Source organism: Pteronotus mesoamericanus, unplaced genomic scaffold (assembly GCF_021234165.1).
Source record: "Pteronotus mesoamericanus isolate MK-2021 breed Mesoamerican mustached bat unplaced genomic scaffold, CSHL_Meso_final contig_121, whole genome shotgun sequence".
NCBI classification, from domain to species: Eukaryota; Metazoa; Chordata; class Mammalia; order Chiroptera; family Mormoopidae; genus Pteronotus; species Pteronotus mesoamericanus.
Genome location: NW_026555046.1, coordinates 4,114,204 through 4,258,382, shown reverse-complemented (window position 1 = coordinate 4,258,382; position 144,179 = coordinate 4,114,204). Strand labels below are relative to the sequence as shown.

The 144,179-nt window shown below is 39.3% G+C and overlaps 6 protein-coding genes and 1 long non-coding RNA gene across 10 annotated transcripts; 4 read left to right on the top strand and 3 right to left on the bottom strand.

Annotated features, from left to right (window-relative positions):
• Positions 1–2,479: 2,479 nt before the first annotated feature.
• LYG1 (lysozyme g1) lies at positions 2,480–7,744 on the top strand. The gene is made up of 5 exons (XM_054585540.1): positions 2,480–2,537; positions 4,516–4,620; positions 5,628–5,821; positions 7,306–7,438; positions 7,626–7,744. The coding sequence occupies exons 1-5, from the start codon at positions 2,495–2,497 to the stop codon at positions 7,742–7,744; spliced, it is 594 nt and encodes a 197-aa protein (XP_054441515.1). The 5' UTR covers positions 2,480–2,494.
• A 29,192-nt stretch (positions 7,745–36,936) lies between these two features.
• Positions 36,937–43,422, bottom strand: LYG2 (lysozyme g2). Its single transcript, XM_054585697.1, is given in 7 exon segments — positions 36,937–36,992; positions 36,995–37,103; positions 37,905–38,101; positions 38,618–38,634; positions 38,929–39,002; positions 39,005–39,057; positions 43,371–43,422. Coding segments are annotated over 7 exon segments (558 nt in total).
• Positions 43,423–80,629: 37,207 nt separating this feature from the next.
• On the bottom strand, positions 80,630–91,957 carry MRPL30 (mitochondrial ribosomal protein L30). Of its 2 annotated transcripts, XM_054586290.1 has the most exons (6): positions 91,811–91,954; positions 87,546–87,623; positions 85,540–85,620; positions 81,230–81,376; positions 80,924–80,997; positions 80,635–80,844 (listed from the first exon to the last, which is right to left on the bottom strand). In XM_054586290.1, the coding sequence occupies exons 2-6, from the start codon at positions 87,594–87,596 to the stop codon at positions 80,712–80,714; spliced, it is 486 nt and encodes a 161-aa protein (XP_054442265.1). In that variant the 5' UTR covers positions 87,597–87,623; positions 91,811–91,954; the 3' UTR covers positions 80,635–80,711. The 2 variants fall into 2 exon arrangements, with proteins under 2 accessions (XP_054442266.1, XP_054442265.1); XM_054586291.1 differs by lacking the exon at positions 85,540–85,620 and having other exon boundaries at positions 80,630–80,844; positions 91,811–91,957.
• On the top strand, positions 81,710–83,448 carry LOC129080297 (60S ribosomal protein L30-like; the record flags this gene model as incomplete). Its single annotated transcript, XM_054585593.1, has 2 exons — positions 81,710–82,086; positions 83,430–83,448. Coding segments are annotated over 2 exons (396 nt in total), but the record flags the coding sequence as incomplete, so codon positions are not given.
• A 6-nt stretch (positions 91,958–91,963) lies between the features above and the next one.
• On the top strand, positions 91,964–108,894 carry MITD1 (microtubule interacting and trafficking domain containing 1). 2 transcript variants are annotated; one of them, XM_054586289.1, is made up of 7 exons: positions 91,964–92,177; positions 97,420–97,521; positions 99,193–99,329; positions 99,410–99,496; positions 100,226–100,341; positions 101,259–101,319; positions 108,604–108,894. In XM_054586289.1, the coding sequence occupies exons 1-7, from the start codon at positions 92,027–92,029 to the stop codon at positions 108,694–108,696; spliced, it is 747 nt and encodes a 248-aa protein (XP_054442264.1). In that variant the 5' UTR covers positions 91,964–92,026; the 3' UTR covers positions 108,697–108,894. The 2 variants fall into 2 exon arrangements, with proteins under 2 accessions (XP_054442264.1, XP_054442263.1); XM_054586288.1 differs by lacking the exon at positions 108,604–108,894 and adding an exon at positions 101,418–101,577.
• A 3,927-nt stretch (positions 108,895–112,821) lies between these two features.
• LOC129080783 (uncharacterized) lies at positions 112,822–118,788 on the top strand. Its single transcript, XR_008530194.1, has 3 exons — positions 112,822–113,004; positions 116,359–116,736; positions 118,496–118,788. It is a non-coding gene; the product is annotated as an uncharacterized LOC129080783 (long non-coding RNA).
• A 327-nt stretch (positions 118,789–119,115) lies between these two features.
• Positions 119,116–131,304, bottom strand: CUNH2orf15 (chromosome unknown C2orf15 homolog). 2 transcript variants are annotated; one of them, XM_054586273.1, is made up of 3 exons: positions 131,137–131,304; positions 130,445–130,543; positions 119,116–119,517 (listed from the first exon to the last, which is right to left on the bottom strand). In XM_054586273.1, exon 3 carries the CDS (start codon positions 119,465–119,467, stop codon positions 119,192–119,194), a length of 276 nt encoding a protein of 91 aa, XP_054442248.1. In that variant the 5' UTR covers positions 119,468–119,517; positions 130,445–130,543; positions 131,137–131,304; the 3' UTR covers positions 119,116–119,191. The 2 variants fall into 2 exon arrangements, with proteins under 2 accessions (XP_054442248.1, XP_054442256.1); XM_054586281.1 differs by lacking the exons at positions 130,445–130,543; positions 131,137–131,304 and adding an exon at positions 127,665–127,752.
• Positions 131,305–144,179: the final 12,875 nt, after the last annotated feature.

Here is a 144,179-nt window from a genome sequence, read left to right as displayed (position 1 = left end):
TGAACTTGAATTGTGTCTGTAGGAGACCCAAGTTGCCAGGGTGCCCAGCAGGCCTGCTTCCAGCTTGTTGACACTGGCATGCTGTTTATCACTCTCTTGCTCTCCAGGAAGGGAGAGGGTAAGTGCCACCATAGACATTGTGCCGGGTGGACATCATGAGCCCTGCACTGTCTTGGCCAGACATAGTAATAAGTGCTGGGAACCACTGGGGGTGTTAATGGATTAGTTGTAGATAACTGATGGACTCTCCCTGAACACACTCCAGCAATGCTCTGGCAACCTCTTCTACCACAGAATACTCCTGAGCACCTGTAGAGTTGTGTCATGGAGCTTGGCTTGTATCAGCATGTGGTGATTATGCCCATTGTTGCTTCTTTCTCTTTCCTGGTGTAATCAGAAAACATGAAAGAAAGGAACTCTGTGTTTCAAAGTAATTGTGTATTTAACGAAACTCTTTTCATTCAAGTGCTTGCTCCACAGGTACTTACTTATGCTTAGAGAATGAGGTAGCTTTCATGTCCCATTCTTCCACTTGGGTTTCCAAGAGGAAGTTTTTTGTTCCCACGGAAAAGCAGTCCTGGGTGTAGCATGTGGATACAAGTAGTCCTTTTTTCTGCACAGTCCTCTCCATAAAGCTAGGCAGAAGCCTCTTAAAGATGAGATTTCCCTGAGCTTTTCCTTGCTTAAGTGGTTCCTTCTCCATTCGCTTTCCTGGGACTGAGTGTCTTTCCACCTTCAGTGCTCAGACATCAGTGGGTGCTAAATAAATGATTCCAGCTGGATGATTGAATCTGCGAGTTCCTGCAGAACCAGCTAAAATTTCAAGTTCCTGTATGTTTTTAGTGTTGAGACTCGGCATGACATTTTCTGCTCAACTGAGGGAAATCAGTTTGGCTATCTCATTGTGCTAGGGAAAAAAAACAAAATTGCCATGTCTGAGAGGTGCACGCCTGCTTGGTGTAAGAACACTTCACTCAAATGTCTTCCTTAGTACCTCTTCTTCATCTTTTTTGTTTTTGTTTTTAATTTAAATTTTTTTCAATTATAGTTAACATTCAATAGCATATTATAGCAGTTAGACTTCTGAAGTGATCTCCCAATAAGTCTAGTACTCACCTTAAAAACTTTTCTTTGTCTTGAGATGTAACCTATTTCTGGGTGTTTGGAAGGAACCACCCATAAGAACAATCTTGAAACAAAAGAGATGAGAAGAGCATTATGAAAGTGATGAATGTCATATTTAAATGCACACTCCTGCCTATAATGATAGTAATAATTCAAAATGATAGGTAGCCAGGCTCAGCCAACTAGGGGAGTGATGGAAACACCCTGCAGTTGATGGAGCTGCTGGGAGGTAGAGGACTGGGGGCATATGGTCTGTCCCTCCAGCATTCCCTGGGGTCAACTGCAAACTAAGCTGGGTGGCATCTGTATATTTGTTTGCTAGCTAGTGGGGGAGCCAGGGCTCTTTGGACTTCTGGAAGGTGATTAGAGGAATGGTTGTGAAGAAAGAGAGTGCATGAGAGCAAGTGTGAGAGCAAGTGCTTGATGATGACCAGTGTCAGTTTTCCCCTAGAGTAAGCACCTTATGAGTTCAGTCCTGGACCCCTGCCCATGACCTGCTTTCATGGGGATTTGACTTTGCTTGTGGAAGTAGCCTGCCTCTCCATTCCCCCACCATGGGCTCTGGTCCAGATTTTTTCCTGCCTTGGAGTTTGACAGAGGGGAAATGGAGAATATGGCTCAAGGTGGCCAAGGGGATCTGAGCTCTCAGGTTAGGGGCTTAGAGCAGTAGTCAGTGTCTTCCAGCTCCTTCCAACAACCAAGGCAAAGAATATATTCCAAGACACTTAGGAAAACATAACCTTTCCTGTAACGTGAAGGAAGAACCCAATTGAGAGAAATACAAACACAGTTTTCTCCTTGTCGTATTATCTTTTGACAATAAAGAAGCTATTGGGATAGAAACTTGCTTTTCAGGATCTGGAGTCATGTTTCTCAGTGTTGAGAGCCAAAGTATCTTGGCTTCTTTTTTTAAAAAAATTTTATTTATTGATGAGAGAGAGAGAAGAACATCGATTTGTTGTTTCACTTATTTATGCTTTCATTGGTTGACCCCTGTAAGTACCCTGACTGGGAATCAAACCTATAAACTTGGCATATTGGGACAACAGAACTCTAAACAACCAAGCTACTGGGCTAGGGCCATCTTGGCTTCTTGAAACAATTATAGTCTATGTAGGCCAAGCAGGAGTCTTGTCCTTTTAAGCTAATCAAAAAGATAGATGGAGCACACATCTGGCTTTTGCTTTTTTTCATTATGATTCAAATCATTTATTTTCTTAGTTCAGACATGGGGAAAGTTGTTCTCTTTTTTTTCATACCTTTCCATAGAGCCATTACATATTGTTATGATGATGATTGATATTTTCACAACTTTGAGCTAATTTGTATTTTAAAATCACCTTAGGACCCGGAGAGTCAGATCATCAGTATGTCTGTCCTGTGGCTGCTTCTGGGCCTCCTTGCCCTTACTGGTGAGTGTGTTTCATCTTTCCCAAATGACTTTGGAGTTGGGAAAGATAAGCATAAAATCATAACAATGCTTCTGATACGTGAAAATGCAGTGAAAAATGTTATTTTTTTCCCTAAGCTGTTTGTCAAATCCTAGAGTTAGTAACAGCGCTGATAAGTAGCCTCTTTCTGAGTGTCCCACAGAAGGAGGGTCTTCTTCCAAATGCCGGGTGAGGTTAAACAGCATTGCTTGATAACTGCTCATTGTGTCTCTATAAAAACTCTTTCACTGAAAGTATTTGTTGAATTTATTAATAGAGCATATATTTCCATAGAAGGATGGAAGAGGCTTACCGTAATAAGACTGATATAGTTCAGTATAAAACTAACGTTGAGGGGATCAAGGATCTGTGACTAAGCTAACCACTGAGGCTGACATCGTTGCAGATTTGGTCTTGTTTCCTTGTAGCTGGGGCAAAAAAAGAAAATAGCATGTCTTTAGATAAATAAAGGGAGGCATCGCAGTTCCTCAAGAGAAGCAAAAAAAATTTATCCTGGCTCTAAATTCTAAAAACTTCTCAGGTAAGTGTTAGTCTTACATTCATTCATTTATTTGTTGACCCACTCACTCAACAAATATTTTTAAATTCCTATAAGGAATTTTCAGAATATAAGGAATTTTGAGGAATATGTAATGTGGTTTAGGAGTGGCTAAAAGGCACGGAGCAATGAATGGCACCACCAGTTACTATTAAGGGTATTTGTCACCAATTATAAAAATAGAGTGTCCCAGTTAAAAAATAAAAAAGGACATGTTGGCTCATTTAGTTTTTAGTATACTCATAAAAGACAAAGTCATTTCATTTTCTTATTTCTCTTTGATTACTCATCAAAAATTTTTAAAGTAGAAATCTGTACTCCAAAATACTTGTATTTTCAGATGTCAACTCCGTGATGTTCTTCATAAGAGAACTTTAAAATACATTTAGTAAACATATGAGGATAAGCAATAGACACATTTCCAAAGACCTGCAGATCATTAAGATTTAATGATATAATATACTTCTGTCAAAGAATAAAACAGGTCAAAAAGAGTAATCTAATGAGAAGTCCTGACAAGCTTATAATAGTGAGATGATGCTCTCAAGGGGCAATTTCCTGCCACCTGTAGCTATCTTGTTACTGATGTGTATGCCCTCTTTCTGGTGTGAATGATAAACACAGAGGACTGTCCTTCTCTTTAGTGGTCTTTGTGGAATCCCAACAGTGTATAAAACCTCTCCTCCCCCTCAGCACTGGAAATGACAGTGGTAGTTAGAGAGAGAGAAAATGAAGAGCAAAGGGAAAGAAATTGAAGAGCAAAGAGAGAAAGGGAAGAAGTGGAAAGAGGGACCCCCACTGGGAAACCTGGCCCTGTACCTCACCATATGCCCTCCCCATCTCTGCCATCCTAAACACCCAAGCAGACGTGCACCGAGAGCAGGGGAAGCCAGCTCCAAGTCACAGTTTACCAGCAGTCCCTGTTCTTTGGGTCTGGGCTGAGATCCCAGGGAGACCCAGGCTTTATATGTGTTTCCCCAGAACAAATGTAAGTATCTCACCAGACCAATGAGTTATGGGTATTGGAGGGAGAAGTGCTGAGAGTTCACATAAAATGGAAACGAGAACTAGCTTACAGGAAACACACAATCTCTGGTTTGACTCTGGCACGCCCACTCAACAGCATTGGACAGCCCCAGTACTTTGCAAGGAGTAAAACTGCTCCAACAGTTCCTCAAGTCTGCGAGATATGAGGTGAGAATTTAGTATTGAGGAAGTTCTATGATAATTTCTTAGTTGCTATACTGTAAATTTCAAAAGGGTTTCCATTGCAGAGTAAAACTCTTGTTGTCATTGATTTCAGTGTAGTTATGTTTATTCATGTCATCTCATTCATGGACAGAAGGATGATCAGAACTACTCTAGTTTAATGTCTTATGTTGAACTTTTCTCAATTTGTAGATTCATCTGAAAGTGGCAACTGGGGATGCTATGGAAACATCCGAACCTTCGATACTCCCGGGGCATCTTGCGGGATTGGAAGACGTCGAGGCCTGAACTACTGTGGTAGCTAGAATATCATTGTCCACCTTGCCCTCCTCCTCCTCTTCCTTTATCTCAGAAGGTGACTCTGTTAGGAAGGGTGGCTTCAACAGGATTTTGTCCCTGTCCTTGATACCCCTCACCTATGTCTCCCAGTCATTTCCCACAGGTTTTGATCCTCAACATACCCTTTTGGTTCCCTCTGTTTCCCTCAGTCCCACACTATGAAGTGGTGGAAAGAGGCACTGGACATGGAGTCCAAACACCTTGAGTGCTGGCTCTGCTTCTTCGAGTCTTAGCTTCCTTGAACTCTGCTGAGATGGGGATAATAGTACTTACTTTACAGTGTTGTTGCAAACTCTGGTCAGTAATGTGCATGAGAGTGCTTTTTTTTTTATTGTTCAAATACATTTGTCTTCATTTCCCCACCACCACTTTCCCCTGCCCCATGACAGTGCTTTTGAAACCATAAAAGTGCTTAGAAGGTAAAGTGGGTAAGCCAGGTATGTTAGGATTGGTTTTCACTTTGGCCAGCATTCTTGGTGTTTTATAAAGGTTTAAGCACACCTGATTTGTAGGTGTCACTGTAGGGTGGAAAGTGGGCAAGAGTGAGCACACCTGTCAATAAGCCCTCCAAGGACTTCCGGAAGGGTTTGGGAGAATTTCTCCTTCATATCAGGTGCTTGTTGTAGCTGCTGAATGTGAATTTTACTGGGTAACTGTTTTCGTGATTAGGATGGGGCCAGTGGGGCCTGTGCCCATGCAATTTTCCTGTGAGGGCATGAGCTCCTTGGATCAGGGGCACTAGTAGCCATGAAGGACATGTTTCAGGGGATGCCAACCCGAGTTCCAAGGAGAAGAATCACAATCTCAGTTCTAGGAATGGCTACAAGAGGTTTCAGACACAAGCATTGGCTTCTTAGTCTTCAACCGCTGGCCAGGGCCTTGGAGTGTATTTTCCCTCTCCTTTTGAGCTCCCATTTCAGTGTAGGTCACACCAAGCCGTATCCTTCCATCTCTGTTTGCTTTAGGAGTTCGTGCTTCTGAAAGGCTGGCTGAAATAGATATGCCATACCTACTGAGATTCCAACCCATCATGCGTACTGTTGGCCAAAAGTACTGTGTGGATCCTGCAGTGATCGCTGGTGTCGTGTCCAGGGAGTCTCCTGCTGGCAACATTCTTGTCAATGCGGGCAATGTAGGCGATGGAATCAGGGTGGTACAGGTAACCCTCCATGTGGCCACTGGGTTGTGGGTGTCGCACAACTCCAAAAGGACACTGTCACATTTGTTGTGTGGATGGTGCCCCTGGGACACAGCCCCTTAGGAGAGTGAGTGGGCTCCCTGGAGCTGTGAGAGCACAGTTCTGCCTGCAAGAGATCGGCAGCACCGTTTCTGCTTCATTTTGAGGCATAATTCCTTTTCAAAGTAAATTATGCTGTGTTTCCAGGGTATCATCATTGCTACCCTACTGTGGATTTCCAAAAAGGCCATGAAGGAGAAATAGCACACATTGAATCCTTGCTCTGTTATTTTGTAACCACATGACCTTGAAAAAATCATTTAATCTCCCTGGGCCTCAGTTTTCTCACCTATAAAACGCCATCCTTAGAATTGTTATGAAGATTCAATAAAATAACGTGAGAATGTACTTGCTATCTGGTAGATTCACAACAAATATCATATTTCCTTTTCCTGTCTTCTTTCTACATAGTTCTTAGTTCTGAAGGTCATGTTTTATTTCTCAGGAATTCTGCCTAGTTTCACCTGAGACTTCCAGGGAACTGGTCATTAATTAACCCACAGTTAAAGTAACTCTGTGCTGGGAGAATGAGTGGCGGCAGGGGAGAACATGAGGCCATGGTTTCCTATTACATTTCACATTGTAGTTGTTGAGAAACCTGTAAGTATTGCAGTCCTTTTTTAAGCCTTTAGGAAAATGTATTCCTCAATGATTTTTAGATTGGCTTCCCTTAGCACTTTACAATTTAAAAGTACTTTTAAATATTTTATTTTGATTTGGGGACCCATAATAATGTAATGAACTGAGATAGATGAGAGAGTGAATTTATGAGGAGATTGTCATTACTGCAAAGTCACATGGCAGCTAGAAAATGCAGAATGGGACCAAGGACAACTTTGGTGATTTGGTGCCAGCATCATTTCCGTCTCCCTGTTCTGCCTCTTTTGTAAAATCTTGTTCTTGGGAAAAGGATGGGCCCGTCTCCTTTGAAGATGAAGAAAGAATTCCCCAGCGTCAGATATTCCTTTTAAATACAGTGAAACGTATATGGAATGGTAACCAAAGGTGTGGAAGAAAAGTTAGTGGTACCCTTAGACATTCTGATTATCTAGAAGGATAATTACAAGAACAGTTAGGAAAAAAATGCCATTCGGACTTGTTATGGAAGGTTTTGGTTGCAGCATTGAAGGAGGGCATCAGAATGGGACCTACACTACCTCTCAACCTTGGCTTCCAACTCTGCCTCTCACCCTTGCATTGTAGCAGCAGTGAAATGTCTGCTCCTTCCTCCCTTTGACCAAACCTTTTAGCTTTACTATTTGTCCTCAGAGAGACTAAAGCTGGCATTCGTTTCACCAAAGGAGGAGGAGAGAAAGAGAAGGGAAATGAGAAAACGCTGATAGTGTGAAGTCACATCACCCTCTCACCTGGCTTACTTGGCTTGTCCCCTGCCTCCCTCCTTCTAGGACATGGGCCATTATGCTCCCACACCCTGGATCAGTGAGCCCCAGCTATCCCAGATGACTGAGGTCCTGACTGTTAGAATCAAAGAAATCCAGAGGAGGTTCCCAACCTGGACCCCCGACCAGTACCTGAGAGGTAGGTGTAACTGCCTGGTGGTTTTACTGCATGGAATAATAGAGAAATGTAATACATTGTGCCAGAGTCCCCAAAACCTCAGTTGCTTATGGTAAGCACAAGGAAAAAGAATCTAAGTTAATTGCTGAGCATCCTGAAGCAATGGAGGGGCTATAGGGTCAGCATTAACCTGTCTCACAAATTCCAGGTGGACTCTGTGCCTACATCGGAGGTCCTGGCTATGTCAGAAGCAGCCAGGACCTGAGCTGTGACTTCTGCAATGATGTCCTTGCACGAGCCAAATACTTCAAGAGACACGGCTTCTAACATTTCAGATCAACTCCAACTAACACTTCAGATCAACTCCAACGTCATTCTCATACATGAGGCCTCTTCTGTTCCATAGATAAAACTAGCCAATGGGATTTGTAACTGAGAATCTGAGTTGGACCTGAAGGTTGTCAAAATAACATGGAACTCATTAAAGGAAGAATTATTCTCTGCATTTTGTGGTCTGATGTGTTTATGTATAAGTTAAGAGTTGTGGCTCTTTAAAGGTATTTCCATGGAGATAGGCTGTAATGTGGATTTCTGTGAAATGTATCCTATATCTCATTGACTAGCATTGCCAGATTTAGCAAATAAAGACACAGAAAGCAGTTGCATTTGAATTCCAGAAAAATAATAAAAAATTTTTTAGTGTAAGTGCTATTCAATATTTGGAACACATTTGGGCATATACTTTACTTGGCAATAATATCATTGATTTCTCTAATAAAAATAATAGTTTCAAATTTAATTGAAAAATTTGATGAGAAAAAGGGCATGATGGTGGCTAGCCCCATATGCGAGGTAGAATAGTCTCAGGAGAAGCTCTTGTTAACTTTGCAGAATTATTTTAACCCTAAGTCAGTTTCTCTGTAATCTGAGAAACTGTTTACCTCCTTTCCTTTTCTGGACCACAGAACCTGCTACACCCAACCTCTCCTAACTCAGCTAAACTGTTCCCTCATTTGGGGCACTCACTGACAGAGCCAGGCCACAGTGCTTCATCAGCTGAAGTTGCCCTCAGAGAAACTGACCATGTCTTATACTGGTAAATTATTTAATTCTAGAAGGTGTATTCTTTAAAAGTAATCAATTTCTCATTCTATCAACTGTATGATATCACTAAAGAGTGTTGTTCTGGAACAGTTATTCTTTTACGCAGAATATTTTGAAGCACTTTGTATGAGCTCAGTACCGTATCAGAGTCCCTGCCCTCAGGAACTGTTAAATCGTAAAATTTAATTAGGAATAGCAACCAACTACATGTGTGTACAAGGTAGACTTAGGTCTGTACCAGCAGACAATGTGAAGATGTTATCTTCTGTGTCAGGAGCCTGTGGAACCTGCTTGTGACTACTGAGGCCCTCGACCTTCTCCAGGGCCACTTCCTTCTTGGTCTCCCCATTTTCTGCCTTCCAAGACCCTCTCAAGGCTGAATCTGGTTGAGGAGTTCCCACCAAGGAGAAAATGAGAGAGAAGACTTCATGAACACAATTCTTTGGCACAAGGAAAATAGACTGTGAGGCACTGGTTAGGAGCCCACAGTGGAAACACTTGGGTGAATAAAGTCCTTTTGAAATCACACCCCCGGGTAGGCTCATGCAGGTCCCATTATGAACATGTACACACAGAAAGAGAGGCATTACTTGTGTCTGTGCTGCTGGTGACTATTGTCCTAAGGAAACATTGAGTCAAGGAAGCCTGACAAGGAGCACTGTGATGTGACGATGTGAGCTCTGACAAAGGCACAACTGAGTTAGAGGCTGGTAAAATATAAGGGTATTAAATAAACAGCTATTAACCAATCCTTATCAAACGCCTCCTACCTGCTAGCCACTGTATTAGGAACTGCAAGGGCATGTCCTTGCTCACCAAGGCTCCTTTTCTAGTTGGGATCTGGATAAAGTAACACTTAGGGCACAATAAGCTAATTTCTGTAAAGAAAGGATAAACGAAAGTTGGTGCAGGAACTCTGGTGAAGAACTGAGACCTGAGTTCACAGAAAAGGTAAGGGCATTTATTCAGTGCTGAATTCTCACACCAGCCCAGATGTACGATTCCACTGAACGGACAATAAACCCTACCAAGCAAACTGTTAAGACACTTAGTCACAGAGCTGGTAAGGGACTGAACCAGTCCCAATGCATTGCCCCATGTATAGAATTAGATGATTGTGTGTGTGTGTGTGTGTGTGTGTGTGTGTGTGTGTGTGGTGGGAGGTTAGGTTGACCAACTATCCTGGTTTGCTTGGAGTTGATGGTTTTCTGGGACATGGAACTCTCAAGCCTAAAACCAGGAAAGTTAAATGGGAACTTTCTGAGCAAGTCCAGATGAGTTGGTCATCTGAACTAGGCATCATCCCTTCTAGGAGATACTTTAAAACCCATGAGGACAGTTTTCTTCTCTCCCTCCCTCTCTTCCTTTTGTTACTGCTACAACGCTTGAGGTGACCGTGAAAAGTGGAGTTGGACATTACTGGTATGTTGTGGTGGGGCAAAGAATGCTAAACATTTTGCAATTTGTAGTGGGTAGGATGGCCCCATCTAGTGAAGAAAATATATATGTGAAAGGATATTCATGTGTATATATACATTTTAGCGTATTAATTAATATAATATACATCTTAAAAACCTCCTCCTGAGTTGACCTTTTGCCAGCTTTACAATCCAGAGATATATTTTTTCAAATATCAGAAAGTCACCCCTTTGAAATATAAACCTCTAGGGAGAATGTGCTCCATGTCCCTGTCACTGTGGAAGGTTAGCCTCTAGACATCTGCTTCTCATAGATACAATAAAATTTTTATTTTTCCTCTGATAAAGGTGAACTTAGGATAAACAATGAAAGAATATATGGCAGATGGTGCTGTTAGGTCTTCTCAAAGGAGGACAGGTTACTGTTCATTTTGAGAACATATGTATATAATCACTAAAAATAGAGCAGTATAAAAGAATTGTCCCTTCTTGGCCATATAAATAGGGTAGACTTTCTTTCTGTCTTTATAACCTCTTTGCAGGTGATCAGCTATGTCCCTGGTACTCTGTCTTATGCTTATTCAATAAAAAACTGCTCTTTTTCTTTTTTAAACAAATATTTTATTTATTTATTTTTATAGAGAGAAGGGAGGAAGATAGGGAGAGAAACATCAATGCGACAGAAAAACATCTGTCTGTCCCCACTGAGCCTGTAACCCAGGCATGTACAATAATCAGGAATTGAATTGGTGAACTTTTGTGGGACAATGCCCAACCAACTGAGCTACACCAGTCAGGGCAAAACTGCTTTCTTTTGAATGTTTTGTGGAGGTTTTTAATTCCTTATAATATGAAAAATTAAAAATATTTGGTTAAAGGTCGCTAACTTTTGGCTGACAGCTGCTATGTAGGGAATTGGTGACCAATCTTAATCACATCAAAGGCATACTTTTTCTTTTTAAAGTACCACTTTTTTTTTTATCAAGATGCCAGAGATTTCTTTGTAGAGACTGTGAAATACGTCACACAAAATGTCCCACAGTGGGGTTTTAGAGGGAGCAAAATTATACGCATGTGTTCAATCCACCATCTTTACTTGGAATCCTGGCTCTTGACTACCATGCAATGACATCTTAGGTAAAATCTGAAGAATGAACAGGAGTTTGCCAGGAAACAATAAAGACAAGAATATTAGACAGGGAAAATGTAAGTAAAGGCATGGTAGCTTGAAACGGTGAGCGCTTGCCGAAGGAAGCAGGTAAAAGTGTGTTTCTGGAGCCTGAATTGCAAAAAACAGAGGAAAATTTGGCAGATGAGAGTGGACAGGATTCAGATTATGAACCAGCCCTTCAGGATATGTCGAGTCATTGGAGTCATTGGGTAAAATGGAGTCATTGGAGGATTTAGTGGCAGGATATGATCAGATTAGCTGATTGGAAAAGTCACTCCTATAACTGTGGACAGGGCAGATGGCACAGATGCAAGCCTGGAGGCATGAAGAGGGGTGAGGAGGCTGTTGTTTACAGGGCTTAAAGCAGAAAATGGCAGAGGAAATAGAAAGGACAATGTGAGTGTGAAAGAGACTTAGGAGATAGCACTGACATATTGGCAACTGGTTATGCGACAACTCTTACCTACAAAAATAATTGGTCTTAGCAAAAAAGTTTTACCTTCAGTCAAGGAACTTTTCTTTCTATCTATTGATGTGAACTTTGAAAAAACTTAAACATTCTATTGAGAATCTAGGATTTTCTCTGTGAAAAAAAGAAATTTCAACCAGAATTCCTGGCTTCTGCTGTTAATATGATACCTAGAACATGGTTGGTATTTCCAGGTGTAGATCACTGTGGCAGACAGATGCCAAGATACTCTCCTCCTGGTACTCATGCTCTTATGTAATTCTGTCCCCTTGAGTGTGGGTGGGGACTATGACTTGCTTTGAACTAATAGAAAAGATGATGGGATGTCAGTTCAGTGGTGCATTATGTAAGATTATAACTTACATCTTGCTAGCCAACCCTCTCCCATGCTGGCTTTGATGAAGCTGGGTGCTGTGTTAAGGAAGGCCATCTGGCAAAGAACCAAGGGAGGCCTCTGGCCAACAGTCAGCTAGGAACTGAGGCCCTCAGCCCAACAATCCAGCGGGACTTAATTCTACCACGAAGCACATAAGTGAGCTTGGAAGCAGGTCTTTCCATCATCACACTTTCAGATGAGACTTCAGCCCTGGTTGACACCTTAGTTGTAGTCTTTTTTTTTTTTTTAAGATTTTATTTATTTATTTTAGACAGAGGGAAAGGGAAAGAGAGAGAGAGGGAGAGAAACATCAATGTGTGGTTGCCTCTTGTGTGCCCCCTACTGGGGACCTGGCCCGGCATGTGCCCTGACTGGGAATCAAATTGGTGACCCTTTGATTCACAGGCCTGCGCTGAATCTACTGAGCCACACCAGCCAGGCTGTAGTCTTATGAGAAGCATTGAAGCAGAGAATGCAACTGGGCTGTGCCTGGATCTTGACTCACCACAGAAACGGTAAGATAACTGTGTTTGTTGTAAGCCACTGAGTTTGTGGTTTAAATTAATAACTAATAGTACCACCGTCAAAATGATGGCCAGTCTACCGTGCCTCCAAACAAAACCTGATTACATTTTGCACGGGTAATCAGTTTGCAGAATCAAGTACATTATCTACTTAGATACAGATTAGGGAAATATAATTGATCCCAAGTGAAAAATCACTTATCTTTCATTTTGAAAATTTCCTGTAATCACCACTTTTTATTTTTATTATCTTAATTTTAATTGAAGTAATATAAACACATAGAAAGAAAATAATAAAAAGCAGAAGCATCCCCCACTCCATCCCTCCTCACACATCCTTGAGGCAACACAATATTTTTTTATTGCTGCACTGAACTTTATTCCATTATGTAGATGTACCATTATTTAATTTCCTAATGGAAGTTTGGATCATTGGCATTCTTCCCCTACATTGTATTATGGAAATCCTCAAACATCAGGAGAGGTTAAGCTTTTACAGTGAACGCCCATATACCCACCATCTAGAGTCTACCTCTATCACTTTACTATACTACTTGCTTTATCACATATCTACTCAACCATTCATTTACTATCCACCCATTTTCTTGGGTACATTGCAGACTGCTTTTCAGACATCATTACATTTCCTCAGAAAGACTTGAAATTGGACATGACTAATAGGAGTTCAGAATTTGGTTCTTTTTAGTTTTTTTTTTTTTAGGTAGGATTTATACACGATCAACTGTACAAATCTGAAGTGCACCATTTGACGAGTTTCAGAAAGTGCATACTCCTATACACCACAGATCCTGGTCCAGGTGCAGAACTTGCCATCACTTCAAACATTGTCTTGTGCTCTTTCCCAGTCAATCCCCTCCTAACAAAGAAGATTCCTGACTGTTCAGACTCTCCACGCCATAATTTTTCCTGTTCTAGAATTTCATTTAAATAGAATAAATAGCATACATCTTTGTTATTCAGTAGTGTTTCCATCTCTAATAATATGTTATCTTAAGAACTATTATATCTGATACAATATAGTCATACCAGTTTTATTTTACTTAATATTTGCCATAAATATTGTTTCTATCTCTTTTACCTTCAGTCTTTGCATGTCTTTAGAATTTAGGTTTTTTATCCTTAGATTTTAGGTATATCTCTTGTAAACAGGATATATTTGGATGTTTAAAAAAAGTGTAATTTGTCAATAAACTCAATGTTTATTTTATTCACATTTATTGTAATTTAGTCATGAAATGGATCTACTTTTATCATCTTATTATTTTGGTTTGCCTACTCATTTTATGTTCCTTCAAATTCTTTCTCATATTTTAAAAATAATTTATATTTATATTTCTCCCTAAATACAATAAGAAATTAACATACTGTTACATTCATTGGTCTCTCCCTGTTGCAACCCTATCAAGTTGATATTTTCTAGATTTTCAGTTCTGGGTGTCACGGATTTATTTTTACTTGCCTTAAAAAAACAACCAACTTTACTGAAGTATTTTATCTTTTCTTTTTTATTTTTTGTAGTTTTTCCTGGATATACTGCTTTTTTTAAGTACTTCATCCAAAACTTTCTAGTGTGCATCTTCTTGAGGCATATTTTCTCAGGCCATACCTGCATGATAATTTTTTATTCTCTTATATTTGTCTGGGTATAAAATTGTATGTCCTAAGTTATTTACTATTAATATTCTTTATATTAATATTAATATCCTGGAATTACACTATCGTGCATTTGGGTATGGATTTGTCCTTATCCTCCGTCTTTGTACTCTTTGGGCTCCTTTCATTCTGAGGCTTGTCACCTTTTTTAATTCTACAAAATTAATATTTAATATTTCTTCAAATAAGTCCTTGTCTTCATTTTTATTTTCTCTCCCTTTCTGGGAAACCTTCTATATAGATTAATATGTGGATAATACTTCTGTTTCTATCCATATCTCTTCACTTTTTCTTAAATTTAGAATTAAGGTAATTTAAAATTACTTAACCTCTGCTAATATTTTTGCTTTTGATGGAATCTATACTTTGTTTTCCATTTGAAGTGCTTCTGCTTTTTAAACATGTAGCAGCTGTAATCTGTGAATCCGTTTGCTGCTGTGGTATTGTCTTGCAGGCAGCGGTGGAAGCACAGACCTGTCAGTGTCAGCCCAGTGGGTGCTAAGGCCAGGGCAGGAAGGGGTGTATTTGGGAGACAGAGCCCTGGGCATCGGAAAATCATTTGTTGTAGGAGGGAGGGAATAGGGGACATTAGTTAGTCCCTACCTGCTTCTCCTTCTCCAAAGCACAAGGTTTCTGTGCAGTCTTGATTGGATACCTGGGGACACCTGGACTAGGCTGCAGGTGTAGCAGGCACTGTTTATTCCAAGGTAATGAATGATGGTGAAGCAAGATCAAAACTCCAGTAGTTCCCTCCTATTTTATCCCCTTAAATAGGTTCTACTACCAATTCCAATGTTCGGGGGTTCCTACACACCGACAAGCAATTCTTCAAATACCAGCTGGGTGTCCTACAATTCAACTCAGTGTTGACGCCATCTACCTGGAGATAGTATCAGGTCCCACAGGCTAAGGGCTTAGTCCTGTAAAACTGCCCACCCCTCTTTGGAAGTCAGTCACAAGCCCAGGTTGTTACCTGTTTTGTCTGGTTGCAGATGAGAGGTTCCCAAGACCCCCTCCTCAGGTTGGGTTAATTTGCAAGAATGGCTCACAGAACTCAGAGAAACATTTATATATTAGATCACTTGTTTGCTATAAAAGCATGTAACTCAGAAACAGCCAGATGCATGGAAGAGATGCATAGGGCAAGGTCTGGGGAAGGGGTGTAAAGCTTGTATGCCTTCTCCGAGCTCCACAAATCCACTCCCTAAAATCTCCACATATTCATCAACCCAGAAGGAAGCTCTATTTATTTATTTTTAAGGCCCCGTTCCCTTTATTTTTTAATTTTTAAATCATGTTTATTCTATTACAGTTGTCTCAATTTTTTCCCCTTTACCCCCCTCCACCCATCCCACCCCCACCCCCTGCTCCAACAGTCAATTCCCACTCTGTTGTCCATGTCCATGGGTCACTCATACATGTTCTTTGTCTAGTCCCTTTCCCTTATTTCCACCATTGTCCTCTTCCCACATCCCCTCTGGTCACTTTCAGTCTGCTCCATGTTTCCATGCCTGTGGTTTATTTTGTTCATTAGTTTATTTTGTTGACTAGAATCCACTTATAGGTGAGATCCTATGGTATTTGTCTTTCACCGACTGGCTTGTTTCACATAGCATAGTATTCTCCACTTCCATCCATGTTGTTGCAAAAGGTAGGAGTTCCAACTCTCTTTTTTTCTTCTTTCTTTCTTTTCCTCTCTTTCTTTTTTAAATGCAGATTGATTTTTTAATTTTTTTAAATGTCAAAGTTAATTATAAAATATTAAAAAATTTAAAACCATTATAAAGTCTCAGCAATTAAAACATGACACCAGCACAGAAATAATCAAGAAGATCAATGAAAAATAATGAGCATTCTAGAAACAAGTGTATATATCTATTTAACAATGGAATATATGATTCAATTGATATTTCAAATCAATGGGGTAATAAGGCTTATTCAACACATAAGGTGCATGGACCAGTATTACTTGAAATAAAACAAATATAGAGCCCTATTTCACACATTATACAACAAATGTTCAGGTGAGTTAAACATCAATATGCAGAATCTAAGGAGTTTTAGGAGAAAATACAAACTAATATTTTTCTTACCCTGAAGGAAAATATTCAAACCCAGAAGCTATAAAGTAAAATATTGACAATATCACTATATTAAACATTTAAGACTATGTAATAATATACATATAAAAAAGTTAAAGGACAAGTAATAGAATGGGAAAGTATTTGCAACACATCTAAAAAAGGGGTAATAATTGTTTGTTTTTTTTAGGGAAAAAACATTCTACGAACCTTTAATTAATAAGTAGATAAAGAATACCAAAAAATCATGTAAAGCTTTTTAAAAAGAATAGAAATAGGCAAGAAATATACAAAACCAGATTTAGTTTCAACAAATAATAGAGGAACAGTTAAAATAACACATCATTGTCACTATCAGATTCATAACTATTAAAAAATATTGGTAATATCAAACATTGGTGACGGTGAAAGGAACCAGTATTCATAGACTCTTTTTCTTCATCTTCTTAAAGCAGTTCCTTTACCATATTTTGCAGTGCTGGTTTGATGGAGGTGTATTCTTTTAGCCTTCTCTTGTCTGGGAAACCCCTTATTTCACCGTCCATTTTAACTGAGAGCCTCACTGGGTAGAGCAGTCTTGGTTTCAGGCCTTTGTTTTTCATTTTTTTTGAATATTTCTCGCCATTCACTTCTGGCTTGTAGTGTTTCTGTTGAGAAGTCAGCTGCTAGTCTTCTTGGGGCTCCCTTATATATTACTACCTCTTTCTTCCTTGCTGACTTTAGGATTCTCTGTCTTTGATATTTGCTATTTTAATGATGATGTGTCTTGGAGTGGGCCTCACTGGATTCCTCTTGAATGGGACACTCTGTGCTTCCTGGACTTGTGTGACTTTTTCTCTCCTCCAGTTAGGGAAGTTTTCCATCATGACTTTTTCACACAGGTTCTCTATCCCTTGCTCCTCTTCTTCTCCTTCTGGTACCACTATTTTATGGATATTATTACATTTAGGTAGTCCTGCATTTTCCTAAATGTCTCTTAGGACATTTGAGTCATTCAAAAGAATGAAGAATGTCTCTTCATTCTTTTTGAGTCATTTTTCATTTTCTTGCTCTTTCTGTGAGCTTTTTTTCTACTTTGTCCTCCAGCTCGCTGATTCAATCCTCTGTTTCATCTAGTCTGCTTTGTTTTATTTCTACTGTGTTCTTCATTTCAGAAGTTGTATTCTTCATTTCCTCTTGTCTCTTATTGATAGTTTCTATGTCCTTTTTCATGCTGATATAGTTTGCAGTAAGTTCCTCATAGTTTCCCTGTAGTTATTTGTAATTCTCTCTGAGCTCACTGAGCTCATTGAGCTTCTTTATAACCATTGTTTGGAACTCAATATCTGATAGTTTACTTGCCTCTTTTTCATTTAGTTCTCTTCCTGGGGATTCCTCCTTTCCCTTCAGTTGGGAGGGGGGGTGTGTTTCTTTGTCCTCCCATTATTTGTGAGACTCTTCTTTTTTGCTTCTCCTTCTTAAATTGATTTGTCTTGATTTCCTGACTTTGTGGTGTAAACTTCTATGGTGGAGGCCCTTGTTTTTACTTTCTGGATCTGCCTCTTATGATGTCAGATATTGTCCCTGTCTGACCTTAGGCAGTCTGAGACTTCCAGGAATCTACTGTCTGTGGCTGTCTCCATCAGCTGTTAATCTAGTCACTCTGCACTCAGCACGCCGTCTTAGACAGCTCTGGGGGTGGGGCTATTGGGTCCTTTGATGCTGGTGCCACTCAGAGAGAGTAGTCTCCGTCTGAGCAAGATGGCCCCTGCCGCATGGGGGATGAGTCAGCACTGAGATCCTGCCAGCTACTCTCTCCGTTCTCTCCCCAAAGCCTCCTTCCCCAATCTCTCCTCTGGTGTCTCTAGCCCACTCTGCCCCCGCCTTTGCTGGAGACCAGGGTAAGTGGCTGCAAATAAAAATTTACTTGTTGGCCCTTAATTGGTTCTTTTTGTCTCTAGCTACCTGTCTCTGTTAGAGAGCAACGCTGCTATTTTTTGCAGCTGGCTGTTTTCTGTGTACTTTTTGGGCTCTGGTGCTGTAGGCTAGAGTTTTTCACTTTTGGTTTAGACCCCACTCTTCTCAGGGGAATCCAACTGGCTATTTCAATATCCTTCTGGTGCTGCCACCCTTGGGCACCCCATCTGCCTTCTTGAGTCTCTACTACACTCCTTACCAGTTAGATTACACTAAAAACGATTCTTCTGTCTCTGAGGTTACAAGGCTCCTCTCTCACTATTGTTCAGTTGTTTGTTCCAGGTGATTTCTCCACAGTGTAGTTGTAATTCCAGGTTGGTCCTGGAGGAGGTCAGTGTAACTTCCACTCACTTCTCCACCATCTTGATTCTGCAGAAGGAAGCTCTTCAAAGCCTCTTCTCTTTGGTTTTATGGGGGCTTTCTTACATAGTCATGTTTGATTAAGTCATTGGTGAGGGTGAGTGAGTCACCTCCAGCCCCTCTCTTCTCCCTGGAAGTCAGAGGGTGAAAGAAAGTTCCAACCATCCAATCACATGGTTGGCTCCCTTGGCAACCAGACCCCATTCTTGGGTACTTCCAAAAGTCACCTCATTAGTTTAAAAGCAGACAGCTTTATTGATTTCAACATTTAGGAAATTCCAAATATTTAGTTCTGTGCTAGAAAAAAGACGACTATATATGTCTCATTATAAATCACAATATCACACCTTTGCAATCTGCCTGGCTCCCCTCTGCACAGGCCTCAACCTGTTCAGGAGGGTGGTTCACAGTTTCCCTACCTTTATTTCCCTCCATAGATTTCAGAGCTGGCATGAGAAGCCATCAATCCTGCTGCACTAGCATCTCTCTCTTACTTTTTGTAGCCCTTCTTTTTTATTGTTTAATCAAAGTAAAGTAAGTATGTGGTAAAAAAAAAAAAAAAAAAAAAAGGTGTTGACAAAAGAAAGTCAAAACCCAAAGAAAAACTTTATGAGTTTATTTGGGCCAATAACCAAGGACATGCTTGGATACAAGATCTCAACGGACTGAGAAAACATCCTGGAGAATAAGAGTTTAGCCATTCTTTTTATACATTTAAAATCAAGGGAGAAAATGGAAGAAAGGTTACATGAAACCTATTACTGGTAGATTAAGGAGGTGGAGGAAAGCAAATTGGGAAAACTCTAGAATTGGATAAAAAATGAAGTAGAGAGAAAACCACAGGCCCAAAATGGCATCACTTATGCTAAAAGTCCGTGATACCAAACTTAGACTTAATACCTCATCTAGCTGCAGTTTCAACCTCTCCTAGAGACATAATCTTAATCAACCGGTCTGAAATTTTCTGGTCAACATCAATGAAGTAACCTGTCACATCGATCTTCTCCATCCCTCATAGAAAGAGGAGACAATCTTCCCTTCCATTTCCCCCCACAAAAATGTAAGCCCCGTCATCCTTTCTTTTCTTTTGTCCATTAGCTCCCTTGCTCCACCTTTCTTCCTTTAAAAACTTCTATTTTGTGCAATTCCTTGGAACACCCTACTAGTTGCTAGATTTGTGAATCACTTAATAAAGCCAATTAGATCTTCAAATTTACTCAATTGAATTTGGTTCTGAATAAGAGATACATCCTTCTTTTACACTAGTGGGTACAGGATAATTAACATTTACACTAAGTAGAAATGGTAATGTGGGCAACAAATTAATAATGAGGAGTTTTGTGGTTGTGCTCTGGTGCCTACAAGGGACCTGAAAAGAAAATTACTCTGATATTTCAAAGACATATTATCCTAGCTGCATAAAAACAATGGATAGTCTGGATTAAGATAAAAATTAACCTTATAGTAAGGAAGTGATGGACCTGGGACATGACTACCCACCATGGCCTGCCCTATTAGGGATTTATGATCAGATAATCTGTGTGTTTACTTTTGGTCACCAAGCTTGTCAAATCTGCCATGTAATTCCAAGACAGGACAGGGCTTGTCAGATCTGTTGTGTAGCCTTTTTTTTTTTCCACAAAAGGAAAAAAAACAAAGAAAAAATAATTTATAATGAAAAGCAGGGACCTCTGACTTCATCCCACACCATTTCTAGTCACAATTCCTTGGAGCCAATGCTTTTATCCTTTCTTTTTATAGATTCCATTGTATAATCCCCTTAAACTTTAAAAATGATGTCCATCTTATTATTCTTCTCTTTCTCATTGTTATTAGAAAGTTAACATAATCACATAGTTTAAAATTGAAATAAAAGTTTAAAAATATGTAGAAAAGTCATCCTTATCCCTGTCCCCCAATTTACACACACACACACACTCTTCTCTCTCTCTCTCTCTCATTGTATATGATATAAGATAATTTATTTATGTGGTTCTCTATTGATAGATGTTTAGGTTTCATCTTCTGCTATTACAAATTATGCTTTCATGAATAACCTTGTACATATGTCACTTTACATGTGTGCAAATAGGATAAATTTTCAGTACGGAATTTTTGAATCAAAAAGCTCTTTTTTGAGAGGAGAAAACATAATGAACAGCATCTGTGGGACAAAGGTGAATATCTAAGGAAGAAGATATTTTTAACTTCCACTTAAAAGTGAGAACACTGAAGCTTCTGGTCAAGATGGCAGCATAGGCAAAAATCATTTGCAAGCCTAATGGCTTGCCTCCTCGGACAACCACATCAAAATTACAACTAAAATATAGAACAACCTAACTTAGGAATGTCAGAATTGAGTTGAATGGAAGTCTGACAACTTTGGAACTGAATAAACCACATCCATCCAGACTGGTAGGAGGGGCATGGATGTGGAATGGGCTGGACCCACACCCATGTGGATAAAAATTCGGGAGGGATATCTTGGAAGCAAGGAGTCCCAGACCCACACCAGGGCCCCCAGCCCAGGACTCCAGTGCCAGGAAGATAAGTCTCTACAACTTCTGGCTATGAAAACCATCGGGGATTGAGTTGGTGGAGGAGGCTAATGGAGCCCTAAGCAGTTCCTCTTAGGGAACCAACACATGGCTTCACCTACTCAGACTCACTCTCTCTGAGCTCCAGCACCAGGGTAGCAGCTTGAAGGGCACCAGTGATAAACAGGGAGAGGCTGAAGTGTCTCACATCATGACAAGCAGAGGCCATTGTCCCTTTGCTGAGCCGTCCCCTCACAGAACCATAGGCTATTACTATATCTGAGACTCCATCAACCTGACTAACACTGTGCGACCTACCTGGGAGATCCACAGAGGCTCCATCCCACCCAACTTACAGGATCACCCAAGCTGCTTTTCCTCAACAATGGCTGATCTTGGCTCCTAAATTCTATCAAACAAGCAACTACTGGCTTCAGTGAGCCCTAGCAGCAGCCAAATTAGAGTCACAGCTTTGCTTCACCTGGGAATCTCCAAGTCCAGCACAAGTAACAGCCATTTCAGATTGCTTTATATCAGGCAAGATTCCCTGGGCAAAATACAGGTGGGGGTTGAACTTGGACTACACCACCTGGGAAACCCCAGGGTCAGTGCACCCAGTGGACAGTTACAGACCAAAGTGGAGCACCACCACCCTGCCTCTGCAAAGCTGATCTTCCATGGTGGGTGGAGGTTTGTGACCAGTGGTCACAGACAGTCCTCGCAGCTGACTGGCCTGGGTAAATCCCTCCCATTAATCTGCCAACAGCAATCAAGGCTCAACTACAAGAAAAGGATGTACTCAGCTCACACAAAGGGCATACCACAAGTACACAGGTTGGGTGATGGGGGGGCTGTGCCACTGGACCCTACAGGACACCTACTGTATTAGGCCATACCACCAAGACGTGAAGTCAAAGTAGCAATACCTAATACAGAGAAACAAACACAGGGAGGCAGCCAAAGTGTGGAGACAAAGAAACATGGTCCAAATGAAAGAGCAGATAAAAACTCCAGAAAAAGAGCTAAACAAAATGGAGATATGCAATCTATCAGATGCAGAGTTCAAAACACTGATTATAAGGATGCTCAAGGAACTTAGTGAGGAGCTCAACAGCATAAAAAAGATCCAGTCAGAAACAAAGGACACACTAATTGAAATAAAGAACAATTTACAGGGAAACAACAGTAGAATGGATGAAGGCAAGAATAAAATCAATAATTTGGAACATAAGAAAATAAACCACCACCATGCAGAACAAGAAGAAGAAAAAGGAATGCAAAAAAATGGGAATAGTATACTGGGACAACTTTAGGAGACCCAACATTCACCTCATAGGGGTTCCAGAAGGAGAAAAGAAAGAGCAAAAAATTGGAAATCTATCTGAAAAAATGGTGAAAGAAAAAATTCCCTAATTTGGTGAACAAAATAGACATTCAAGTCCAAGAAGCACAGGCAGTCTCAAACAAGAAGGATGCAAAGAGACCCACTCCAAGACATCATTATTAAAAGGCCAAAGGTTAAAGATAAATAGAGAATCTTAAAAGCAAGAGAAAAGAAGTTAGTTACCAGAAGGTTGCCAGATATGAGGGGGAAGAGGGAGAATGGGTGAAGAGGTGAGGGGATTAAGAAGTACAAATAGGTACTTACAGAATAGCCATGGTAATGTACAGTATAGGAAATGGAGTTGCCGAAGAACTTATGACCTGTGGACATGAACATGGCAGGGGGAATGCCTGAGGGAGTAGGAGGTGCTGGGTGGAGGAGGGCAAAGAGGGAAAAATCAGGACAACTGTAATAGCATAATCAATAAAATATAATTTTTTAAAAAGCTCATTTAAAAACAAGATTTTTTAGAGAGAAGGGAAGTGAGGAAGAAAGAGAGAGACAGAAACATCGATTGGCTGCCTCTTGCATGCCCCCAACACAGCCCCAGCTGGGCACATGGACTGCAACCCAGGCATGTAGCCTGACCGGGAATTGAACCGGGAACCTTTCGGTTTGAGGAACAACGCCCAACCTACTGAGGTAGACTAGTCACAAGGACCTTTTTAAAACAGCTTTATCGAGATATAATTGAAATGTTATTTAATTCTTCCCTTAAAAGTGTACAAGTCAATGGTTTTTAGTTGGAAATATACAAAGATCAATCAAATGGGAATAAGCAAAGGCTATCCAGAGCTGGTAATAACAAATTAGTCAGGCACCATCACTTGCATTTTAGCAGAGACTCAAAGACAGACAGAAGGAGAGGGAAAGATTTGTAGTGAGAAAAAGGGAAGGTTCAGGTGTGCCTTGATTGATGGCTGTTAGCATAGGGGTTTTGCAGTGGGCTCGCTAGAATCCAGATATCCTATGTGACTGGTTAGCATGCACATTTGCCTTTCTGCTGTTGGTACTAAGCTGCGAGCAGGGACAAAAATTAGAGAAGTTGTCAATTACTAAACAAATTCTGGCTGTTTTGGCCCAATTGTTACAGAGGGTATTGTTTGGCTTCCTAGACCAATTGTTGGAGGTAATGCTCTGACTTCTTGCAAGTCTAACTTAAAGATAGCAGGCAAGCTTTTGGGCTGGTTATTGCAGATACTAGGTTGGTTTCCTGGGCTCAGTGCTGCAATTGTGGGGTAGAGCTGTTCTGTTTTTATGTATGGTATAGTCATTGTCTGTTTTCATATTCAGTCTCTCATTAGTATGTTCATAAAGTTGTGAAACTTACGGGCATATCTCAGAGATATTGTGGGTTTGGGTCCAGACCACCGTAATAAAGTCAGTCTTGCAATAAAGTGAGTCATAATCATTTTGCTGATGTAGGGTCTTGCCTTCCATTTGTAAACCACCCCATACCTGTGAAGTGTAATAAAACTAGTTGTGTCTGTATCTAAATCCAGAGCATTTACATTACCCCAGAAGAAACTGCTTGTTAGCAGTTAGTTACTCCTCACTTTCCTCCAATCCCTTAACGGTAGGCAACCATTAGTCCTCTTTATGTCTTTATAGATCTGCCAGTCATGGACATTTCATATCAATAGAATCATACATTAATAGACTTTGGTGACTGGCTTTTTTTTTAATCCTAGCATGTTTTAAAGTTTCATCTATGTTATAGCATGTATCAGTACTTTATTCCTTTTTATTGCTGAATACTCTCTATTGAATAGCTCTTGTTTTTATAGCTTTGCATGTTACTGAGAAATTGTTCTTTTTTAAAATTTTTATGCATTGAGAGAGAGAGAGATTTGTTCTAGTTATTTATGCATTCATTGGTTGATTCCTGTATGTGCCTTGACTGGGGATCGAGCCTGTAACCTTGGCATATTGGGATAATGCTGAGCTATCCAGCTAGGGTGACAAGTTGTTATTTATAATGATTGTAAATAACAATCATTACATTTCATCCTTACCAACAGTATATGAATTTCATCTTTACCAACAGTATATGAGAATATTCTCTCCCCACAGACTGTTTCCTATTTTTTTAACAATCTGATTTTAGTGGAAAATGGTATCACAGTTTAGCTGTAATTTCATTTCTTGTTATGAATAAAGTTTAGCATCTTTTCATATGTTTAAAAGACTTTTGCATTTCTTTTCTGGAAACCATTCATATTCTTTGTCCATGTTCCTGATTTACTTAACAACTTGTGGGGAAGATTTTTATAATTCTGTAGCTTAGCCCTCTGTAATATGTTTTAAATATTTTTCCTGATTTTTCTTTTTTAAATGTTAAAGTTTTTTCACCATGTAGGAAATTTTTTTTTGTTTTACTTCTTACAGTTAAAATTTTGATCTTAGAATTTATCCTAGTTACAGTGTGAGATATTATTACAACTTAATTTATTTCAGATGGCTATCTGATTGTCCCAACACCATTTATAAAATAGTCCATATTTTCCCCATTGATTGGAAATGTCACATAATCACAATCTAAATTCTGGACCAATATTGTACACTATAACTAGGATAACCTCTAAGTACCACCTTGTTTTAACTATTGAGTCTTTATAGCACACTTTATTTTCTCATAGTTTGGTTCTTTTTTCACTGCTCTTATTTTTCAAAGGTTCCTGTCATCGGCCATTGCAAGGGATTTGATCTGTTCTTAATGACTGAAAAAATAAAGCCCGTAGTTTCAAATCACTTAGAGTAATTACTGAAAAGCGCTGGCAGTCTTCCGTGTGAAGAGCACAGAACTCAGGTCTTTTAGGGCTGGGAGTGAGTCCAGGTGGGTGTGTAGGAGGTGGAGATTCTGTAGAAGACAGGGACATGCTGAAGGAGCCTTGGAGACTCCTCCAGCTACCACTGCCCCTTCTTTACATTAAGAATATCCTCTCTCCCCTTAGACTAGTGTTCTCTACTCCAGCCAGTTGCACAACGGACTGCCTGGAAAGCTTTCAAACCGCTGGCATCCTAACCTGAGATTCTGATGTAATTAGTCTGGGATGTTGCCTGGCTTTGGGGATTTTTTTTAAATCCCAGGTTTTATTTCCAGGTGATTCTAATGTGTAGCTGTAGGGAAAATGGAGTCAGTCAGGCTCCCTCACCTGGATGCCTGGGCAATTAAGATAAGCAGCATTCCCCGAACCTCGAGAATGGGCCCACATGCGTTGAGTCACACTTTGTTATATATCTTGGCACCCTACTGGCTTTGTGTGCATTTAGTGTATAAGGGAATTGGGACTTCCCGCGACACCACATATGGCTGGTGGCATGCATGCATCACGCCACCCCTGAATAAAGGCATGTCAGGCATTCTCATGGCTCCATGAATTTTCTTCCATCTGCCTGAATCCTGAGTGAACCTACCTGGCCTTGAAGGCTGCAAGACAGTAGCCGAGGCTGAGAATTCTTGCCCTACTAATTCCCCAGCAGAATCACTTGAAGTAAACTGAATGTTCATGGGCGGTTTTGTGTGGTTCTCTGAAGAACTCTAAAGTCTCTTCTTGCTTTTCATGATTATTCAAACGCCAGATTCCTCAATGATGTGTGCAATGTGCAGTGCTTCTGGCTTAGCTGGGCAGATGGGAATCAAGTACCTTTCTGAGTCAGTCTGTCCAGCCACTGAATACATCCCACCTCCTCCTCTGTGAGCCCCTCTGCAACCTTCTCCAATCCAATCCCTTCTCCACGCAGCCTTAGAGCAGGCCCACACGTTTCTTAACAAAATACTGAGGTACTGCCAGGCCAAAACGACTCAATTTCCCTTATGTTCAGCTTCCCTATATGACCTGAATCTATTTTTTTTAGCATAGACACAGTAGATATTTTATGTCCAGTAATTTGTATTTCTTGGGGTGGGGAAATTAAAAGCGAAATTCTTAAGACTCTGAGTTAATGCTGGTTGAAAAGCCAGTAAGAACCAGGCCCCTCAACTATCCTTCTCCAGAGTATGAGGCTGTAAACAAGCAACGCTCCAAGTGTCACCGTGCCTTCAGGGCTTGTAGAGTGGAACGAGCCTTGTCCTGGAAACAGTGGGTGCCAACAACCCAGCTCATCACATGGGCACTGCAAAAGGATCACGCTTGCTCCTCCATTAATTCTGTAATTAATAAAAGAAATTTAGTTAATGGCTTCACCTCACGCATTTGGAGACACAGTCATGCACCAGCCTTTGCTGTTTCTCTCCAATAATTCAAAAGAAGGGTTTGTTTTTGCCACTGAAAAATAAAAGCAACAAACCCAGATAGGCACACAAAGGAAATACTTTTATGTTGGAAACAAATTTCTGAGAATAAAATGAAATGGTTGTGACTTTCTCAGATCTTGAAATCAGAATATAGCATTTCATTCTCCCCCTCAAAAGCAAAGTAATTTGGACATGGGATGAGTTGACCATGTGCTAAGGGTTACACCAAGCAGGTGATGCCAACGAAGTGCCAAGAGTACTGGGACTCCTCCTATGTCCCTGCATCTCTTTGTCCTTTGATGTTGCTGCCTTCCCCTCCCTGCCTATGTTACAGGTTTTTTGCTCAGCACATCTATGTGACAAAGCATTGGTGGTGATCAGATGCTTTTTGTTTTATTTTATTAGGTGGGGATCTCAATATAAGTTTTTGTTTACATGTATAGAGAGGGAAATGCAATAAAAGTTTAAGATGAGGATATCTTCCTTCAAAATGAGAACAATGAATGCACAGACTTGTTATCTGTTCTGTGCCTAGGTCTTAATTTATGAAGGTGGCTGAGTGACCACAGGGAGAAAGATCAATGCCATTGTAAGAAAAGTTCAATGGTATTCAGTTCCTCTGGAAACAAGAGGCATGCCATGCCACGCAGGGCCTTAGGAGGAACGCGGGCTTTGGGTTAGGAGGCAGAAGACAGGAGTGAGGGAGCAGCCTTAGTTACAGGCTTCTTGATTCCCCTGGGAAAGGCGGCAAGGCAGAGCAGTGTAAATAGTTTAGGGCTGACTTGTTTGAATAATTTGTGCGAGCTTTTGGCTACAGGGGTGGTATCTAGTTGGCTGGTACCTGGACATGGGATGATTTAGGGCTAGGGAAACATCAGTTTGGTGTGTGGGAGTTAAAAGAGGTGGTTGAGGAAGAGAATCTCAGGATTGGTTGGTTTGTGTGTGAAAGGTATGCACCATGCCCAGCCCTTGGTTAGGCCTGGGAGAGCAGTCTTCCCCAGGCCAGCAAAATTTTGAAGATGTCAAAACAGCATAAAATATAGAGAATAAAAGACATGATTAATACACAGTCCACTGCAGACCAGTTGCATCAGCTTCACCTACTGGGGAGCTTGTTAGAAATATAGCCCTCCTGGGTCACAGCTGCACGTTAACACAATGCCCAGGTGATTCGTATGAATGCTAATGTTTTCTCTACACTCTTAGATGTTTGAAAAAGAGGTGAGAAAAGAGATTATTTATGCCCAGAGAAGATAATAATTTGTTCAAAGTCACAGAGCTAGTAACTAGCAGACCTGAAATTCAAACGGTGGTCTATTTGACTTGAAATCTTTTTTGAAGTGACTGCATTAAAATTTCTCCTCATTATGTATGTATGTGTATATGAGAATGTTCATATGTGTATGTGTCTATTTTTGCCATATATTATATAGTAAGTATGGAAATGCTACCATATTAATATCAAGATAAAATGGCAGGAAGTTTTCAGGATGTTTAAAAGTTATGTTGTGGTGAGAATTGATTTCACATCTCCTAAGAGTCTTGCCTGAATTTTATAGACTAGGAATGTGTTATATTTCTTCAAATTTTGTTCCATTTACTTGTTGAGCCAGACACTAATGTCGATGCTGGAAATTCAAAGATTATTAAGCCATAATCCTTGCCATTAACTTGAAGTTTAGTAAGGGAGATGTAGTAGGTATCTATAGCTGTATGACAAATTCACCGAATTGTTATATCTCACAGTTTCTGTAGGTCAGACATTCTGACAGTGCACAGTAGGGATTCCCTCTCTCTGTTTCATAGTGTGGATCCTCTGTTGTATGTTCTCAAGGCTGGACACACATCTGAAGTCTTTTCCACCCACATGTCTGGTGGGTGATGCTATCTGTTGGCTCTAGGCTAAGGGCTAAGCTAGGTCTGTCCAGGGAAATACCACTATGTGGCCTCTCTGTGTGGCCTGAGCTTCCTCACCACATGGTGGTTGGGTTCCAAGAAAAAGCATCCCAAGCGATGAGCCAGGAGGAGGCTATCCATGACATAGCCTTGGAAACCACTGTGTTACTTCTGCTGCATTCTATTGGTTGAGGCAGTTATAGAGGTCTACCCAGGTTTGAAAGGAGAAAATTGGATCTGACCTCTTGACGCAAGAGGGTCAATGTCACAAAATAAGAAGAGCTCTTTGGATGGGTCAGACAATGGTGTGGACATCTTTGGAAAATACAGTCTGCTATAGGAGATGGATTGGAAAAGTAATTACCACACACAATAATGGTGTTATTGTAGAGATTTCACTGCTGCTACTACCAAAAATAGTAACAGGGGATATTACGCTTTAACTTGTACCAGGTAATTTATGTTATTTCTTTTCTGGTTTTTAATAGCCTCGTTGAGATGTATTTTCAATATAAAATTCACCCATATAAAGGATATGATTTCATGGTTTTTTAGTATACTCACAGAGGAGTTGAAATTAGATGCCACCATCTAATTTCAGGACATTTCCAGTATCTCAAAAAAAGAAACTTGGTAAACATTAGCAGTTACTCCCCATTACTTCACTCCCCCAGGCCCCAGCATCCATCAATCTATTACTTTATATCTCTGTTCGCTATTCTAGACATTCCACATAAGTAGAATCATACAATGTGCGGTCTTTGGTGACTGGCTTCTTTCACTTACCAACAGTGTTTTCAAGGTTCATCCATGTGGTACATTATTTCTTAATCCTCAGAATGATATGAGTTGATGACTGCTTCTCATTTCTATGAAAAAAGAGAAGCAATCAGAAGAGAATTTTCAAAGGCTCTTACCTGCAACTATACCCATGTTTATTTGACATTTTAGGATGGATGAACAGTAACCAGATGGATGGATAAACATGCAAGGAGTATCTGAGAATTGAGTAAGCCTTAGCAGTGGTTCTCAAAGTGTAGTCCTTCCACATATGGCATCACAATCCCCCGACTCTCTTAAATGCGATTCTGGGTCCTCAACCCTAACCAACTAAACCAGAACTTCCAGGGATGTTCTCCAAGGAATTGAATTACAAAATTTGATTGATTGATTGATTGATGAGGAAATATATTTATGAGCTCCCCAATTCCAAAGATGTAAGAGAGCATAGCATGAAATTTTTTTTCCCATTTCTGTCCTCTATCTACTCAGCTCCTCTCTCCAGATGCAATGAATTTTACCAATTCTTTTGTATTTTTAGGAGATGTGGTCTATATATGAATAAATATACACATAATATTCTTGTGCTTTATCAATTCCCCCACAACCAGAGGCATAGTATATACACCCTTATGTATATTGTTTATATTTAAATATTTATATATAATATTTATATACAGTTTAAAGAGTAATAAAATGGACACCCATCTCTCAGGTTAAAAGCTAGAACATCACTCATACAAGAGAAATTTTGAAGGTGCTTATCCTCCATTACTGCCAGGAAGAACTTGGACTGAGTTTTTGTATTAACCATTCTTTTGTTTTGCTTTTTAGTTTTACCAACTATGTATCCATCCCCAGGTGATATATCACTTAATTGGCCTGCTTTTGAACTTTATATCAATGAAATCATTTTGTATACATCATTTAATAAGTTGTTCTTTTCACTCAGTAATGCTTTTGAAAAACACACAGGCTGATGCCTATAGTTGTAATGTATTTATTGCTGTCTAGTGTGACTTCTCACGTACCAAAACCTACCTTGCTCCATGCAAATGCACCTCTCCTATTGCTTGTCTTCTGTGTCTGGTTTTCTGCTTTCTAACTAATTTGAGAGGGAGAGAGGAGGCAGGCGGGGGGGGGGGGGGGGGTGCGCGGAGAGAGAGAGAGAGAGAAGGAGGGAGAGGAAGAGTAAGATTTAAACTCACCAGTGGGTTAATGCGAGTTGCAGCTTCCTCATTTATAAAGTAAAAATACTTAGAAGCAGTCCAACAGAATTAAAACATTTAGGCTTACCACCCACACCTGTTGGAATGGCTATCATTAATAGGTCTATGAATAATAAGTGTCGGTGAGGATGTGGAGAAAAGGAACCCTAGTTCACCGTTGGTGGGAATGCAGACTGGTGCAGCCACTGTGGAAAACAGTGTGGAGGTTCTTCAAAAAATTAGAAATGGAGTTGCCTTATGACCCAGTGATTTCACTTCTGGGAATATACGCAAAGAAACCTGAGACATTAATTAACAGAATATATGCACCCCTATGTTCACTGCAACAATATTTACAATAGCCAATATGTAGAAGCAGCCTAAGTGCCCCATCAGTAGATGAGTGGATAAAAAAGCTATGGAATGTCTACGTAATGGAATATTACTTGGCTGTAAAAAAGAAGGAACTCTTATCCTTTGCAACAGAATGGGTGGACCTGGAGAGTATTATGCTAAGTGAAATAAGACAGTCAGAGAAAGAAAAATGACATATGATTTCACTTATATGTCAATCTAGTGAATAAAATAAACAAACAAAATAGAAACAGACTCATAGATACAGATAACAGACTAAAATTTGTCAGAAGGGAGGGGTTTTATGGGGCTGAGTGAAAAACTTGAAGGGATTAAAAAGTACAAACTGGTAGTTACAGAGTAGCCACAGAGATGTAAATTACAGCATAGCAAATATAGTCAATAATATTGTGATAAATATTTATGGGGCCAGGTGAGCACTTGAAGCAGTGTCAAGAACACCTTGTAAAGTACATGATTTTCTAATTCCTTTACTGTACAGCTAAAACTTATACAGAAAAATATTGAACATAAACTGTAATTGAAAAATAAAAAATTAAAAACTGGTAAATAGAAGGAAATAACCATTTTGAGAATGTTTTTCTTAAAAGAAGTCTTAAAAGTAATATATTGAAAAAATACATTTAGGCTTGCAGTTGAGGAAAATGCTCAGGTTACCTTAGGTGATGGTGATGTGTTGTGAAGATTCATAAGGAAAGTAAGTGAGAAAACACAGGAAGCTGTGTCCGCAGAGGGTAAGAGGAGACTTGAAAAACCAGAGTGTTCTTCAGGAGGCCACAGCCCTCTAATGGCCCAGGAGCAACTATTGATGTTATGTTCTTGAGACTCAGAAACCCTCCATGTCTATATCCACAACTACCACTTCTAATAGCCAAATGATTTTTCTGGATAATTTCTGGGCTCCTGTCTGCTTGCTCATGGCTTCTGCTGCGTTGTGGCTCCTGCTTACTGCCTTCTTTCTGTGGTCTTTCTGCTTCTGGATACTCTGCTATATGCTCTGCTCTCCATGTCTTTAAAATGTCCTTCAGCATTTCATTGATTGCTCTACAGTACAACCACCCTGGAATTTTCCAAACTTGTCTTTTCTCCTGACTCATTGAAACAGGTCTTAGAGGTTTATTGAGAGTAGAATGACACCCTTACATGTCTATCAGGCTTGGTTTTCCCCGTGTGCTTTCTAACTTCATTTCTGGTCCATGAATATTTATAAAGCACCTGTGGTATGCCTAGTCCTGTGCCAAGTACTAGGAATATGAAGATGAACTTGAGAGACCATGAATCAACAGACTATGAGAGAGACCACTCAGAAAAGAGACAAATTAAATTCAATGCAATATTAATTTCCTAGAACTGCTGAACAAATTACCATTCATTGGGTAACTTAAAGCAATAGAAATTAATCTCTCACAGTTCTGGAGGCTGAAGATCCAAAATTAAGGTGTCAGTAGGGTAATGCTCCCTCTACTGGTTGCCTGCAATCCTTCACATTCCTTGGCTTGTAGACACATCACTCCAATCTCTGCCTCCGTCATCATATAAGGTACCCTCTATTTGTCACGCTATGTCTTTAGGACACCAGTCATTGGATTTAGGATCCAGCAGGATCTCATAATAAGTTGGCTACGTCTGCCTATATTACAGTCCTGGCCCAGTCTAGCTGTAGAGAGAGTGGCTGATAACTTTCCAAGTAGATAATTATTTTATAGATAATTTGGTATTGAACATATTAGTGTATTTGTGCTTATGTATATACAGAGAAGCAAAGGGAAGCAAAGATGAAAAAAACTGTACCTCCCATTTTCTTCTAAATAGTTTTCTTTTTTTCTATCACAGTTACAACTTCCTAAGGGAACTCTGAATGAGAGTTTTGGAACCTGGAAAAATTAAGTAAATCAGGCTGAGATACTTGCAATAGAACAGAAGTTGCTGTAGCATGCTGTTTTGGGCTGAGCTACTCACTCTAAGTTTGTCCTTTCCAGAGGAAAAGGTAGCAGAATGCTACTCTTAGTTGTTAACAGTGTGGCATAACCTGCTGGGGCTATTTCCCCATTTTTCATAAATAGTCCATTCTCCAGCCCCAGGGCTGTCAGAAGTTCCCACAAAGAAGCCAGGAAGCCAGGGAACACCTGTGACATTCTCATCACTGTGCTAGCCTCAGGAAAACCCTTTGAGGCACCAACGTGCAGGGTTACTGCTGGCAGCTATGGCTCCTGGGGCACCTTCTCTCCTCAACCCTCAACTTACAATTGTCCACCCTTCTTCCCCCCGAATAATGAAGAACGGTGGCCCATTGTAAATGGCCCCTGACTATACCACTTTCCTAGTGACCTTTTGAGGCTAGGCCCAAGGGGCTGAAACTGAAAAATGCTGTTGTAACTTCCACAAAACCCTGAGGGCCTAGTGCTTTCTAAAGGCAAGCCCTACACAGTGCTCACCTGTATGGTCAGATGTGGCTCCATCTTAGAGCACTGGTCCCCAACATTTTTGGCTCCAGGGATCAGTTTCATGGAAGACAATTTTCCCATGTACCAGGGTCGTGGGGGTGAAAAGGCAGGGTGCGGATACCAGGAGCTAATGCAAGTGGCATCTGAGGACAAGGCAGAGGGAGGTTCAGTTGTTGATAGTTGTGAGTTTGTTGTCATTTTACTGTTCATAGTTTTAATCTTTTTCTTAGATAAGTTCCTTTAACATTTCATATAATAAAGGCTTGGTGATGATGAGCTCCTCTAACTTGATCTTATCTGGGCAGCACTTTATCTGCCCTTCCATTCTAACTGATAGCTTTGCTGGATAGAGTAATCTTGGATGTAGGTCCTCGCCTTTCATGTCTTTTATTACTTCTTGCCTACAAGGTACCTTTTGAGAAATCAGCTGATAGTCTTATGGGAACTCCTTTGTAGGTAACTTTCTCCTTTTCTCTTGCTGCTTTTAAGATTCTCTCCTTATCTTTCATCTTGTGTAATGTAATTATGTTGTGCCTTGGTGTGTGCTTCCTTGGGTCCAACTTCTTTGGCAATTTCTGAGCTTCCTGGATCTCCTGGAAGTCTATTTCCTTGGCCAAAGCAGGGAAGTTCTCCTTCATTATTTTTTCAAATAAGTTTTCAATTTCTTGCTCTTCCTTTTCTCCTTCTGGCACCCCTATAATTCAAATGTTGGATCGTTTAAAGTTGTCCCAGAGGTTCTTAAGTCCCTCCTCATTTTTTGAATTCTTGTTTCTTCATTCTGTTCTGGTTGAATGTTTATCTCCTCCTTCTGCTCCCAATCATTGATTTGAGCCCTGGTTTCCTTCCTTTCACTGTTGGTTCCCTGTTTATTTTCCTTTATTTCATTTTGCATAGTCTTGCCTTTTTCCTCCATTTTGAGACTATATTCAACTGACTCAGAGCTTCCAGATGACCAGTGTTTTGAACTGTGCATGTGATATATTGGCTATCTCTTCATTGCTTAGTTCTATTTTTGGAGCTTTGATCTGTTCATTCAGTTGGGTCATATCTCTTTGTCTCAGTGCACCTGTTACAATGGAAGGGTCGGAGCCTTGGGTATTCACCAGGGAGGGGCAACCCAGGTCACCACATTGTGACACTGTATGTGGGGGAGGGGTCCGAAAGGGAACAATGCAGCTTGCTTGGCTCTTGGCTGGCTTTCAGTCACTGCCCCTGCTACCCACAAGCACATTGGGCCCTTCTGGTGCTGATTCCTGGGTGGGTGTGCTTGTGTATGTTCTAGGGCACTGTGGTTTCTCCAACAAACTCTTCTGTGAGGCTGGGAGTTTCTCCCACTGACGCTACCCCTACATATTTTTACAGCCAGAGGTTTTTAGGCTTTCTTTTCTCATACTGGAAACTTGGATTGCTTGGTCTGTCTCACTCTCCAGCTGTTCCTCCCAGTTTACCCACCCACAAATGTGGGACCGCCCAGTATGCCAGCTGCCTCCTTTCCTGCCTGGTCCTCCAGCTGCCGCTTTGCTGCACATCCTTTCCACCCTAGCTGCCCATCTCTGCCCCTTCCTACCAATCTGGATGAATGCTTCTTCTTTAACTCCTTGGTTGTCAGACTTCCATACAGTTCAATTTTCTGGCAGTTCCGGTTGTTTTTTGTTTTTAAATTTGTTGTTGTCCTTCTTTTGGTTGTGGAAGGAGGCAAAGTGTATCTATCTATGCCTCCATCTTGACTGGAAGTCCAGTTTCCTCATCTTTAAAATAAGGGATAATACGTACCTCATAGGCTTGTTGGAAGCTTAAATATAATGTCCATAGAAATGTGCTGTATTCTCAGAATTTGAGCAAAGCTTAATAATATACATCAGTTTGAAAACAATTATTTAAATTGCAGAGGGTCTGGACATTAAAACCTTTATACCAAAAGAACTTTCAGATAACCTCACTGTCTGAAAACAGCAGAGGAATAAAGTATGCTTCACATTTGACAAAACTTTCAGTGTGTTATTACTTTTATTCTCTAGTGGCATCTAGGGAAGTTTGCAGCCTCTACTAGTATATTTTGCCTAACTTTTAATTCTTTCTCAACTCTTTCTTGTCCCTTTCTTGAACTTTGTCATTGTCTTTAGCCTGGAAACTCCACATAAGTGGCCCAGTTCACCTTGTGCTGGGGTGGCCATGAGTACAGCATCAGTGTGGTGTTGCCAGGGCCACTGGTGCTAGTCCATGTGTTCCTGAGGGCTACCTTGGAACAGCTGGGCTTGTGCTAAACCCCTTATTAAAGAGTGGTCCTGACCGCAGCATTGGCAGTGGTGGTAGTAGAGGCCCCTGAAAGGGCAATCTAGTCTACAAGCAGGAAAGCAGCAGGGCAGAAGTAAATGCAATGAGATAGTTCAGAGAGAAGCCACATGAGGGCATGTTCTCCTGGATGGTGTGGTTTATTCATTGCCAGGGAGCCTGAAAATTTGTTTGGTTTAGGGTCTTTGTCTTCTCCATCTCCTGCTCGGTCTCTGTTATACCTCTCTTTACTTGGTGGGTGTGTGAAAGGTGTGAAAGGTGTGATTGTGTGTAGTCTCAGAAACTTCTCATCCTTGTGGAAGGACCCATGTCACTCACACTCTTTCCTCCCCTATAGGAAATGTGCTTTGCCAATTTCAAGAAATATCCCTTCCATTTTCTATGCCTGGGCTGCACCATCTGCTTCACCTCTTCCTTTGAACGTAGCATAGATAAAGACACTCCATCCTTGAAGACAGGGAATAGGTGGGCATTAAAATCATGGGCTAAAATGAGGTCTCACTAAAATATGTAGCTATCATTTACCACAATATTCACTTTTATTACCAAATAATTATGCATATGTATACATGCATTTCATAAGAACCATATTGTAAACTGGGTAGGTTTTCTTTTTTAATGTTTAATGTTAAAAATTGGGAAATGAATTTTCTATCATAATTGTAATCATTCCTTTGCCAGTGTTAGGTACAACACATCACACCAAGCCCTCAATAAGGGGCCAGCTGAACAGCTGCTAACCTGGCGCACCTACAGAACCTTGCCTAGAAGAAGAGTCTAGTGAATTAATTCTGCCTGGGAGATGGTGAACTTAAGGAGGCCTGTGCTGAGCTAGGGAGAGATCTCCACTTGGGCGTATCATGGTACCTGATGCCCTGATGTCACTGAGAATGCACAAAGAGTAAATATTTGTTTAAACAATTCAGAAACTGATTAACAGCTTCTTGCATCAGGAAAGAAACCTACCAGAGGAATGAAGAAATATTCTTTTTAAACTCTTGCATTAACTTTCAAGCCATTACTCAATTGCTCAATAACCAACAAGAGATACAATAAGAATACCAACTTTTGGGAGAAGAGAAATGAAAGCTGGAAAGGAAGACCACTCAAAGTACCTCAGGTGTTTAGAGAGCACTTTCAGCAGCTCCTCCCAGGCTTAATGCTGACCCAATGGACATACTACCAGGGAGGCCCAGCTACATCTGGCCTTCAGGGGTCTCCCACACAACTCCTTTAAACAAAATACTGCAAATATGACCTACCTTTGAGGTGTTGAGACACATTCCACCTGGGAATTTATTCTGGATTGCCTTAATTTTGCCTGTTAGAATCCCAACAGCCTGCAGAAGGTGTTCTTTGCTGTCCCAGGTACCAATGGGATGACAAATATTTTTATCAAGCTAGAAAATTCAAACAATAATGTTAGCATCTGAATGAAGCAACACATTTTTCTGCTTTTCCTGACTTCTCTTTTTTGTGTTCAAGTTCATAGACACTGGCCTTGGCCCCTTCCTTCATCCCCACAGAATCAATTCTAAGGTCCTTTTTTTTCCCCACAGAAAAGAGAGAGAAACAAAGTCAGATTTGGGAGAAGTGGATGTGGCATAGTTTTAGTTAAGCACTCTAAGAGACACACACAACACACATAAATAAATAAAAAACGTGTTTCAAAAACAGTTAGCTCCCAAAGTCTACATATTTGCAGTCAAAATACAAATTTGTTTGTAACTGGGAAGGCTAAAAGTCTAGGTTTCTACAGAAAATGTAAAATTGAGGCTGGAAATGAATATCCAGATAATTTAGGACTCCTTCTTCCAATTTGTCTTAAGAACAAATTGGTTTAAGTAGGGTTTAATAATAATGTTTTTATCCACATGGATGAAATTGACTATTTCATGAACCCCAAAAGGATACCTGTAGTAACAATGTTCTTTATAAAATTTTCTCATTTTAAGTATGTTGCATACTATTTATTGCAAATTGAAGTTATGAAACTCATAGAATATACTTTCTTAAAGACATCCAGTAACTGATAAATCTAAAAAAAATACCAAAGATGTATTACAGAAATCACAGGACAAATATTGCAAAAGTGTGAGGGTGTTTTGAAGTCTATAAGAACAGCAAGTGGCTTCCAGTTTGAGCTGAGCTTCTGCAAGGAAAAATGAAGCAGGACTAATTGCAAGTTCCTAGTTAAGTACCTGTATTAGGCCAAATTTAATTCCCCTGTCGTCCCAACCATCTTGTAGGTTGGCTCCACCATGGTTTTCTCTGGAGATAGCTGCAATAAGAGCTGGGTCCACACAATGCCTCAGCCCAACTTCTTTTTAATCAGAGTCTGGTAAGGCTTTTAAGGCCCTCAAATCCATTTCAGCAAACATTTCAGAACCACAAATCCCTAAGCTGATAGAAAATAAAATGTATCCTCTCCTCCAGAAGAGAACCCTTTATCAGCATTTTATGTTAGCCACAGCCCATGTCTGTGGATCAGAGCTTGGGACAATCATTCTAGGACATGTTCCAATGTCTGATTGTATAAACCCAGAAAGGTCCACAACCCCAGACAGATATCAGTTCTCCCCTTTTCCCCATTCTCCTATTTTCTGCCACATTGCTGCATTAACAAGATTCTTGGACTAGATGTGAGCCAACCTAAGTTTCAGTCTGGTTTTGCTACCACTTAGCTCAAGCCCCTTAGAAAATCTCTCCTCTTTTCTGAGCCTCAGTTTTCTGATCTGTAAATTGGGGAGGTAGGGTTTGTTGACCTGTTGGTTACAGTTCTGACACTCTAATACTGGGATAACAGGAAAAAAACTTTAGAACAGGATTAAAAACATGAGAACATACAAATGACAAGAGGTTTGCTTAAAATATTCATGCTCTAACATGAAGTAAACACAAGGGCAAACAAAACCACAATTCAATATTTCACTTAAGAAATCATCTCCATATGTAGAAATAAACACATTTGGACAAGTTTGGAAAGAATAGGGGAAAAATAAGAAGTAGTATGTTAGGTTAGTCAAGATTCTATTTTCTCCTCGTTTTTAATTTTGACATTATTGCTATAACGATGATTATACCTGTTCAAAATGAAGCTATTTTTCTAAGAAATAATATGAAAATGGTTAAAGTAGGGAAGCCAGATGTTTGCTTTTCACTTACCACAGTTAATCAACAGTTAAATCACAGTAAAATCAACAGTTAAATTAACAGTTAATCAACAGTTAAATCACAGGCAGCCCCGAAGTCTCCATGGTCGTGATGTCACCATGGCAGCCGTGGTATGGTAGAAGTGGTGATGCAGGTGATGATTCATTGAGTGAAGATAAGGGTGAGAGCTCATGGAAGTGCCTGGGGTGGGGAGATGATAATTCATAGTAAGCCTGTGGGAAAATATTGCTTGTGTTGCTCTAATGAACATTATTAAGCCAAAGGAAAGGCCATAGACTTAGTCCTCCCAAGTCCCTCCTCAAGACCCCCCAGAATGGCTCATCACATGAAAAAGAAGAATCCCCCTTCCCACTCCAATCTTAAAAAAATGTAATGTAACACTTAATTCTAAAAACTGTGCAAAGTATTTTGAAAATCTATTCTTACAGATCTCAAAAACATTTGTTTCAGTCTAGATCAGACTTAAAATTGCTATTACAGTTTTTTAAAAAAAGACTTTATTTATTTACTTTTGAAGAGGGGGAAGGGAGAGAGAAAGAGAGGGACAGAAACATCAATGTACAAGGCAACCATCTATCAGTTGCCTCTTGGGCACCCACTACTGGGAATTTGGCCCACAATCCAGGCATGTGCCCTGATGGGTAATTGAACCTGTGCCCTTCAGTTTGCAGTATAACGCCCAATCCACTGAGTCAGTCCAGTTAGGGCTAAAATTATTAGTATATTTTTAAGCTGGAACTTAGAGAAACTTTAAGATATTTCTGACACAAATACTTCTAGGGATGCAAACATCTGGATTAAAAATTGCCTTTGTTTAGGAAGAGAAGAAATAAGGGTATCATTAACTTAAAATATTTATTTTATATCATGTTGTTGTCAAGTTGAGTTTCTTTCTGGATCTACTTAATAAAATTGGATATAAAATTTAACTTAACATAAAAATTTAGGTTAAATTTATTCTTATTTATATTTTGTCATTATGAAGTGAATTTCTGCCCAAGTCACCTTATTTATTTTTAAGATTTATTTATTTTTAAAAATATTTATATTTTTAAATTACAGTTGATATACACTATTATATTGCTTTCAGGTATACAATATAGTGACAACAACTTTTATATAAGTTACCAAATGATCACCCCAATAAATCTAGTACCCTTCTGACACCATACATAGTTATTGCAATATTTTTTACTATATTCCCTATGCTGTACTTTACAATCTGTGACTGCCCAAGTCTATTTACTAAAGGAGATAAAGGACTTTTCTGTAAATTGAAAAGTTTGTTCTAATAGTCACTAGGATTATTGAGTTGTACGGAAGGCTACAAATAATTGTTGTAGGAAATTATGTTTCTTAAAAAAAACATTGTTTCACTTAGTGTTGTAATTTTTTGTTTTAAATATAGAGGTGGATTTTATCTACTCACCATAAGCCTCGTTCTGAAAAACTTGACAGTATAAAGAGACACTTAGAATTAGGCACACAAACAATGAAACTCATCTTTATTGATATTTATCTTAAAAGGAAAACAAAGTAATTCTAAAGAGTAACTTTTTTAAACTATTTAATTTTTTAAAAAGAAAAACTCATCAAAACAAAAATATGAGCACAATCTGCTCTTTCACATCTACAAACGGGTGCAAAAAAGAAGAAGAAGAGGAAGGAGAAGGAGAAGGAGGAGAAGAAGAAGAAGAAGAAGAAAGAAGAAGAAGAAGAAGAAGAAGAAGAAGAAGAAGAAGAAGAAGAAGAAGAAGAAGAAGAAGAAGAAGAAGAAGAAGAAGAAGAAGAAGAAGAAGAAGAAGAAGAAGAAGAAGAAGAAGAAGAAGAAGGAATTGTAAATTGACCAAAAGTCAGACAGTGAAATTATCAAGTAAACTCAGAATAGTAAGAAAACCTGTCTAGATAATAAAAGCAGCAGAACCAGCAAAGCCAATAAGCTTCTCTAAGCACCGTGGATTCTCCTGTGAGGCAAAGAGCAGGAACCATCACCTCGGCACTCCTCATGGCCCTCAGTGTAGAACCCTGTGCCTAAAATGTGTTTGGAAAATATATGTAAGTGGAAAATGGATAAATTCTTATGACACAGATGCGATGTAAAATTGAGATGTTGGGGTTAGGAGTGCAGACTGAAAACATAAACCCAGAATCGGACTCCTTGTTACTGCCATGGTCCAAAACACCATTATTGCTCATATGGATTACTGTAAAGCATCCTAACTGACCTCTCTGCTCCACTCTTAACAGTCTATTCTCCACCCAGCAGCCAGAGTGATCCTGTGCACATAGCATGGGTTCATATCAGTCTTCTCTCTTCACCTTCTGGTGGCTTTTCCATTATTCAGAGCAATGGCAATGTCTGTTTGTAGCCTCTGTGACCTACCTGATCTGGCCCTCTGCTCACTTCCCAATGTCTCCTTCCCTTTTTTCACTCTTTTCCAGTCACATTCTCCTTACTCATCCTCAACAAATGAAGTAGTTTCCTGCCCCAGGGAGATTGTATTTGGCATTCCTTTTCCCTAGAGTTCTATTCCTCTAGATAGCCACACAATTTGCTGCCTCACTGCCTTCAGGTCTCTATGCAAATACCACCTTGCCAGCAATAAATAAAAAGTGAATAGGCAGTTCATAGACAAAGGGGAAAAAAGATCCTACACATATATAAAGGTGCTCAACCACATTCAAAAGATGAGAATGCTATGTTAAAAAATCACTGGGACACTATTTTTCACCTATTTAATTGGCAAGAATCCAAAGGTTTGACCATGTCTCAAAGTCTGTGACCAAAATCTGTGGGTGAGGCTGTGAAGAATAAGGCAATCTCATTGCTGTGGAAGGGGTTTTGCAATAGGTTGTTCTTTCAGCACTGTTTGTAATAGCAAAGGATTGAAAACAATGTAAATGTCATTACTATAGGGACTGACTGAATAAGGTAAGCTACTGCCACTCAATGTTAACACACACACACAAAAAAAAAAAGAAAGAAAGAAAGAAAGAAAAGAAAAGAAAAAGGGGAGAGTGCACTACTTACAAGGAATAACTTTTTATAATTGTAAGTTCTGTGTTTGTGACCAAGGTCTGTATCTCATTCACCTGAGTATTTGGTGTGGAGCCAAGCATGTAGAGCATGTTGTAGGACAAGCTAAATCGGCAAAGCCAAGACTCTTGGCTCTGAGTTCAGGATGGCAGAGTAGGAGGATCCTGAGCTTGCCTTCTCTCACTGATACCAAAAATGCATACATATAGAACATCCATCTTTGAGAACCACCTGAAGACTAGCAGAACAGATTTTCTACAACTACAGATATAAAATAAAAGTCACACTGAAATGGGTAGGAAAGGTAGAGGCTCAGTCTAGTCGGGACTTACCCTACTCCCTACTCTTCATACAAGTGGGAGGGGTATCACAACCACAGAGGTCATCCCCAAAGAATGAAAGGTCCAAGCCCTAGCCTGGGGAACCTGAACCAGGAAGAGGAGCCACTGGAACATCTGGCTTTGAAAACCAGCCGGGCATACATGTGGGAGAGCCAAAGGGCTGTAGGAAACCCAGATTGCATTGTTTATGAGTCCTGCCACAGAGGCATCTGTTTGAAAAGCTCCTAGGACATATGTGAAGGTGACATATTGACTAGTTTTAGGGTATGTGCTAGAGGAACAGAGAAATCTGTTGGAATTTCCTCTTCAGTCAGAGGTGATGGTGGGTGCCATTTTCACCCTTTCTTTAACCTAGCTTGTCTTACACTGGCAGGTGCCATATCTGGCACACTCCATTAACCTTCCTAATGCTGTTTACCCCACCCATGGTAGCCCCTCCAAAGTACCTCCTGCCCTGCCTCACTTGGCACCAGCACGCAGCAGTGCATCTGCAACAATGAAGCTGGGCCTCGTAGCCATCCACACTGAAGGCTTGCCCTGCACACCAGTGAGCCTGTAACAGTTGTGACCAGTCCACACAGCCAGCAGGCTAGAGACCACCCTTGCCTGCCAGTGTATCCTTAGAAGTTGTGGCCCAGCCGCAACAGGAGGCCACACCAGTCAAATGTCTGGAGTGCGTGACTCTGGTGACAAGGGGTACACCTTCTAAATAAAGGCCCACATGACACATTCTAAATAATACTACTTTTTCAAGACCAGGAGATTTAGCTGACCTACCTAATACACAGAAACAAGCAGGTAAAATGAGTAGAAAAAAAGAATATGTTAAAACAATAGACAAAACTCCAGAAAAAGAACTAAATGAAACTGAGTTAATTTGTCTACTAGGTGAAGAGTTCAAAGTTATAGTCATACAGATGCTCATCAAACTCTCCAGACAAATGGATAAACTCAGTGAGAACTTCAACAAAGAGATTAAAATTATTTTAAAAAGACCTGTCAGAACTGAAGAATGTAACAATCGAAATAAAAATTACACTGGAGGGAATCAACAGCAGATCAGATGACACAGAAGAATGGATCAGCAATCAGGAGGACAGGATAGTGGAAATCACCCAAATAGATGATTAAAAAGAAAAAAAGAATTAGAAAGAATGAGGATAGCATAAGGGACCTTTGGGACAACATCAAGCATACTAAAATTTGAATCATAGGGTTCTCAGAAGGAGAAGGGAGAAAGAAAAGGATAAAAAACCCAATTGAATAAATAATCAGTGAAAATTCTCCTAACCTGGTGAAGGAAACAGACATCCAAGTCAGGAAGAACAGAGAGTCCCAAACAAGATGAACCAAAAGAGACCCACACCACCAATATGGGAGAAGAGTAAGTTGAAGCTACACTAAAACCTCCTCTCAGGACCAAACTGGAATTACAACTGAATTATAGAAAAATCATCCTGAATAATTAACTAAACACTAGCTGGAGAGAAGCCTTATAACTGCAAACAGTGAGAAGAAGCCATGTCACCACAATGAGTCCGGTAGGGAGTGCATAGGAGGTGTGAGAGAGCTGGCTGGGCACCCACGGCTGGCAGCTGAGGGTTGGAAGGATATTTCAGGGGCTAGGGGTTTCCTCCTGAGAAGTGAGGAGTCTAAACCCCAAGCTGGGCTCCCCAGACTATAGCACCAGAACTGGAAAGGAAAACAGATAACATATGGCTGTGAAGAGCAGCAGTGTTTCTGTCCACCAGGGAGAGATGGCTGGAGGTACAGAGAGCCTCAAAAAGGGCAAATGCACAAAATTCCACTTGCAGCCACTTACCCTAGGCTCTGGCAGAGAAAGGGCAGAGGGGACTAGAGATGCTTGAGGAGAACCTAGGGCTGGTGGCTCTGGGGAGAGAACTGAAGGAATGGCCTCCATCATCCCTATGCTGACTCATTCCCCATACTGCAGGGGCCATCTTCCTCAGTCACAGCACTCCCCTCCAGGTGGCATCAGCCTCAGGGGAAGAAATAGGCCTGCCCACAGGAATTATCTGCCCAATCTTGTGGTACTTAAGCCCTGCTGTTGAGGAGTACAGCTGGAAGACATTTGCTGATTAACCCTACAGAGCCTGCAGGCAGAGGCAGGTCCTCTGTACCTGGTGCTGATAAAAGCTGGGATTGTGCAGCCTGGACACAAACAGACCCAGCAGAGGGAACCACAAGCTGTGAATCACTGATAGCTCCAGATAGGTTGCTCAGGGCCTATTGCAGGCAGGGTTTGTCTTAGGCCAGCACCAGAGCCCAGCAGATCTACCTATTACACAGAAACAAACACAAAGAGGCAGCCAAAATGGGAAAACAAAGAAATAGACTCCAAATGTAAGAACAAGAGAATTCTCCAGAAGAAGAACTAGATGAAATGGAGGCAAGCAATTTACCAGAGAGTTTAGAGTAACGATTATAAGGACACTCAACAGCATGAAAAAGGACACAGAAACCATAAAAAAGGACCAGTCAGAAATAAAGAATGAAATACTTGAAATGAATAATACACTGGAAGAAATAGACAGTAGGTTAGATGAAGCAGGGGATCGAATCAGTGATTTGGAAGACAAGGTAGAACAAAACACCCAGAGAGGCAAAAAGAAAAAAAATGTTCTTTTTCTTTTTTTGCCTGGTGAATATTAGTTTTATTTTTTAAAATCATGTTTATTCTGTTACAGTTGTCTCAATTTTTCCCCCTTTGCCCTCCTCCACCCATCCCATCCCCAATTCGTTATTGGCATATAAAAATGCATTTGATTTCTGAATATTAATTTTGTATCCTGCTACATTGCTGAATTAAGTTTTCAGTTCTAACGGTTTCTTGGTGGAATCTTTGGGATTCTTTAGGTACAGTATCATGTCATCTGCAAATAAAAACTGTTCTACTTCTTCCTTTCCAATTGGATGCCTTTTATTTCTTATTCTTGTCTGATTGCTGTGGCTAGGACTTGCAATACTATGTTGAATAAGAGAGATGAAAGCAGACATCCCTGTTTTATTCCCGATAATAAGGGGAAAGCTTGTAGTTTTGCCTATTGAATACGATGCTGGCAGTGGGTTTGTCATATATGGCCCTTACTATGTTGAGTTATGTTCCCTCTGTTTCCACTCTGCTGAGATATTTTATCATAAATGGGTGCTGGATTTTATCAAAAGCTTTTTCTGCATCTATTGATATGATCATGTGATTTTTATCCTTCATTTTGTTTATGGAGTGAATCACGTTTATTTATTTGTGGATGTTGTACCACCTTGCATTCCCAGAATAAATCCCACTTGATTGTGGTGTATGGTCTTTTCAATGCATTGCTTCTTTGGTTTGCTGAAAATTTGTTGAGAATTTTAGCATCTATGTTCATCAGGGATATTGGCCTATAATTTTCTTGCTTTCTTTCCTTTTTTTTGTAGTGTCTTTACCTGGTTTTGGAATTAGGATAATGCTGGCCTTGAAAAATAAGCTTGGGAACCTTCCCTCCTCTTGAATTTTTGATATAGTTTGAGAAGGGAAGGTGTTTGTTCTTCTTGGAATGTTTGGTAAAATTCATTTGTGAAGGCATCCAGTCCAGGGATTTTTTTTTCCCTTGGGAGTTCTTTGTTATTACTGCTTCAATTTCTTAGGTGTAATCTGTCTAATCAGATTCTTTGTTTCTTCCTGATTTAGTTTTGGAAGATTGTATGTTTCTAGGACTTTATATATTTCATCCAGTTTGCTAGGTTTGTTGGCATATAATTGTTCATAATGTTTTCTTACAATCCTTTGTATTTCTTTGGTGTCAGTTTTGATTTCTGTTCTTTCATTTCTGATTATATTTTTTTGGTCCTCTTGTTTTTTGATGAGTCTGGTTAAAGGTTTTCTCAATTTTGTTTATCTGTTCAAAGAAATAACTCTTGAATTCATTGATCTTTTGCATCTTTTTTTAGACTCTATTTTATTGATTTCTGCTCTCATCTTTATTATTTCCTTCCATCTACTCACGTTAAGCTTTGTTTGTTGTTATTTTTCAAGTTCCATTAAGTGTAGTTAGATTGCTTATTTAAGCTTTTTCTTGTTTTTTGAGATAGGCTTGTATGCAATGACTTTTCCCTCTTAGGATTCCTTTCCCTGTGTCCCACATATTCTGTGTCTGTCCCGGATATATATGTATTCTCATTTGCATTTGTTTCAAGGTACCTTTTGATTTCTTCTTGAGCTCTTTGTTGACCTATTCATTGTTTAATAACAGGTTATTTACCTTCAAATCTCTTTGTATTTTTCAGTGTTCTTCTCGTGATTGACTTCTAGTTTCATGACATTGTGGTCAGAGAAGATACTTGATATGATTTCAATCTTCTTAAATTTGTTGAGACTTATTTTGTGTCCTAACATATGGTCTATCCTAGAAAACGTTCTATGTGCATTTGAAACATATATATATTCTGCTTCTTTGGGGTGAAGTGCTCTGAAGATATCAATCAAATCCATTTAATCCAGCGTGTCATTTAAGGCCATGTCTTCTTTTTGATTTTCTGTCTAGAGGATCTATCCATTGAAGTCAATGGGGTGTTAAAGTGCTCTACTATGACTGTATTTCTGTTGATCTCTCCCTTTATGTCCATCAATATTTGCTTCACATATTTAGCGCTCTTCTTTTGGGTGTGCAAATGTTTACTAGGGTTATATCCTCTTGTTGGATTGTTCCCTTTATCATTATGTAGTTCCCTTTTTGTCTCTTACTATAGTCTTGATTTTAAAGTCTATTTTGTCAGATATATGTATTGCTACCCCAGCACTTTTTTCCTTTCCATATGCATGAAATATCTTTTTTCATCCTTTTACTTTTAGTCTGTGCTTATCTTTGATTTGAGGTGGGTCTCTTGGAGGCAGCATATATATGGGTCTTGTTTTCTTATTCATTCAGCTACCCTATATATTTGGTTGGAGCATTTAAGCTATGTACATTTAAGGTGATTATTGATAGATATGTACTTAGTGCCATTTTATTGTTAGGCTAATTTATTCTGTCTTTTTTCCTTTCTCTTTCTCTTCTTCTTCTTCTTAAAGCAAGCCCTTTAACATATCTCTGGTACTGGTTTGGTGTTGACAAAAACTCCTTCAGCTTGTCTAGGAAGCTTCTTATTTCTCCTTCAATTTTATACAATAGCCTTACTGGGTAAAGAAGTTTTGGTTGTAGGTCCTTGCTCTTCATCCCCTTGAATATGTCACACCAATCCATTTTGGCCTGAAATGTTTCTGATGAGAAATCAGATGTCAGTCTAATTGGTGCTCCCTTTTAGGTAACTACCTGCTTTTCTCCCACAGCTCTCAGGATTCTCTCTCTGTTTTTCAGGCTTCTCATTTTAATTATGATGTATCTTGGGGAAGGCCTCTTTGGATCCAACTTGTTTGGGACTTCCTGAACTTCATGGACTTGGTTGTCTTTTTCCTTCATCAGATTGGGGAAGTTTTCAATCATTATTTCTTCAGATAGGTTTTTGATACCTTGCACACTCCCCTTATGGTATTCCCATGATTCAGATGTTGTTACTCTTCATGTTGTCCAAAATGTTTCTTAAGTTCTCCTCATTTAAAAAGAAATTTTTTTCTAGAAAATCAAGGTGGCGGAGGGGTGAATGGAAGTCACACTGACCTCCTCCCATGACCAGTCTGAAATTATAACTAAATTGTGGAGAAATCACCTGGACAAAAAACCTAACAATAATGAGAGAGGAGCCTTATAACCTTGGAGAGACAGAAGAATCAGTTTTAACACAACCTAACTGGTAAGGAGTGTGGTAGAGACTCAAGAAGTGGGCAGGGCACCCACAGGTGGCAGCACCAGAAGGATATTGAAACAGCCAGTTGGATCTTCATGAGAAGAGCAGGGCCTAAACCATAAGCAGGGATCTCCAATCTGCAGCACCACAGCCCAAAAAGCACACAGATAACAGCCAGCTGTGAAAAGTGGTAGGGTAGCTCTCTGCCAGAGACAGGTGGCTAGAGATGCAAAGATCAGTTTAAACAGAAAACGGATAATTTTTTATTTGCAGCCACTTGCCCTGGTCTCCAGCAAAGGCAGGGGTAGAGTGGGCGAGAGACGCCAGAGGAGAGAATGAGGAAGGAGGCTTTGGGGAGAGAACTGAGAGAGTAACCAGCAGAATCCCAATGTTGACTCCTCTCCGAGACAGTGGCTACCATCTTGCTCAGGCAAACCACTCCCCTGAGTGGCAATAGTGTGAAAGGACACAATAGCCTTGCCCCCAGGAGGGACTTGGCCCTGACCTAGTGATGCTAAACCCTGACTGCTGAGTACAGAGTGGCAGCCACAGATAGTAGATACCTAGATAAATGGGACACAGAGTGATCTAGGGACACTTGAGGAAAGTCAGGAAACAGATGCGTTTGGGTGAGAACTGAGGGAATTGCCAGGGGGACCCTGGTGCTGATGCCTCCCCATATGGCAGCAGGCATATTGTTCAGGAAGACTACTCCCCTAAGTAGCAGCATGAAAGGACACAACAGTCCCGCCTACAGGAGGGATTCTGCCCCGCCCTGATTGCTGAGGGAAGAGTGACTAGATTAACAACTGGAGTAGACAGACACAGACAGTAGATTCCTGGAAGTCTCTTAATGACTGACTAAGGTCATACGGGGTCAACAGCTGACATCATAAGAGGCAGATCCATAAAGAAAGAGAAAAAAAGTGGTATCCTACCAGAGAAGTTCAAACCAAAAAGTTAGGAAGTTGAGACAGATCAATTTAAGAAGCAGAAGCAAAAAAGAAGAGTCTAACAAATAATGGGAAGGCAAAAGTATCCCCCCAGTCAAAGGGAAAGGAGGAACCCTCAGAAAGAGAACTAAATGAAATAGAAGCAAGTAAACTACCAGATATTGAGTTCAAAACAACAGTTCTAAGGAAGCTCAGTAAGCGCAAAGTGAATTACCAAAAACTAGTGAAACTATGAGGAACTTATTGAAAACTATATCAGCATGAAAAAAGACATAAAAACTATCAATAAGAGACAAAAGGAGATGAAGAATACAATTTCTGAATTGAAGAACGCAGAAGAAGGAATCAAAACCAGGCTAGATGAAGCAGAGGATCAAATCAGTGAGGACGAGGTAGGAAAAAATCTCCCAGAAAGAGCAGGAAAACAAAGAAGGACTCAAAAAAAAAAAAAAAAAAAAGAATGAAAGGGAGTTCAGGGAAATGCAGGACAACCTGAAATGTAACGACATCCATATAATAGGGATACCAGAAGGAGAGGATGAGGAAGAGATAGAGAACCTGTTTGAAAAAATAATAAAGGAAACCTTCCCTAACTGGAGGAGAAAAAAAGTCACACAAGCCGAGGAAGCACAGAGGGTCCCATTCAAGAGGAACCCAATGAGGCCCACTCCAAGACACATCATCATTAAAATGGCAAGTATCAAAGACAAACAGAGAATCCTAAAGGCAGCAAGGAAGAAACAGGTAGTAACATAAAAGGGAGCCCTGACGCAGCTAGCAGCTGACTTCTCAACAAAAACACTACAAGCCAGAATGGAATGGCAAGAAATATTCCAAGTAATGAAAAGCAAGGGCCTGCAGCCAGAACTACTCTACCCAGCAAGGATCTTAATTAAAATGGAAGGCAATGTGAGGAATTTCCCAGACAAAAGAAAGCAAAACAATGCACATCCATCAAGCCAGCACTACAAGATATGCTAAAGAGATTACTTTAAGAAGATGAAGAAAAATCAAAATAGATTTCAAAACAAAGGCCATATAAAGAGACCCAGAAGGACACTTTATAACACTCAAATGACTCCAACAAAGAAGACATAAACATTATAAACCTATATGAACCCAACATAGGAGCACCCCAACATATAAGGAAAATCTTGGAGGACTTCAAGATAGATATAGACAGTAAAAAAACTGATAGTAGGGGATTTTAACACCCCACTGTCAAAAATGGATAGGTCTTCCAAACAAAACATCAACAAGGATATCGTTGAACTGAATGACGCATTAGATCAAATGGACTTAAGTGACATTTATAGACTCTTTCATCCCAAAGAAGCAGAATACACATGCTTTTCAAATGCACAGAGAAGATTTTCAAATATGGACCACATGATAGGACACAAAACAAGCCTCAATAAGTTCAAGAAAATTGAAATCATAAGCATTTTCTCAGACCACAAGGGCCTGAAACTAGAACTGACCTGGAGGGAAAAACTCAAACATTCAAACTCATCAAGACTGAATAGCATACTATTAAATAATGAATGAGTCAACAACTCATTCATTAATGAGTCAATAATGAATGAAATCAAAGATGAAATCAAAAAGTTTCTGGAAACAAAGGAAAACAAACACAGTACAACTTAAAACCTATGGGACACAGTGAAGGCAGTCCTGAGAGGGAAGTTCATAGTGATACAGGCCTACCTGAAAAAAATAGAAGCATTTTAAATAAACAACCTGACCCTACATCTTCAAGAACTGGAGAAACAACAAAAAACAAAGCGCGGTATGAGTAGAAGGAAGGAAATAATCAAGATCAGAGCAGAACTGAATGACAGAGAGACTAAAAGAACAATTCAAAGGATCAACCAATCCAGGACCTGTTTCTTTGAAAAGAAAAACAAAATCGACAAGAATTTAGGCAGACTCTTTGAGAAAAAGAGGGAGAAGACTCAAATAAATAATATCAGAAATGGAGGAGAAATACAGCTGTATTTCTGATACCACAGAAATACAAAGGATTGTAAGAAATTACTATGAAAAACTATATGCCAAGAAATTTGAAAACCTTGATGAAATGGACAAATTTCTAGAAAAATATAACCTTCCAGCATCGAAGGAAGAGGAAACAGAAAGCCTGAACAGACCAAAAACAGCTGGTGAAATTGAAGCAATCAAAAAACTCCCAGCACAAAAAAGACCTGGACTGGATGGTTTCACAGGAGAATTTTACAAAACATTTAAGGAAGAGCTGACCCCTTCTCCTTCTCAAACTATTCCAAAAAATCCAAGAAGAAGGGAGACTCCCAGACTCTTTTTATGAGGCCAGCATCATCCTAATCCCAGAACCAGATAAAGACACATCAAAGAAAGAAAACTACAGGCCAATATCGCTGATGAACATAGACACTAAAATCCTCAACAAAATATTGGCAGACTGCATCCAGCAATTAAAAAGATCATCCACCATGATCAAGTGGGATTCATCCCAGGGATGCAAGTAAGGTTCCACATTTGCAAATCAATAAACATAATACATCACATAAACAAAGGGAAAGACAAAAAACTGCATAATCATATCAATAGATGTGGAAAAAGCATTTGATAAAATATAGCAACCATTTATGATAGAAACACTCAGCAAAGTGGGAAGGGGGCATACCTCAACATAATAAAGACCATATGTGAAAAACCTACAGCCAACTTCATACTCAATGGGGAAAAATTAAAAGCTTTCCCACTAAGATCAGGAACAAGACAAGGATGCCCTCTTTCACTACTTCTATTCAACATAGTATTGGAAGTCCTAGCCACAGCAATCAGACAAGAAAAAGAAATTAAAAGTATCAAAATTGGAAAGGAGGAAGTAAAGCTGTCATTGCTTGCAGAAGACATGATAGTGTATATGGAAAACCCCATAGACTCCTCCAAAAAATTACTCAATCTAATAAGTGAATTTGGCAACGCAGAGGGATACAGTCAATATTCAGAAATCGAAGGCATTTTTGTACACCAAAGTAGAATATCAGAATCAGAAATCAGGGAAAAAATCTTCTTTGCTATAGCAAGAAGAAAAATAAAGTACGTAGGAATAAACTTAAACAAGGAAGTAAAAGAGTTGTATGCAGAAAATTATACAACACGGAAGAAAGAAATTAAGGAAGACACAAATAATGGAAGCATATACTGTATTCATGGATTGGGAGAATTAAGATCAAAATGTCTGTACTACCCAAAGCAATTTATAGATTCAATGTAATCCCTATTAAAATACCAATGACACATTTCACAGACATAGAACAAATGTATATGAAACTATAAACAACGCCGAATAGCCACAGCTATTTTGAGAAAGAAGAACAAAGTAGGAGGGATCACAATACCTGACATCAAACTATACTATAAGGCCATTGTAATCAAGACATTCTGGTATTGGCCTAAAAACAGACACATCGATAAATCAAACAGAATTGAGAGCCCAGAAATAAACCCATGTCTCTATGGTCAATTAATATTTGACAAAGGGGGCAGAAGCATAAAATGGTGTAAAAATAGCCTCTTCAACAAATGGTGTTGGGAAAGCTGGACAGATACATGCAAAAAAAAAAAATGAAATTCAACCACCAACTTACACCATATACAAAAATAAACTCAAGATGGATTAAAGACTTAAATATAAGTCATCACATTATAAAAGTCCTAGAGAAGAACATAGGCGGGAAACTCTCAGATATCCCATGCAGCAATATTTTCACCAATATGTCCTCTAGAGCAAAGGACATAAAGGAAAAATATAAACAAATGGGACTTCATCAAACTAAGAAGCTTCTGCGTGGCTAAAAGAAAACATTGGCAAAATGGAAAGAGAACCAACGATATGGGAAAATATATTTGCCAATGATACCTCAGACAAGGGTTTGTTCTCCAAAATATATAAAGAACTCACAGGACTCCACTCCAGAAAAACAAACAATCCAATTAAAAAATGGTCAAATGACCTGAACAGACACTTGTCCAAGGAGCACATACACAGGGCCCAGAGACATATGAAAGGATGCTCGGCATCACTAGCCATCAGATAAATGCAAATTAAAACCACAGTGAGATACAACTTCACACCGGTCAGAATGGACATGATAAATAAATCAACAAACAATGGGCGCTGACAAGGTTGTAGAGAAAAGGGAACCCTAGTACACTGTTGGTAGGAATGCAGAATGGTGCAGCCACTGTGGAAAACAATTTGGAATTTCTTCAAAAAGCTAAAAACGGAACTCCCTTTTGACCCAGTGATTCCACTGCTGGGACCATACCCTAAGAATCCCAAAACGCCAATTCAAAAGAACCTATACACCCCAATGTTCATAGCAGCACAATTTACAATAGCCAAGTGCCGGAAGCAACTTAAATGCCCATCAGTAAATGAGAGGATCAAAAAAGTATGGTACCTTTACACAATGGAATACTATGCAACAGAAAGAAAGAAAGAGATACTACCCTTTGCGACAGCATGGATGGAACTGGAGAGCATTATGCTAAGTGAAATAAGCCAGGCTGTGAAAGACAAATACCATATGATCTCACCTATAAGTGGAACCTAATCAGCAAAGCAAGCAGGCAAGGAAAATATGACCAACAACAGTGAAAGAAAGAAGAAACTGATGAGGATGAGAGAGAAGGAAAGACGGGTAGCGGGGAGGGGAAGAGGACGGGTCAGATCAAGGAACAGGTGTGAAGGACACATGGACAAAACCAAGGTGGGGAAGGATTGGGGGGGGAGGTGGGGATGTGTTGGGCAGGGAAACATGGTGACGGGTAAATGGAGGCAAATGTATGTGAAGAATTAAAAAAATAAATAAATAAAATTTTTAAAAAACCTTTTATAAAAAGAAAAATATAAGACACAAAAGAATGAAATTGCAGTAGATACAAATAAGTGGAAGCACATACTGTATTTATGGATAGGAAGAATTAACATCATTAAAGTGTTCATACTACCCAAAGGAATATGCATTCAATGTAATTTCTATCAGGATTCAGACAACATATTTCACAGAAATAGCACAAATATTTCAAAAATTTATATGAAATGGCAAACAGCCCTCATTAATAACAGAGATCCTTAGAAGAGAAAAGTTGGAGGAATCATGCTACCTAATATGAAACTATACTATAAGGCCAGAGTAATTATAACAGTCTGGTAAGAAAAAAAAAACAAAACAGACACATAGATCAATGGAACAGAACAGAGAGCCCAGAAATAAACCCATAGTTTTATAGTCAATTAATATTTGACAGAGCGTGCTAGCACATACAATGAGCTAAAGATAGTTTATTCAATAACTATTTTTTGTTTTTGGGAAAACTGGACAGATATATGCAGAAAAATGAAACTAGACCACCTTCATACAGCACGCACAAGAATAAATTCAAAATGGATTAAAGACTTAAACATTAGACCTGAAACCAGAAAAATCCTAGAAGAAAACATAGGCAGCAAAGTCTTGGACATAGCTCGTAGCAATATTTTATCAGGTATATCTCCCCAGGCAAAGGAAACAAAAGAAAAAAATAAACAAATGGGACTACATCAAACTAAAAAGTTTTTGCACAGCAAAGGAAATGACAAAATAAAAAGACAACCCACATATGGGAGAACAAGGGGTTAATATCCAAAATTTATAAAGAACTTCCAAACCTCAACACTAAAACAAACAAAGAACCCAATTAAAAAATTGGCAAAGGACCTGAATAGACACTTCTCCAAAGAGAACATACAAATGGTCATTATACATATGAAAAGATATGCCATGTCACTAATCATCACAGAAATGCAAATTAAAACAACATTGAGGTGTCATCTCACACCTGTTAGAATGACTTACAAATTAACAAACAAGAAGTGCTGGCGAGGATGTGGAGAAAGGGGAATCCTTTTGCCCTATTGGTGGGAATGCAGATTGGTGCAGCCACTGTGGAAAGCTGTATGGAGATACCTCAAAAAATTAAAAATTGATCTGCCTTTTGTTCCAGCGATCCCACTTCTGGGAATATATCCAGAGGAACCCAAAACTCTAATTCAAAAGAACATAAGCCTGCCTATATTCATTGCAGCATTATTTACAGTTGCCAACATCTGAAAGCAGCCCAAGTGTTCATCATTAGATGAGTGGATAAAATAACTATGGGATATTTACACAATGGAATACTATTCAGCTATAAAAAAGAATAAGATTTTACTCTTTAAACAGTATGGATGGACATGGAGAACATTATCCTTAGTGAAATAAGCCAGTCAGAGAAAGACAAATACCATATGATGTCAGTCATATGTGGAATTTTATGAACAAACTGAATTAACAAGTAAAATAGAAGCAAGCTCATAGAGAGCAGGATGACAGCTAAGGAGAGGGGAGTGTATGGGGTAAAGGTACTGAGCAAAAAGGAAAAAGGACTCATGGACATGGAAAACAGTGTGGTGATCGTAGGGTGGGGGACAGCAGAAGGCAGCATAAGGAGGCTAAATGATAATGGAAAAAATACAAATAAAATTAATTAAGTAATTAAAAATTATAATAATAAAGAAACAAAGAGACCCACACCAAGACACATTATAATTACATTGTTAAATCTTAAAGAGAGAATCTTAAAAGCAGCAAGAAAAATCAACTAGTATATATAAGGGTATGCCCATAAGACTATGAGCTGACTTTTGAACAGAAACTTTGCAGGCCAGAAGTGAATGGCACATTCAACAGGGTGAAAGGCAAAAACCTAAAACCAAAAATACTCTACCAAGCAAAGTTATCATTCAGGATTGAAGGAGAGATCAAGATTTTCTCAGCAAGCAAAAGCCAAAGTACGTCATCACCACAAAATTGGCAATAGAAAAAATTTTAAAGGGAATTTTTAAGTAGAAAAGTGAAGGCCAAAACTAGAAATAAGAAAACATCTGAAAGAAAAATATCTTACTGGTAAAGGCAAACTATAGTGAAAATAACAGACCAACCACTTATAAATCTAGTACTAAAACAATTAAAATGGCAGTAAGTACATATGTATCAATAATTACTTTAAGTCAAAATTGAGTAAGTGCTCCATTGAAAAAACATGAAGTGACTGAATATATTAAAAAACAAGACTCCTACATAAACTTCCTACATGAGACTCCAGATTAAAAAACACATGAAGACAAAAGGATGGAAAAGATATTTCATAAAAGTGGAAATTAAAAAAAAAAACAATACCTAGATCAGACAAAATAGACTTTAAAACAAAGGCTATAACAAGTGTCAAAGAAAGACCCAGAAATTTCACTTTTGGGACTTATCTGAAAAAATGAAACATTGTTTCATAAAGATATATGTACCTCTATGTTCACTGCAGTCTTATTTACAATGGTGAAGATATTGAAGCAACCTAGGTGTTCCTCAATAGATAAATACCTAGACATACACACAGACAAAAACACACACTGGAATATTACTCAGACATGAAAAAGAATGATATTTTGCTTTTTGTGACAGCATGATAGACCTGGAGGGTATTATGCTAAGCGAAATAAGTCAGAGAAAGACAAAGACAAACACTGTATCATCTCACTTATTTGTGGAGCCTAAAAAACTAAAGAAATAAACAAAACAAAAAAACTCTGATATAGAAAATCTGAATATTGTCAGAGAGTTGGAACAGTGGAGATAGGGTCTAAACAGTGAAGGGGATTAAGAGATACAAACATATTTATTATATAAATAAGTCACAGGGATGTAAAGTACGGCATAGGGAATATAAATAACATCACAATAACTTAATATGACTACAGATGGATAGTGGACTTTTTGTGGTGATCATTTTGTAAGGTGTATGAATATGAAATCTCACTCTTATATACCCAAAGCTAATATAATATTGTATGTCAACTGTACTTTAATTCAAGAGCTTTATATTCTGGAATACAAATTAGACACGAGGCCAAAAAAAGGGGAAGAACTCTATATACTCCTATAAAATAATCTCCAGGTACTGAACAATATTTATAGAATTGTATTCTTTGTTGAGAATGGGGAGGAAATATGATTGTGTGTGTGTAATTTGTTTATATTTTCAAAAGAAACAGTACAATGATTAACTCAAAACTAAAACAGATTGTGAGTTATTATGGAGGGTAAGAAGGGGGTTAGGGGTACAAGGATAGAGGCCAGCACTCTCTAAATTCACCTTTTTTATTGTTTTTATTTTGGAGCCACGTAAGTGTTCTCATATTTTAAAAAGTTAAATCAAATAAAAAAAGACATCCTAAAAATAAAAAACAAACCTAACAGGATATCATATTAAAAACTTAACATAAAGAGGAGAATTATTTCAAGTGACTTTAAAGCATGTCAACGTAAGTATATACTACTAATGAAACATCTTGTGAACATAAAGAATCAGAAGAAAATCTTAAATTATATTCACAGTTTCATTGTTGGCTGGTAATACTGTCATAGTTGCTTTAAAAATATTATATATAAAGATAATATTTTAATGCCATCAGGAACTAGGATTTTTAGTATAAGACCATGGAGGTACAAATATAAAACCAATGTAAACACCTTGTGTTCTTAAATACAAAAGCAAAATACCCATATGAATGCGTAATTATTTTCCCTTTAAAACTATGTATTTTCTAGTCCTTTTCATTAGAAAGACCTGAAATGACAACTTGCAACATCCAAACTGTGCCCTCTCCCTGGCTGGTGTGGCTCAGTTGGTTGGGTTTCATCTACTATTTTACTTTCTGTCTCTATGATTTTGACTACTACTTTTTTAATTAATTTATTTATTTTTTCAAATACATTTGTCTCTGCCTACCCCCTACCACTTGCCCTTGCCCCCTACCTTCCTCCATCCCTCCACTCTTCCCCTTTGATTTTGTCCATGAGTCCTTGCTATATGTTCCTTGTCTTTCTCCTTTCCTTCCGTTTCCCCTGCCCCCCCTTCCTTCTTGTCTCTGTTGGTTTCTTTTCCTTTCAGTGTTGCTGGTCTTATTTTCCTTGCATCTTTGTATTGTTGGTTAGGTTCCACTTATAGGTGAGATCATATGATATTTGTCTTTCGCCCCCTGGCTTATTTCGCTTAGCATAATGCTCTCAAGTTCCATCCATGCTGTTGCGAAGTTTAGTAGTTCTTTTTTTCTTTCTGCTGCATAGTATTCCATTGTGTATATGTACGATAACCTTTTGATCCAATCATCTACTGATGGGCATTTAGGCTGCTTCCAACACTTGGCTATTGTAAATTGTGCTGCTATGAACATTCGGGTGCATAGGTTCTTTTGTATTGGCGTTTCGGTGTTCTTAAATATAGTCCCAGCAGGGGAATCACTGGATCAAAAGGCAGTTCCATTTTCAGGTTTTTGAGGAAATTCCACACTGCTTTCCACAGTGGCTGCACCAGTCTGCATTCCTACCAACAGTGGACTAGGGTTCCCTTTTCTCCACAGCCTCGCCGGCACCTGTTGTTTGTGGATCTGTTTATGATGGCCATTCTGACCAGTGTGAGGTGGTACCTCATGGTGGTTTTGATCTGCATTTCTCTGATGGCTAGTGATGCCGAGCATCCTTTCAAATGCCTCTGTGCCCTCTGTATCTCCTCCTTGGAAAAGCGTCTGCCCAGGTCCTTTGCCCATTTTTTGATTGGATCGTTTGTCTTCTTGGAGTGGAGTCAAGTGAGTTCTTTATATATCTTGGAGATCAAACCTCTATCTGATGTATCATTAGTGAATAAATATGTTTTCCCATATGGTTGGCTCCCTTTTCATTTTGCTGATGTTTTCTTTAGCTGTGCCGAAGCTTCTTATTTTGATGAGGTCCCACTTGTTTATTCTTTCCTTTATGTCCCTTGCTTTAGGGGACATATCGGTGCAAAAATTGCTGCGTGGGATATCTGAGAGTTTCCTGCCAATGTTCTCCTCTAGGACTTTTATTGTGTTGCGACTTATATTTAAGTCTTTTATCTATCTTGAGTTTATTTTTGTGTATGGTGTCAGCTGATGATCCAATTTCAATTTTTTGCATGTAGCCATCCAAACCTCCCAACACCATTTGTTGAAGAGGCTATTATTGCTCCATTTTATGCTTCTGCCCCCTTTGTCAAATATTAGATGCCCATATAGACCTGGGGTTATTTCTGGGCTTTCTATTCTGTTCCACTGGGCTACAGGTCTGTTCTTGTGCCAGTACCAAATTGTTTTGAGTTTAGTGGCTTTGTAGTAGAGTTTGATGTCCAGTATTGTCATCCCTCCTACTTTGTGTTTCTTTCTCAAAATTGCTGAGGCTATTCGGGGTCATTTGTGGTTCCATATAAATTTTTGAAATGTCTGTTCTATTTCTGTGAAATATGTCATTAGTATCTTAATAGGGATTGCATTGAATCTATAAATTGCTTTGGGTAGTATGGACATTTTGATGATATTAATTCTTCCAATCCATGAGCATGGTATATGCTTCCATTTATTTGTGTCTTCCTTAATTTCTTTTTTCAATGTTGCATAGTTTTCTGCGTACAGATCTTTTACCTCTTTGGTTAAATTTATGCCTAGGTACTTTATTTTTCTTCTTGCTATATCGAACGGTACTTTTTTTATTTCTTCTTCTTCTATTGCATTGCTGGTGTACAAAAATGCCTTTGATTTCTGAATATTGACTTTGTATCCTGCTGTTTTGCCAAATTCACTTACTAGGTTGAGGAGTTTTTTGGTAGAGTCTACAGGGTTCTCTATGTACACTATCATGTCATCTGCAAACAATGATAGCTTTACTTCCTCCTTTCCTATTTGGATGCCTTTTATCTCTTTTTCTTGACTGACCTCTGTGGCTAGGAATTCCAATATGATGTTGAAAAGAAGTGGTGAAAGCAGACATCCTTGTCTTGTTCCTGATCTTAGTGGGAAAGCTTTCAGTTTTTGCCCATTGAGAATGATGTTGGCTGTAGGTTTTTCATATATGGCCTTTATTACGTTGAGGAATGCCCCATTTATTCCCATTTTGCTGAGTGTTTTGATCATAAATGGGTGCTGGACCTTATCAAATGCTTTTTCTGCATCTATCGAGATGATCATGTGATTTTTGTCTTGTCTTTTATTTATGTGATGTATTATGTTTATTGACTTGCGTATATTGAACCATCCCTGTATCCCTGGGGTGAATCCCACTTGATCGTGGTGGATAATCTTTTTAATGTATTGCTGGATGCAGTTCATAAAAAGAGCCTGGGAGTCTTCCCTCCTCTTGGATTTTTTGGAATAGTTTGAGAAGGACAGGGGTTAGCCCTTCCTTAAATGTTTTGTAAAATTCTCCTGTGAAACCGTCCGGCCCTGGCTTTTGTGTGCCGGGAGTTTCTTGATTACTGTTTCAATTTCCCCAGCTGTTATCGGTCTGTTCAAGCTTTCTGTTTATTCCTCCTTCAGTGTTGGATGATTATACTTTTCTAAAAATTTGTCAATTGCATCAAGGTTTTCAAATTTCTTGGCATATAATTGTTCATAGTAGTTTCTGAAAATCCTTTGTATTTCTGTGGTATCAGTTGTTATTTCTCTTCTTTCATTTCTTATGTTATTAATTTGGGTCCTCTCCTATTTTTTCTTGATGAGTCTGCTTAAAGGCTTGTCAATTTTGCTTTTCTTTTCAAGGAACCAGGTCCTGGATTGGTTGATCCTTTAAATTGTTCTTTTCATCACTATGTCATTTAGTTCTGCTCTAATCTTGACTATTTCCTTCCTTCTACCTACTCTGGGATTTATTTGTTGTTGTTTCTCCAATTCTTGAAGTTGTAGTGTTAGGTCTTTTATTTGAAATGTGTCTATCTTTTTAAGGTAAGCTTGTATTGCTATGAACTTCCCTCTCAGGACCGCCTTTGCTGTGTCCCATAGGTTTTGGACTGTTGTCTGTTCATTTTCATTTGTTTCTAGAAATTTTTTGATTTCTTCTCATTATTGACCCATTCACTGTCTAATTGTCTACTGTTCAGTCTCCATGAGTTTGCAAGTTTTTGAAGTTTCTCTTCGAGGTTGATTTCCAGTTCCAATCCCTTGTGGTCCGAGAAAAAGTTTGGTATAATTTCAATTTTCCTGAATTTGCTGAGGTTTGCTTTGTGTCCTGTCATGAGGTCTATCTTTGAAAAACTGCCATGAGCATTTGAAAAGAATGTGTATTTTTCTTCTTTGGGATGTAAGGTTCTATATATGTCAGTTAAGTCTCTTTGATTCAGTGTGTCATTCAGCTGCACAATATCCTTATTGATGTTTTGTTTGGAAGATCTGTCCATTTTTGACAGTGGGGTGTTGAAATCCCCTACTTATCAGTGTGTTGCTGTCTATATCTTTTTTGAAGTCGTCCAACAATTTCCTTATATACTTGGGGGCTCCTATATTGCGAGCATATAAGTTTATAATGTTTATGTCTTCTGGATAGATTCTTCCTTTAAGTATTATAAAGTGCCCCTCTGGGTCACTTTTTATGGCCTTTGTTTTGAAATCTACTTTGTCTGATACAAGTATGGCAACCCCGGCCTTTTTCTCTTGCCCATTTGCTTGGAATATTTTTTTCCATCCCTTTACTTTCAATCTGTGTAGGGTTTTGCTCTGAGGTGGGTCTCTTGTAGGCAGCATATGTGTGGGTCATGTTTTCTTATCCATTTAGCTACCCTGTGTCTTTTGATTGGGGCATTTAGTCCATTTACATTGAGAGTTATTACTGATAGAAACCTATTCATTTTTTCTCTTTGTACCTGTCTTTTTCTCTTTCTCACTCTTTTCCTTCATCTTCTTAAACCAGTCCCTTTAGCGTATCTTGGAGTGCTGGTTTGGTAGAGATGTATTTCCCCTTCTATTTTAATGGAGAGACTTACTGGGTAGAGCAGCCATGGTTGTAGGTGCTTGCTTTTCATTACTTCAAATATTTGTTGCCATTTCCTTCTGGCTTGTAGTGTTTCTCTTGAGAAGTCAGCCCCTTTGTATGTTACTTTCTCCTTCTCCCTTGTTGCCTTGAGGAGTCTCTCTTTGTCTTTGATAATTGCCATTTTAATGATGATGTGTCTTGGAGTGGACCTCCTTGGGTCCCTCTTGAGTGGGGTCCTCTGTGCCTCCTGGATCCATGAGAGCCTTTCTCTCCTCAAATTAGGGAAATTTTCCATCATTGCTTTTTTGAGGAGGATCTTTATCCCTTGCTCCTCTTCTTCTCCTTCTGGTAGCCCCATTATACGGATATTATTGCGTTTCAGGTTGTCCTGCATTTCCCTAAATGCCTCTTCATTCTTTTGGAGTCTTTTTTCCATTTCTTGTTCCTTCTTGGAGCTTCTTTGTACCTTATCCTCCATCTCACTGATTCGATCCTCAGCTTCATCCAGCCTGCTTTGGATTCCTTCTACTGTGTTCTTCAATTCAGAAATGGTATTCTTCATATCCTCTTGTGTCTTCTCGAGAGTTTCTATGTCCTTTTCCAGGCTGATATAGTGTGCTGTAAGATCCTGATAGTTTCTCTGCAGTTTCTCATAGTTATCTTTGAGCTGGCTGAGCTCATTGAGCTTCCTTAGAACCACTGTTTTGAATTCAATATCTGATAGTTCCCTTCCCTCTATTTCATTTAGCTCTCTCTGTGGGGAGTCCCCTTTTCCACTCATTTGGGGGGAACTTCTTTTTCTTCCCATTTTTGTGAGTCTGTTAAGTAATTTACTTATTTATTTATTTATTTTTGCTTCTGCTTCAATTGGGCCGTCTAGATTTCCTGACTTTGTGGATTAAACTTCTATGGTAGTAGGCATGTCTTTTTATTTATTTATTTATTTATTTCCTTCCTTTACTTTTCTTTCTGGGCCTGCTCTGATGATGTCAGTTGTTGACCTTATATGACCTTGAATCATTTGTTTGAGCCTTCCAGGAGTCTACTGTCGTGTATGACTCCTGCTTTGGGCATCTCTGTGACCCCTTCAGCCAGGGATCCACTATTTCTGTGGATCGCTCTGCACTCTCATACTGGCTCCTTGATTGCGCTCCCCGGCCCGGCAGGATCACCTGCCCGCCTGGTCTCAAGCGTGCTTGCCCCAGCCCAGGGGGTTCCTTCGCGATCTCGTGTACTCGTCTGGCCCCCCAGGCTGGCGGGCACCCCGGCACTGGTCCGTTTTGGGTCTTCTATTGTGTGCTTTCCCCGCTTTTGGCTCTTTGGATGCATTGCCTGCCCTCACCAAATGGAGACTAAGGAAATGGGAGGAAGTCAGCTCCAGGACTCTCCGGTTAATCCTATCTCCAGTCTCTCCTCCAGGGACTCTGGGCAGCTCTGTGACCCCTTCGGCTGGGGATCCACTATTTCTGCGGCCTGCTCTGTACTCACAGGCCTGCGTGGGTCGATTTACACATGCCCTCTCCGATCTGCAGACTCCCTCGCAGGCCCCATTGGTGCAAACCTGTGGGAGGCCTTGCCAGCCCATCCAGGTCCACACACACACTAGCCAACCCTCGCCGGCCACTCGGCGCAAGTGTGCGCGCCTTCACTGGGTGGTTTTGGGCTCTATATTGTGTGCTTTTCAGCTTTTGGCTCTTTGGGGGTGTGTCCTTTTCCCGCACAATGGAGACTAGGGAAAGGAGGAGTCGGGACTCCCCGGATCCTCCTCCCGTGCTTTCCCCAGTGCCTCCGTCTTCATTCTCTCCTCAGGGGTCTCTCAGCCAGTCTGCACTTAGCGCCCCAGCTTACACGCGCACAAGCTGTGTGCGGAGTGCACAAAAGGCAGGTTAAATGGTTCCTTTATGCCTAAGAGAGACGGTAGCTGCAGAGTGGCAGGTGCATTATTACGGGGGCTCCACCGGCCGCCCTCTCAGTTGTCTTCACAAAGTTTTCCTCACCAGTCTTTTCCCAGGCACCAGCCCACCCTGCTGCCGCCTCTACCCAGAGATCAAGGAGGGTGGCTTCCACTGCAATTTTTGCATTGGCCCTTTAAATGTCTCTTTGCATCCCCTGCCACCTGTCTCTGGCGGAGAGCGCCCCTAAGCTTTTCAGGGTTGCGTTTTGTCTCTATTTTCCTGGTTTTAGCTGCTGTAGTTTAGAGGTCCCTGTTTATGATTCAGACCCCGTCCTTCTCAGGGGGAGCTAACTGGCCGTTTCAATGTCCCTCTTGTGCTAGTGCCCGTGGTCACCCAGCCCACCCTCTCGAGCCTCCACCGCACTTCTCACCCTTTGGGATGTGTGAGAGTTGAATCCACTGTCTGTCTGCGGCTCCAAGGCTCCTCTTCCACTATAGTTCCATTGTTTTCCTGGTGATTACTCCACTATTTAGTCGCAATTCCAGTTTGGTCTTGGGAGGAGGAGGTCAGCGTGACTCCCATTCACTCCTCCACCATCTTTTGGAAAATGCACTTTTATTTGTTTAATGTTCTTTTTCAAAGAGTAGGAGAGCTGAGTTAATGCAATTTAGCCAAGTAAGTTCCCACCCTCTTTTGTTCTTCTTCCTCCTTAACAGCCTCAGAGCCCTCAGATGTCTTCAGAGTCAGGGTAAAAATGACAGTGGTTGCAGGTGGGGCAATGTGGAGGACCAGGGGTCCATTCACCCTGTTCTTAGAGCAGAGGTTGCAAACTGGCAGTCTGGCTTACAAGAGTATCTGTTTTGACCCAAGAGTGATTTTGGAAATTCACATTAGTTGCTAACATTTAACAGGACAGCAGAAGGAGAATAGAATGGAAGATGGTTAGAACTGGAATGGTGCTCCTCAGTTCCTTGTGGGTAGTAGGGCCGCGGTAATGATTCCTGCACGCATGCATGGATGAGCCGCTTCATTCTTCATTAAGTCCCACTTTCCAGGAGAGCGCCCCTTTTCTCCAATTCCATAAAATCTTCAACTGTGATGAAAATATAGTCCACTCCGGAGACCTCACCCTCCTTATGTGGCCTTGTGGTGCCTAGAGCTCTGTTCAAAGGAAGCAGAGAAGCTGCTCGTCCTCTCCCACCTTTCCATGGTCCTCTGTCAGTGTCTTCTCAAACCACCTGTACTGGTCCAACCCATTTTCAGATCATGTAATTCTCTTGATAGAAGTAGTCTCAGCTGAGCTTTGATTTTTTCAGCATGGATATCTAGAATTTTCCTCTTTGAGCCAGACACAGCAACAAAAAACTGCCGCTGAGGTCTTTTGTTTTCCCCTCCTCCGATTTTGACTACTTTAAGTACCTTCTATAAATGTTACCTTATTCTTAGTATTTCTTAGTTTCCATTTAAGAAATATTTTCCACCAATTGTGAAGACATTACTTCTAAATGCTTTACTGTTTTTTATTTCACATGTACATTTATGACCTACTAGATTTTTGATATAGTGTTATTTAAAGATCCAATTGAAATATTTTCCCATATGGAGATCCAAAATTGTCTCAGTTTAAAGGAAGATGGTGGCAAAGTAGGTGGAAGTTACACTTACCTCCTTCCAGCACCAAATTGGAATTACAAATAAACTATTAAAAAAATCAACTTAAGTAACCAACTGAAGAATAACTGAATGAAGTCTTATAACCAAGAATTTACAGAAAAAACCACACCGAGACTGGTAGGAAGGGTAGAGATGAGAAATGGGCTGGCCCTGCTCCCACATGCAGGCAGCTGAGAGTCCTAAGGGATATCTCAGCTGCAAAAGTGCCCCGAGGAACACGGGGTCTTAACCTCACTTGGGATCCCCATCCCGGAGCACCAGAACTGAGAGGAGGAGCCCACATAAGTCCTGGCTGTTAATATAATTCTGTCCACCAGGGAGAGATTGGAATTTGTTAGAGACCTAAGTGCCTTCTTAAAGGGCCAGTGCACAAAATCTCATTCCTGGGCACACACCCTGGGCTCTGTCAGAGGAAGAATGGCTTGGAACAAACTAGAAGAGTGACAGAAAAGACTGGGTTGTGTGGCTCTGGGGACAGTTGTCACAGTCCCTGTCCTGAGTCCCTTGGCCACACCACCCCCAGATGCCATCTTTCCTGGTTGGAGCACTCCCCTCCATACAGCATCAGCCTGAGAAAAAGCACTAACCTCACCCTCCTGACTCCCTGTTCTACTGCCCTACTGAGCATGTGTCCCATGGAGGATTCAGCTGCCTAGGCCCATAGTGTAGGCTTTGTTAGAGGGCTTTTGAAGAGGTCCTAACACACTCAATGAGGTGTGAGAAACAGAGTTGTGAGGTCCTAGGCTAGGGGCCTCCCTGCCCCTTGCCTAACCAGCACAGCCTGCCCATGGGAGATTCACTAGCCCCACCCTCCTGACTCCCACTGGCCCTATCCTGCCAAGCTCATGGCCTGCAGAGGAGTGAGCTGGGGATGGCTAGCCTGGGCCCACAGTGCAGACTTCCTAGGAAGGCTGTCAAGGAGCTCTGGACGGATACAAGGAGAGCCTGAGTTGTGCAGCTTTGGGGCAGGGGCAGTTGTGCAGGGTTGTTTTTTTTTTCCTCTCATGCCAGACTGGTGTCACTGTTCCTATGTAGAGCCCTCCTTTCATATGGCTAAATATTGGTCTGTTTGGGACTGGTAAACTCCGCTGGTCCCAACCCACCTCACCACAAAAGTCTGAGGGCACCTGGTAGCTGGTGGCACCTCAGTGTACGCTGACACTATTGCTGAGTGGCTTTGGACTCAGCTCTGACACTGAGTTTGAGTCTGTATCAGTCTGGTGAACACCATTTGCTCTATCTGAGGACTCATTGAAAACCTATCTCATGCAACTTGTGTATTGTTACAAGCTCTTTCAGTGACTGAACCTAATAAGCTGACAGGCAGTAGCAGGTCTTGGGGCCCCTTAGGCCTTTTCCTGAACTTCCTCCAGACTAGTGCTGGTGGAAGCTGGCCTTGGTGTGCAACTTGGCTCCACCCTCACACATCAAACTCCAGAAAAAAACAGGTCAAAACCCCAGAATACATAAAAACTCCAGAAAAAGAACTAAACAATGAGGAGATAGCCAACCTACCAGATGCAGAGTTCAAAACACTGGTAATCAGGATGCTCACAGAAATGATTGAGTATGAAGCAAAATAAAGGAAGAAGTGAAGGTTATACAAAGAAAAATAAGTAAAATACATAGGAAACCAACAGTGAAGGAAAGGAAACAGGGACTCAAATCAACAATTTGGAAAATCCAACCAGAACAGATGAAGGAACAAAAATTCAAAGAAAATAAGGAGAGGCTTGGGAACCTCTGGGACAACTTTAAGCCTTACAACATCTGAATCATAGGAGTGCGAGAAGGAGAAGAGGAAGATCAAGAAATTAAAAACTTATATGAACAAATAATAAAGGAAAACTTCCCGAATCTGGCAAAGGAAACAGACTTCCAGGAAGTCCAAGAAGCTCAGAGGGTCCCAAAGAAATTGGATCCAAGCAGAAATACACCAAGACACACCATAATAACATTACCCAAGATTAGAGATAAGGAGAGAATCTTAAAAGCAGGAAGAGGAAAGGAGACAGTTACCTACAAAGGAGTGCCCATAAGACTATCAGCTGATTTCTCCAAAGAACCCTTACAGGCAAGAAGGGACTGAAAAGAAGTATTCAAAATCATAGAAGGCAAGGACCTACATCCAAGATTACTCTATCCAGCAAAGCTATCAGTTAGAATGAAGGGTAGATAAAGTGCTTCTCAGACAAGGTCAAGTTAAAGGAGTTCATCATCACCAAGCCCTTATTATATGAAATGTTAAAGTGTATAATCTATGAAAAAGAAGATCAAAAACTGAACAGTACAATAAAAACAAATAACTATCAACAACTGAACCTAAAAAACAAACAAAAATTGCCATGACCTGCATGGAGTGGTGGTCCCTGAGTGGGAGCGATGGGAGATTGAGAAAGGACAACACAACACAAGGACACAAGTTTAGAGAAAAGTGGGGGTCAGGTGGGACATCATCCTCTGATGGAGAGACAATGACAATGGACACAGTCTCTGCGTTTATTTTTTAGGGGTTGGTTAGATAAAGCTCAAGGGAGTTTTGCAGACTTAGGGGAACATTGAGGGCACGAATTGTTCCGTTCCCAAGCTTTCTACATGATAAAACTTTCTTCTGCAAAGGTTGCAGTCATCTTCAGTGGAAGCTTGCGGGTATCTACTCCCTTCTCAATGCCCCCAGTCTAGGGCTGTCGCTAGTAGCCAGCTTGCTCTGCCTTGCAGATAACAAGTGGTCAAGCATGGCCTTGCCAAGAGCTTAACCTGGCTTTTGATGCCAGCCTTCACCGTCCTTCACAAAAAACTAAGCAAACAGCTAGAACAGGAACAGAATCACAGAAATGGAGATCACATGGAAGCTTATCAGTGGGCAGGGGGAGGGGGAGAGTAGGGGAAGAAGGTATAGGGAATAAGAAGCATAATTGGTAGGCACAATATAGACAGGGAGGTTAAGAGTAGCGTAGGAAATGGAAGAGCCTAAGAACTTATATGTACAACCCATTGACATGAACCAAATGGGGGAATGCAGGAGAGTGGGGGTGTAGGGCAGATGGGGACAAAGGTGAGAAAAAAATTGGGACAACTGTAATAGCATAACAAAGTATACCTTAAAAATGACTAAGCAAGGAGAGCAATGAATCTGCATTAAATTTTGCATTATGCTTGAAGATTCTTCCATGGAAACTATTCCAATGATTTAGCCACAGCTATGGGCAACTGGTGATTGGCAGCTTCATCACAACAATGTGCGTGTGCATGCATCACATCTCATGCAGAGTATTTTTGGCAAAACTTCAAATCACTCAGGTGACTCAGCCCCTCTATGGCCCAGATTTGGTATGCTGTGACTTCTGGCTTTTCCCAAAACAAAAATCACCTTTGATAGGGAAGAGATTTTAGACTGTCGATGAGATGCAGGAAAATACAACAGGACAACTTGATGGTGAATAGGAGAATTGTGTGAGGTCACAAGGTACCTATTTTGAATGGGGCTGAGGCATCATTATCCTATGTACAATGTTTCTTGTATCTTATATCTTTTTTAATAAATGTCTATTTTTCATAGTGCATGGCTGGATACTTTCTGGACAGACCTCGTCTAAAGAATAAAATATAGGTTGCAGAATTATTGGATGCTATTACAGAAATGGAAGCAATTGTGATTATCAGAATTCCAGAATATTCTAGAACTGCCACCATGAAAGCAACGGAAAATCATTTAGCTGATGCTGCAGCTAGATAGACAGCATTAAATGACCAAATCATCTGGACCTGAGGATGCTCCATGCTTTCCATTAAATCAATAAAAAAGACTCTTATAGTTCCAATGGACAGCTGCAGAAGAAAAGAGGATACAGCAACAAAAAGGGAAACCTTTGACTCGGGCAAACAGATATTGGCTTGGACCTAATCAGAAACCAATGTTACCTGTAGGGGCCCAACTCCCTATACTTGAATGTGTACATGAGCTAACACATTGGGGTCCTAAAAAGATGATTTCATAGAGTAAACAGTATTACTGGAAATCTTCTACTGTAGCTCATAAAGTGAATAGGAGATGTTCTATCTGTCCAAATATAACCTTGAAAAATAATTCCACAGGTCCCAAGGGCATTTCCCACATCTCTTAGGTACCTATGAGGTATGGTAATTGGATTTTATCCAAATGCCACCATCTCAAGAATACAAATATGTGTTAGTTATGATTTGTATATATTATCATTGGGTTTAGACATTCCCTTGCAGGGGAGCAACAGCCCTAACGGTAGGTAAATTATTATTGGGAAAAATTAATTCCCAATTGGGGAATTCCCTCTGAGTTATAGTAACTAAGGGACTCATTTCACTGGGCAGGTAATGCAATCCATTTGTAATATTTGGCTTATTCTATAGCATTTTCATTGTGTCTATCACCTCAGTTTCTTGAATTTGAGAAACACACAAATGGTACAATTAAAGCTCAGCTAGGTAAATTTTCAGACCTGGGCCAAAAGCTCTCCCTCTAGTGCTCCTCAACTTGAGATCTACTACTTTCAGTAAACAGAGAGTTTCTCCTTATGAATTAGTAACTGGCTGCCCTATGAATCTGAATGAAGGGGCATATGAACTAACCTTGCTGTAAGGAGACATCCTACATTATTGTGGAAGAGATGATTAACAAACTTAAAGAGATGATAAATTAGTAACCAATTCATTTCACAGTGCATTCTTGGGAGAAAAAGACTTTAAGGACCACAACTTACAACCAGGAGATATTGTCCATTGGAAAGACATTAATTAAAGACTCTCTAACATTGTTGGAAGAGTCTTTATCAGGTGCCTAATTGCAAATGAACACCTGCCCCGTTCTGACATTTGCTTCCACCTACAGTGGAAATCAAAGGCTTCTCTATGATGAGAAGCCACCAACATTGCAGAGAGACAGCTTTCCCAAAACACCCACAAGGCCTGTGTACCTACAAATTGATGTTAAACTTTGATTGTTTTGCCTGTCTGCTAATATTAGTCATAATAATAATTGTATTTGTTTTTTGGGCTTTCCTCAAACTTTGTGTTTATAGCCCAACTGTTAATAATTGCTGAAGGTCTATAACTTTTGTATTATTAATAATACACTTTATGGTGTCTCTTTTGAAATTTAGAAGGAATATTAGAGCAGGAGGATGGTAAGAAATTGCATGTTTCTGAGAGAAGTTAAAAGGAAGTAGTTTGCCCTCATAAGTTAGTTATTTCTCAATGAGTAAAAAGACAAACTAAGAAGAAGAAGGAAAGTTAAGGAAGGTTAGTAAAAAATGAATATTGAGAAAGGAATTTTATGTGAAAATGCTAGAACTCAATTATAGAAATGTGCTTACCCCCTAACAAGGACTACTAAATATGTTAATTTAGATAGAAGCTGAAGTGGCTATACAAGCATAGCCTTCTGTAACAGCTGCTCAAACACAGGACATTTACTGATGAAACACTTACTATCCTCCTGGCCTCTGGAAATTTTTAGATGGTAATTGTAATTTACAGTATTATGTCTTCATGGCCTTGGCCCTGATTAAAACTTTAGGTTACAGCTTCCAATTGCACAGCAAGCAGGAATCATATTAATAATGAACAGCATTTGAGTGCTTCCAATGGGAAGTAGATGGGCCATAGTAAATGAAAAGCCATCTCACGGTCAGATTGTGAAAACTGAAGAGATCTATGGTGTGCCCTCAGGCTATAAGTAAATGTTATACTAGATGCAAAATACAGAGAAACAAGACAGACAACAAAATCTGGATCATGATAGCTTATAGGTTAGAAATGACCCAGAGTTTTTCCTAACAAAGGCCCATAAGACCTGACTGCCTCCCATCTACCTGCTTTTCACTCTTGAGAAAAATTTGCCCTTGACTTACCTCCAGGCTATGGTTCTGCCCCATCCCCAACTGTCCGTCACTCAGCTAGACAAATGCTGACACTAAGACTTCCTAGGAATGAGCCTTCCTAGAACTGTGGGACCACATTATACAACCAAAAGGTTGGTCATCAATGCACCCTTTGATTTATGACCAAAAGTGGGAAGTGTGGATAAAAAAGGGGACACATACTAAACTTGATAAGCTTCGGGGAGGGCTGCATAGAAAGCCTTACAAACTCAGAGGCCAAAAGTAATTACACATGAAGGGTCCCCTCTTTCCTTGCTCTGTCCCCTCCATGGAGAGTCACCTGACCCCCCTCTTCTGTCACCTCCAGGGAGGGTCCCCTGTCTTCCTGCCCTGCCCACTTCCAGGGACCCCTCTCCTTCTCCCTTGTCCCCTCCATGGAGGGTCCCCTATCCCTCCTGTCCCCCCACCCTGTCTCCTCCATGGAGAGCTCCTTGTCTATAATGCTCTGTCCCTCCCAGGGTCTCCTCTCCCCCTTGCCCTGCCCCTTCCATGGATGATTCTCCTTCTCCTCTGCCATGTTCCCTCCATGGAGGGTCTTCTGTTTTCCTGCCCTGCCCCCTTACTAACAGGCTTCTGAGGGATGTGTTTTGGTCTTCAGTCATCTCTCCTGCCTCCAGGCTATGTGCCCACTCTGTACCTGAAGCACATGTCTTACCTTCTTCATCTATCAATAAATCCTACCTGTGCTCTCAAGACACATCTTAAATATCATTTCAAATGTTGAATCACAAAGTGATATTTAAAAAGATTGCCCTTCCCTGTATCCTAGTCAGCCAGGCTCTCCCTGTCCTTGGGACACTTGCTGTCCCTTTGGGGTGGCTTCCCCAGTTTTCTATGTGGCCAGCTCTGTCTCACCAGCCATGTCTGAGTTTAAATATGGCAAGATCTTGGAGAGCCCTTCCCTGAGCCTGCTGTGGGAGTCATTCTGCAGAGGCCCCAACCCGGCACTGTGGGGTATCATGGGTCACAGAGTTAAGACAGGTCCAATGGTAAGACAGGTCATCGAGGTGACCTGGCGACCATTCCATGTCAGCCAGGTGGGCCAAGGAAACCAGGTCGTTTTCTTTCTTCCTCCCCTACCTCCCTCCTTTCTTCCCTCCCTCCTTCCTTCCTTCCTTCGTTTTTTCTTTTCTTTCTTAATTAGTGAATGAACACTGAGCACAAACCAACCCCAGGCCCTCAAAATAATGCACAGAAGGTGCAGCCCTACCCTGAAGTCCTGACCCTCAATAACCAGGTGTTCTTGAAAGTGCGGAATACGCAGGAGGGTGGGTCAGACATGCTGTGGGAAAGACTTGTGTTACTAGCATTGAGGCTGGAGAAAGGGGTCATGCGCCAAGGTTTTCGGGTGACCCCTAGAAGCTGGGAGTGGCTTTTGCAAGGACACAGAAGAAAACAGTCCGGTAAGGAGTGGATTCTGCCAGCACCCTATAAGCAGGGCATGTGAACTCCTGGAGCCTCCGGGGAGGAGCGCAGCCTAAAGAACCTGCCTGAGGTTTCTGACCCACAGCACCTGAGATCGCACACTTTGTGGTGTGGGCCACTCCGTCTAAGGTCATTTGTTAGGGCAGGAATAAAAAACCAATATAGTCCATATGATTCCCTAGTTGTATCTCCTAAGTCTGTTTTCCTTATGGCTCTTAGTATCTTCCATAATACAGTGTTGTTCACCTGACTGTCTCTCAGCCCCTCTTATCACCTGAAAGATAACCTATGATGGCCTCGGCCCTTAGCCCCAGGCACAGCGAGGGCCACAGAGGGGCAGATGACACACACATGTTGAACGGGTTTGGGAGTGAAGAGTTTCTTTCTGATTTCATGAAATTTATTTTTGTAATAAAAATGATTCATTAACATATAAATACACATCATTTCTTAAATTTCTTTAGGACATCCCAAATAAATAAATTCACAAATAGAAAACTGAGGCCCTGAGAGAAAACATATGGGTAGTCAGGGTGGAAAGAACTCAGAATTCACATCTCTGGACACTTACATTGGTGCTTATCTGAAACCTGCCAAATCACCAACTTCCTTATTATAAAATAAGCTCTGCAAATTCATCATCTGTCTTTCCATCATCTATCTATCAATCATCTATCATTTATCTACCTATCTGGCACCTATCTATTATCTATCCATCCATCCATCATCTATCATGTTCACCTAGTTATCTCCTCCAGGACTTACACTGTAGTTTTTAGTAGAGAAGAGCATGCATCCATAATTGGAAAGCAGTATTTCTTTGCTGATCCAGGAAGTGCTTTTTAAATACTTTAAAAACCTACCCATGGTGTACCCACACCTTCTGTATTGTCAAGCAGAAAGTGAGAGTTATTTCCTAAGATATATCATCCTGTAACACTCTGGACACATCAAACGCCATATTCAGGTTTCTAGGCTGTAATTTTCATGCTGTGGTCATACTGGTCATATTAGTCCATATTCTGCAGGGTCTCACATTCTGCACTGACCTGTGCAGGGATTCAGTGGTAGGGGTGATGAATGGAAGGCAGATCGTGACAGGGTTCCTGAGGAAGCAGAAACAAATGGTCTTCTCACTTCCTGGCTTCCTCCCTTCTGTGTAGCCTCACAGGAAGTGACTGGTTGATTGCTAGTTGCAAGGCTTTTATTTTCCAGGAGTTACTACAAACTTACCTGGCCAGCTGAATGGAGTCTGCCCTGTACTGAAATAAAGTGACTGAAAAACCATTTTCTTGCCTAGAGAAAATATTGTGGCTGACCTTCAGCCTAGAGCCCGTCCATACACCTTCACTCCAGCTCCTCGGGCACATTCCACACTTTCAAAATAAAATGTCTGTTTGACAGGTGCCTCTCATGTGCAAAATGGCTTCCTCCCCACTTAAGTTTTAGTCTCGGGGTTATGCTGAGGCCCAGTTCCAGGCAGGGCCAGCAGGATCCTTCTCAACACAACTAGAATGTGCTTAGGCTTGTCAGGAAATTTAGATTCAGTCACAGGATGCTTCCTCCTGGGTTTCAGTTCAAGTCCAGTTGCTAATATTAAGCACCTAGTGGGACTCCAGCACCGTATACTGCCCTCAGCTGTTTGCATTTCTGTAAGTCTGAGCTGTGTGGAGTCCATCCACACTTGTCCAGGCCTTATTTTCTTGAAGTTTAAAAATCATTTTTTTCTCAAGACTTTCACTTTTATTATTTAAAGTTTATTGGGGATAACATTGGTTCATAGGGTTGCTGTTGGTGGAAGTGGAGTCCTTATGGTGTCTTGAGAAAAAGCGTGTTCAGGGATTCACAAGCAAGAATGAGATCTGGTGGTGAGGTTTATTTTGGTGCTTGATGTAAAATCAAAGGAGTTCCCCTCCTGGGTTCTCCATGTCCCATCTCCATCTGCTCCACCATGGAAAAAGTCCAATCATGTCTTTAGGGAGGTCAAAACAAAGGCCAGTGTCTGGAATTTCTGTGCCATATCAAAGCTTAGTCCAGTCCAACCCACAGGTGACTGCTAAGTGGTCTTAGTCCCCATCCAGCTCGTGTTCCTGGCTATGCTGCCCTATCCAGGTTCCCAAGGGAAGCCTGCATTTAGAGTCCACCAGGGTCACATGGGTATGGAGAGAAAATGTGCTAGCACACGGGGATTGGTGCAGGTCGCTGAGGGAGAGGGAGAGGGAGAGGAGAGAGCTTTGTTCCCCTGGGGTTATTCAGTGGCTAATATTTATATGTTTATTTAGAAACTGCCCAGAGTTCCATGGATTCTTTATTAATTATTTACCTAAGATCTTAAAATTAAGAAATAAACTTAGATATAGAAAACAGATACGGGACTTCCAGTCAAGATGGCTGCATAAGTAGCCCTGGCTCACCTCCTCCAACAATCACATCAAAATTACAACTAATATATGGAACAACCATCACTCAGAACCATCAGAAATCAAGTTGAATGGAAGTATGACAACTATAAAATTAAAGAAGCCACAGCCACCCAGACTGGTAGGAGGGGTGAGATGCAGAATGGGCTGGTCTCACATCCATGCAGGGTGTGTAAAAATTCAGGAGGGGTATCTTGGGAGCAAGAGTCCTAGCCCAACACCAGGCACCGCAGCCCAGGGATTTGGTGCCAGGAAGGTAAGTCCCCCTAACTTTGGCTGAAAAAACTAACAGGGATTGGGTCAGTGGAAGAAACTTCTGGAGTCCCAAGCAGTTCACCTTAAAGAACCCACACACACTCAGTCATTCCCTCCAAGCTCCAGAACCAGGGTAGCAGCTTGAAAGGCACCAGGTACATACATGGAGGAACTAAAGTGTCTGACATCAGGGCAAGAGCTGGAGGGCCACTTTCTCCCAGACAAAAAGGTGGGCAGGGGCCATTTTTTTTTTTTCTGAGCCTTCTCCACACAGAGCCACAGAGACAGCAGGTGGGTGCTGTATCTGAGACTCCATCAACCTGGCTAACGCTGTTTGCCCTGCCCTAGAGATCCCCTAGATTCCATTCCACCTAACTTATGGGCGCATGCTTCACAACTTCCTAAATCCTAACAAACAAGCAACAGCCAGCCTCAGTCAGCCCCCAGACTCCCTTCCTCTTGTTACCTGCACCCAGACCCAGCACTACCAGTAGCCAGCTTAGACTCACAGCATGGTTTCACCTGGGAATCTCCAAGCCCAGCCCAAGTAGCAGCCATCTCAGATTACTTTATAACTCATACAGGGTAGCCCTGAGTAGAACATAGGTGGGAGCTGACCTTGGCCTACACCACCTGGGAAACGCCAGGGCCTGGGCACCCAGGGGACAGCTACAGACCACACTGGATCTGTACCACCCTGCCTACCCACAGCTGATCCTCCACACAGAGGGCGGAGGATTTTGGCCAGTGGGTTGCAGCCAGTCCTTGCAGCTGACTGGCCTGGGTAGATCCCTCCCATTCATCTGCCAACAGAATCAAGGCTCAACTACAAGAAGAGGGTGCACTCAGCCCAAACAAAGGGTACACATCGAGTACCCAACTTGGGTGATAGAAGAGGCTGTGCCACTGGACCCTACAGGACACCTACTACCTCAGGCCATGCTACCAAAATAGGCAGTCAGAGCAGCTCCACCTAATACATAGAAACAAACAAGGGAGGCTGCCCAAATGAGGAGACAAAGAAACATGGCTTAAATAAAAGAACGGATCAAAACTTCAGAGAAAGGACTCAACAAAATGGAGATAAGCAATTTTATCAGATGTAGAGTTCAAAACACTGGTTATAAGGATGCTCAAGGAACTTAGTGAGGACCTCAGCAGCATAAAAAAGATCCAGTCAGAAATGAAGGATACACTAATTGAAATAAAGAACAATTTGCAGGGAAACAATAGTAGGATAGATGAAGCCAAGAATCAAATCAATTATTTGGAACATAAGGAAGCAAAAAAAAATCAGAACAAGAAAAAGGAATAAACAAAAACTGAGAAGAGTGTATGCAACCTCTAGGACAACTTCAAGTGTTCCAACTTTCACATCATAAGGGTGCTAGAAGAAGAGAAAAAGCAAGAAATAGGAAATCTATTTGAAAAAATAATGAAACAAAACCTCCCTAATTTGGTGAAGGAAATACACATGCAAGTCCAGGAAGCACAGAAGGTCCCAAACAAGATGAATGCAAAGAGGCCCACTCCAAGACACATTATAATTAAAATGCCAAAGATTAAAGATAAAGAGAGAATCTTAAAAGTATTGAGAAAAAAGCAGTTAGTTACCTACAAAGGAGTATCCATAAGACTGTCAGCTGATTGATCAAAAGAAATTGCAGGCCAAAAGGGACTGGCAAGAAACATTGAAAGTCGCAAAAATCAATGACCTATAGCCAAGATTGCTCTACCCAGTGAAGGTATGATTTAGAATTGAAGGGATGACAAAGAGCTTCCCAGACAAGAAAAAAACCAAAGGATTATTATCACTAAACCATTATTATACGAAATGTTAAAGGGACTGACTTACGAAAAGAATATCAAAACTGTGAATAAAATGGCAATAAATACATATCTATCAACAACTGAATCTAAAAACAAAGCAAACAAGGACAGAATCATGGATGCTGAAAGCATTTTGATGGTTGCCAGATGGGAGGGTGGAGTGAGGGAATGAGTCAGGAGGTGAGGGGATTAAAAAGTACAAATAGGGCCCTGGCTGGTGTGGCTCAGTGCACTGAGCACTGGCCTGTGAACCAAAGGGTCACCGGTTCAATTCGCAGTCAGGGCACATGCCTCCGTTGTGGGCCAGGTCCCTGGTTAGGGGTGTGCAAGAGGCAGTCACACATTGATGTTTCTCTCCCTGTCTTCCCCTCTGCCTAAAAATAAATAAATAAAATCTTGAGAGCAGCTTGTTTGGAAGTTCTAGCAGGGGAGAGTAGCTACTCGTATACCGTTGGCCAAAGACAGGTCCTCTCCTCTAGTTGGGAAGGTCGTCCTCTTCTACCAAGCACAGCACGCTGCTTCGGGAGGGACGCATATGGGTCGGTGAGGGAAGAAGGGGACACCCGCCTAGCCAGCCAGATCAGCCGAATCAACCCTGGCGATCAATGGGATGACAGGTGTCACAGCCAGATCACCCTCACATACGAAATAAAGTCTTTTTAAAGTAGTACAAATAGGTAGTTACAGAATAGCCATGGTGATGTAAAGTATAGTATAGGAAATGGAGTAGCCAAAGAACTATGCGTGACCTATGGACATGAACACAGGTGTGGGGGGTTGCCTGAGGGAGTAGGGGGTGGCGAGTGTAAGGAGGCAAAGGGGGAAACTGGGAAACTGTAATAGTATAATCAATAAAATATTTTTAAAAAGAAAACAGATTTGGATATATATGTATATATATCTGATACACACACACACACACACACACACACACATGAGTTACAGATGATCTAGACAGTAACTTGGACCCTTGAAAATCTTATCAAGCTGTGTGATCAAACACCCAGTACTTTCTACTCCTCAAAGTATGGGAAGGAAAAGATACCACCTATATTCAACAAAATGATTTAATTTTTTTAGAAAAATAAAATAATCTCCCCATGGGGGCTTCTTCACTTTTGGTTTTAAGGGACCTCTCACATACACAATCCTGTTCATGTTTAAAGCTCCCTAAAGTGGCCAAATTGTCCTTGGTGAAATTATGCCAGTTTGAATAACTATACTAGTTAGTATTGTAATAAGAATAGAGGAAGGAAACAGGTGTTTGGCCTGGAAAAGGTGCAATTTCAGATTGAGACTTTATGAGAACTGGATTGGTCCTTAAAGAGTGTGCTTGGGTAACTTCATCTCTCTGATCTTGACCAAAGGCCAATGGTCACCAATAACAGGCTAGAGAAAACCTCCTAAAACGAGAAAAGACTAAGGGAGAAGTTCTTAAAAAGTTTTGAAATGACAATCTGGGGGATCCCCAGGGTCCAGCTTGATGACGTATAGACAGACTTTAAGGAAGCCCTCATGATCTCTGTCTCCAGTAGTCACACCTTTGGGTAATTCCCCTTTTTCTTGAGTAAGGGGAGACCCTAAGACTTGATTCTAACCAAAGGAATGAAACAATGGTAATGGAATGTACATGACTGCATTTACATGATCACCTAAGAGTAGCTTTGGGAGACACATCTTGCTAAGTCTCCCAATGCTGGTTTTGACAAAGCAGCTTGGCATGAATCTCTATAGCCACTAGGAAATGAATTCTGCCAACCTGGGAAGCCTGGGAAGCAGACCCTTTCCTAGTCAAGGCTCTGACAAGAACCCAGCTTAGGCTAACACATTTTCTGCAGCCTTGTGAGACCCTGGGTAGACTGCCCAGATAAGCCCAGACTTCAGACCCACAGAAATGGTCAGATAATAAGCATGCATTGTTTTAAGCAGCTAAATTTATAGTAATTTGTTACATAGCAGTAGAAAACCAATGCACTAGCCTATGCCCATATCTTCCCTATAGACTTTTCTTCAAATCTAGACTATTTCTAAATATTCAACTTAATATTTAGATCTTTTTGTCTAGTTATGGAACTGCTGAGGTTAAAAATACTTTCCCAAACTTTATTACAATCTTTGGGTAATCTATGTTCTTTTTCCCAGTTTTAAACATTAATATTTCCACAGTAAAAGGAATAGCAATATATTAGCAGGGGTCAGCTTTTATGTACATAATTGTCCCAACCAAGTGCAACAATGGTACCTTTTATTTGGCACACAGGTCTCTCTTCAGTTAGAATGAGCTCTTTGTAGTTAGTGTCCCCTCCAGGTCTTACATGTGCTGGATATTCAATAATTACTGAATTAAAACTGTAACTGTCTTTATTAGTTAAGAATACCTGTTCTGGCCCTGGACAGATTGCTTGGTTGGTTGGACCATTGTCTCATACACCAAACAGTTGTGGGTTTGAGCCCCAGTTGGGGTGCATTTAGGAGGCAACCAGTTGATACTCCCCTCCCCCCTTCCTCTCTCTCTCAAATCAATAAACATATCCTTTGGTAAGGATAAAGAAAAAAAAAAAAAGAATATCTGTTCTGGTTTTATTTCAGGTAGTACTTCTGCTTGATGCCCAAAACCCTAAAGAAATGTGATGGGATGGCTACTGGGATCACAAACAATGAATATGCCAACATTATTGTTGCTTGAGCCAAATTTTACAAGAAAGAAAGGAAAACAAATGGTAACTAGAATTCGGATTCTTTACCATCATCAACCTACCCTGGCATTGTATCTCTCCTGAGATTTTTATTTCTCCCTGCCCCTTCAAGCATCTAAATTAGAAAAAAAAGGAAATGAAATAATGCCATCTAAAAAATTTCTCCCTTCTTTTTCTTCTTTTAAAAAGCAACCTCAGCTGTTGGCAGAGGTTTCTTAGGAATTCAAAGAACATCAGTAAACTTTAGGCCAAATAGATTAATAATTAGAAAATAGATACTGTTTTTGTCTGATCTAGCTGCATCCAAGGTTTACTGACTTGGGCTGAAACTCTGTTCTCTGGCAGAACAGTCTGCAAGCTCCTAAAGGACAGCTCTGGATTTCTCTAATACCTAACAAAACGCTCACTCAAAGGGTCCCTCATAGGATTTGCTGAATTCAGTTAAACGAGACATTTTTTTTTCAAGTTAATGGTGACTGCTAAGGTGACATATGAACCTAGATGTTCAAACAATGCCATTCTCACCCATGTTGTAGTGAAACTATCAGGGACAAAGGGGAGAGAACTAAACCAAATAACAGCACTAAAACCTGCAAGCCTATAGTAAGAAAGAATCACACCATACTTAGTAAAAATGACTAGCATTTAAAATATATTTTACTGAGAACACTTTCTCACCATCTTTAAACAAACTGATTTGCACTTTTTAATCTCAAACAGCTCTGGCGTTAGGACTTAATTGCTTCCTGGTCCATGGGGCTTAGATGCCACCGCAATACTAACTCTCCAGTGCTCTTGAGGCAGGTGTGAGCCATGTCCTCCTCTTTTGGAAGTCCTTGTGGCAACCTCAGGGGCTTGATTCTGTGGCATAAGAAAACTATTTTAGGATTATGCTAGGCAAAAAATTTTTTAAAAACCTCTGAGGCAACAAACGACGAACCTTATCAAATGTTTAACCACTTTTAGTTTTGCATTCACTGATGGGATGTTCTTGTGAACTTGAGGAGTATGAGCCTACAAACAAAGGGAGACAATGTTAGAGATCAATTTCAAAAACAGAGATGGTCCCCTTCTCAGTAAAATGTTAGGGTGAAGGCTCATTCTGTGAAATCAAACTTTCAAGTGCATTCCACTAAATAATACATTTAAACAACAACAAAAATTAAATATATACCTTAAACTTAAAAAAGTATCAAATTTAAAGGAAATTTAAACAGAGCTAAAGATGACTAAAATAACTGCATACTTTTTCTAATCCAAGCATCTTTATTACATCTTTTTCCCAATATGGACGTCGTTTTATACTTTTTATTCTGGTAACAATATGCAGTTTATGAGGGTGCTGTGGATCCCCACCATATTTTTCATGATCTTCAGGTGAAGGCTGAAATACCTAAAAAGGAAGAATCATAAATGGTAAATTTTCAACTTAGACAATTTATATGTGCCTCCTTTTTTCCCTGTAAAAAAACCCTAAATATCTATATAATGATTTCATCCCTGATCTTTCCATAATCCTCAACCTCAAACTGAACATTTCTACTAATCTCATTACTTAGAAGGAATCTAAGAATTTCATACTCTTAAGAAAAATATCACACAGGAAAGGATTTTGTTTTGTTTTTTTCTGAAGGACAAGGCAGGAGCAACAAGATGACACTAAAGAACTTGGTTGGGCACTGTGGGAATTCTTTCCTTTCTTGCTCCCTGGCCATCCTGTCCACTGCTTTTGGTTGGGGCCGTCCCGTACCTCAGGCAGGGAGATGGTGGTTCCAAAAAGACAAAAATGTCACTAGAGCAGATCATTTCTAGGCTCCAACTTGTTATGAAAAGTAGAAAGTATGTGCTAAGGTACAAGGAGATTTTGAAGATAATCATACCAGTCAAAGCGAAACTGGACATCCTCGCAAACAACTGTCCTGACTTGAGGAAATCAGAGATAGAGTACTATGCCATGTTGGCCAAGACTGGTGTCCATCACCACAGTGGCAATAATATTGAATTGGACACAGCGTGTGGAAAATACTACAGAGTATGTACACTGTCTATCACTGATCCAGGTGATTCTGATATCATTAGAATGCCAGAGCAGACTGCCAAAAAGTACATCATGCAAAATGTTTCTTTCATAAGACTGGCCAGTGCTTGGTTTAAAAACAAACAAAAAAATTTAAAAAAATAAAGAGCTCAGATGCTAGGAGAAGGTATTAGCACTATGTGAACTGGGCACTGGGCCCCTGTTCAAATGGAGAAACACACATGTAAGTCTAAAATGATAATAAAACATGAATATGATTTAAAAAATGTACAAAGTACTATGAGAGTAGAGACAAATGACTATGCCTATGAGGGATCAGAAACGGCACTACAGAGCAGACATTTGAACTGATTCTCTAAGAATCAGAAGGTTCTAGGAAGCTATCCCACAGGAAAACTTCCATAAGTATATAAAACTTGCATTAAGTACATCAAAAACTTGAAGGCGATATCCATGCTTCTCAACAGACTAAATAAATTATGATGCATAATTCTAAATAAAACTAATAATAAAACTAAAAAATATGATGTAACTGAACAAATTATAACGTATCCTACTGGATACAATGCTGCCATTAAAACAAGTAAGGTTCACCATCTTGCAGGTACTAACATTAGGATGGCCATAATACATCATTGAGAAAAACAAACAAACACAAAAAACCCCACAAGAACAAAAAACCCAAACCTTTCCATACCACTATGTGTAGCAGGGTCTTGCATTTGTTTTATCTGTACCATATATGATAGAATATATTCTAAAATTATTAATTCTAAGAGTTCTACACAAGGTCCAGTAGAAGTAAGGCTTGCTTAAGGCCTGCTTGAGTATGGTTGGTAGGGTAATATAAGTGTAATAATTCATAGTTTTAATTTGAACATTTCAACTAAAATGTCATACAGTGTGCTTGAGTGTGAAAGTGTTATACTACAGAATTACATGCTTATGACTGTAATAAAAAAGGGGCGTTATTTGTGCCAGACCCTGTGCGTGTGCGCGCGTGCGTAAGAGTCTTGACACCAATGGGACATCAGGCCAAAGAAGGACCAAAAAAAGATGGTACTTTAATAAAAAGGACATCATTTAGCCATTAAAAGCAATATTGTAGAAACTTATCCCCAGAGAGGTTCACATTATACTACTAAATGAAGAAAGCAGCTACAGAAGGATTATACCGGGGTGGTCAAAAGTAGGTTAAAAATAATAATAAATAATAATACAATGAACTCTGTTTTATACACTCACAACTGTAAACCTACTTTGCCCACTCCTGTGTATTAAAAAACTCATATATTTAAAATCATACACCAGAAAAGGATATGAAAGGTGTTTATAGTAGCTGTCTCCAGGTGAGTGGGATTACAGGTATTTTTTAGTTTTTTTTTTTTGCTTGTTTGTATTTTTCTAGGGATTCTGAAGAGACATAGGGTGAAAAGAATAGTGGCAGGCCAAAGATGGGGCAGTTGCATCAAAGAAAAGGAGAGAAGACAGAAAAAAACAGTGTGAAAGGTATGAAATATTTAGGAAAACCAAGTGGTTCCATGTGGCTGATGTAGGAAAAAAAGATGAAAAGCAATGCACAGGATGAAGTTAAACTATGTTCAGCTATGCTGAGCCTTTAGAAATTTCCAAAAGGAATACAAAACTATTGAAGGTTTGAAGCAACATGACCATAATTCCAAAAGAGATTCAGAAAGAAAACTCTTACAAGAGAATAAAATAAACTGGTGGTGGGAGACTGGTACAAGGAAATTCAGTTAAGAAACGCTATGGCCATGGTTTAAGGGCCTGAACTACAGCAGTTATAATAGGGAGGGGATTGATTTGGAGACTTTGGGCACTGAAATGGAGAGTGAAGGAGAAGGAGGAGCTGAGATTGACTCAAGATGTCTCCAGTCTGGGAAATCAGGTGGAAGATGGTAGCATTAACTTACATAACTAATACAAGATGAGCACTCTCCTTTTGTTTGATTGACTGGAGGGAAAGTAAGACAGTGAGTTGAATTTTGGACATATTTAAACTTGAAATACCTCTGAGTTATCCAAGCACCAAGGTCTAGAAACCATTTGAAGATACAGGAATAAGTTTGGAAGATAGGCAAGGGCTAGAGATACACATCTCGGAGCCATTTCTGTGCAGTTTAAAAGTTTTCACATTTACTGTAGCTGGTGATCAAAATCAGTGCCTTGCATATTTTGAACAAATGCTAACATTTGTATTTATCCTTTTCTTCCAGAAGCTTACAGACTAAGAAACATGTAAAGGCATAACACAATATAGTTGTGGAAAGGACAGCAGCAGAAAGACCATGACCTGAAATGTGCTTGATAAAAGAACATAAACCTTATTAGAGGTATCAAAATAATCATTTTTATCTCTTAAAAACATCAGTGGAGAATGGTGGGTGCCAGGGGCTGGGCGACAGGAATTGGGAGTTATTCTTTAATGGGCACAGTTTCAGTTTTGCAAGAAGGGGAGGTCTGGAGGTAGATAGTGGTGATAATAGCACAACAATGTGAATGTATTCAATACCACTTAAAATTGGTTAAGATACTAAATTTTATGTCATATTTATTTTACCTCAATACAGAAAAAAATGGGGGAAAAATAAAACAATAAAACTCAGGCTTTACAAAACTAAAAATAGCCTTAACCATACATTCCAGCAGTTGCATTCATCTACCTCAAATAAGTTGAAAACTTATGTTAATCAGCTTTATTTACTACTACCAAAAATTGGAAGCAACCAAGATGTCTTTCAGCAGGTGAATGAATAAACAAACTGTGGTACATCCAGACAATGGCATATTATCAGTCAATAAAACAAAATAAACTGCATAGCTACAAAACTCAGGTTATAAATGTAGGTTTTGCTTTGGCCATTGTGGCTCAATTGATTGGTGCACCATCCCATAACTGAAAGGTTGCGAGTTCAATTCCTGGTCAGGTCATATACCTAGGTGGGGTGAGGGACTATTTGGGAACTCTCTGTACTTTGTGTTCTGTTTTTCTATAAACTTAAAACTGCTCTAGGAAATAATGTCTATTTATTTAAAAAAAAAAAAAACAAAGCAAAACAAAAATCAATGCGGGGGGGCTTCTTAACTGTTCTCTGAAAAAATAATATGTACACTTAAACCTAGCAGAGAAAACTCAAAGATCCAAAGTGGCAATAGTCAATATAGAAAAGCCACAAAGACAGAGCTTGGGAGCAGGAGGAAGACTATTTTCTCTGGACAATGGTGATATGAAAATGCAAAATACTAAGGGGAAAAAAAACACACATAGACATCAACAGATTCTGAGATGATTAAAATCCACTACTGGGAAGGCAAATGGCACATGTTTATTTTTAATAATCATTTACATAAATCCTTCTACGTTATAAACTCTACAATACTACCTACATCCACAAATGACTTAATATAAACATTTTCAATATTACAAAAATAAGAACCTTTTTAAAATAACATGCTTAAAAAATAGTAACATTAAAAAAAAAACCCCTTGTTCTTACTTTATCTGGAATTCTTGACTTGGTAAATTTATGACGAATCCAATCTGTACAAACGAGAGACTCCATACCTTTTGTCACAGTCTAAAATATGACATAAAACATTAGTTTTTTAGAACTCTACCTAGTGCAGAAATCTATACTCACCAATTCTGAGGTGAAAGAAGCCTGTTTTTACCTAAGCTGTAATTTTTAAACGTTTATCTCAGCCCCTAATATGAACCTTACCGCTAACATATGAAACAAAAGCACATAAATCAACTTCTACACCAGGCATTGGAAATATTTTTCTGTACAGGACCAGATAGTTTTTTTCTATATATTTCTAGTTTGGGGCAATATGTTTTCCATTGTCAAGTTTCAACTTTGTCACTGTAGGGCAAAAATAGCCTAGACAATAAACAAATGGGCATGGCTGTGTTCCAATAAAACTTTATTTACAAAAAAACGGTGTTGGGCTGAATTTGGCCTGCAGGCTATAGTTTGCCAGCCCCTGCTCTAGACAATTCATTTTCAACAATACAATGTAAAAGAAAAGTCAAAACAAGTTTCCAATCTTCTTTCTAGTCCTAACAATTCCATCATTCGTAGTCCCTATCTCTTGTTCTCTTCCTACAATCCTCCGGCCCTGTTTCTCTCAGTCTGCAAAAGAGAAAGGAGTCACTGCTAATCCTCCATATCAGTAAACTCCCCTTTGGACATACAATAATCATTCCCATCATGCCCTCCCTATATGTTGGGGATGACTTTGTGTGGTATCGGGAATTGTAGCCCTGCAAGAACCAGGCCTTGAAAAAGGGCCTGTAAGTCTCGGCTGGAAAACCAGAAATGCTGGGTGGCAGACAGGACCCAATGCTGGCACCAAGGGTATCCTCGGAAATCTGGCCTAAAGAATGCATTGTATTTACTGAAACTTGCTCTGTTTCTCACTGCCCTAATAAGGAAAAACCAAGCATTTAGTCTCAAAGCAGGAGAAAAGATTCCTGAGCTCCTGAACCTTGCCTTAATGATCATCTGATGTCAGTATGTCTAACAGACCCTAACCCAAGGCTGATCTATGTATTCCTCTTATTGTTATCTATAGCTCTCTGACGTGGATTGATAAGCTTTGCATGTATGATGTATACCCCTGCACATATCATTCTCAATAAAAGCAATTTCAGAGAAGGGCTCGGGGCATTCCCCACTAGAGGGAATTGCCACCCCCTTTTCTTGACAGGCAAAGATGTCTGGAACGATTCGTTATTTAATTTGTGAAGAACCAGGTGACTTTGCGGGACTGGGTCCCACACTTATACTGCAGAGATGGCATAAACAACAAGAGCAGAAGCAGGAGGGGGTTGGGGAAGACAAAGGAAAAACACAGATTTTTACATGCCACCAACAATGGGCTCCTGTTCCTACCAGCTGTGAGAAATGAACACCCTCTCAGAGGGTCAGTTTCCTCAGCCATAAAAAGGAAATAATACTGACCATATGGGATTAATCTGAGGTTAAGGTAATGTATGTAAGGCACCTGACATTACTATTATCTATAGCAGAAGGGCTGTAGCTAGACTGTCGCCCTCATGAACAGGTTAGGCGGACCACCAGTTTCTTAAAAAAAGGAGTGAAGGAAAGACATGACAGTACGAACATTAATCGTCTCTGGGAGATTGCTTTTCTTCTCTCTGCTTTTCCCTATTTTTCTAATTTTCTAAGATTAAATGTACTCTTTTCATGATTGAAGGGAAAAAGCATCTCTAAAACTTTGAAAAGATTAAGTCAGATCAAGGGGAATCAATGCTGGCCATTTTTTAGCAGCTTGTTCCCCTGGAAAAGATCTTTAGTGATTCCAAATGTTTAGGGATAACAGCAGATAAACCATAAATAAACGAAATTAACCTTCAACATTAAAAATAAATTAATACATAAAAATAGTTAACTTGCTCACATGCTATGTTAACTAGAAGAGGGAAAGGAAAATTTTAAAGAAATAGAAAAAAGATAACTTGAAAAGAATCACTTACATGTAGTTTGCCTGGGGGCCTCTGAACTATTGAGCGCAAAATCCCAGCCATGAGTGTGGTGACTGTCCTCTGTAGAGACTGTGAGAAGTAGAAAACAGGTCCGTGGGTCAAATATGTCTGGGAAATGAACAGATCTCCCCCTCTGTTGAAAAAACTCAGCAAGTTCATTGTGAATGTGATTGAAGTTTAACAGTTAAATCTTAGTTATTTTAATAAAGGCCGAGAATTAAGTTATAGTGAACATTGTATTTGGAGTTGAGAAAACCACAGGTAGTAAGTACATATTAACAACATCCCATTTTCACCAAATGAGTTAGAGTGTCTGCTGATTAAACAAAAATGGGAGCAATGAAGGTTACTATCATTTAAAAAAATCTTCTTCAACAATGAGGGAAGATAAAGAATGCTTTGTTATAGAATCACAAAAAATTAAAGAGCTGAAGGGACTGAAGAAATCCTTACTCCTATCATTAAAACTGACCTTATGTAGTAGGAAGATGAATCCCAGAAAGTTCAGTCAGTCACGCAAGGGCACCCAACTATCCAGGGAATATACAATCTGGAACTCAATTCCATTAATACCTAGTCCAGTGCATTTTCACTAAATCACAACACCTTTCCATAAAAAAGTAAAGCAGAGCGCTCTCTCTCTTTTTTTTTTTTTGGCTTATTTGTATTTTTTTTAACTATTCTTAACAAACACACATTGCTTCTATGACTTAAAAAAGCCATGTTTATTTAGACACACAACAATTATAACTCACTATACTGACATAGTCTGAAAGAAGAAAGGTAAGGTGCATGACTTTGGACCTCAAACATTATAATACAGTGTATCAGTTTCTAGTTCAAATTACCCACTGTTTGCTTGGCTGGTTGTTTATATTTTTGTACTGAGGCTTCCTTATAAGAGATGCTTAGTTCTTTGGCCTTCCAATCAAATACGTCATGCAAAATTATCTTCTCTACCATATTTCTGCCTCCCAAGTTAAACATTATATACAGTACTAACCCAATTAATTTAGCTTTGCACTTCGTTAAATCTTTCTCTTACCACTTAGAATTCAACAAAAGCCTCCTAGTTGGCCTTCCTGCTTCCATTCGACTTCCCTAAGGTCTTTTCTCCAAAGGAGCAATCATCTCAAACCATAAATCATACCATGTCAACTCCTCACCTCAAACCCTTCCAAAGAACCAGATTTGTAATTGTCGGAGGTTACACATAAGAAGGGAAGGCTAGAATGAGCCCTGTAGTCCAGTGACATGGGATTAGAGCTAGAACTCAGCTTCAGGTCAGGACAGAGACTAATGGATATAGACACAATTATCGACATGGATCCAACACAGGCTAGCTCTGTTACCTCAGAGGATCTAACAGGAATGTCATACCAGTAAAAATGACCACACCCAGTGACTACATGTTAAGTTTCTAATAGGATTCTGAAATAAAATGAACCAGGTTCCCTGGGGAAATAGCTGAGTAAAGGGCTGCAGCAGGGGATATGTAAAGGTGACTTTGGAACACTTTGTATTTCTAGAAAATACACTCAAAAAGTAAAAATGATAAGGGGATGTCAAAGGGGCATAGGAACGGACTGAAAGAGCTACCAGTGGCTAAAGCTGGAATAACATCAAGAGTAATCAAATAACGAAGTATTGGCCCATAATCCAAATCATAAAATAACCGTGAGTACATACTGCTATAATTAAGCGAATAAATGAAATTAGTGAGAAGAAACAATTCTCCCTTACAGAAGAATTCCAAATAGTTTACGTAGACATTCTCTCCTCAAAGAGGTCGAGCAAAACCACTCACCCCTGAATTGTGGGCTGTGCTCAATGACCTGCTCCCAGAGGATAATTTAGCAAGGGGAGAAAATAACGCCACCCTAGAGAAACCTGACAAACACTACACCACGCAGGAGATACAGATTAACATCAACTATGATAAAGATCAAGTTACTAGCCTGTACCCTTGATATGACAGAACGAGAATGGCACCTCGTTCATCTCTGTGGTCTTCTTCCCAAAACCCCGTAACACCACTCTTAAAGACAAACATCAAACTTCAATTGAGGGACATTGTACAAAATACCTGACTGCCTCAAAATTGTCAAGGTCATGATAAACAGAAAAGTCTGAAAAGTTGTCATAGTCAGGAGTCTAAGGAGACATGATGACTAAATGTAGTAATGTAGTATCTTGGATGGGATTCTACAACAGTAAAAGGACATCAGGTAAAAACTACGAAAATCTGAACAAAGCATGAACTTTTGTTAATAATGTATCAATCAATATTGGTTCATCAATTATATTAATGTAAGTTGTTAATAAAAGGGGACACTGGGTGTGGAGCATACAGGATCTCTGTGCTATCTTCACAAGTTTCTTAAATCTGAAACTATTCTAAAATTAAGTTTATGTATTAAAAACTGAAAAACCTCCAATGCTTGTCCATTTCAGTCAGAGTGATACCCAGTCCTTACCTACCATTTTTTCCTACTTCATGGCCAATTAATTATTCTCTTGCTCAATTGCTAAACATACTGGTCCCCTTGCTAGTTCTGGTACTTGCCAGCTAGGCATGCTCCCTTGTACTGGCTGTTCCTGCTTCTGATATTCACATGGTTAATTCCCCTACTTCCTTCAGTTTTTGGCTCAAATCTCATCTTTTCAATGAGGACTACTCTGATTCCATTATTTAATATTTTGACCCACACCACAGTCATTGGCACTCCCAAACCCTCTTCCTCTATTTGATTTTCCTTCCACAGCACTTACCTTCTTATATAATTTAACTGTTAAGTTTGTTGTTTATTGTCTCTCTTGACCCAACTGTATGTTAGTTCCACAAGAACAAGGATTTTTAAAGTTTGTTTCGTTTTTGGTCTGTTTTGCCTGTTCACATATATACCAAACATCTACCTGAAGCAGCACCTGCTATGTAGTAGATTCTCAATTGATTTTTGTTTTTGATCAAATTTTATTCACAGCCTTCAGAAGGTGTGTCAGTCAAAGTTATGTTTTAGTAAAGGTTATTCTTAATAATTAGGCATATAACTCTTGGACCTTGAAGCAATTATACTATTACTGTACAATAGCTTTTTGTTTATTTTAAATCAAAAGTGGTTTTATTTTTTTTTCCTTTTTATTGAATTGATTGGGGTGACACTGGTTAACAAAATTATACAGGTGTACAATTCCACAACACATCATCTGTACACTGTACTGTGTGTTCATCACCTCAAGTAGTAACTTTTCTCTTGCACTAATGCAAAAACAGGAAAAGACACGCATCATATGAGAAGCATGACCTTATTTCCATTTAAAAAAAAGTCTGTGTGTGTGTACACAGAAAAACTGTGGAAGTCTATTAGAAAAATGTTAACATCACCCCCACCCCTTGGGGTGGGCAGGCTCCTAGGGCAATTTTTCCCCTTTTCCTTCTGTAATGTCTGGTAGGGTTTTTTAAAAAATTGTTGTTCTTTTACAATGATCGTGAATGTAATTGTTCTTAAAAATAATAAGAAAAAAACCCCAACACACAACTATTTCCTTTCCTACAGAGACATCTATGTAATGATAAGGAGGGGGACGGGCATTGACAAAAATGAAAAACACAAAGTTCCCCTTCCTATAAACCGAAATATCTGAAGGCAAGAAATATTTCTTCTTTGAACTCCGAAAGCCTTACAGGAACTAGGCAGCCTAAGTGCCTTTTGGCAAAAATACGCAGCACAAGCAGCTTTGGATAGGAGGCAACCACACGGTTGCCAAATTCACAGCTCTTAGTGAAATGGCAAATATTTTCACTGCTAACTTTGGAAGGTCCACCTTCTAAAATGCAGCGACTTAAAAATAAAGCAAATTTTAAAATCTTCATTAACAACAAATTAACTTACTCTGATGCCCAATGTAAAGCCAGAGTTATGACTAAAGCAGAAAACATCGAAAAGGCTAAACTAGAGTTCCGTTTCGCAGGCTGTCCAGGCCAGGCGGCTCGGCCCTTGAACTTTGAGAGTCCGTGTGTCCCGGAATCCCTCCAACTGGGTAGCAGGACCAGGCCGGCCAATGGCTTTCTGGAAGCCAAAGGGACAGTACCGGACGCAGGCCCACCTGGGTTTCTGTGACCCGCAAACTCAAATAGAGAAAATCAACACGCATTTACATATGGTTCCCAGATATGTACTCCAGACAAAAATGCAATTCTTTGGCCACCTATTCCCCACTCACTAGCGGTTGCTAAACGTTAAGTCTGAACTTACCCGCCAACAGGAATCCGAACAAAGGAGAGACCATTAAGTGCTACACTGAAACGCAGCCGTCACTGGGAGCGCAAAAACGCTGCACCTTTGTTCCGGCAGAGTCCCTCCCACTCAAGGGCCAAGGGAAGACAGAGCAGTCACGTGATCACTCCCGGAAGCGCGGCAGAGCAGTCCAACACTGCCTGGGTTTGAAGTGGAAGAGGAGTTTCCAGAGTTATGGCCAAGTCTGGGTCGAGGCTGGGTTCCGAGAGCGTAGCTGCAGCCACTGTGCTAAAACGAGCAGTGGAGCTAGATTCCGAGTCCCGATACCAGCAGGCTTTGGTGTGTTACCAGGAGGGGATTGACCTGCTCTTGCAGGTTTTAAAAGGTGAGTAATGAACACAGGAGGGAGGATTACAGGAAAAGGCTCGGGATCCCGCTGTGTCGCGGACGCAGTGTAAGAGTTAATGACTTTTGTGCACAGCGAGGAAGCAGTCAAATACAGAAGGTGATACATTTTACAGGTATAATGTACTGATTCTTTTATATCTTTAATAGATTGATGTCATCAAGAAACGGGGGTTGGCGATACTACTATAGAGTTTTAAGAGATATAACCAAATAGACTATATAAGCCTTGGTAGGACTTGTGTTTGAACGAACTGTAGAATACATTAAAAAAAATTTTTGTCCTCACCCAGGACATTTTATTTCTATTGCTTTTAGAGAGAGAGAAACATCCAGGAGAGAGAGAAGGATTGGTAGACTCCGGGGCCGCCCAGACCGGGGATCGTGGTGCCTGGGCGGGGCACCAAACCAGCAACCTAGGCTTAAGCGCTGACGGGGAATCGAAACAGCAACATTTAGAACACAGGTCGGCGCTCCAACCAACTGAGCCACACTGGCCAGGGCTAGAAGACATTTTTAAATCAATTTGGAAAGTTAGAATGTGGATCTAGGAATATTAAAATTATTAGCTTTGTTAGGCAGTAGGGTTTCTTAGAAAACTTATTTAATTTTTATTTTTTAAAAACTCTTTAATTTTTAGAGATTGAGTGCAGACTGAAGTACTTCAGGAAGAAACATGGAAGCAAATGTGGCAAAAATGCTAACAATTTTTAAATCTAGGTGCTGGGTAATAAGGAAGTTGATTACACTGTTAATTTTTTCTGTTTAAACAGTTTAATTAAAAGTAAACAAAAATAAAATCATATAGTGATAGAAGAAAAAAGTTTTTTCGTAAGAAATAGGTTTATTGATATTCGGTGTGAGAAATGCTAAATAGATTGTGGGTGGGGACAGTGAGACTTTGTTACATAATTATTCAGTGTCGTGAAGTATCCAAATAACCCTCATACCAGGACAATCTCTGGTACTTAGTACACCCAGTAAATGTTTTAAACTGATGTAGACCAGCCTCTGCTTCCCTCACCCTGGAGCCCAGAGTCTGGCCTCAGATCTCCCCTCCTGTGTGCCTTTTAACCTGTGTTTATAATGTAAGTGTTACAGGAGTTTTGAGACAGCAGAGGGCCCTCTTTAATGTTTGGCGTTTCTCTCAACTATAAAACTGCCTTGCTTGGGGCCCATTTAATGACGAGAATGATAACAATAAGAGTATTATCATTTATGAGTGCTAATGGCTAGGCACTGTGCAGAACACATTAAAAGCATGATCTCATTTCATCTTTAAGTTGTGCTGGGAGATGATATTATCCTCATAACGTAAAAAAATAAATTTTGCTTTCCAATTCTGCTACAGTTGGTAGACTCACAATTGGAAGCCAAAGCTTTAAAGACTCTGGTGTACTGACTCCCAAAAAGAGATGGTGTACACTGTTGGTCAGGTGGAAGGCTGCTGAAGTCCTGGCGCTTTAGGAATCTGAAGCAGAATCACAGGAATTACTGCTCCAGTGTGCTCCACTGATCATGTAGAGATTACAGAGACAGTGATGTGATTTTACAGGCTAAGGTACAGATGGACAATAACTCAAATACAGGGCATAAGTGCCAGGAAAGAACTAGGGACAAGGGCAGTTAGGATTTAAACAGTTAAAAGTCATTTGGGAGTGGAAAGGTGGATGTGGCATTTTTGTTATAGGACCTTTGGAGGAATAACTAGAATTTCAGAAATCAGAAATTCAGTTAATAGTGTTCAAATTCTGTTTGTACTGTTTGTCCAAATAAGTGGAACACTTTAGTTTGGCATATGTCTATAGGGGAAGAGTGAGAAGTAAAGATTAAAGGTGGATTGGGTCTTGGAGCACACTGTGGGTGGCCTTGACTGGTAGAGATTTTAATTCATTTCATAGACAAGGAGAAACCATTTAAAGTTTTTAACAAAACAATGATGTAATTAAAGTTGCATCTCAGGGCTTTTCTTTTTTTTTTTAATTATTTTTTTTTATTTTTTAAAAACATCCTTTATTAAAAAGAAAAGTAGAATACTTGCCATCTTATTTTTATTTCTTTTTTTTTAATCACTGCCTTTTGATCCAGTGATTCCCCTGCTGGGACTATACCCTAAGAATCCCAAAACACCAATACAAAAAACCTGTGCACCCCAATGTTCATAGCAGCACAATTTACAATAGCCAAGTGTTGGAAGCAACCTAAATGCCCATCAGTAAGTGACTGGATCAAAAAGTTATGGTACATTTACACAATGGAATACTACGCAGCAGGAAGAAATAAAGAACTACTACACTTCGCGACAGCATGGATGGAACTGGAGAGCATTATGCTAAGTGAAATAACCCAGGGGGCAAAAGGCAAATACCATATGATCTCACCTATAAGTGGAACCTAACCAACAAAACAAAGATGCAAGGAAAATAAGACCAGCAACACTGAATGAAAAAGAAACCAACAAAGAGAATAGGGAAGGAGGGAGGGAAGGGGCAAGTCAAGGAACATATAGCAAGGACTTGTGGACAAAGCCAAAGAGGGGAAGGATTGAGGGAGGGAGAGGAGAGGGGGGCAGGGGAAAGTGGTGGGGGGAAGGTGGACACAAATGTATTTGGAAAAATAAATAAATTAATCAGGGCTTTTCTCTCTTATGAATATGCTCTTCTCCCAAATATTTGCATGGCCTACTCCCTCTCCTTTTCAGTGTTCACACAAATATCTACTTTGTGAGGCCTTCCCTGACCTCTAGGGTAATATCACAACCCCACCCCCGACTCCCTTGTCCTTCCTTTATTTTCTTTAATACCACTTATCACCATCTAACATACATGTTTTACAAATTCAATTGTTGTCTTTCCTCACATCTGAATGATAGGGGAGAATTGTGTCTGTTTTATTAACTACTATACCCCCAGTGCTTAGAACAACACCTGGAACATAGTAAATTTTCAATAATTATTTCTTGAGTAATCAGTGAATATGGGAAGATTTGTAGGAGACACATTAAACTGAAGAGAATAAAGTCAAGCAAACCAATTAAGGTACTCCTGCAGGAATCAAAATGAGAGGTGATTAGGGGCCTGAATGAATCAGGGAGATGATGCCAATATTAGGAAAAGGAGGAGACAGTACGGATATTGAATTTTTGAAATTGGCACATGACCAAAAAATTCGTGTGACTCACTTTATTGCAAAAATCACTTTATTGCAGTGGCCTGGAACTGAAGCTGCACTATCTCTGGAGTAAGCCTGTATGTGTATGTTAGTGAACCTACGTATACTTTCTAGCTGTGTTGACTGAAAGAGTCTAGATGTAGTGATAGGACTTTTCCTAGTAGCAATGAACACACTTAGCACCCAGAAGTTGATTTCTTGATACCATTCTCCAATAAAAGGAACCAGGGCTCCTTGGAAAAATGTTTCCTTCCAGAGCTGAGGCAGGGAAAATGCAAGATGAGTTTAAAACATTTTGTACCAGGAAGTAACGAGGTGCTCAAAAAATGATGGGGGCATGTTGAAAGAATACAGGAGCCAACATTAAAAAGCCCTCAAAGCCAAATCTGATAATATTTAAGCAAGAACATAATGGTAGTATTGGATTACCCATAGAATAAAATAAATACCCATGAATCCATATTGATATAAATTAGTAATTGAATAAATAAACAGAAGGGGAGAAGGAACAGTTCTTCCTTATAGTAGAATTCCAATTAATTAATAGGAATGATGGCAATGGAAAAATCACCATTTGGCAAACAGCAGTCATACTTGGTATTGGCAAGGACCATCAAAGGAGGCTAAAATTAATGGGTAAAAGAGTGATGAGAAATAGGATGTCTTTCCACAAGATACTTAATTATGAAGGAGAAAATAAGTGACTTTACAGCAGAGAGATTCATGTACTCCCCCTTAACCAAGTAATCAGAGTTAACATCACCAGTAATAAGACACACTGACATCATGTACCCGCTGAGAAGGGCATAACACTTCTGTGATTTTTTTGCCAAAAAAGCATAACTTTGATCTAATCGTGAGGAAACATCAATAGCCCAAAATGAGAGACATTCCACAAAATAACCACTCTTCTTCCTAAAGGACAAAGTCATAAAAGGCAGAGAGAGACTAAGGAACTATTACAGGAAGGCCTCACAAAGAAGGTGACACTTGTTTAAAGACTGAAAAGGAGAGGGAGTAGGCCATGCAAATATTTGGGAAAAGAACATATTCCTAAGAAAGAAAAGCCCTGAGATGCAACTTTAATTATGTCATTGCTTTGTTAAAAACTTTAAATGGTTTCTCTTTGTCTATGGAATGAGTTAATTAAAATCTCTACCAGTCAAGGCCACCCACAGTGTGCTCCAATACCCAATATAGACCAAGGAACTAATACATTTCAAATTGTATTACAAATTTCTAACACAATTTGAAGTGTATTACAAATTGGAGGACACAAAGGATGAGATGTAACAATTAAATGCCAAGTGGGATCCTGGACCAGAAAACAAACTTTTTTAGTGAAAAAATTGGGGAAATAGGTTTATAGATGACTTAATAGTGTTGTATGAATTTTAATTTCCTAACTCTGATCATTGTACTATGATTATGTGCTATATTAATATTAGGGTAATATGGGTGAAAGGAGTCTGTTCTATTTTTGCAATTTTCTATAAATACACAATTAGTTCAAAATAAAATGTTTAAGAAACTGAGTGTTTTAAAAAAGAAGGAACCAGAAGTGATTTGGTAACTGATTGGGGTTGAGACTTTGAGGTAAGATTTTATTGATAATGTGTATTCAAAATTACCTTACATTTTGGGGTGGCTAGGAAAATGAGCATAAACTATAATGGAGAAATCTGGAAGAGAAGTTGGTTTTGTGGAAGAAAGCTAGATATTGTAGCTCTCTTTTGATTATGCTAAGATTTCAAACCTGTGGGTGATTCGGGCAAATTAGTGCTCAGACTCAGGTTTAACATGTAATAAGCCACCTTACCACATTTGGTGTATCCAGCAGAGAGCCACAGTGTCAGAGTTCCCCCCTCCGAAATAAAGCTGCTTTAGATGTTTAATGCATCAATGATCAAGTGAAAATTGTGTGTTTTGGGGCCTGAAGCAAACCGGTTAAGGGATAGGAAATGTGTGGAAGACTTGGGAAGCTGGAAATAATGCCTATACTAAGTAGAAAAACAGTTTTGAAATTTGGGAATATATTTTTTAATTTGTAGGCACCAAAGATGATACAAAGAAATGTAATCTCAGAGAAAAAATTTCTGGCTACATGGATAGAGCAGAAAACATAAAGAAATACTTGGATCAAGAAAAAGAAGGTAAAGTGGCTGTTTTAGAGAATGTGTTCATACACTATTGACAAAGCCCATTTCACTTAGTGTTTCTGCCTCTGCCTTTGGAACTCTGTGAGGTCTAGATCATTTATCCCTGGAGCTGACAGGTTTACTCTGCATTTCTGCTCTCTTGTACAGAAGCTATTATTTTTTGGGGGGGGCAGGGGGAAATGAGTGGGGAGTGAGGTGGTAGTCAGACACCCTCTTGAGAATCTGAGGAAAGCTAAAAATTCTGCAGACCTTCACCTGCTGTTTTAAGAAATTCACAGATCCCCATGAAGTTTATGTGTACACCCAATTTAAGTTAACACTGCACAGGAATACTGAACATGAATCCTGTATTTAATTTGTATTTCTCTCTATAAAATGACCAAAATACTATAGTATCTAAAGAAACTCCTGGGACTTCTTTGGGGTTTTGTTGTGAATCAAAACATTTTGGAAGTATTCCTAATGATTAGAGATGCAGTGATATTGTTTCCTCTTATTATTAGTTCTCTCTTTATGAGCATCCAGTTTACAGGCAAATATAAGTGTCCATTGCCACAGTTGCCTGAAGTGCACACTGTAGCTGCTTTCTGCAGACAAAGGAACTACAGCCCTAATAAGCCAGTGCCTCCACCTCCCAGCTGCTCTTTCTTGCTCTCCTGACTACAGCCCTCTCCTCACCTCTTCCTAGTATTCTGTACCAGCCCATACCCTGGGAACCCCTCTGAGCTCCTCTGTTGAGTGGGAATAAAATTCTTTCCTTAATCCCAAACTGAAATATACAATGAAATTTCTCTCTAAAACATTGATGAAACATAGTAACATCAGCATTGTGGTTTGAATACTTCGGGTTGAATTAACCTATATGGCTTAACTGGCTTCAAAAGGGATGCATGGTTGCTAACATTGTATGTGTGGAAATATTAGAAACAAAATCCAAATTACTGGTTTTTAAACAGTTTGAAAGTGCAACTAACATATAAGTTACGAACTACACATTAGGGGTTATATTTTTAAAAAATCTTAAAGATCTTGGATTGATAACCTTTCCAAGAATTATTCATTTTGAATGAACAAACCTTCTTGAACTATCCTACTAATCTTCTGGCACTCTGGTCTTGGCTTGGATTATTGAAAAGTACTATCAATTTCTGCTTAAAACACTCCCTGCAAGTTCTAAGACTTCTAAATTCCATATCATACTGCATTTATGTATTTAATACTCATGTTAGCTATTATATTGCAGAACATCAAAGGCTTAAATCTTAAAAGAAGGACCAGATAGCCACTGAATTATAATTTGTAGTTCTACCCATGGTGACAAGAATATCAGATATCCTCTCTTGAATATGTATAGTCCTCTCTTGAATAAAATGCCTGGTTTCTAGGAATCAGCTCAAGAAACTGTTCCAAGAAATCTCTGGACTTTCCTACTTTCCATTAAGGCAGAAGTCACTCATGGAATGGTTTGCTTTATTTACCTCTGTATAGGTAGCATCTTGCCATGTGCCTTGTATACAGCAGCCATTCACAAATGTTTACTGAGTGGAGCAGTTAAAAAAATTAATTTGTATCTGATCTTGATTAATCACTATCTATCAATATAATATGTATAAAAAGAAAAGTTGCCACTGGATTTTTTTTTTAATTAAAGCTTGTGTTTTGTAGATGGGAAATATCACAAACAAATTAAAATAGAGGAGAATGCAACAGGTTTCAGTTACGAGTCACTTTTTCAAGAATACCTTAATGAGACAGTTAGAGAAGTTTGGGTAGAAGATCCTTATATTAGACACACTCATCAGGTAAGTGAAACAAACTAACATGTGATGAACTGTTATTTAAAATGTATGAGTTAGTAGTAACCCATCCTAATATCTTTCAGCTGTATAACTTTCTTCGCTTTTGTGAGATGCTTATTAAGAGACCATGTAAAGTAAAAACGATTCATCTTCTCACCTCCCTGGATGAAGTAGGTATCTGAAGGCATTTACTCTTTCCTAACTTCATTTTATTCAGCTATAAGATGCAGCTGAAGCAAGGAAAATGGGACATAATGCTTCAGCTAGAGGTATTTCCTTGGGGTGAACTTATTATCTAATAATGGGAATAAAACACCTTGAGAAAATGCTGTTGATTTTAGTACTTATACCTTGAATTTGGCCACTTTGCTAAACTCTTATTCGAATACTTGGTCAACTTAGTCTCTTGGATGTTCTAGGAGGCAGTCACACTGTCTGCACTATTGACAATTTTATGTCACTTATTTTCTACCAGTTATTACCTGCAACTCTTTTTCTTGATTGCATTGACATTCTGGGGGATCATAGCATGATAATGAGCATCTCTCTCTCTTGATTTTGACTTATATAGGAATGCTTCTAATAATTCAAATTTCTAGGATTAATTTGAGAACAAGTCAGCCCCATCTGAATAACTAAACAGCATTACTAAATACATTGTAGGAGATAGGACAGAGTTATGTTATATCTACATTAGAAAAAACAGTTAATCTTTTGATAAAAACAATTGCTCATAAACCACTTCATATTCTTTGGTTGCTTCTTTGAGACTAATAGACATTGAAATTAGTATAGAATCTTTCCATTTTAATTCACCTATGATATGCATTGCATAGCTCAGGGATAATTTAAAATATTAATAACTGAGGCAGAAAATTGTTTTTTCCCTCTATTAACAGGGCAGTGGGAAAGAACAACAAATTAGTGGTCTGAAAGAAATAAAAGAGTCACTCAGGAATCATGGAGTGCTGTTGGAATTAGAATACTCTTCTTCAATACATGACCGAGAAATTAGGTTAGTGTATAGTAATATTTTAACTTTCATGCAGTTGAAAAATACTTATTTTTATTTCTTAAGTTTTATATATTTGCATATAAATATTTAACTTAAATATAAAAGTTTTTAAATAAAGCTTATAGTATCTTTTCACCTTTGAAGGAAAAAAATCTTATTTTTCCTGTGTTTCATATTTCCTAAAGGAATAAAATTTACATATTCTGTGGCATGTGAAAAGAGAAAGTTCCTTTCTGTCTGTTCAACTATACATATTGTATTATGGTATTGGGAAAATTTATTTCCTTTTCTGGTGATACTGATATTTAATGTGGCTTTACTTCTTACAGTTTATAAAATATTCTAGTAGGTGTGACAGTATGCTGTGTCTATGAGGAAATGGTATATGCAGGTTTTTTAGTGATATGTTTCCCCTGTTTGGCATAGTAGCTTTCATATGGTTATAGCAATGGCACCCTCAGTTTTAGTAAAAACTTAAGCACCACCTAAATGCAAAACTGATGAAAATGCAGCTGCTGTGGCTGAAGCAGAGGTCAGGATCCAGAGCTCTTCATGTTTACTTCCCCCATTGCTATGTAGGACAACCCCTGAAACACCCCCACAGGCCGCCTGACTATACTTTGAAACCACATGTTGACAAACCAGGAAAGTTTTATCAGCAAGTTGAAGTTTAAGAGTAAGTTTTAATGTAATTGTTAAACTCTATCAGCTAATTAAATCAACCCATGGTTTCTGTAGACCTTTTGCTTTGTTGTAGACACAGCCCATGAGTTACCTCCAGGTGTGGTTCAACTCATGCTACTGGAGGAAATGATTTTCTCTTAGGGAGGATTTTCTGATACTTCATACTCTACAGCTTTGATAATTGTCTGATATATAACTGACTGGAATATAATACTATATACTAATTTCAATAGGTTCAACAATGGATGGATGATTAAGATTGGAAGGGGACTGGATTATTTTAAGAAACCACAGGTAGGATATAGCCATATGAGTGGGCAGCACTATTATTGTATCATTTTAACAACATGGCTTTGGTCCTTTTTGCTGAAAAAAACCTCTTCTCTTCTCAGAGTCGTTTCTCCCTTGGATATTGTGATTTTGATTTAAGACCATGTCATGAAACAACAGTGGACATTTTTCATAACAAGCACACAAAAAAAATATGATGGGTAGTAGCATAATTTACACTGTATATTTCTATTTTGAGTGAATATTGTATTTTCTTAACTTTGGACAGATCATTCCTATAATATGTGAATTTAACAATAAACTTGTATATTTCTACTAATTTATGGATCCATTGTTCAGTTACGTGACCAATCCTAAATATTTTTGTAAATACATTACTTAGATTTACAGTGTATTAAGTCATATGGTAAATTTAAACATTTTACCAGCTTTTCTCTTACTTGGTTGTTGGAGAGTGAATCAACAAATAATGAGCACCTATTATAAAGACGAATTGGATGTTAATATTGCCCCTGGAAATTTAAGAGTTCAGGTGAAAAAATTATGGATAAGAGTGAGTACTCTTAAGACAGTGGTGCCCAACGTTTTTGGCACCACCAACCCGTTTCGTGAAGGTGGGGTGGGGGATGGGACCAGAGGCGGAGTTCAGGTTGTGAGCTTTGCTTCCTGTGACCCGTTCCTAACAAGCCGTGGACTGGTACTGGGCCTGGGGATTGGGGGACCTCTGTCTTAGGAGACAGATGGGCTTGTGGGTCTAATATCCAGGGGGGAAAAAATACAATGTGAATTTTGTTACAATTAAATGTCTTTGGCAGACATTTACCAACATCGTTTTCCAATATGACCCAACTCCATACAGGCAAATCAACCTATTTAGTTATCTGATGCATTTTGCAGCTCATTCAAACTTGACTGGCACAAATGCAAAGCTTTGCAGTTTAGAATTAACTATTCTGGGTAAGCTCATTCATCCAGATACCAGGTGGCTGGTTGGGGACAAAGACTAGGTTTCATGGAGTTGGACTGGGAGAGTGGATACAGGTGGAGGTAGTGAACAGTCCAGAACCATAAAGAATAAGCCAGGCCAGAGTCTGTAGATATAAATAAATAGAAGTACTGCTATTGGAGAGTGCACATATAAACACCACATCAGGGAAAGATCAAAGGTTAAATTCAAAATTAAATAGTGTAGAAGACCAAAACCAGCTGGAAGGAAGCCATGGGACTAAGGTTAAGCAGAGTAGTCCTGGGTGGCTTTAGACACCAGGTTTATGTTTTGATTTTGTGGACAAACAAGAAGAGCTTCCAGAAAAGTTCCTGATGTTTTGTCAAGGTGCTGATAATGCTGAACCTGAAAATACTCGAACTAGTTTTGCAGGCCTTTATTATATGTGTCACAAGTGAAGGTAAAAGATAGAAATCAAGAGGAGATGAAACAGATTCAAAAGAGATTTACTGAAAACAAGATGGAGAGAAAGGAGAAAGGGAGGGAGCTTGATGCATCAAGGAAGCATACAGTAGTGAAGAATGCGGCTCCTAGAACTGCTACTGGGGTATGTCTTATGTAGGACTTCATTCTTTTCCTAGGTGCAGAGCAGAGTTTTTTGCTTTCCAGTTTACTGCCACTGGCTGGTAGCGACCAGTGCATGCACAGAACAAAGTTCTTTGGGAGTGCCTGAACTGGATATTTATGGAGAGGCTCAAAGTAAATAATTGAGCATTTTCATCCCTTTCAAAGAGGCTCAGTCTGTCTACAGTGGAAATTAGGGGTCTCAGGAGAGCACTTGCACAAATATTGGACCTGATACAAAGTTCCTTTCTGCAGCAGATGTTGGCTTATTTTGCCAGGTACCCATTGTTATGTGGGAGTGACTTTTCCTTTAGGTGAGAATATGTATTAGATCGTCTTACTTACATGTTAAAATAAAAACTCTGATTTCTAGAACAAATGGATCTGTCACTAGAGAATCAGGAATCCACAACCCTGTGAAATTAACTTTTATTCAACTCTCATAGAAACCCTGCCTCAGAAAGAATATTTAGGGAAGAGAGACTACAGACAATGCTATATTTGAAGTTCTACTCCCAGATCCTATTAGACTCCCAGAAGAATACCAGATGTGTTTATCTATTAAACATATCAAGTAATACGCAAGAACTGTATTTAAAAAAACAACCTTTAGGAAAGGATGTAAAAGGAAAGACAAATTATATTCCTGAGTGGAAAGTCTTAGTAAGATGTCAATTCTCCCTAAGTTAATTTATAAATTAAATGTCAAAAGTGACTACACTAGGAGACTTGTTTGACAAGCTATAAAGACATAATGCTACAAAAATTTTTTAAAAAATATCTGGGCATAAGAATGGACAAATCAGTGGGAGTCTGATAACACATCTGAGAAAATGAATATATAATGAAGTTGTCTTTCATTAGTGGGGAAAGAATATACTATTCAATAAATGGAAAAAATAACATTAGATCTCTACTCTGCCTAGAAAAATTGCTCTAACTGGATTAAAGTGCTAATTAAATGAAAAATCAATTTAAGAAATCCACTAAGTATATTAAGCACAAAGCAAGAACCAGGAATTATCAAGGAAAGGGCAAAAAGATTTGATAATTTTGTAAATACTTAAAACGAGTAAAGGGAACCATAAAAAATTAAAAACATGAGTTCAAATTTATAACATGTAGAAAAAGGGTTATCAGGCCTAATACATAAACGCTAGTGACATTTTCAGCAAGTTAACTTGACCTCACCTTTAGCCTCACCAAGGATTTCATCCATTGAGCAGTCTCTCTTCTCCACTACATTGTTCCTGCAGTACACACATCTCATGCAGGTAACTATCCTGTCTGCTCTTCATAAACAAGCTTCTTGAAATACAGCTTTTTTCCTCTTTCTTCACCACCCATTCACACTTCAACTCAGGGTTCCACAGTCTGGCATATGGGGCAGCAGGCTCTACTGGTTAATGCAGCACTTTAGTCCACCCAACCAAGTTGGTTTTACCTGTTAGTAATTTCATCTGCACCTTTAATATTCCATTCTTCCATCTACAGCCCTGCTGCCTGTGGGTTATAGAGTACATGAAACTTCCACTCAGTGTCATGTTCTTTTGTCCAATCTTGCACATCGTGACCATTGAAATGTGACCCCAATCACTGTCTCTGTACATGGTATTCAGCTTCTCTAATCCCCTAATGGTAGCAGTCCAGTTTGTGTGGTGACAAGGGAAAAATTGGGTTAAGCCAGATGTAGTGTCCACACAAACCAAGGCTTCTTTAGAACACTCACTTGGAGCCCATACTAAGCTGTTGAGAGCACTATGTGGAAGTGTACCATACCCACTTGGTGCAATTCTCAGATAGGTTCTAGCTCCTTAACCTTGACCCCAGCACTCTATGTTTGACAGTTACCATTGTTGGTGGGAGCAGTAGACTTACTGGTTCTCAGTTGGCCTTCCCCCTCAGCACTGGTTTAACTCTGACCCAAAGGCTGAATTCACAAACAGAGGTTTGCAGAGTTTGACTTAGTAGGATATCAATGCCCAATATGCTATGTGGTATTGGAAAGAGAAAAACTTCCTAGTCTAGTGGGGGAATTTGCAGTGTCAAAGGGACCTTCCTGGTTATTAAATGTTTCCCCTCCATAACCATTGATGGCATTGAAGGGGCCAGAAAACTTCTGAGGGTTACCATGTATCAAAGTACACTTGGCTCCATTATCAACCAAAACCATCACCTTTTATTTCTGGGAGACCAGTGAGCTCAAATGGAGCCCGATTGCCCCAAATGGCCCCTGGAGGTGGTCTTGGCCTGTGTCCCATACCCAGGGGATGGGAGGCACCCACCCCAAATAGGACTGTATCTCAGGCTCCTGCTGGAGCAGGCAGGGTACTAGGGGTCGTAGGGCCAGGTCTGAACTGTTGTTCAGGTTTTAAGGCTTTCCCCAGGCTGGTCTATTTTTTCAGGTGGGATCCCAACAGGAATGATGCCAAACCACATTTGCTTCTGGATTACTTTTACTAGACCCTTTAAAGCAGATTGGGATAACCATTTGACTTGAATTTTCTGTCTTGAGTCTTTCCCATAGTCTGTACCTGTTCCTGGGATTTGTCAGCTTCCTCCAGATCATCAGTGGACTGCCCAACCTCAAATGTGTCACCCTAAGATTGAGCTTAGTTGCCCATATGTGGTGCTGGGGTTGGACTGAAGTATCTTGGCTTTCATTCCTGCAGTGACTGGCTCAATCTGGGACTTCAGACAAGGGTATAGATGGCCTGTTTCATTCTTAACTCCTTAAGAATTTGTATTACCTCCTCTACTGATTTCCAGGGTCCCACCTGGCCAACCCTCCATGCAGGACAGAATATTCCAATCTCTAAGGGAATGAATACTTTGAACCTCCTGAGCACTAGCAGGCACTGCCAGAGGACAGAGTGTGTGGTGATAAATGATTGCTGTTTTAAGCCACCAGGTTTTGAAGTGCTTTGTTTTGTAGCAATAGATAACTGGTAAGATCTGAAATACTCTTCACTTTGCATGGCTGCTTTCCTCTTATTCTTCAGGTCTCAGGTTCAAAGTCATCTCCTTGATAGCTCTAGCTAGGTAGGCCCTATAATTGTCTATTATAACCACCTGGACTTTTCTTTCATACTCTTCTCATTTTGTAATTATTTTCTGATTTGTCTATTTTCTCCACTAGGCTTAAGTTTTTTAAATTCAGATCTTGACCTATTAAATGGGTCATAAATTCCATGTTTAAAAAATGAAATAAAATTGAGTATAAAATATCGGATAAGTAAAAAAGATAAACATTGGGCCCTGGCTGGTTTGGCTCAGTGGATTGAGCACCAGCTTGCAAACCAAAGGGTTGCTGGTTCAATTCCCAGTCAGGGCACATGCCTGGGTTGCAGGCCAGGTCCCCAGTACAGGGTGCACGAGAGGCAACCACACACTGATGTTTCTCTCCCTTTCTCTCTCCCTTCCCCTCTGTCTAAAAATGAATAAAATCTTTAAAAATAAAAGATAAACACTGTATTTTGAACTTGTTAGATATATAATGTGTGTGTGCTAGTACACAATATAAAATATTTTACTCGTTTTTAAAAAGTTTGAAAGCCAGTATACTAAACTTTGAATTCCTGAGGTCAGTGACCATGTGTCTTTCACTCATCATGAATATCCAACAACTAGCAAAGCATCTGGCACCTAGTAGGCACTCAATAAACTCATAGTAAGTACTCTGCGAATAAAAGGAATATCTGAATGAACTTGAGTCAGGAAATGGTTGGCAGTGATGTTACTCTTTAGAGAAGTTTGGCAATGAAGAGATGGAAAGAAAGAATAAAACTTTGAGCAGGAGGGTTTGGAGAAAAAGGAGACATAAACATGTTCATTTACTACAGGTAAGGATCCCATGGAAGTAGAGAGAAAACACAAAAAAATTAGATAAATATTTGATAGTATAAGGCTCAAACAGGATGGAAAAGAAAAAAAAAACCCCAAAACAAAACCAACCAAACAAAAAAACCAGGGTACAATTAGAGGGATTAACTGTAATGAAAAAGAGTTCTTTTTCTGAAATTGGATGAATTGAGATGTTAAAATACAGAACATGGGAGGCTAAAGGAGCTCATTTCTGAAGGTCTCTGCTCTCAAAATACAAATCAATGTTTGTGACAAGAGTAGTGGAATTATGAGTTGAAGAAGAGTGGAAACATTTAGGAATAATGCCTCTGAAAAATGTGAGGGACATCAGAAAGAAGAAAATATAAGTTGAAAGTTGTAAATATGAATTGGGTTAATATGAATTATGTGAATTTTCTTCCCACATTGCCTGCCACCTGAGCATAGGAGTAAAAAAAATCAATTGTTGGAGTTTTTTTAAAAAAGGTGGCTAAGATAGGTCAAGAGAGAGGCAAATGAGAATGCTGGTAAGAAAGGGCAATGGATTTGAAATAATTCAAGCTAGGATAGGGAGATGAAGCAAGAGATTAAGGAAAAGTTCAGGGCTTATACAAGTTAAAAAAGGCTTGATTTAGTGGGAGAGGATGGGAGGATAAGATCAAAGCTAAAAGGGAGAATTTTAGAGTTTAAGGTATCAGGGGTGGCAAGAAGCCTGGCTGGTATTCCCCAGAGGTAAGAAAAAGAACTAACTCCAAAGTTAGTGTCCCATATGGTAAACATTCCCAAGATGGTAACAGAAGCAGAAGCTGAAATATGAACAAATGCTAGGTATTAAAATCAATGAGGAAAGAGACAAAGCATCCTAGAGGTCAGTAGAAAATATGGACAAGAATAGATGATAGACATATATGGGGAGAAGTTACTGAAAGAGGCTACGGCCTTTTAAGAGACATATACATTGAAAGTTTTTATTTTCTTATTGAACCTGCCAATATTAAGAAATTTACTTGCATTCACATTATTCCCTTAATTTTTTCACAGAGAATATTCCATTTATTGTATAGTTCATTGTCTTCTGGGCATGTTCTACGTAGTATATTTGCTAGCATAGTAGTTTCAATTGGGCAAAACCTACTGCCAATAAAACTTGAATTTAATTTGTCACATACTTCCGGTGGCAACCAATAATCTGGTGCTTCAATGTTACAAAGTTCAATTCTTCCGTTCTTTACATCTATGAATACTTTAATTTCTGAGTATGACTGTTCATGTAACACATTAAAGGAAGTTTTTACACTGAATTTTGGAGTTTTGCCATAGATCCATTCCCAGGTTTGTAGTTCTTTGGCTTTGCTATTTATTCCAGGAAAAAGTGTTTCATCTGCTGGGTTTATCAGGTCGATGTGATTATCAATCTGATGATAAGCAGCATATTCTGCAGCAATAGCATTTGTTAGTACTTCACAGGTCAGAGTGGGGTCTTTTTCCAGAAGATTTTTTACTGAGGAAGGTATGCTGGCAGTGGCATTGCTCCTGATTCCTTGGTAAGGGCTCTTGAGCAAAGATGACAAGAGGGTCTCATCAGTACTACATAACAAAGTGCAATGGTGATAAGCAGTAGTCCGGCCAATCTTAGAGGCTGTTCCTGAGATTTTAAATTGTCCATCAAGAAGAAGGTCAAATCTTTTGGTAGGCTGCACATCCAGCTGGGGTTGGACAGCATTCAGAGCTCTCACAATTAATTTTAGATTTTCCATCCTGTCATACTTTTTTTTGGTTGTGAAAAAAGTCAAATTTATATTACCCATATCATGGTAAACTGTTCCTCCTCCACTTCTTCTCCGAGCCAGTTTTACACCTTTTTCTCTCATCAGATTCAGATTACATTCCTGCCAAGGATTCTGATGCCTGCCAATTACAACAGAAGGAGAATTTCTCCAAAAGAACAGGACTGGCTTGCCTTCTAGGTTCATCTGGTCATGGATCCAGTCTTCTACAGCCAGATTTTGGTAAACATCATTGGAAGCTGACTGTAAAATGAGCCCCCTTTTTACTGTGTTTTTAAAGCCAGTTGCTGGGACCTTGAGGTTACAAAGTAACTGGAAGCAATTCTTCTTTGAAAATGGGATCAGCATGCTTTTAAAAATGGAAGACAAACAAATTAACTGATTGAGAAAAGGAAAATTAAATTGTTCTCTAGTTATCAATTCTTGGTTATTTAATCCAAACTTATCTAATTCTCTATCCAGGCCAGCTGCTATTCTTATTCTTGCCTTGTGATTTACCATTCGTCTTGTGCAATTCTACAACAGAGTACTTGAAGGAAATAAATATAGACAAACCTTAAATAATTTCAGTTGAAGTGGAATAAGGACACAGATTTATCTAACAATAAATCTGCAAGTATATTATGTAATATATCTCAAAGCCAAACCAGTTATTTTGAATTCATAGGTAATACATAAGTTCATTGAGAAAAATGAGAATATACAGATAAGCAAAAAGAGCTAATTAAAAAACTACATACCACCACCTGGAGATAACTGCAATGAACAAATTGGTATGTACCCATAACTCCCTGAGCATGTGTAAACACATATACACTTTCCCCCACAGACGTGGAACCATACTATTATTTTATTCAATGTTAAATCTGGTTTTACACTAGCTTTAATGTTGTGCAATATCCCATTATTAGATATACCACAGTTTACTCAGTCTCTTAGTTTGTATTGGGTTGGCCAAAAAGTTCGTATGCTTTTTTCTGTAAATTAAGACACAGTTTTCATTTTCACGAATAACTTTATTGATTTGGGTATCTTCAGTATGTACACTATCTCCTGCCTCGTATAACACTGCTTGTTCTCAATTAATGTTTCGATTTGATTGCTATCAACTTCAACTGGTCTACCCCACCATGGAGCATCATCCAGCAAGAAATCTCCAGCATGAAAATTTGCAAACCACTTTTAACATGTTCAATCAGTCATAGCACCTTCTCCATACATTGCACAAATCTTTTTTTATTTCAGCTGCATTTTTACTTTTCTTGAAATAATAAAGCATAATATGCTGAAAATGTGTATTTTCTTCCATCTTCAATATTAAAATGGCTACATAAAAATTCAATAATTTTGATAAGATTTTTAAAAAATGCATGCTGGTATTGATAGCTGTCACAATACAATCTAACAAAATTGTTTCGAATGAAGTTAAAGACAACTGTATGGGAAAAAAAGAATGAACTTTTTGGCCAACACAATAATTTTAGGTTGTTTCTAGTTTTTCCATGTTATCAACAATGTATTCATGTACTTCTCTCTGGAAAGATTTAATTAAGCCCTTATAATACTTTCAGAATAGTGCCTATCTGACTTTGAGATACATGAATTACTGGCAACCTAACTCATTTAAATCAGTATTAGATTAGGATGGACACCCTGAGGACAAGGGGAAAGGCAATCTGAGTAGCAGGTTATATAGAAAGGCTATGAACAATTTATTATGTTTGGACGCTTTTTTTTTTTTTTTTTTTTTTTGGCAGTGCTGATTAACTATTAAGTGGCAAAATGCTGAAAATACTAGTTACACTAAGTATTTCGACTAGTTATAATCATAAATAAACCATTCTGTTCCAATTCTGTTTTTTAGGATGGTCACAATTTTCCTTTAGGTTAACTAACTGGAATAGAATGACTTATTTTACAATTCTTTTTAATCCTCTCCCAAGGATATGTTCATTGATTTAGAGAGAGAGGAATGGGGAGAAAGAGAGAGGGAGAGGGTGAGAGAAACATCAATGTGGGAAAGAAATTGGTTGCCTCCCATTAAGTTCCCTGACTGGGGATGGAACTAGCAACCGAGGTATGTGCCCTGACTGGGAATCAAACTCCCAACCCTTTTGTTGTTCAGGACAACACTCCAATGAAATGAGCCACCCAGCCAGGTTTGGAATGGATTATTAAGATCCACAATCAGGCCAAATTCTTTTGTAGTAATGTCCTAGAAACACAATTCCCAGGTCAAAGAGTTTCACATTGTCATCATTCCTGGCATATTTTGATAAATTATGCTATGGGAAAGTTGAACCAATTTACACTCTGTCCAGAAGGTCAGGAGAGTTTAATAGAGGACGGGATACTTAAACTGTCTTGAAATCTAATGGTGTTTACCAAGTGGATGGGAGTAGCATATTCTAGGCATATGCAGAGACAAGGAGTCATCTAATAATAAGGCATGTTTTGAGGACTCCTTCTTCAAGGAAAGAGTATATTACTAGTCTCCTATGGCTACACTGCCCTACGAAGTCTGTGTGGCCAGACTGCATTGCTTTGATTAAACCCTTTGTTCTTGGTTCTGTTTGACTGAGTTTGATGTAGTCCCTTATTCACTCGACCAATGTTTATGGAGTGCCTACAAGGCACAGGTAGTAAGGGAATACAGAAGGGGAGGAGAAAAATTCATGTAATTTTAAAACATCTAGACTTTTTCTAAAAGCAGCAGGGATCTATTGAAGTGTTTTAAGCAGGAACATGTTAAACTAGGCATTAAACAAAACTACCACTGCCAGCAGTATTGAGCATGGATTAAAGAAAAGCTAGACCAGGGGCATGGAGACCAGTTAACAGACTAATGCAGCTGTCCAAGCTAAAGGTAACAAGGGCCTGAACTAGGAGAGCAAACATACAGAACAAGGTGGATATGAGAGAAATTTAAGGTCATAAGCTGGTTCTTGTCTTCAAGGAACTCATAATCTAGGGGGAGATATTAAAAAGCAATTACGGCAATAATTAAAATAGTATCATAAATGCTGTAATAGAGTAGGTATATTAGAGGGCCACCTATTCCTCAAATTAGTGGAACTGACATTGAAGCTGAGATATAAAAGGGGTAAGGAAAAGTAGTACAACAATTTATAACAGCTTGACAGAAAAAGAAAAAGACCCATTCAAAGAATTTAATTCTACTGTCTGAAACATAAAATACACAAAACCATTGGTACTTAAGATCACAAGAAAGGGGAGTTGCAAGAGATAAGGAGGTGGGAGAAGTAAAGGTCAGATAATGAAGAGACTTAAAAATTCAAATTAAATGCTTAACTTTTATCCTGAGGGCCAGGGAGGAGATGCTGAAGAGTTTTAATGAAACAGGAAGATCAGATTTATACTTCAGAGACATCACCTAGTGATTTAAGCATGGAGAATCTACAATACTTGGTTGAATGAAGGTGAGACAGTGAAGGATCTTGTCAACCAGATATTCAGATTAGCCTGTCCAACTTACAGTTTTGCTTGGTGCATACAGAATCCGAACAAAAAAAAAATGAGTTATATGATATCAATGTCTGACCCCTTTGGAAACCACCTTCTCAATTCTTGGGCTCTGGAGAGAGCCTGCTATTAAAACCAGGACATCTTCTCTCTCCTAGAGGAGGCTTGGATTCATTTGCGACAAGTACACCTCTCTTATTCCATGCTTCAGTAACAGAAAGGTCTGCCAAAAGAATGATCCTCTTTTCCTTGTGGTCAGGATACAGTCAAGTCTTGAAGGCCTGGTAAAATTTTCTTTAACTTTGCTTATCTCTATTTTCACCTTGTAATGATGAATTTTACAGTTTTTCCTAAGAGGACAATCTTAGTTCCGCGTTCTAGCGGGCACTGCATTGCCAAACATGATTCATCACCGAAGAGAAAGCAAAAAATAACAGTCCCACTTACCCACCTAAACAGGCCGAGCTCCTTCACGAAAGGTTTCCGAGTTATTTTACCATTTCTGTCAGTGCGCCCTTTACCCAGAAACGGTCTTGTGTACGTTTTATTTCACCTTATCAGCCGTGGACGCCAACCCTTTTCCAACCGGAGATGACTTACTCCCAAGGGCTGAGCACAAACCGCGGCAACTCCAGCATCAACATGCGGTGCCCGGCTGGGGACCCCAGTTCCCGGCCCTCTGCGCCCCGGAGCTGCGCGGGCTGGCATAACTCACCTGCTGCTTCCGCTTGCGCCCACGGCCGCCCGGCCTCACGCTAGCCAAGATCCTGCCGGATGCGCAGGCTGTTGCCTCGCCCCCGGGACCGCCCCGGAAGTAGCGCGAGGAGATGGGCCGGGCCGGGCCGGGTGGCGCAGCCGGTGGGCTTCGTAAGGGTCCATGGGAGTGGACGATCCAGCGCCATACCAGATCAGAGGCAGGATCAGGGTGCACGACCTAACACCACAGATCCTCCAGTTCAGGTGGACGCTCCCGCTCTGAGAGAGCTAACGGTAACCGGGGCGAAGGTAGGAGGGGCGGCCATGTCAAGCTGGAAGGGAGCGAGCCTGGGGGAGTCCGCCAGAAACGCCAGACACGGGCCAGACGCCAGGCCCCAGTGCCAACGAGCAAGTACCTTACTGAGCGTTCAGGCATTGCGTCGGGTCCTCAACGGATCTCCTCTTCACAATCCAAAAGGCTGATAACTCGCTTGGAAGGCGAGGAAACTAAAATGTGTTCAGACATTGCATTTAAAGGAATGAGTGCTTGTAGGAAGAAGTGGGTCAGAAAACAAACACAGGGAGGCGAATGATCGTTACCCCTTGGGGTGTCCCTCATTGTAGTTGGCAAGAAAATCCTTGTGGTTCATCCAGTTGGGAAATTACCCCAGCAAGCCAAAATTTCAGTTAACTATTGCTGCATAACGAACTGCCTCCATCATTGATGGCTTAAAACAGCGATTTATTATTTCTAACATGTATATGGGCAAGTTGGGTGATTCCTCTGCTGGTTTCACCTGGGCTTACACTCGTGGCTTCGGTCAGCAAGGGTTGGCTGAGCGGGGCAGGGAATTCCAGGATGGCGTTATTCACTCCCTTGACAGTTGGTGCTGGCGCCCTGCTGGGGCACCTCAGTTCGGGCCTGATCTTGGAAGTATCACTTGGGCCGTATTTTACTGGCCAAAGCAACAGCAAAGCAAGCGCAGAATTAAGGGACAGAGTAATGGAGCCCACCTCTTGAGAGGAGCCCCCAAAATTTGTGGTCTTCTTTTTCAACCTTCAATGGAAATCAGTTTCTCCTTCAGTTACAATAGAACGCCAAGACTTGCATCTTGCAAAAAGAAGTTTACACTTAAGTGATGTTGATAGGGGACATGACCAGGGCTCCATATAAAGCTTCAATGAAGACACAACGGTTCCTCATTTATTGCCCTTTTGATTAAAGTCACTCTGAGTTAGTCTTTCTTGTATTATACAGATGGGAATGGATTCTGTGGGGAGTTAGTCCCAGTGGGAATTTTCCTATTTATTAAAAATAGCTACACAATACTATTGCACTTTTGTTTATATTACATCTTTATAAATTCCATTTCTCTGGAATCTGAGATGGTAGTTTTTTCCCCCCTAATTTCCTACTGAGGTAGTTTTCAAGAATCCTATTCCCTCCCCTCTGCTCTGAAACGTCTCTCCTTTGGTTATTCTTTTCTGCTGGAACCTCCTTTTACTGACACTAAACATGAATTCCATCTTATCCACGCAATCCAGTAACCTTACATTTCCATGTTTTATCCAGTCTACTTCCCTTCAGAGCTCAGCTTATACAAGGAGTTGCTATACACATCCTGTGTCCAGTTCCTCACATCCCATTCATTTTTCACCCTCCTCCAACATGGCTTATATCATTATTGTTCCATCAAAAGTGCTTTTTTTGGGGGGGGGGCAGGGGGGGTGAAATGGGTGAAAATGGTTAAAAAGTACAAATTTCCTGTTATGACAGATATGTCCTGGGGATGTAATATACAGCATGGTGACTGTAGTTAACAATACTGTACTGTATATCTGACAGTTCCTAAGAGAATAGACCTTAAGGAAAAAAAACTGGTAACTATGTGTGGTAATTTAACCAAAGTTACTGTAATCATTTTGCTATATATATACACACACACACACACACACACACATATACACACACATATATATACACATAAAATTATGTTGACACCTAAAACTAATACAGTGTCACATGTCAGTTATACCTTAATTAAAAATAAAGTAAAAATAAATTCTTCAAGTGCTTAAAAAAGTATTTATGGAGAATTAGTTCAGCTACTTACTTTCAAATGGTTGGGGGTGGGAAGATGGAAAGGTTTTACTACCATACTTGCAACTTTTCTGTAAAGTTGATTGTATGGGGTACTCTGGAAGTCCCTGGGTTCAAGTCTTTCCAGACATGGTTTTCCTGTCAAGCAAAGGGGAAGGCACTTCTTTCTCAAGGAGAATGCCCTGAGCCCCTGTGCTCAATGGCTTTTATTGAGAGGGTTACAAGCAGGGGATAGGTAGCAGGAATGTATAGGTAATCTAATTGTATCAGTAATTTAAGCTTACAGAGACTAGTTACTGTTTAAAGAAGACAATGGTAGGAACAACCCGAACTGCTTGGGTCTGAGTTAAGCTAACATGGCACTAGGTGGGATTTGGGTCAGGGTCCAGGAATTTTGTAAATTTCTTTCCAGCCTTGAGCTGGTTATCTGATATAAAATTAACAGAGCTTGAGAGAGAAACAAAGCATGTTTCAAGGAATGTAATTTACTTCTAGGCCTGATTTCCCCAGGGGGCCCTTGGAGTTATTATTCAGTCTTGCCTATCAACCACATTACCAGTGTTCTGACCAGGTCTTGCAGGTTCTCTCCCAGGCCCCAGCTTGCATGGGACTACAGTCCCCAATACCACTCAAAGAGGCCCCCTACATGATTGTTTCAAAAATAAAAGGAAAATAATATATGTTAGGTGTCCGGCATTGTAATAAAGACTGTTAGTGCTCCCACACAGCCCCCCTTTACCCTCCTTAATCCATGCATTCATTTTTTCAGCATTCATTTTTCAGAGTGTAGAAGCTGTCCTGCCTGTAGACACCTGAGTGATTCATGATACTTCTGTATCCCCCACCTCCACTTTGGCTTGGTGGTGGGCAAGCAATGCCCAACTAGTATGAGGGTACAATGGTCCTCTTGCCTCAAAGTGGGATAGTGGAACAATTTTGCAGTGTGAACCCTCCAGAGCACCGTGTGGATCTGGACAAGAATTTACCTGAGTCCTCATCCTTAACTGACTTCTGCTTCCCTTTCTTGCTTTCCTCACCCCTTTACAGGCTTTTCCCAAAAGTCATGTGCACCTGAATCCTGGTCCCAGGCAAGCTGCTAGGCAATCTCAGCTAAGACAGTCACATACCAGCTCAATAAATTGTATACATTATTATTGGCATCAATGACAACACTATTAGTTACAACAATGCATATACTATAGGTCTACATACCCTTGTTTTATGGATATGTTGAATTTAAAGTCTCCCACCGTCCTTATTTCTGTTGCACTACATTATTTTTATATGGAAAATTTATGTATCAGAAACAACAGCAGGACTGTGAAAAGTGCTTATTTGAGGACTCTACTTGTAGAATTTTCCCCCAAAACAAAGTGAGGCTATTGTTCTGATCAAAACTTACTCCATTACACCCCTTTCAGAAAGTTTTTGTGAATTTTCCTTTACAGTTGTGCTGCTTCATCTATGTCTTGGATGGGATTTGGGGATCCCAATTTTCTGATGTTTTAGCATCAGTGGTTCTCAATGAAGGTAAGTAGTGATTGCATTTTTTGTTGTCCCAGTGACTGAGGTGTGCCTTTGGTCTGAACAACTGGGATGATGATGAAATCCGAGCATCAGTGCTGGCTGTGTCCCAACAAGAACACCGAGACAGTATGAAGAAAAACAAAGTGCACAGAGATCCACCCTCAGACAAGAGTTGATGGAGACCCAGAGACTGAAGACCATATCCCAATCTCTCCACTCCTGCCACCTCAGCTTCTTTGGCTTTCTCCCTCTTCCCTTCTTCCTCATCCCCACTTCCCTCTTGTCTACCCGTGTCCCCTCTCATGGCTGCCACCACCATCATCACCTGTCTCTACACCAGCTGACGTGCCCTGATGCCCCCTGCACAACACCATCCCTGTATTGCAGAGGGCACTCAGGCAGGGATGCTGAAGGTAGGTGAGAGGCACACAGAAATAAACCACCTGGCAGACAGGCAGCCCCTGAGGAAAGATTCAGGCAGAGGAAAGCCTCTCTGACTCCTACTCCTTTCCAAGTTCAGAAAACCTTGTCATACTGCCTCCACAGCTATACCAGGGAAGTGGGAAGAACTGGGGAATCCCTCTTCCCAGTACCCTAAGAATGTATGAAGCTTCAATATTGAATTTTTTCTTTATTAAAGTGTATTTTTATCTTATAAAATGAACCAATCTACAATGAAACGGATCATCCCAAATTCAACATCCAACACAGGTATCAAATGTCCTGTTTGACATATGTGGATGTGAAACACAAGTCTGGAAATATCTGAGCCAAGTCCCCCCCGCCTTTTTTAAAGTGGTTTTTGCAGAACTCACTGATGACATTCATGTTGTTTGAGCCTCATCTAACCTTTTGGCTGGCTACCTCTACTTTAAAGACTCCTGTGGACAATCTTGGCATGAGCCTGTCTTCGTTTTTCAGCAACCTCACTGCCAATTCTCAGTCCCCTTTGCTTGCACCCCCTGCACTGACTAGCTCCTAAATGTTGGAGTTTCTCAGAGCTTGATCTCAAAATAAACATTTACCTTAAGGAATGTCATTCATTCCTATGATTTTCAATAGCATTTCTGTACATGACTTCAAAATGTATACTTTTAGTTCCATAAACTGTCTACTTGCCTTGGAAGCATGGTATGTCCCAAAACTGCTCCTGAGCACACCCTTTTCCGCCAGGAACCTTCATGCATTTAGTCTTTTATCCTAGAAACCTTTTCTTTTGCTTCACTTCCCACTTTCAGACAATCACTATGTCCTGCCAAACCTCACCTGGACTCTGTCCTCTTCTTAACACCTCAACCATCATCATCATCTCACTTGGACAATCACATAACAGCAAAAGCTATAAATGTGCTGTCCTCAGAGAAGTTCAAGTATATGTATTATGTTTTGCCTTCTGTTTCTCTGAACATTTATTTTTTCTTCATGGCACATCACAGTTTGTATCTTATCTAATTACTATCTGATATTCTATCTTCCCTGACAACCAGACAGCAAGCACAATAAAGGCAGCTATTTTACTCATCACTATAACCCCAGCACCAAGCACAGTGCCAGGATAGGTGAACAAATGAATTTTGTGTATTTTCTCTCCCAGAGAATTATGTTCTGTAAATCATAAAAAAGCATCATCTTATTGGCTACGTCCCATTCAACAACTTTAAACTCTTGGCTCAATATTCCCTACAAACATATTACATTTCTTAGTGCTATTTGATGTATAAAATATTGCTTCCCTTAAAAGAAGATGCCTTTTTCTCTTCCTTTTGCATGAATATGAAGGCGATAACTGGGCATTAGAAGTAGTCTTTAAATATTAAATTACAGGAAAATGTTCAAAACATACATAATACAGTAAAACAGTTCACTATGTGTCCAGACACAAAATGGTTTTAGTTATTAGCTAACATTACTTGAGACAGTACTGCTGTTTCAAACTAATACATATTTCAGTAGGAATGGCAAAATGACATACAAGAATTTTAAGGCTGTTTTATTATATTAAATATTGATGGTATGAAATGGTAGCATCTATAAGATAAACTATTGCATTTCAAAATAACTATTTTGTAGCTCTGAAATGAATCCAATGTGGAAGAAAAAAAATCAGTTTTAAAAGGATAATTTAAAATGTGAAATGCTTTTCAAAGTATGCAATTTACTGGTCTTTTGCAGGTTGTACCTGCAGTGAACTTTACAGAACAGAAATGCAAAAATGAAGGAAGATAAAGTCCCCTAAAGCAAAATCCCAAACTGGAAATCTAACATACAAGATCGGTACACCAAGAAGTAATGTGACATACTGCCCTGGCTGGTGTGACTCAATGGATTGAACACTGGCCTGCAAACGAAAGGATCGCTGGTTCGATTCCCAGTCAGGGCACATGCCTGGGTTGCTGGCCAGGTTCCTAGTAGCGGGGCACTTGAGAGGCAACTACACATTGATGTTTCTCCCCCCTCTCCCTTCTCTCTAAAAATAAATAAAATCTTTAAAAAAAGTAGTAGTGTGACATGCTGATGTCTAACTGGGCACCGTTTTATGTTTTATGATCACCTGTTAAATATTTTACAATTAGTATGTTTTGGTGCCATTTAAATACTGTTACTCAAAAACTCCAATTATGACAAGGATAGAATGTAACATGAGAGAAATCTGCTTTGAATTTTGGAAAGTTCTTTTCTCCCTAAAGCAACTAGTTTGAGTATGCATCATCAAAAAATGTAGTCTAAGATGATTCATAAACAGTGAAAAAAAAAGCAATCATCTTCCTTCATTTTGTTAGGTTTTCCTAATAAGGTCAGCTTCTTATTCAACACACCTCCTTAGACAAAAGCAATTTTTGGTTTCTTTGGTAATAGGTACAAATAACTTTATTCCACATCTGTTACTTCTATTCCATCACTTTCTTTAACATAAACCACTGAACCCAAGGCTTTCTCTGAAAGAGACCCTGTGCCAGTCTCTTTACTTCTTTTAAAGTTTTCTTGGTTTGTGTCTTCTAATCTTATTTTCTTGGTGTTTTGAAATAATTGAGTCACTGTTTCCAACTTGCTTTTCTCAGTCCCTTGCATTAAGTGATCATCCACTTTTGAATCCATACACATAGCAGATACCTGAGTAGCAGATTTACTAAGAGAAAATCCCATCGGAACAGCTGAATGAATATAGCAGCAGAAACAGTGCTTCCACTTGATTGCTTGAGGGAAAAAAATTGAAACAAGTGAATACAGGAATTTCAACCAACTTCATTACAATGTTTGTTTTAATGGAATGTCATGATGATACCAAAAACATTAAGTATAACACTGCTACCTCTCAAGTGTTTACATTTTTTCTGTGGGAGAGGTTGCATGTTCTACAGATTCTTTGAAAGTCTTTTTAAAAAGAAATTTACCAGGTTTTATGTATCATCACCTTTCAGAAAATAATAGAACTAATCTACTTGGCCTTTCCTATCATTATTGCTATAAAAAAATTTTCATTAATTATTAATGGATTAAGGAAATAATTACTGAAGTCCATACACTCTGCTAGGTGTCCTCACAATTGTAAACATAAACCAAGTAACACACCACCAGAATACATGAAGCAAAAACTGCGAGAACTGAAGTAAGAAATAGTTCTACACTAATAGTTGGAGACTTCAATACTCAACTCTCAATAATGGATACAACAACTAGAAAGAAAATAAGGAAATAGAAGACTTTAACAACAAATTAAAACAATTAGATTTAGTAACATAATAGAATATTCCACACAACAGCAGCATACACATTCTTCTCAAGTACATGTAGGACATTTGCCAGGATAAACCATGTCTTAGGCTATAAATTGACTCGCAATAGATTTTAAAAGGTAGATGTCATACAAAGTATTGTATCTTCTCTGATCACAATGGGATTCAGTAAGAAATCAATAACAGGCCCTGGCCAGGTAGCTCAGTTGGGTAGAGCATTGTCCTGATATACCAAGGTTGCAGGTTCAATCTCTGGTCAGCGCACATACAAGAATCAACTAGTGAATGTGTAAATACATGAAACAACAAATCGATGTTTCTCTCCCTTCCTCTCTCTAAAGTCAACACAAATCAATTAAAAAAATCAGTAACAGTAGTAAAACAGGAAAGTTCCCAAATATGTGGAAATTAAACAATACACTCTTAAACAACCAAAGGATCAAATAGACCACAAGGGAAATTAGAAAATACTTAGAGATGGATGTAAACAAAAACTATATCACCTTACAGGATGCTGCAAAATCAGTGCTAATGGGGAAATTTATAGCTATAAACACATAAAAAAAAAAAAAGACCTCAAATCAACAACTTGACCACTTAAGGAAGAAGAAAAAGAACAAACTAAATCCATAGCTAACAGAAGAAAGGAAATAATAAAGATTAGAGCAGAGGTAAATGAAATACGCCCCAGAAAAACTGGAGAAAAAAAAAATCAATGAAATTAAAAAGTTTCAAATTACTAAAATCAGAAATGAAAGTGGGGGACATTACTCTGATTCTACAGAAATGAGCATTATAGAGAGTGCTATGAATAACCGCATGCCGACAAACTGTATATCCTAGCTGAAGTGGACAAATTCCTAGAAACAACACCTGCCAAAATCAAGTCATGAAGAAACAAAATATAAATGAAGAAAATCTAAATAGGCCTATGACTACTAAAGAGATTGAACTTATAGTAAAAAATCTCTAAACAAAGAAAAGTCCTGGACTCAGTGCCTTCATTTGCAAATTCCACTTATGCTATTGTAACATTTAAAGAAGAACTCATACCAATCTTTCTTAAACTGTTTCCAAAAAATTGAAGAGGTGGGAACACTCTCTAATTCATTCTAGGAGGCCAGCATTATTACCCTGATACCAAAGCCAGGTAAACACACCACAAGAAAACTACAGACAATATCCCACATGGGCGTTGAAGTAAAATCCTTAACAAAATACTAGATAGCCAAATTCAGCAGCAAATTAAAAAGATTATACACTGTGACCAGGGGAATTTATTCCTAGAATGAAAGGATACTTCAACACATGAAAATTTATTGATGTAACACACCATATTACAGAATGAAGGAAAAGAACCATGATTGTGTCATTTGATGCAGAAAAAGCATTTGACAAAATTCAACTCTCTTTCATGATTAAAAAAAACAAAACAACCGGGAAAAGAAGGAAACTAAATAAAAGCCATATGTGAAAAGTCTAGTGCATATCACACTCAATGGAATAAACATTTCCTCTATAATCAGGAATAAGGAAAGGATGCCCAGTTTTGCCACTTCTATTCTAGCAAAAAGAAATAAAAGGCATATAAATTGGAAACGATAAAATAAAGTTATTATCTCTCTTCACAGATGATATAATGCTATAGGTAGAAAACTCTAAAGATTAAAAAAATATTAGAATAAATAAGTTCAGCAAAATAGTGGGATACAAAGTCAACATGCAAAAATCGGTCACATTTCTGTTTGTTAACAATGAACAACCTTAAAAGGAAAATAATTTCATTTACAGTAGCATAAATATAGTAATAAAATACATAGAAATTAACCAAAGAAGTTAACCTAAAGAATATAAATGGCCAATAAGAAAATGAAAAGATGCTCACCATCACTAACAGGGAAATGCAAATCATAACCATGAGATACTGCCTCATCCCCAATAGGATGGTTAGTATCAAAAAAACCTCAGAAAATAACAAGTGTTGGTGAGGATGTGGAGAAACTTACACATTATTGGCAGGAATGTACAATGGTACAGCTCTTGTGGAAAACAATTTGGCAGTTCCTCAAAAAATTAAAAATAAAATTACCATATAATCCAGCAAACTAACTTCTGGACGTACACCCAAAATAATTTTTTTTTCCAGCTCTCTTTTATTTTTTTTTTAAATATATTTGTCTCTGCCTCCCCCCCACCACTTTCCCTTGACCCCTCCCTCTTTCCCTCCCTCAGCTCTTCCCCTTTGGTTTTGTCCATGAGTCCTTGCTATGTGTTCCTTGACTTTCCCCTTCCCTTCCTTTTCCCTGCCCGCCCCCCTTCCCTCGTGTCTCTGTTGAATTCTTTTCCTTTCACTGTGGCTGATCTTAATTTTCCTTGCATCTTTGTATTGTTGGTTAGGTTCCGCTTATAGGTGAGATCATATGGTATTTGTCTTTCGCCCCCTGGCTTATTTTGCTTAGCATAATGCTCTCCAGTTCCATCCATGCTGTCGCGAAGTTTAGTAGTTCTTTTTTTCCTTCTGCTGCGTAGTATTCCATTGTGTATATGTACCATAACTTTTTGATGCAATCAACTACTGATGGGCATTTAGGTTGCTTCCAACACTTGGCTATTGTAAATTGTGCTGCTATGAACATTGCGGTGCCTCGGTTCTTTTGTATTGACGTTTTGGTATTCTTAGGGTATAGTCCCAGCAGGGGAATCACTGGATCAAAAGGCAGTTCCATTTTCAGCTTTTTGAGGAAATTCCACACTCTTTCCACAGTGGCTGCACCAGTCTGCGTTCCCACCAACAGTGGGATAGGGTTCTCTTTTCTCCACAGCCTCGCCAGCACCTGTTGTTTGTTGATCTGTTTATGATGGCCATTCTGACTGGTGTGAGGTGGTACCTCATGGTGGTTTTGATCTGCATTTCTCTGATGGCTAGTGATGCTGAGCATCCTTTCAAATGCTTCTGGGCCCTCTGTATCTCCTCCTTCGAAAAGCGTCTGCCCAGGTCCTTTGCCCATTTTTTGATTGGATCGTTTGTCGTCTTGGAGTGGAGTCGAGTGAGTTCTTTATATATCTTGGAGATCAAACCTCTATCTGATGTATCACTAGCAAATATATTTTCCCATATGGTTGGCTCCCTTTTCATTTTGCTAATGTTTTCTTTAGCTGTGCCGAAGCTTCTTATTTTGATGAGGTCCCACTTGTTTATTCTTTCCTTTATGTCCCTTGCTTTAGGAGACATATCAGTGCAAAAATTGCTGCGTGGGACATCTGAGAGTTTCCTGCCAATGTTCTCCTTTAGGACTTTGATGGTGTTGTGACTTATATTTAAGTCTTTTATCCATCCTGAGTTTATTTTTGTGTATGGTGTCAGCTGATGATCCAATTTCAATTTTTTGCATCCAGCTCTCCCAACACCATTTGTTGAAGAGGCTGTTATTGCTCCATTTTATGCTTCTGCCCCCTTTGTCAAATATTAGATGCCCATATAGACCTGGGCTTATTTCTGGGCTTTCTATTCTGTTCCACTGGTCTATGGGTCTGTTCTTGTGCCAGTACCAGACTGTTTTGAGTATAGTGGCTTTGTAGTAGAGTTTGATGTCCGGTATTGTGATCCCTCCTACTTTGTGTTTCTTTCTCAAAATTGCTGAGGCTATTCGGGGTCGTTTATGGTTCCATATAAATTTTTGAAATGTCTGTTCTGTTTCTGTGAAATACATCATTGGTATCTTAATAGGGATTGTGTTGAATCTATAAATTGCTTTGGGTAGTATGGACATTTTGATGATATTAATTCTTCCAATCCATGAGCACGGTATATACTTCCATTTATTTGTGTCTTCCTTAATTTCTTTTTTCAATGTTGTATAGTTTTCTGCATACAGGTCTTTTACAACTTTGGTTAAATTTATGCCTAGGTACTTTATTTTTCTTTTTGCTATATCGAATGGTATTTTTTCTCTGATTTCTTCTTCTTCTATTGCATTGCTGGTGTACAAAAATGCCTTTGATTTCTGAATATTGACTTTGTATCCTGCTGTTTTGCCAAATTCACTTATTAGGTTGAGGAGTTTTTTGTAGACCCAAAATAATTGAAAGTGGAGTATCAAAGATATATTACTACACCCATGTTCATAGTAGCATTGTTCACAATAGCTAAAAAGTGGAAATAACTCAATTGCCCATCAATAGCTAAGCAAGATGTGGTATATTCATACACTGGAATATTATTCAGCCTTAAAAAGGAGGAAATTCTTCAATATGCTACAAACTGCTGAACTTTGAGGACATTACACTCAGTTAAATGAGTCAGTCACAAACAAATACTGTATATATGTAAATGAAGTTAAGTACTTTACTTATGTGAAGTACTTAGACTAGTCAAAATCCTAGAGATGGAAAGTAGAATGGTGGTTGCCATGGGGAGTTGTTTTTTTTTAAAGATTTTATTTATTTTTAGAGAGAGGGGATAGAAGGGAGAAAGAGGGAAAGAAACATTGATGTGTGAGAGACACACCAATAGGGTTCACAGGCTGACACTCAATCCACTGAGCCACACCAGCCATGGTGGCTGTTATTGTTTAATGGACATAGAGTTTTAGTTTTACAAGATTAAAAGAATTCTGGACATGGATGGCAGTGATAGCACAACATTATGAATATATTTAATGCCCTGCACTGTACACTTAACAATGGTTAAGATGGTAAATTTTATGTTATGTATATTTTACCACAATACAAAAAAATAGATGTCCAATTAAGATTCAGTACTTTTTATTACAGATGCCCAATCTGTTAAGAGATGAGCATGCAACATGGCAGGAGGGCTTGGAATGGTTCTGAAGGAAGAGAGGAGAGTTTTCCAGTCAAGGTTGGGCTTTGAATGAAGGGCAGGAATTTGGAAAGCAGAGTTGACCAAGATGGCAGAAGGGAACAACTTTCTGTCACAAGGAAGATAGTAAAGACATGAAAGCCCAGTGCTTGTTAGAGAACAGTAATCTACTGAAGATAGGCTAGCAGCTATAGATGAAAACTATTGAAACATTTTTTAGAATGTATTATTTCTTTAATATTTATGCAATGTGGTATCTTTTATGAGTTTACAGTTCCATCCCCATCAAGCCCTATCACTTATTGACTGATTTCTAAAGATAACATCTTAAAAACTTTTTTATCAATATTTGTGATTGAATAGCAGTGTTAACTCTACAACAGAACAGAGTCCTGGGCCTTCTGTAGTATCTTAAACACAGTAGTTATTCAAATGTTTATGTAACAATTAAAAAAATAGTAATTTGGCTTTCTAGGCATCAAATACAATTTAGCAAAATTTTAAAAAGATCTCTCTGATCATATTCTAAAATCTTTCTTATATTTGGAACTTGAAGATGAATTCTTTTTCCTCATCAAATAAATATCCAATATTCAAATTAATAAAACTGAATTTATATGTTCTTTAGTTTCTCCTCTTTATTTAAAAAGGAAACACTCCTGTCAAAAATGCATAACTTGAACTTAATCATGAAGAAACAATCAGCTAAATACAAATTGGGAGACATATAAATAGTCTGTAATAAAAAATATCAATGTATGAAAGACAAAGAGAAGTTGAAGAATTGTTCCAGATTAAAGGAGACTAAAGAGATAATTTTCAAATGTAGTGAATGATACTGAATTGGGGAGAGGGGTAGGAAATGTATTAAAAAAGGATGGTTTATAATAATTCTATCACATCCATGTTAAGTGTCCTGAATATTATAATTATATTGTGGTCATTTATATAAGTGAATATCCTTGGTTTTAGGAGGTAACATGCTGGAACAGGGGTAAGGATCATATTTACAACTAGTTTCCAAATTATCTAGCAATAGATAGTTACTGAGAGAAAATAAAATATGTAACATGTTAATAGTTGTTGAGTCTGTGGTTAAGGATAAAAAAATACTGTTTTTATTCTTGTTCAATTTCTAGATGGTTAAAATTCTCAAAATGCAAATTTGAAAAGAATATAACTAATAACTATATAAAACAACACACTGCATTTGAAATCAACAAAGGTAAAATAATGGTAATGTATATAATTATCAACTAGCACATGAAATTCAGTCTGACAGAGGAGTGGGAGAAGAGCCAAATACAATAGGGTAGATTTGGCATTAGGAGTCTCACCTTGACTTGTCTGGGATCTTGAGTACATGAAGGGAGGAAAAAATGTATTTGGGGTCTCTTGGATCTGATATTTGGATTGCCTCAGAAAGAAATTGTGAATGCATAAGGAAGAATAAAGTTTCATATACAGCTAAATAAATTTGGAGACAAGACACACACAGAGACACATACACACACACACACACACACACAGGGACTTGCCTTACCACATGTTAAGGTATGTTACAAAATCAAAATAACAAAAACTGGTGTAGGTGCAGGAACAAATAAATGACCAATAGGACATAACAGTTCTAACTTGCACCTAGACATGTACAGGAAATTCACATATGATAAAGGTGGCACTGTATGGCAAAGGGGATAGAATAAACTAAGCTTAGTATGATAGCACTGTGAATCGTGGCTCACCATTAGATGAAAATAAAGCAGAATATAGTTCTATGCAAAAGTGGACTCTGAATGCAGTAAAGACCTAAATGTGAATGGTACAACTATAATCACAATTATAAAATGTAGGACAGTATATTTGTAACCTTGGGGTGGAGAATTAAATAAGGAGACAACAGGTGGGTCTATGCACAATTAATAATTTCAATAAAGAAACTATAAACTAAAAAAAAAAAAAAATGGAGAAGAGATTGGAAGATGTGCTGTCCAAAGCTGAAAAAAAGGTTTAGCTAGAACTTAAAAATCAACAAGGAAAGAGGAAACCCAATAGAAAAATGGGCAAAAGATAGAAAGACATAATTCACACACAGATTGGGGGATCCCAAATTGATAATGAGTATATAAAGACATGTTTAAATTTACTAGGAATCAAAGAAATGCGAGTTTACTACCATCAGAATGGCAGACATTAGAAAGTTGGGTGATATCAAGTATTAAGGAGACACTGAATACAAGGGGAATGTAGGGTGACAGCAAAACGTGTTCATTTTTTTTTGTTGAAGTAATTTTTAAAAAATTTTTATTTACCTTTTTTTAGAGAGAGGGGAAGGGAAAGAGAGAGGGAGAAAAACATCGTTGTGTGAGAGAGAAATACACATTGGTTGTCTCCGGCATATCCCCAACTGGGGACCTGGTCCATAACCCAGGCATGTATTCTGACCAGGAATTGAACTGGCAACTTCTCAGTCCACAGGCTGGCATTCAATCCATTGAGCCACACCAGCCAGGGATGGTGGGGTAATTTTAAAGTCCTATTTAATATTCTACATCTAATCCTTCAATGAATCCTGATTCTATTTCTACTCTTGCCCCTCCCTCACCACTGCATGTTCTTCAAACTGTATCTGGAATGAGCCTTTTAAAATGTAAGCCGGATCACATCAATTCTCACTCCATGTCCTCAAGTTTTCTCTACATATCAAATCTCCAGCATAGGCAAAATAATGGCCCCCAAAGATGTCTAAGGTTGCAGATGGAATTAAAGCGCTTTAGCAACTGACCTTGAGGTAGAGAAATTATCTTGGATCAATTGGTGGTTACCAATGTAACAGCAAGCATCTTCATAAGAGGCAGGAATGTTACTCTGATGCAATGTCAGAAGGATCTGACAGGCCATTGCTGGCTTTGAAGATAGAAGGAGATCACAAGCCAAAGAAACTGGGCAGCCTGTAGAAGCTGAAAAGGCAAAAAAACTGATTTTCCCTAAGAGCCTCCATAAGGAATGCAGCTGGACTGACATCTTGATTTAAGTCCAGTAAGATGCATTTTGGACTTCTAACCTCCAGAACTCTAAGATAATAAATGTGTGTTGCTTAAAGCCACCAAATTTGTGGTAAACTGTTACAGCAGCAGTAGGAAGCACATACACAAAATAAAAATCTGTCATCTCAAACTTCCCTCCTCTTACTCACTCTGCATCCATCCCGTGATCTCACTGCTGTTCCTCAAGCACATGCTACGCAAAACCCCCTTCTGCCTCAGGGCCTGTGCACTTCCAATGCCCTCAGCCTGAAGAAATTTTTGAATTGCAAGCCAATTCTGTTGGGGATGATTGGTGACATGGGGCCTGAGACTAGGAAGACCCCCCTGACTTGTGCTTTCAGCCATGGTACAGAAACAAGGGCCAGATTTATCCTCATGCCCTAAACATGCTAAAAATAGAACAGACAAAACACATGAAAACAAGGTTTTAAGATACTGGACAACAGGCAGTACAGGCAAGTAATCCCTAACAGAAAGGAAATAAATAAGGTGAGCCCTGGAAGTGCCCCCTGCCTGGAAATTTCAATCTTTAGCACAAGGAGGGGGAACCCAAATTGAGTCAGTTATGTCCAGGAGTTGAGAAGATATAGTTCAGAGTTTAGGGAGCCCAAGGCAGCTAGAATTTGGAGAGTGGAGATGGGCAGTGAGAGAAAGTCCCAGCAATTTGCAGAAGATCCTCCACAACCCTTTGGCTGAATATTGATCAGTGCATATGTGTAAGGCAAATATTGAGGCCTGGGAAAGAACCAGCAGAAAGGAGAGGGTAGACTCGGGCCAAGAATAGAGTTCCCACCAGCCAGAGTGGAAAAAACTTCTACTACATGGAGCACTCAACAGAGTCCTCACAAAGATATTGGCTTGGTAAAGGCGCCAAATTAGCCCTAGATAAAGGCTATTTTGGACCTAAGAAAACTCAAAAGCAAGCTTCTAAAGCAGCACTGTTAAAGAGAACTTTCTGCAATGATTGTCCAATACAGAAGCTGCATGTGTACACTTAAATGTACATCATACAAGTAAGGAACTAAAAGTTAAATTTTATCTAATTTTATTAACAAATATAAATAGACATATGTACCTAGTGGTTACTATTTTAGACAGGGTAGCTCTAAAGGATCAAACTGTTTCCAGGTAACCGTACTGTATCTCAGAACAAAGGCTAAGTATATTTAAAGAAAAGCAACCTCCAGCACCAAACAATGTAAAATCTGCAATGTCTGGTAGGCAATAAAAACTTATGAGCTTTGGAAACAATCATAAAAATATGACCCATAAATAGGAGGAAAAAACCCAGTTGATAAAGATACCTAGAAATGACACAAATGATAGAATTAATATGAAAGCACCTTAACAGCTATTTTAATATATATTCTATATTTTCAAGGTGGAGGAAAGCGAGAGTATAATGAGGTAAAAAATGGAAGATAATAAAAAAATTAAACTTATAGAAATGAAAATACAGTTCTGACATGAACAAAAAAATCCCATTGTGGATGGGATTAACAGTTGAAGCAAAGAATAGTGAACTTGAAGATACACCATAGAAACTATCCAATTAAAAAATAAACAGAGGATCAAACAGCTTCACCTATGTGCAACTGGAGCTGCAGATTTTTTTGAGGGGAACAGGGAGGTACTCAGAAAAAAAAAAAAGACAAAATAGAGGTCTTTTGTAATGAAGCTTATTCAATAATGATGGGAAAACTGAGGGAACAGAAAACCAAGACCTTAGAATTGCACAGGAGTGTGTCACAAGGGAGAGTGCAGAGGTACTATGAGAAGCTTAGCTGGGGCAGGGTGAAGCCCTGACCACTTGGTTTTCATTAAGGAGAGAAAATTTTACTTTCTTGGGCTGGTGGAGGAAATCATTACTGTGAAAAAAAGGAAAGTCTCCATACCCTGGTTTGGCTGTAAAATGATCTTCACGTTTCCAAAGAATCTTCAGTAACATCTAAGTGGTGTACAAAAATGCTTAATTTTTCCCCCACAGGGAAGTCCTTTCCTACCTTTTATTAATAATCCTCTCATCCCCCCCCCATGTCTTCAACTCTAAGAGTTGTGAGGTTCCCACATTTTTTTCTATTTCTTGTAAGAATGCTAGATAATGAGAACGTTTTATTCAAAATAATCTTAGTATCTGAAGAGGAAATGAGATTATACATTGTTTTCCCTAAAATAACTTTTCATGTCGGTCACTGAGAGCTCATGCTTTTTTATTTTCTATCAATTAGGTATAATTATATTTCAGAGGAAATGGACTGTACCTCTTGGAACCTCTGTCTTCTTTATCTAAAATAACAGCAACACTCTTTATTTTTTTAGTATCTAGTTATACTTACAAAGTATGATATCTGAAAATGCTATAAAATGAGAAAATGTAATGCCATACATGATGAAAAATTTGAGCACAGAACGAAAAACATATGGCACTTATATTTAAATGTACTTTTTATGAAGAAATTTGTTCTAAAATTTGTTTATGCCTGCCAATAATATATTGTGGGCAAAAATAGGTACGTACCTGTCAAAACCAGGAACTGTGAGATTTTGAAATGTACAGGCGAATACTAAATCAATATCATCAGAGAACAGCTTTAAAAACCTTGTTATCTATTTTCACCTGTGGAAAAGACAGGGAGACAGAGTCACCGTTAACGTTTAGAAGCCCCTGGGTTATTTAAGAAAGGTGAGACATGTTAAACATTAAGAAATTAATTAAAGACATTTCTTTTCAAGCTGGGCTCTAAAATTTTTGCAGAGTGAAATGTAGTTCTCATTCTTTTTCACTAAAAAGCTCGTTTTTCCACTTTTAGGTAATGTGGTTAATTTTAACGTAGTTGGATGGCCAAAAATATTATACCTGGTTAATTTAAAATAGTGTTCCCTAATTAAGAGCATACAAGTTTAAATGGTATTGAACGGGAAAATAATCGATACAATATTAAATATTAGTGACGTAGTATACTCTTTCCTTTTCGTAGTATACCATCACCAATTTTTCTGGAAAGGGGATGGCAAGTGGGAAAGGAATACTAAGCAGGAATCTGCGCTTTCATTGTTAGCTCTGCCACTTCCCGATTCAACCCTGACCCGACTGTGCAGGGCTGACCCGGGCCGGGCGGCCTCAGGCCCCCCAAGATTGCAGGCCGCCGGCGCTAGGACCCAAATTGGGAGGCTCCCCTAAAGCCGGCTGCGGCAAGAGAGCACACCAACCTCCCAGCGCCCAAGAGCAGCTCTGAGGAATAAAGAGTTCACTGAACGTGGGTCCGGAATGGTGCCTAATCTTTGCGAAAACTGGTACAAAGCCTTAGCAGCAAAACAGGAGGTATTCCAGAGCTTCGGGAAGGAAGCGGGAGGGCACACTGGCCTGCGCATGCGCGTTCATTCCAGGTGCAGCCGCAGGTGGCAGAGAGCAAGATTTAGGTCGGTCTGGAAAAAGAGTGGCAACTGGTTACTAGGAGACGGGACGCCCGGGTTGGACGTCTAGGCGCTGCGCCGGCATGCGCCTGCGCGGCGCGAAGGGACCAGAAAGAGGCCTTTTTATAGGCGTCTGCTAAGGCTGGCAGGTGGACGTACGCGTCGCTACGTGTGTGTGTGCAGGCGCAGGGCTTGTGGTCACCGCGAGAGGTGGGGGGTCGAGCCAGGTACGCGTGCGCACAGGGATTGTGGGCGCGCGGGGCGGAAGCGGAGCGAAGGCGCCGGGGAGGTGGAGGACAAGCCCCCTCAGGTACACAACGTGAGGGCGGGGCCGACGGAGGCGCCGGCCGGCGCTAACCGCCCCTGCGGATCCTTCCCGCCGGGTCCCACCTCCCTCCACCTCCACCGGGGCGGGGCCAGGTCTATCTGGAGGTGGGAAGGGAGGGGAATGGGGCGGAGGATGGAGGTGGGGTGGGGCCTGGATCCCCGGCGGAGACCGAGACCTGGCAGTCGCCGGCATGAGCTCCGAGGAGGTCAGCGAAAGTCCGGGGAGGGACCCGGAGCTCCAGGTAGAAAGCAGCGGTGATGCGCCGGGTTGGGATAAAGCAGCTTCTGGGCGGGAAGGCCTCCGGGAGGGCAGCTGCAAGAAAGAGTGTGTGGCGGGGGTTGGGGGCTCTGGGTGACTCCGAGGTAGATATTCACTGCTTGAGCTTCTGTGAGGGGCAGTGAGCAGGCGGAATTGCGGCCCTTGAGTCTCTCTAGGAGCAAACTTTGCTCTTGTTGCCGTTTCTTAGGAGTTTAGGGTTGAGCCCAGTTCCTATGGTGACCGCTTCGCTTCCCGCCGCAGCTCTCTGCTTGTTTGTTGGGGGAAACTTTTCGGTTTAGGTAGGCTCTAGAGTGAAGCTGAGGAATTTGGAAGTCAGAGATTTGGGAGTTAAACCTTGCTTATCCTGAATCCCAACCTCTCACTTCTAAGGCTCTTTATAGACTTTAGGAGGCCGAGATTACGTAGACATTTGCATGACCATCTCATATAAATTCAGTAGGGAAGTTAGGGTAAACTGGCTTTTTTTTTGAAAAGTAGTTGAGACAAAAGTGAATAACTGAGGCTATTATGGACCTAAATACGTATAAGAATAGTTCCCCCCACCCCCCTTAAATAATAAAGTCAAGAATTGCGGCTTCTGGAAAACTTTGTAAAGATGTTGGTGTCCCAGGGTATTTCTTTTTCCACTACACGTCCTTATATCTCAGGGTATTCGGTGTTTAAATTTCCTCTCCTGGCATTTCAACTACACTTCTTTTTTGTTGTTGTTTTACCTATAAGGACATAAATAGGATAACAATTGGTTTTTAAAAAGTAGAAGAACACAGGTTAGTTATAAATATAAAAGGAAAGTGTCACGTCCTTTAAATCTCCCTCCAGGATAAAACTGATTTTTGTTCGTATTTTAATTAATCAATGAATTAAATTAGTCTTAATGGGAAATAATTAGGAAGGTATATTAAAGAAATATTTAAGTAACAAACTTTATAATTAATGGCAGCTTCCCAAATATATGTTATATTGTTTATGTTCTGAAAGAAATCACTGCTTTAGCCCAGCATATAATCAGTTTTAGAGATTTTCTGGGCTCTCTTTCGATCTTCTTTTTTAGTTGCTTAGTACAATTTGTTTTAGGATAATTTGCTTTGAAAGCACTCCAGATCCAGAGGCAGTTAGAGCAGATGTTATTATTTATTACCTTTTTCCATCTCACACCCCGTTGTAGCCACTATGATAGCCATTTCCTTGCGTTTTATATTTATTTTTTATAGGTGCTTCATCTTTGTATGTGAACATTCTAGTTTGACCTGTTTTTTGAACTTTATATAAATGGAATTCTAAGTATTCCTTTACATTTTGCTTCTTTACTCGACATTGTTTTAAAGATTTAGCCTTGTTGTTCCTTATAGTTTATTGTTTAGTGTTTGTTGTAAGAGTATACCACAATTTATCTACTCTTATCTTGGGGGACATTAAGGATTTAACAGCTTTTGGTAAAGGTGAACACTCCTGTGAACTTTCATATACAGGTACCCATGATAATCTTTTGAAGTGAGCTAGTTAGTAAGGCAGTTCCATGTCTTTGTTATGCTACTAACATCAGTTCCTGTCTCCTTAAATTCTTTTAGTTGAGAGAAACCTCTTGAAAACAGATATTTAACCCCTTATGTTTCCAAGCGTTCTTGATAAATGGTATCTCTCATAAGGCCATTTATTCATGCTCTTTTAAAAAATAAGTTATTTCTTTACAATATAATCTGAATTGAAGAGAAATGAGGACTTGGGGTTTAAATGGAATGACTAGGAGAGATTACTTCTTTTTCATAAAGATTAAACATTGTGGCTTTACTGTTTTGTTTGAAGTGAATTCCCAAAACATTTGTTCACCTATTTTTCTTATAAACACAAAAACCTATTTCAAAATTATTCAAAATTTTGTATGGTTCTCTATATCTTTCTGTTAGTGAGGCTATTCCTTCCTACTTCAAAGTGGTTATCAGTCTAAACATTTGGGGATAAATTTATAAAAAGAAAATAAGTTGACCTTATGTGGGACTAGACTTCAGAATCCCATATAAAATACTCCAGTAGTTTCAATTATTCTATCAAAATGTTCGGTAAACATTTGTTGAGCACATATTATATACCTGATATTTTGCTTAACACTGATGATAATTTTTAGCACATGATTTCAACTTCCATTTTCACTGAAAAATTAAAATGCTACCAGGCAGAGACTTCTTTGAATTTCTACCTCTTAACTTTCCCTGACCTTGCTTTTTTCTTTCTTGTCTTAGAGGAGACAAATTTCCACTCTTTATCTAACTCTTCACCTGCACTTGCTTTTCTCTTTCTTGTCTTGAAGAACAATGCACACCTTTTACCTGGGTTTCCTTTTGTTAACCCAGTGGCCTTTCTCCATTAGTTAGCATTAAGCCACATCTTAAAATCTTCATTGTGCTTATGCTGTAGGGCTTCTTAACCTGGAGTACAAGAATTTAGGGAGTTCTTGAACCCTCTGAAATTGTGAAGTTTTGTATGTGTTTGCAATTAGAAGAGGACCTGGGGCTTTTTTTAAATTCTGGAAATCTTCCTTGATATAAAGAAAAATAAGAAACAAGTTTTCCTTCTTTTGTAATTCCCCTTCAACACCCTCTATCTTCTAACTTTCCCTCTACCACCTTCTAACTTTCTCCCCTCCTCTCTTCTCACCATGGTACTTAGTAAAAGAAATCTACATTTTCTATTTCCTTTTTATTGCTACTAAGTTATTAGTCCTCATCAAACTTTCACCTCATCCCTACCATTAAAACTACTTTGTTCCAATCATTAAAATTGATTATTTAAAAACTGTTTGAGTATCAATTTTTTAAAAAGATTTTACTCATTTTTAGAGAGAGGGGAAGGGAGAGCAAAGAGGGAAAGAAACCTTGATGTGCAAGAAACATGTCAGTCACCAACTGGGGACCTGGCCCACAACCTAGGAATGTGTCCTGAGAATCACACTGGCAGCCTTTCAGTTCACAGGCCAGCATGGAATCCACTGAGCCACACCAGCTAGGGCTTGAGCACCAGTTTTGTGCTGAGCACATTTCTAGGCATTTAGAGAGATGTAACATGATCAGGTAAGAGTCTAGATCTTTTGGACCTTATGTTCTAGAAGGGGAATAGACAAATGAAGAAATACATGATATAATTTCAAATGGTATAAGTGTAAATAATCTAATAAGAGAGTGACTAGTAGAGAGGCTACTTTAAGCGTGAGGTCAGGGAAGACCTTCTGACATTTTAACGGAAGAGCTGGGCCCCTGGGGGTAAGATGGAGCCAGCCCTGAAAAGGGCTAGGGGAGTATTCCTGGCAGAGGCAAAGTCAGGGCAGAAGCTTCAAAATGGAATAATATTGGCACAGTAGAAGAAGAGAAAACCCCCCGATAAAGCTGGTTGGTGAACAGAAAATAAGTACTAGGTCTGTTTTGGGCGTGAAGGCAGGGGTCAAATCATACAGGACCTTAAAACGTTTGGACATTAGACTAATTGCAGCGGGAAGCCATTGGACTGTTTTTAAGCAGGGTATCATTGTTTTAAAGTGATTGTTTTGATTTCAGTTTGGAAACTAATTGTATGGAGCAACAGTAGAAGCAGAAAGATCAGTTAGGAAACTGTTGTGGTTATCCATGTGGGAGATCATAGTGACTTGAAATATGGAGATGGTAATAAAAATGCAGAGAAGTGGGTGGATTTGGACTTAGGACCAACAGGGCTTATTGATATATTTGATAGGGGTCAGGGAAAAAGTAAACAAAGACAACTCCTTGGATTTTTGATCTTGAGCACCGACCAAATGATAGTGCTATTTGACATGGGAAGGAACATAGTGGAGGCAGAAGAGTTGAGAGCAGAACTGCAGGTGGAAGAATTAGAGTCCGTTTTAGACATGTTAAAGTTGTAACGGCTGTGGACATCCAATAAACACCATATAAGGTGCTCTTTGTTAGTGCTCTGATATGTGTGTGTTCATAGCTTTTGTATTCTAAGTCTTTTGGAGGGAAGGAGAACTTAGAAATACTTTTCATAGTCCCTTTCTCTGTGTTCCCTTAGCATCCATGTGCATTCTGCTGATGTGGCCCTAATTATACTGTACTCTAATTTCTGATTTATTTGTTTGGGACTTCCCTAGATATATTGAGGGTTGAAATTACAGCTTTTTATTTGTTTTCAATCTTTCTATCACCAGAATCTAATACTGGTTCATCGTTATTCTAGCTATTTATAAATTTGTTTGATAATTGAATAAATGTAACTTCCATTCTGATAGTTTGAACTGAAACAGCGTTAGGGAAGTATATTTGAGAGAGATCTCAGTGAAAAGATCAGTAGGACTTGATAGCCAATTATTAAGTTGAGTCAGTGAGAGTAATTAGTCATGGTAGTAATTGTTAATAATAAAAATATATGTAGCACTTACTTTTGCCAGGCACTTTTCTAAGTGCTTTATGTATATTGACTCATTTAATGGTCATAGTAGCTCTTGGAGGCAAATACTGTTATCATTCCTATTTTTAGATGAAGCCACGGCCAAGAAATAACTTGCCTATAGTCATGCAGCTAAGAAGCGACAGAACTAGCATGATGAACATGAGCTGTCTGATGCTAATGAACATGCTCTTAACCACTATGCTTGCTATGTTACTTCCCACTGTAGAATGATTGTGATTCTAACTTGGGTGTTCATGATAACAATTTGCTGCTTGCACAGTACTTTTACTTGCGTTCTCTGAGAACACGAGTTCCATTCATAGTTCCATTTAGAGATCATGGGAATGTGGAAGGTATTCAGGTGGCAGGCCAGGCAAGGGCATTTCAGATACATTGATTTCTCTCCTTTTTTATTGCCTCCAAAGCTAGTGCAGGAAAAGTAGCAACTTTAATATGATTACTCACAGTTGTCAGGTAACCTCTTGGCCTCTTCCTACTTTTAATTTCTGAATTAGTCTGACAGGTAATTTAATAGAATCCCTACTGGACTGTTGAGTTTACCAAAGAGAGGAAGAAAAATTCAGTTTTATCTGCTTTAGTATATTGCTTCTTTATCAACCTCTAGAAATTATTACATCTTCCTATTATACAAATAACTCTGTGCAGATTGGGAGGAGTACAGAGAGCTCTAGGATGTTGCTTGTTCTTAACATTCTAATACCTTATGAGGAAGATATAAACCCAGAAAAACCAAATAACTGCATAAATTGTTCTGTAACCAATATATACAAAAGCCTCATTGAAGAAGTAATCATTATTCAATGGAGAAGTCAGAAAAAACCTCCTAGAGAAAGAATATGGAATTCAAGCTAAACCCTAGAATTGTCTTTAGTTTAATGGAGAAAAGGGTAGGGTAAGCCTTATGAATAAAAGATAACATGTTTTTGAATGTATAAAGAATGTGTGGAGTACTTTGGAATAGTTTGTCTTTAATAGAAGGATTCTTGGAGGTGTCAAGTAGGAGATACATTTGGAGATGTGGGAAAGGACCAAATTATGTAGAGCTTTGAATGCTATGCAGGTTTAGACTTTGCTTAATTTCCCTGAATTAATTTGGGCTGGAACCTATTTTAAAATAAGGAGATGAAGAATAAATATCAATTCAGTCCTTTTATGGGATTTTTTTTTATGGGTCTACTCTCTCTACTAGCGAAATAAGGACCACTGAGCAACTTTTTACAATAAAAATCTGCATTTTAACAAGTTTCCCAAGTGATTCGTATAGTCACTAAAAATTGCAAGTTATTGCTATAGTGAGGAGTCATTTGAATCTGTTAATCTAAGTCAAATGTTTATAAGTAAGAACATATTTTTCAACAGAAACTGTATAAGAAATGGTAGTTAGGATTTCATCCTACCCCATAAAGGCCACGATTCACAATTAGAAATAATCTGCAGTATCTAATGCTTAAGTTCTAAGTGAGACAGTAACTGCTGGAATGAAGAACAGAAAAGTAGACTTGTGTCTTGTTTAGGGCAAAGGAAAAAGGATGATAGGTCTGTCACACTGCTAAGTGCTGGATTAGGCAGAGTGTGACAAGGTCAATGACTGGGGAGCCCTGATCCTATAATTTCCAGAGCACTAGATTTTGGAGAATAATAGCTGTGTTGCCAGAGAGATCTAGGTTGCTTGTAGCATATTCTCTTAACATAAAGGCAGCCTTGATTCAGGGAAAGAACAAGTTAGTTCCCTAAATTATGCAATTTCTAAGATACATTGTCAAGTATGAAAACAATTCGGAGTAGTATGTATAGTATGTTTAAGTGAAATATATTGTTATTTGGCACACGTACAAATAAGTACTTGGGAAAAATTCCTAGAAATGAAGTTACTTGTATAGAAACTATGTGTATTTGTAATATAGCTAGATTTTATATCATTGTTCTCCATAAATATTGTGTCAATTTACACTGCCACCAGTGATGTATAAGAATGCTAAATTATATATCCAGCTATTTTATCTTTGCCAGTGTGACAGTTTAAAAATAGTATACAGTGTTGTCTTAATTTGTATTTTTCTAAATGGTGAGGTTGAATATCTTTAAATCTATGTAAAAGCCATGTACCCAAAATAACCATATTCATTGCCAATTTTTATATTAGGGTGTTTCTTTTCCTTTTTTATTATAGGAATTATTTATATATTAGGGAGGTCAGCCCTTTTTGATATGGGTAGCAGACATTTTTGTTAATATACAAAAGCAACAATAAACAGGTGGTTAGTGGCTACTATATTGGAAAATACAGGCCTAAAGGTAGACTACTTAATTTGCTATTCACCCAGTTTTTCCTTAGAACAGTGATTACCAAGGAGATAGGATGGGGTACATCTCTTTTGAAAAGTAGGATGTTCAGTATTATAATTTTATATTTGGAAAACACAGAAAAAGTAAAATTTTAAGAAAAAGCTTGCTGAAATCCTCTTTGCTAGTGTGACAAGGTTAAAAACAATTGAAAATGTACCTCAGAATGTTGTTAATATTTAATTTTTTTTTGAGAGAGAAACATCGGTTTGTTGTTTCAGTTATTTATGCATTCAGTGGTTGCTTCTAGTATGTACCCTGATAGGGGATCAGACCTGCAACCTTGGCATGTTGGGATTGAACTACCTGGCCAGGGCATATTTTTCAAAATTTTTTGATTGTTGTGAGAAATCACAAAGCTGTTTTAAACTGAATGCCTTGTATTATTCCTATTCTTTCCATTAGGTTACCACCAAAGAACATGATTTTGGTCTAGGGGCTCCATTTTCTGAAGCTGAAAAATACCAGAATACTCTTCAGCTAGAACAAGAAGTGAGAAAACAAGATAAATTCATCTCTACACTGAAATTACAGGTTACATTTAATTTATATATGTATTTCCCTGAGTTAATTTGGGTTGGGACATATTTTAAAATAAGAAGATGGAGAATAAATATTAGTTCAGTGCTGATTTTATGGGGTTCTTTTAATGAGTCTGAAATCATTTCATTTTTATCTTAACCATTTTCATACACATAGATCCAGAGTCAGTAAGTGCAAACTATGTGCCAGATGTTGTATTAGATGCTTTCAAGTACATAATCTTACTTCATCCCATCCTTGTGGAATAGTGATTTCACTTCTATTTCACAGACATGGAAGCTGAAGTTCTAAGAGGTTAAAGAATTATGATACTGAATTAATGGATGACAGAGCTGGGATTTCTCTGGAATCCCAAGTTGGCTAGGACTTGAACCCAATTCTCTGAATGCCAAATTCAGTATTGTTTCTCCTCTTCTTGTGTCTGATATGTGGTGTAGCTATTAGTAAAGGCAATTAAAAGAAACTGCCTTTCTAGCAAGAAGGAATAGGCTTATAAGGAAAAATAATCCTTATTCATCCTATTAAGTGCAGCTGAAAACTTTGAACATTATGTTTAAAGCAACCATAGAATACTGCAAGGTGGGAAGAAGAAGGAAGCCTAGTTAGGGACCTCAACACACAATGAATGACACGTTAGTTCCTGGATTTCCTTTTTTTTTCATATATTCCAGACAGTGCGGGAAAAACTGGCACTCAGAAACAACAATGGGTACAGACAAAAAGGATCTCAGAAAGGCCATCTCTCTCTAACCAATGGACTAGGAAGAGGACAGCCTAGCAAGGGAGACTACTTTTGACAATAACTGCCTGCTCTAAGCAACACAGTGAAAAAATACTATAGCCCCATTCCTGCCAGCAAAGACTAAGAGCCTAGACTTCTACCTTCACAAATTGTAACAAGGAGCCCCAGCTGCACCTTATATCCCCATCCCTGCACCCATTGCACTAAGTTCTCCATTCCAACAAGGTGGTGTCAAGGAAGAAGGTTGAGTTGGAAACCAAGACTTCTGTGCCCACAAGGCAAGTAAGAGAAGTTCCCAACTCCATAGTGTCAGTGGATACCACATGGGAAGCTTGCACATCTACCCCCACATGCTGGTAGGAGGTGCCCCCTTTCCTCCTTGCTGGAGTGGTGTCAGGGGAGACAGTGCAGAGTTAGGGTTTTTACCATGACCCAGCATTAACAAGTCTACCCACCTACAGTGGCAGTGGAGAACATGTGAGAGTAGTAATGAGTCACCTCTGTTCTTCCTAGCTATTGTGGTATCAGCAGAGGCCTAGTGAGGAGCCTGAACTTCCATCCTGCCTAGCAGTAACAAGGAGCTTCACCTTCTTCAGGTGTCCATGGAAGCCTCGGGTAGAAATTGGACTTCCATCTCATATAGTAGGAACAAGGCAGTGTCCTTTTTTTCTTGATGGACTCGTGTAATAGGAAACCTACTAAAGCACAAGAGCCAGAGTCTTGGGATACCAGGTTATGATTAAAAAAAAAAAAAAATCCCCATCCCAACAATCAGGAAGATCTCAATTTCAGTGAGAAAAGATAAGGTATCAGCCATCTTACAAATATTTCAACAAGCAATTTTGGACATGTCTGATAAACACAAAAGAACATAGAAAATCTTGGCAAAGAAATAAAAGATACAAAGAAGAACTAAATGGAAATTTTGAAAGCAACTAAGTTGTTTTTCAGTAACTGAATGGATAAACACTGTGGAGTGTCCATACAATGGAATTGTAAAAAGAAATGAGTTTTCAAGTGGCAAAAGGATGTGAAGGAACCTTGAAAGCATATTGCTAGTTGAAAAAAAGCCAATCTGAAAAGGCTACATACTTTATGATTCCAACTACATGATCTGGAAAAGACAAAACATAAGAGTCCTTAGAAAGATCACTGGTTGCCAGTGTTATGGAGAGAGGGAATGACGAGTGGAGCACAGGTGATTTTTAGGGCAGTGAACCTAGTCTGTATGATACAATAATGATGGATACATGTCATTATTCATTTGTCAGAACCCATAGAATCTACAACCCAAAGAATGAGCCCTAAAGTAAATTATGGACTTTAGTTAATAATGTTTTATTAACGTTGGTGTATCTATTTTAACTGCATTATTACAAGATGTAAATAAGAGGGGAAACTGTGTGTGTGTGTGTGTGTGTGTGTGTGTGTGTGTGTGTGTGTGTGTTAGTGGTGGGGAGAAAAAGTACATGGAAAATCCTTGTAATCCCTGATCAGTTTTTCTATAAACAATTTAAAACTGCTCTAAAAAAAATTAAGTCTGTTAAAAATGCATAGGAGCCCTGGCCTGGTGGCCCAGTTGGTTAGAGCATCCTATATATCAACAGTTTGTGGGTTTGATCCCCGGTTGGGGCACATGCCTAGGATGCATGTTCAATCTCTGATCGGGGTGTGTGTGGGAGGTAACTGATTAATGTTCCTCTCTAACATCGATGTTTCTCTCTCCCTCCCTCCCTCCCTCTCTTTCTCTCTCTCTCTCTCTCTCTCTCTCAAATCAATGGAGTATTTCCTCAGGTGAGGATTAAAAAAATGCATGGGAGAAAATGTTTCCAAATCATATATCTGCTGAGGGATTACTATCCAGAATATATAGAGACCTACCACAAATCAACAACAACAAAAAACCAATTAAAAAATGGGCAAAGGACTTGAATAGACATTTCTCGAAAGAAGATATATGCATGCCAATAAGCATGTGAAAAGATGCTCAACATCACTAACCACTAAAGAAATACAAGTTAAAACCACTTCATACCCATTAGGATAGCTGTTGTCGAAAGAAAATAACAAGTATTGGAGAAAATGAAGAGAAACTGAAGCTTTGTACATTACTAGTGGGAATGTAAAAATGGTGCAGCTATGTTGAAAAAAAATTTTGCAGTTTCTTAAAATGTTAAATATAGAATTAAAATCTGATCCCAGCTATTCCACTCCTAGGTATATCCCCAAAAGATTAAAAAAAAGGCCCTCAAAGAGATATTTGTACATCACTATTCATAGCAACATTATTCACAGTAGCAAAAAGTAGAAACAACCCAGATGTTCATCAACAGATGAATGGATAAACAAAATGTATGTACATACAATGGAATATTAGCTTTTAAAAATAAAATTCTGATACAGTGCTACAACATGGCTGAGCCTTGAAAACATGCTAAGTAAAATAAGGCAGGCGCAGAAGGACAAATGTTTTATGATTACACTTACACGAGATACCTTGAAAAGGAAAATTTATAGGTTTTGTTTAACAGGTACAGAGTTTCTACTTCGGGATGATGAAAAAGTTCTGGAAGTGGATATGGAATGGTTGCACAACATTGTGAATATTCTTAATGCCACTGAATTGTAAACATAAAAATGATTATAATTGTAAATTTTCTGGTGTGTGTGTTTCACTACAACAAAAAATAGTTAAAAAATACAATGACTGAAATTAAAATCTCATTGTTCTCGAACAACAAAATACATAGAAGAGAGGAATGAATCAGTGAACCTGAGAATAGAAAAATAGAAATTACCTGAACAACAGAGAGAAAATAGTTTGAAAAAATGACAGAGGCTCAGAACAAGTGGAACCATAACAAAAGATAAAACATTTGGGTCATTGTAGTCCCAGCAAGATAATGTAGGAAAGGGTGAAGCTGAAAAAGTATTTGGAGGAATAACGGCTAAATACTCCCCAAATTTGGCAAAAGACAAGACATTAAAGAAGGTGGGTGAATACCTACCTGGAGTCTCCCAAAGAGATCCATGCCAAGACACTTTAAACTTGTGAAAACTAAAGACAAAATTCCTGAAGAAACCAGAGAAATAATTCATTACGTAGAGGGGAACACCACTTCAAATGACAGTAGATCTGAAAACATGGGGTAAGAAGGAAGTGGCACAACATTTTTCAAGTGCTGGAGGAAAAAAACTGTCACCCTAGTATTCTGTATCTACAAGAGTATACCTTAAAAATGAAGGGAAAATCAAGACATTCTCAGATGAAGAAAGCTAATAGAATTGGTTGCCAGAAAAGCTACCCTAAAAGAATAGGAAAAGGAATCTCTTTAGGAAGAAAGTGTTAAAGAGAAGCAGTCTGGAAGACTAGAAAGGAAGGAAGAACAAACAGCATTTAGAGCAAAAACATGGGTAAATGTAATAGATTTTTTTCTAGTTTCCTAATTTATGTTTGTCAGCTGTAGTTCTCCATGCATGTAGGGGAAATATTTAAGACAGTTATTAATTGAGAGGGAAGGGATACAAAGGGAGGTAAGCTCTCTACACTTGAACTGGTAAAATGTAGGCTGTAATAAGTTGTGAATATATAATGTAACATCTAAAAAGCCATACAAAAACATATACTCAAAAACACTATAGATAAATAAAAATGGAATTCTAAAAATGTTCAGATAACCCACAAGAAAGCAGCAAAAACAAAACAGAAAAGTGAAAAAAAAGTCACTCCTGAATCATAAAAGTAATTACATTAAATATAGTCTCAGTGTACCCAATTAAAAGATGGAAACTAGCAGAGTGGATTGAAAAAACATTACCTAGCTTTATGCTGTCTACAAGAAATTATCTTTCAGTATAATATAGGTAGGTTGAAAGGTCGTTAGATACACAGACCTGAAATGAAGTAATTGCCCCTATTTGTAGATGACATGATCTGTTTAAGACATCTCATAAAATCAACACAGAAAACAATAAATGACTTCAGCAAGGTCAGAATACAAGATAAACATTAATTATATTTCTGTATGTTAGTAATCAACAATTAGATAGGAAATGGAATTGTTAGATGTAAATCTAACAAGTACAAGTTCCTACTCTGAAAATACAAAATTCTAATGAAATCAAAGATTTAAACAAGTGGAAAGACATATGTTCATGGGTTGGAAG

Bases quoted from the DNA above. Each gene is read 5' to 3' on its own strand.
- LYG1 (XM_054585540.1), top strand. From the start codon at position 2,495: ATGTCTGTCCTGTGGCTGCTTCTGGGCCTCCTTGCCCTTACTG. The intron at 4,621-5,627 runs GTAGCTAGAATA...TGTTTGCTTTAG, and splicing joins TCGAGGCCTGAACTACTGTG to GAGTTCGTGCTTCTGAAAGG. The intron at 5,822-7,305 runs GTAACCCTCCAT...CCCTCCTTCTAG, and splicing joins ATGGAATCAGGGTGGTACAG to GACATGGGCCATTATGCTCC.
- MRPL30 (XM_054586290.1), bottom strand. From the start codon at position 87,596: ATGGCTGGGATTTTGCGCTCAATAGTTCAGAGGCCCCCAGGCAAACTA. The intron at 81,377-85,539 runs GTAAGAACAAGG...CTTCCTTTTTAG, and splicing joins AGTCAAGAATTCCAGATAAA to GTATTTCAGCCTTCACCTGA. The intron at 80,845-80,923 runs GTTCGTCGTTTG...CTTATGCCACAG, and splicing joins GTGGTTAAACATTTGATAAG to AATCAAGCCCCTGAGGTTGC.
- MITD1 (XM_054586288.1), top strand. From the start codon at position 92,027: ATGGCCAAGTCTGGGTCGAGGCTGGGTTCCGAGAGCGTAGCTGCAGCC. The intron at 92,178-97,419 runs GTGAGTAATGAA...TTTAATTTGTAG, and splicing joins GCTCTTGCAGGTTTTAAAAG to GCACCAAAGATGATACAAAG. The intron at 97,522-99,192 runs GTAAAGTGGCTG...TGTGTTTTGTAG, and splicing joins CTTGGATCAAGAAAAAGAAG to ATGGGAAATATCACAAACAA.
- CUNH2orf15 (XM_054586273.1), bottom strand. From the start codon at position 119,467: ATGGGATTTTCTCTTAGTAAATCTGCTACTCAGGTATCTGCTATGTGT.